The sequence below is a fragment of the Ostrinia nubilalis genome, chromosome 9 (genome assembly GCF_963855985.1).
Source record: "Ostrinia nubilalis chromosome 9, ilOstNubi1.1, whole genome shotgun sequence".
In the NCBI taxonomy this organism is placed as follows: domain Eukaryota; kingdom Metazoa; phylum Arthropoda; class Insecta; order Lepidoptera; family Crambidae; genus Ostrinia; species Ostrinia nubilalis.
The window spans coordinates 3,481,460-3,625,638 of NC_087096.1; the positions used below are offsets into that span (position 1 = coordinate 3,481,460).

The 144,179-nt window shown below is 38.1% G+C and overlaps 2 protein-coding genes and 2 long non-coding RNA genes across 6 annotated transcripts; 2 read left to right on the forward strand and 2 right to left on the reverse strand.

Annotated features, from left to right (window-relative positions):
• The first annotated feature begins 4,530 nt into the window (after positions 1-4,530).
• On the forward strand, positions 4,531-6,815 carry LOC135074915 (NADH-ubiquinone oxidoreductase 75 kDa subunit, mitochondrial-like). The gene has a single exon (XM_063969291.1). It carries the CDS (start codon positions 4,578-4,580, stop codon positions 6,723-6,725), a length of 2,148 nt encoding a protein of 715 aa, XP_063825361.1. The 5' UTR covers positions 4,531-4,577; the 3' UTR covers positions 6,726-6,815.
• Positions 6,816-7,407: 592 nt separating this feature from the next.
• Positions 7,408-9,880, reverse strand: LOC135074916 (uncharacterized). Its single transcript, XR_010257907.1, has 2 exons — positions 9,789-9,880; positions 7,408-9,650 (listed from the first exon to the last, which is right to left on the reverse strand). It is a non-coding gene; the product is annotated as an uncharacterized LOC135074916 (long non-coding RNA).
• A 1,809-nt stretch (positions 9,881-11,689) lies between these two features.
• On the reverse strand, positions 11,690-115,851 carry LOC135074807 (thrombospondin type-1 domain-containing protein 7A-like). Its single transcript, XM_063969187.1, is given in 24 exon segments — positions 11,690-11,725; positions 11,937-12,092; positions 13,081-13,272; positions 13,429-13,517; positions 13,690-13,843; positions 14,696-14,843; positions 15,836-16,016; positions 16,135-16,235; positions 16,339-16,437; positions 16,839-16,983; positions 17,345-17,530; positions 17,771-17,880; positions 18,069-18,181; positions 18,262-18,416; positions 18,839-19,034; positions 19,346-19,554; positions 21,027-21,132; positions 21,431-21,648; positions 21,810-21,938; positions 22,272-22,417; positions 26,146-26,253; positions 27,490-27,580; positions 82,585-82,679; positions 115,667-115,851. Coding segments are annotated over 23 exon segments (3,159 nt in total). The 5' UTR covers positions 82,676-82,679; positions 115,667-115,851.
• LOC135074917 (uncharacterized) lies at positions 48,805-51,249 on the forward strand. 3 transcript variants are annotated; one of them, XR_010257909.1, is made up of 4 exons: positions 48,805-48,819; positions 49,362-49,576; positions 49,754-49,981; positions 50,741-51,249. It is a non-coding gene; the product is annotated as an uncharacterized LOC135074917 (long non-coding RNA). The 3 variants fall into 3 exon arrangements; XR_010257910.1 differs by lacking the exon at positions 48,805-48,819 and adding an exon at positions 48,853-49,163; XR_010257908.1 differs by lacking the exon at positions 48,805-48,819 and adding an exon at positions 48,853-49,057.
• Positions 115,852-144,179: the final 28,328 nt, after the last annotated feature.

Below are 144,179 nucleotides of genomic sequence, written 5' to 3' on the forward strand. Positions count from 1 at the left end.
TAATTGTACTACTTTCATCTAGCTCATTGTCGCTAGGTTTGCATAGTTTTCCGTTAAATTACCCTGTCACAAATATGTAATGTGTTAGTTCAGTAGCTGGTATAGATCTAGAAATATCTTCATACTTAATCTCCAGTTCGCATGGTCTTTAGCGAATAATTAGTTGCGTAATTCTGAGTATAGGATAGGTATGATACCATCATGAAAACTTGGCTAGCCTGGACCAATATTTTTACTTATGGAAGATAAACCTAACACCAACCTGGGGCAGTTGGTCGCCCTCCCGGGACTAGAGTTGGTTTCTGGGTTTGAGGGTCATGTATGATGTCTTTGTGATGACTCTAGAATAACGGGGCTGTTGGCGGCTAGAGCCAGAAAGTTTTGGATTTGTTCTCTATGGAGGGATTTTGCCGTTATCACCATGCTTAGCAGGCTGGTTGGTAGTTCCAGTATGGTAGTATAATACCCGGAAAGATGCTGCAGCCCACCCTCCAGTATTTTGATTCCTTAGTCGGCTATTACGACTCACGTGGGAAGATTTGATGCTTTTTTAGGGTCACAACACAGGCCTGAATATTGTTTTTAATTATAAACATCTTTACTGGATAATAATACTTAATTGATTACAAATAAATAAGTAATTTGAGACAATCATCCGTAACATTCCGAAGTCCGCTGTATAAATAAATTTCGGTGGATTGGTTCTTAATTCCGGTGGCTCAAATACAATTTCGGTGGCTCTTGATAATTTCAAATTGACATATCTCGAGAAGTATTAATAATATTTTGATCTCTACCATATCATTGAATAATACAAGTTATTTACTATTATTTCTGCCACAAAAAAGTTTTGGAAAGTGGAAATTAAAATTCGCCACCGGAATTAGGCAAAAAACGAGTTTGTTGATATTCACCCATATAAAGCATAATTCATTAAGTGAAACCTTCGTATTTAACAGGAAATGCGCCGTCTAGAGCTAAGCTGGCTCCGCACGCGGCACGCTGAGCTCCAGCGCGAGCGGCGCGCGTTGCACGCGCAAATCCTGCGCACGAGATCGCTGTATGCGCAATTGCAGCACTTACTGGGTAAGTTACGTACGAGGCTTCGCATTACATAAATAGCTAATTAATCACGTTTTTGGAAGTTTTGAAGGAGGATTAATCACATTAATTCATCGTAATCACTAGGTACTCACTCTTCAATCTAAATGTAAAAGCTGTAAAAGTACACAGGATTTTATTGCAATTTTATAAAGAGAGTTAACTTAGTTAATTTATTTTACTACGGAGCTACTCCCTATTCTGCTACGACGCTACGAATTCTACGACGCGCCGCGACGTCGTAACTCGTAGCCGTAGCCAGCCGTAGCTATGGCCGTAGCATCATAATACCTACGGACTACGGGGCTATTGACCATCGTAGTGTTATTCTTGTGCTATGTAAAAATACTTTTTGAATAAGTCTAAAATCGAATTCTTTATTCTCTCGCTTCTTAAAACAAATTAACGTACGTTAATTTTACGAGCTACCTACCTATATGCAAGTCATTTTTGAACGTGTTTGGATTTACTCTTGTTTTTGTATGTAACAGAAAGCATCTGGAGCGAGAGTAATCGTCCCAGCGCGTCTCTTGAGGGCGCGTTGCTGCGCGCGCGTGCATTGCGCGACGCGCTAGCCGGGGTTGGCGCGCGCTTACGTGCTGCCGCCGAGTACGCGCACGGCGCAGTGCGGCTGTTGGACGACGCGTTGCCGGCCTGGAAGCTCACCACTGTTGGGAAGTGAGGGTGCTATTGTTAAATCTTAGCGTAGCTTTCTCCTCAAATGAAAGAAGTACATGCTGGCTGGACACTTCCTACATTATTTCTATCACATAATTCCCGGTTTCTGACTGGAGCTTATAAAGCCTAAATGCAAAAATGAAATTTCATCCATCATCATTTTAGCGATAGGACGTCGTCATAATATGACGTTGGGGAAGGCCTATATTCAGCAGTGGATGTCCTATGGCTGAAATGATGATGATGATGTCGTCCACTGCTGTACACAGGCCTCCCCTAATGATTTCTATAATGACCAGTTGGTAGCGTCTTGTATCCAGCGCCTTCCTGGTCGTTTGGAGAGGTCATCGGTCCACCTATGTACCACCTACGCAGCGCTTTCCAGTACGTAGCCTCCACTCCAGAACCTTGCTGCCTTTGGGGCTAGATAGCGCCGTGTGAAATTGTCCAAAGATATTTATTTATTTATAATCTCCAGGAGCGGGTGGGAGCGCACCCTAGCGTGCGCGGACGCGTGCACGCTGCTGGTGCAAGCGCGCTGCCTCGAGCGAGGCGCGCTATATGTATAAGTAGTATATCCGTTATGCTAGCACCCATTATACAAGCGTATTAATTGCTTGCTGTAGGGCTAGATAGCGTGTGAAATTGTCCAAAGATATTTATTTATTGATCATCTCCAGGAGTGGTTGGGAGCGCACCCTGGCGTGTGCGGACACGTGCACGCTGCTGGTGCAGGCGCGCTGCCTCGAGCGAGGCGCGCTATATGTATAAGTAGTATATCCGTTATGCTAGCACCCATTATACAAGCGTATTAATTGCTTGCTGTAGGGCTAGATAGCGTGTGAAATTGTCCAAAGATATTTATTTATTTATAATCTCCAGGAGTGGCTGGGAGCGCACCCTAGCGTGCGCGGACACGTGCACGCTGCTGGTGCAAGCGCGCTGCCTCGAGCGGGGCGCGCTATATGTATAAGTAGTATATCCGTTATGCTAGCACCCATAACACAAGCGTATTAATTGCTTGCTGTAGGGCTAGATAGCGTGTGAAATTGTCCAAAGATATTTATTTATTTATAATCTCCAGGAGTGGCTGGGAGCGCACCCTGGCGTGCGCGGACGCGTGCACGCTGCTGGTGCAGGCGCGCTGCCTCGAGCGGGGCGCGCTATATGTATAAGTAGTATATCCGTTATGCTAGCACCCATAACACAAGCGTATTAATTGCTTACTTTGGGACTAGATAGCGCTGTGTGAAATTGTCCAAAGATATTTATTTATAAAAGTAACTTTAAACTGCGATCTCCAACCCGCCTGCCAAGCGTGGAGATTATGGCAAAATCCTCCACTACTCGTATGTATAGTGAAGGAGGCTCATAGTCAAGTAGTGGACTGTAAAGGGCTGTTGATGATGATGACGATTTATTTATATAATCCAGGAGTGGTTGGGAGCGCACCCTGGCGTGCGCGGACACGTGCACGCTGCTGGTGCAGGCGCGCTGCCTCGAGCGGGGCGCGCTATATGTATAAGTAGTATATCCGTTATGCTAGCACCCATAACACAAGCGTATTAATTGCTTGCTGTAGGGCTAGATAGCGCTGTGAAATTGTCGTAAGATATTTATTTATTTATATTCTCCAATTCACCTACAAGGTGGACCGACGATATCGTAAAGGTAGCAGGGAAGCGCTGGACGCAGGCCTCTACCAATCGATCAACGTGGAAAACATTGGGGGAGGCCTATGTTCAGCAGTGGGCGTCCTATGGCTGAAATGATGATGATGATGATATCCGTTATGCTAGCACCCATAACACAAGCGTATTAACTTTGGGGCTAGATAGCGCCGTGTGAAATTGTCTAAAGATATTTATTTATTTATAATCTCCAGGAGTGGTTGGGAGCGCACCCTGGCGTGTGCGGACACGTGCACGCTGCTGGTGCAGGCGCGTTGCCTCGAGCGAGGCGCGCTATATGTATAAGTAGTATATCCGTTATGCTAGCACCCATAACACAAGCGTATTAACTTTGGGGCTAGATAGCGCCGTGTGAAATTGTCTAAAGATATTTATTTATTTATAATCTCCAGGAGTGGTTGGGAGCGCACCCTGGCGTGTGCGGACACGTGCACGCTGCTGGTGCAGGCGCGTTGCCTCGAGCGGGGCGCGCGCCGCGTGCTGTCCGCGCCCGCCGCGCCGCGCGCCGCGCGCTCTCTGAGGCTGGCGTTGGACTATGCCTTCACGGACACCATGCACGATCACAAGTAATAGCTTATTTTTTAATTGAAAGTTTACGTACATTTTTTGCATATTTTTACTTAAAATACCAGCACATCAGGCTACCCATTTTTGTTGCAAACTCGCCCCTATTACAACTGCACAAGAATCCGCAGTGGTTACGTTGATGTGCCGTTCGTCTGTACTTGCTCCGCACTATTGTTCTTGGGAGTTCAGTTTCTTAATGGTTTCATAAAAAACATTACAGAAATACATATTTTATACAAAATTTATTAAGCTATGTCCGTGGCTGATGCTATGATCATCTTTGCAGGTATCAGAGAGCTACAGAAACGTTTCTGCAATTCAAAGATGCCCTGATACAACTCATCAACTCCATCCATCAGGTATTTTTTGAATTTTAAACGCACCTTTTTTGTTAATAAGCAGGTGGTTAAACCTTATTTGCAATTCTACTTTTTGATGGCATTGTCATAAAGCTGCCATCAGTCAGTTAAATTGTGACATGTCTGACATTCACACAGACAAAACTTATTTTTTGTTACAAAAAACACTGATTTAGAAGTTATGTTTAAATTATCTTCTAAACTTTTAAAGAGCCGCAACATATTTCGCCATTTACAAAAAAGAACAGCTGGAAAAGTTGAAGATAAAGATGTAAATATTTTTATTAACGGAAAACCGGTAAAAGTACCAAAATACTTTACAGTTCTGCAAGCTTTGAGAAGAGAAGGTGTCACGATACCTTCGTTTTGCTACCATGAACGACTCTCTATCGCAGGGAATTGCAGAATGTGCCTTGTGCAGGTAGAGGGAATGTTTAAACTTCAAGTGGCTTGTGGCGTACCAGTGATGAAGGATATGAAAATTAACACAATTTCTCCTTTAACCCTGACTGCACAAGAAAGCGTCCTTGAATTTCTTTTGATAAACCATCCCCTTGATTGCCCCATTTGTGACCAAGGTGGCGAATGTGATCTTCAAGACTTGTCTATGAGATTTGGAAACGATCGTTCAAGATTTACAGATGTTCATTTCATGGGCAAAAGGGCAGTAGAGGATAAGAACTTAGGGCCTCTCATTCGAGCTGAAATGACTCGTTGTATTCATTGCACCAGGTGTATTAGATTCGGTTCACAAGTATGTGGTATGGATGTCTTGGGAACTGCTGGTCGTGGCACTGATATGCTTGTAGGAACTTATGTTGATAAGATGTTTCTCTCAGAATTATCAGGAAACATAATAGACTTGTGCCCTGTGGGAGCATTAACTGCAATCCCGTACATGTTCAAAGCCAGGCCTTGGGAAGTAATAAGAACTAATTCAATAGATGTTACTGACGCAACTGGAACAAATATAGTGTTGAACTATCGCTTCAATAGGTTACTTAGAGTTCTGCCACGAGAACACGCAGAAATAAATCAAGAATGGTTATCAGATAAAGGTCGTTGGGCTATAGACTCCTTAGAAATGCAAAGACTTGTCACCCCAATGCATAGATTTCAGGGTTGCTTATGCACGACTGAGTGGGATACCTTGTTGCGAATGATTGGAAAAATGATAAGGTGCACGGAGCCAGATAAAGTCATGGCTATTGCGGGTCCTCACACCAATGTAGAGACTTTAGTAACTTGCAAAGATTTTTTGAATATGCTGGGGTCTGAGCACACGTACATCGAACGGGGATTGTATCACTCGATTTCGAACTTTGACTTGCGTGTTGGATATTCATTGAATATTAAAATGAGTGAAATAGCCACCGCTGATAAAATTTTGTTAATAGGAACGAACCCGCGCTTTGAAGCCCCTGTACTAAACGCGAGGATTCGTCAGGCGTACATGTTTAACGAATGTGATATTTACGTTGTTGGACCCAAATGTGATTACAACTATCACGTGAATTATTTGGGTGAAGATGTTAAGTCCATATCAAAAGCTGTAGAAGGAATGAAAGGCGCCAAAAAACCGTTAATATTTATTGGCGTGGCGCAACTAGAAACTGAACACGCTGGCATAATATTGAAGCTAGCGTCAGATTTGGCGGGTACTTTCGGTAAAGTTTGTTGCGATTGGAATGTCATTAACTTTATTCCTAGGGAAGCAAGTTTCGCAGGGGCTTTGGAAGCAGGATGGAAGTCCGGTGGTTTAGAAGCCGTACAGACCTGTCCACCGCAGGTGCTCATTTCTCTGGGAGCTGATGAGATATTTTATGACTGGACGCCACCAAAGAACTGCATCGTGATTTACATCGGTTTTCAAGGAGATCGTGGCGCAGAAGTTGCTCAGGCTATTTTGCCAGGGAGCGCGTACACTGAGGCTGGTGGTGTGTTTATGAATATGGAGGGCCGATCTCAGTTTGCGCTGCCTGCACTCACTCCGCCTGGGAAGGCTCGTCATGACTGGAAGATAGTGCGCGCGCTGGCTGAATACAGTGGAGTTTGTTTGTATTATTGTGACCAGAGTTCACTTTGCTGTCGACTAGCGGAGATCAGTCCCAACTTCACAAACTTGGGTCCATACCAAGAGAAAGTGTTCGCAAACTTGCTTCCTCATTTAGTAACCAGCACCAAAGAGACCGGAGGCCCCTTGAAAGTTGACATGAAGACCATTAGGGATTATTATTGTTCCGATGTCTTTAGTTACAACTCACCGACAATGATAAATGCTCAGAAAGCAGCTAATAAATTCGCTGAGTCATCTTATGCCGCGATGTAATACCTACTTTATACTTAATTGCTATTATAAATATTGTCTTCTGTTTATTATCAACTATGTAATGTTTAATAATAAAATATTTATCAGATGCTTGAGTGTTTTAGTCATAGTAGTAACAAATTTATCTATTTTTTTTTATTTCTCACCTTTGGGACTGACATCAATCGATAGGTATAGGGCACCAGAAACGCAGCGAGTAGGTAGTTAGTCTAACCGAGACTGAGATAGCCCAAAGGCGTCCGACTCCATGAGCGTCCAAAAGGCACAGTCCATCTTTTATGTAACGTACCTATTATGAATTATGATTTTAATTTTCCCCTCAGGTGCTCCTGAACAACTTGGAGAATCTGTCAGTGGCGGAGAAGGACGTTATGAAGTGTAGGCGGGAGCTACGTTCAGCTCGCGTCAACGCCATCGTGGGCAAGGGCCTGGCCGACCTGCGCTACGAACCCAAAGCGCTCAATAGTTTAAAGTCAAGGAATAAATAGCTTTTCTAGAACAGATTCTTTTAATTATATTTTAAATTTCTAGGTTTTTAGTGACTGATTGATGCCATTTATACATTCGAAAGTTGTCAGATTGCTTTGCACTTTTTAATTAATTATGTAATGTGTATTTTATTTCGGTGTTCGAGTTAAAATGGAGTTTAGTGGAAGTCAGGCGTGAAATAAAAAGCCAAAGATTATAAAAACACAATCAAATTTTATTAAATATCAAATATTGTATTGTCTAACACGATTCCTTAACTATCATGTTTCACATCAATATCTTGTAATGGCATAATGATATATGGTTACAAATACATCAAGGGTCAAAGTATAGTGACGAAAGACGAGACACAGAAGGGACAGAGATATTACAGTCATAGTACCTTAAATTATAGTATATTGTCGAGAAGGAACGAGAAGTAGCTAAAGAATTACACTTTTCAATAAAATAGTATAACAATATCCATAGAAATTTATAATATGCATGTAAAAAGCGATCGTAGTAAGACAGATAATAGTGTCAATGATTTAGATTACTTATTAATATATCGAAATTGAAAGACGATAGAAAGCCTCAAAAAAGAAAGGAAATTATGAATGGAAATCGAGGAGACGTAGAACACACTCACATTATTAATTATATACTTGTCACAATACATGGGCTTAAATGCAAAATCTACAAAAAAGTGTTATACACGATTATTATCTCCAAACTGTATGATCATTTTAATATAGGTCTTACAATCTATTCGTAAAATACGTAGTTTGTGCGCCAAAGCTCTACTTGGATGATACTTAAGCGTCAGAAAGGCTGCAATAGAATTAATAATACAGTTTAACTCTAATGCAATCTTTCGCTTTGAGATTACGAGATTTGTTTAAATATTTAAGTTTGATATGTGGCATGATGTGTCACGTCTTACTTGGTCGCCAGAGCGCAGCTCTGCAAGACTCAATGTTGGCAGTTCTTTCCTTAGCCGTTCCTAAATCATGTAAAATAATTGTAAAATATGCTAATTAAATAGCCAACTAATGACTAACGAATACATAAACGTCCATAAACAGTTGCCTTGTGCAAACACTCCCTGAAACTAAAAGTCTTATCAAAATAGTGTGAACACGTAAAATTAGAAAAATAGTTTTTTGCTTTCTCCAAAATATACTTTGAAAACTGTTTGTAACACATTCAAGAAATTACAGCTGACGAATCGCTATGTCTAGCTCTCGACCGTTCCCTAAAATCATTGTTAGAGTATTCATTTTAGAAGTTTATGTAGTTAATAGTTTGACTTCAGGCAGATGTTCAATTAAAATGGACGGCTGTGCTCTGACTCAGTCCATGACAATAATCCACTCATTGGACCACCCAATGTTCGTATTCTTTAACACCGTTAAAGTTCATAATATAATTCGCCTTTTATCGTATTTTTGAATGAAAAAGTAAACGATTGGTCTAGTCTCAGTGCCGAGCACACCCAACATCATTCCAAAAGCCCGCCGACTGCCCAGATATGTCATAAAAACCGTCAAAATATGCTTTATTAATATAAAAACATGGAAGCACTCCTGCGGACAGACTGTTTGCTGTAAAAATGTTAAAACCACTATCTTATAATATCTGTCGATATTTTTTTATATTACACTGAGATGAATGATTTACCCCGTGGTTCAATCCGCTATGGGCATCTAACAGAAGCACATTCCTAACACTTGGATTATGTTCTCCTAACGGGGGATAAAACAATCTTATCCTACAGCAACACGCCAAAAGTGACTTGATTGCCGACTATCCTAACTTTTCCACTCCCATAACAGATCTCTAACAAAAATGTCCCATTCTAAATGTCAGGAACAAGACTCAAATCATGTGTACTGTTATTTCAAATCTACGTACTAATCAGCTTAACATAGCGCCAAGCATTTCAGAGCTTAGACGTAAAGTTGGGATAGGAGTAAGAAATTATTACGTTATAGTGGGTAAACAAATACCTACCTATTGATTAATAATTTTATTTATGAAAAGGGGACAATCAGGGTAGGGATTTAAGTAGCAACCGACATTACGCCAAAACTTAATTGTTGTAATAATAAATACCCAAACTAAGTAACATCACTTAATAATAACTCTTTGGTTCCCAATAGAAATGGATAAAAATCAACAATTGACTAACGACAAACTCAACCGTGACGATTGGAGACTAGAGGGCATAGACTTAGTAACCGCTAGATGTTAATATTCAATAAAAGTTACATGTTTCAATTGATTTTCTTGTCCAGCGGCTATTATCTCTATGCTGGAGAGTAAAATAGACGACGAAGCAGTTAGACCCCGGTCGCTGACGACAGCGGACGAGTCTTGCAAGAAGGTTACCACGCATTGTCGCTTCTAGCAGCTTACACTTTCGTAATGGTCTTCATTTTCCTGCTTCGGAGGCATCTGAAACAAAATTAATGATGAATCAGCAAATTATACGGGATCTATAGAAGAACATGAAGTTGTTTGGTTATCGAGGAACTTCTCAATAAGCTTTAAGCTATAAAAAATAATTAAACAATCAAAATGATTGTATTATACCGTATAAATCCGCGGTAAAGCATGAATGCTCCGTAGAAGCTCAGCACAATGGTCGCGGTCCACACCACTGCCAACAATGAGCTGCTTCCCTCTGAAAAAATACTTGGTTTGTAGCAATCCTGATAGTAGACGTTGCGGCTCTGTTGGCACTGTTTGCTTTAGCAGCAAGTGGCCGAAAAAGTCGCCGCCGTGTGGTGACGGCAGAGTAGAATACATCTGTCACCAACCCCTACTCTTCCCACGGGTGTCGTAAGAGGCGACTTAGGGACTACACATCAAACAGAGAACGGGCAGCAGCGCTCTCTGAAAAACATCAATCTTTTAAACTGCGATCTCCAACCCGCCTGCCAAGCGTGGGGATTATGGCAAATCCTTCCACTATAGTGGAGGAGGCTCATAGTCCAGCAGTGGACTGTAAAGGGCTGTTGATGAGTGGCCGAAAAAGTCAAAGTCAAAATTTAAAATACAAATCGTCAAATATTTGCTCTTAAGGAGCCTCTATACATGTATCATATATCTTTTTACCCTACCAGCGCTTCGAGACCAACATTTAGAGCAAGTGCTGAGAAGAAGCGCCGCAACAACTGTCTGCCGGTTGATATTAATCGTTCGTTCGTTCGTTTCAGCCAAAGTCATTTGATATAAATAAATAGAAATAGCAGTGGTAGGTACATGATTCAGGAGCAGTTCTCTGAATTTATTGTCCTGAGAATGCAATATGGTGATGTGCAACGTGTTTAAATCTAGCTTATAGTATTATTAGTATGAGGACTTACCAATGTATCCGTCGTGGTAGACATCCTTCTCGTGCCAGGCGCGGCGCGGCTTGTCGTTGCGCGGTTCAATGGCTAAAAGGTCGGGGATCTCGTCTGCCTCTCCGGTGCAGTTGGCCCATTCGATTGTTACGTATCTGCGAGTGAATAGGAGCTTGTGAAGTTAAAAAAGATACATACAAATTGGGTTGTCTGAAAGAGATATCTTCCTGACGAATAAGGCTGCCTAAATACAATAACACAGTGCGGTAGCGCGAGAGTCTTAAATTGTTATGAGTATTTTACAATGTTGATCAAGCTTTCGAGAATTTTTTATTCACAATATTAAACCAAGAGAGTTATTAATATTTCTTACATTTATGTGTGTTGATCTGTGTGGATTCATAATATGTAAATGATTTATTGTTGCACACAACACAAATGCCCAAAAGAATTAGAAAGAAAGAAAGAAATAGACTTTATTAACACAGTAAGCACAAATTATATATAATAACAACACAAAACGAATATAGTTAAATAGTCGGCCACTGTGTCAATAGGCTCCCGCTCAGCATTTATCCTGACATGCTCGTAAGGGCATGTCAAGATGCTGGTCTTCCGCGAGAGCCCTTGTTGTGGCATCGCGCATCCCTTCGGAGAGACATCGACTCGAGTTCGATATCTCTCAAAAGGGGTGAAATTACATTCTTTCAGTCAACCACACTCTGTTTCTAAGCAAAGTAGCTTAGGAGTAAGTATTTAAAGTTTTGAAGACAAAGAATTATTATTAAAAACTTTTCTGTACCTTGAAGGAGTCTTGCAAGCGCGACGGGCTGGTACCAGCAGCTGTCGCGTGCGCGAGCGCGCCCCGGCGCGGCACGGGCCCCACGCGCCCCAGGGGCCCGGGGTCCCGCTTTCAGATTCCTTGCACCCGCACTCTACTTCGCAAATCTCTTCCTCCTGTGATGAAGTTTTGGATTTAGGACTTTTAAGCTTCTATAGGTCTTGTATCACCGTTTCAATTATTTGATAGTAAATAAGAAAGTATAACGTAATCTCTATATTATGGAATCAAATTGATCAAAATAAATAGGAAACCTACACTATAAATACTTGATATGTTAAAGTTAAACCTTTTATTAAACTTGTTTACAAAAAAACATCATCAACAGAATCCTTGAGAAGCTATCGGTTATATATTATCTTTAGTTAATCCTTAGCTATATACGAGTACTAATAGGCTAGCAGGTACATGCACCCATCATCAGAACAAAGAACTCACATTCCCATCCTCCTCGTAGCACGCGCAAAACACAAGTTACGCCCGCGTTATGAGCTTTTGTTTTATAAAAAATAGCATTACCAATCTGAATACCAGCCGCAGAAGAAGTCCTACCTGATAGTGCATAGGCGGTGCGACGATACGGCCGGGTAGAGCAGGGGCGCAGCGCCAGGGCTGCAGCGCGGCGCTCGCGTCGCCCGCCACCTCGCAACGCGCGCGCGACACCCGCACGCCCCACCCGCAAGTACCGTCCGCTTCGTCGCCGGTCGACTTCTAAAACAAATTAGCAAACGTGATTTTTGCTAAAGCCTGTCCCGTGAGCACGTAGAATTTTGTCCAATGACCCCAAGCTACCCATCCTTATCGCTCGCGCGTAATTATATTGCTGTCGCGACTGTGCGACGCGCGCCCGCAGTGAGTGTGCGAGCGCGACAGCAACATAATTACGTGCGAGCGACAAGTATGGGCAGCTTGGGGTCATTGGACGGGATTCTACGTGCTCACGGACCAGGCTTTAGTTAAGGCTAAGAACTCATGGCGCGATTTTTACCCGCGCCCGAATTTTATGTGAGCCAATATAGAACCGGTTGCGGGCCCGCAGCTTTCGTAGAATGCAGATAGGTACTTATGTAAAAACAATGCACAACTCACGACGCGGTTTTCGCCCGCAGCGGGCGCGGTTGTAATCGGCGGGCGACCATTTTGTACCAGTGACTTAGCACGCGGCGCGATTTAAAATCGCGCCGTGAGTTCTTAGCCTATGTTAGCAAAGAACTTGAAGGTTTGGTGAACACGATTTTAAAAACTGTTTAGAAAGAATTTGCTTGGAAATGATTGAACTTAGACTTTATTTTTAACACAAGGCATTTCAAGAGGCTCACAACGATTTTATCTCAACTGATTGAAGCTGCTTCCTCACTTACTTGATTGCCTCTTGGCTTAGCTACGGGTGGTACCTCTGATAAATTGAATCGTGTTCCAAGTTCAACAGAGATGATGATGATGGGGATTCATTGACGTGTTTCATTTGTTCTCACTGATACGCACTGCGAACGCCGATAACTACTGTTATGTAAAGTGTTGCCTGAATATTACCTGAACATGGCAACCCAAGGACGGCCGAGCCACCAGGCGTAGGCAGGGCTCCCGGGGACACGGCGCGCGCTGCTCTGTGGGCGGGCACGCGCGTCCTGGCCAGACAGCTGCCGTCAAGTGTTGCCTGAAGAAAATACACAGTAGTACAGGAGTTCAAATACACAGTAATTTTTAAGTAACAAAATCTTGAGGGTTCTTAAAGAATTAAGTACCTTGTTCGTCGCATATGCATGGTAGCCGAGGTATCTCCACAGGAGCAGGCCGATGTATCCCAAGGTCCCCACGAGCCGAGTTCACAGTCCACACCGCACGGCACGTAGCACCATGACTCCCTTGCTTCAGACGCCGTTGTGTTCTAAAATAGACGTTCAGATTCAGTATAGGTAGGTTGTAGCTTGATAGATCTAGGTAACTTTAAAGGTTTTGAAACCAGCCAGTTATGGCGGCTGGAGATTACTTTAATCTGTTATCGGTTCCTGATCTATCAAGAATTTTGAATAGATTTACTTACAGGACAATATGAGTCGTTGACGAAAACTCCATCACTTCTGAGGCAACGAACTGCTCTCTTCTTAGTTCCTTCACCGCACGGAGACCCTCCTATAAAAAGCATTTTAAATAAGAGTCTTAAAAGAAATTTTACAATAAACAAATTCCAAATGTTAATGTCCTATCTTAGTGGATTAATCACCGCATCTTTTCAAGTAGCAGTAAATTAATCCCCTTATGTACGTACATACTAACTATAAGACGTGAATCGTCTGGTACTAACCAAGAGGCTGGCAGTCGTCCCAGGGCGCGACGTGCCAGGAGTAGGCGTGGGGCGCGCAGGGCTCCGCAGCTACCAGGTGCGGGCACGCCGCGCCGCCGTCCGCTGCTGGGCGAAGGACCACGCGCGTTCGATCGCGGCGACCTCCCCATTTTGTCTGTAAGCAAGTTGGACCTTGGAACTGAAGTTCTTCTTCTGGGACAGTAACAACCTCAGGGATTGGAGAGTTGAAACAGGCGTTTGAATTGTTACCAACGACGACGCGTTCTTTCTCGTAGCAAGCATGTGTTACTAGATTTGTTGTTGCTTTCAGGTATAAGGGCTATATTTCACCGGGACGCCATGGCGGCGCAATCAGTCGCCGCTACCAACAAAATGTATACGTAGTATAAGTAAATGCTATGTGGTTGCTCAGTCAGCATAACATTTTCATAAGTTTACCCTGTTACTCTACGTCAAATATCGCATGTCGTAAGAGGCTACTTGAGAAACATGCGAACATCAAGCCTTATACTACTGGTTGGCGTGGGGAGTGTACCTAGGATAAATCCTCTATATTTTGGTAAATTAGAGAGGGTCATGTTGCAATAGAGACTACAACCCGTTCGAGTTAACTGCGCATCTGGTGGCCGTGACGTCACATCGACGCTCAGGTGTGAGAGAGAGTCGGAAACGCGAGGTGCGCAGTTAGCTCGATCGGGTTGTAAATTACCTGTACGGCTAGCACGAAAAACTTTCGAGTTCAAATCGTTTGCGTACTCGAATCGCCATCAAAAGATTTAGCAAGAAAACTACAACAGCGCCCATGTGAACGTGTCGTAAAGTGAACTTAGTAGGTATGAGATGTGGTTGCACGAAACTTATTTTGAGAATCAAAATTGTCACGTTATCGTTTAATTCGAAGATTGGGTATCGAATTTTATCGAATACGCAAACGATTCGAAGACGAAAGTTGTTCATGCTAGAGGTACATACAGATGACGATGACAAGTAGAGTCGCTTTGGTTACCTGCTCGCAGGGGCTCCACTCGGACCAGGCGCTGACGACGCAGTCGGCGGGACAGGGCGCGCGGCAGGCGGCGTCGCGCGCCGGCGCCGGGCCCGCGCCCGCCTCGCACTCCGCCTCCGACAGCCAGTTGCCGTCCGCGTCCACGCATCTGATGGACACAGAGGAATGTGGGTTTTTGAGGGTGTCGGGGAAAACAAAAGCTGCAGAAATAGCCAAGTTAAAATATGATTTTGATGCAGACGCAGATGATACCATCCTTACATTTTCGACATTCCATCAGCTCGCACTAAGCGCTTTGAAAACTTTGCTGCTGTCTTTTTCGAACCCTAAAATCCGGGCCTCTTCAAATCGAGAGTAAAAGACACTTACAGAGCAGAGGTATGGATCATTCTAGACTGCATCTCATTTAACATCAGGTGTGATTACAGTCAAATACTTAACTGCTTGCATAAAGTCTTCAAAATAGCCAACTATGCTCGTTTAACAGACTGGTGACAAAGGCATAGAGCTAGACGCTGGAGAGTCGCGCCGCACTCCCGTCCGCCTGAGCATTCTTTCACCATTTCCTTATAAGGTGGGGAAACTGTTACACTTACATAACAGTCCGGTTGATGATAGATCGTCCGCATAGCGCCCGGCGTGGTGCGCACACGGACCACTCGCCCAGTGCCCATCTCGCTGCGCCCACCTCGCACGTGGCACGTTGCAATGTGGCACCGCACTCCCGCCCGCCGCCAGAACCTTCCTCTACCACTTCCCTGGAAGATAGCAGGCCATTTCATGATACTCTTTTAATGCTATTTTCCTTTGGTGTAATCAAGTAAACAATATGAGTCCGTCGCGGTAGTGGCACAGTCAGTAGTGGTGTGTGTTAGTTTACGTAGAGTAGAAAGGTTTATCATTTTATCTTTTATTTTCAGCAATGGATGGAAACTTCGAACACAAGGCTACCACTCACCTGAAGCGTTGATACGCAAACAAATTTTTAATATGTGGCTAATCTGACCCAGAATACAGGTCTTGACTTGACATACTTTCACTGCAACACCCGCTACCATAATCTCGTGCACATCAAATAATGTAAGTACGCTCGCACTCCTAACAGGAAAGGTGACATGTTCGGTCAAGATGATGATTTACCTAGTCCTGAACCGGAATGCAGCTCTAGATCCAGGTTCGGAAGCGCATGGTCCCCATTCTCCCCAAGGTCCTGCGGCGCAGTCGCGCGCGCATCTCACAGTACACGCGCCCCGGAGAAGGGAACCAAACTCCTCGTCGTACGTGTAGCCATCTGTGGACGCTTCGCGGACTCGGCTTTGTCCTGGAAATTTACCTTTTACTTAATATCATCCACATAAGATGCAAAATCGCTTTATAAGCATTCTTTGCTGAAGCTAAAGGAACCAAAGCCGTAGAAAAGGAAATGGTTGTTCAGTTACCAGTAAGTGGGTGGAACTTCTTGCAGATGTCTATGGGCACATCGCGGTTATCAATCATGCACCGCGCCGCTCTCAAAATTCTTCCTTCTCCGCATTCCAATCTAAAAAAGTTACATGTTAAATTATGTTTACCTAAACTTCTATCTACTATAGGTACATTAGTAGTTTACGATAGTCGATGAGCAGGTAAGTTTTTAGACTTACCCAGGGGGTAAAATGCAATCCGAATCAGCAGGCAAAAGTTCTAGAGTGACGTTCTTGCAGACGCAGTTGGGAATATCGGGGTCAGAAGCGTCTAAGTACCTGAAAATTATCAAATCATAGATCAGCGAAATCCGGAGTGGAAACCACGAGTCAGCAACCCTTCAGTTAAGTGGAGTGACGAATTTCGAAATATCGCTGGCAGAGACCTTTGTTACAAAACCGTAGACATTGCGGGCGCGCGTATTGGGGAAGGTCTTTATGACTAGCCTTGAACTATTAAGGGCTGATGATGAAATCATCGAATGTTCTCTAGTTCTCTAGAAAAGACAATGTTTTCGCTATTAGATTTTATTTATTTATTTATTTATTATTCATTATTGAGCAATTACATATTTGATCCAAATAGCGTCCTAAATCCTCTTTAGGTTTGTCTAGACGCTATTGTTCTCTATACAAATAAAAACAAACGTTTTAATTTGTTTTACGTTTTAGATACTCACTTCAAAGGATCGCTGCAGACCACGTCACAGGTGAGAGGCACGAACAGGTCGCAAGACACCTGGCACGCGGCCACGCTCTGCGGCACCAGCTGGCCTGCGCACGCGCCCGCTTCCACGCGGTGCGAGTCAGAGCCGCACCACAGACCTGACAATGTTTAGGACCGGTGAATAAACTTTGGTTGGAAGTACCTAAGGGCACGAGGTCTCTTGGCACATAGTTCAGATTTGCGGGGTTCAAAAGGTTTCAGAGTACTAAGATACAGAAAATGTGCGAAAGTTAATGGCTGTAAGAATATTGAAGAAGTCATTAAAGCATGAAGAATTCTGATTAGCGTAGAAAATACATGAGACCAAACTGAAGAAGAACTGAAGACAGTTATTCCACATCTAGTCTGTTTATCTGAATGTTTTAATTTTTTCAGGTTTTTAAAGGGCAAATAGATAGTTCTAAGATTAAATTCATTGCACAGTCGCAGGTTTTCTGCTGCGTCCGATATTATACTTACTTCGCACCCTGTAGCCAGTTCCGCAGCGCTGGCCGGGTGGTAATCGGCACGTGGTCCACTCGCCGGCGACCCAGGCCGCGTCACGAGGCCGGCACGAGCGCGCCACGGGGCAGTCACGAGTCTCTTGCCGTGGCCCACAGTTGGGACCTCCGTGGACAGTTCGCACGCGGACTTGCTTTCCAGGGTCTGGGTTGAGCAGATCAGAAAATTCTATTGTCAGTACCATTAAAATGAGGCGTAAGTGTAAGAATATAAAGAACACTTAATTCATCCAGAAATAATAAGATGAATTGATTTGGTAGACACCAAATAAGCTTTTGATATCGCCTAGTCAAACCTTATTCTCAATCAGATAAAGACTTTTACAATCTGAGTTCCTTTAAAATGTATGCATAGGCAGTAGAACTAGTGTAACAAGATGTTTACCACAGGTATTAGGACAGGGTGACCACGGCATCCAGGACTCCACGCGGCAGCCGCGCCGGCATCGCACGGTGCACGCGCGCCGAGACGCTGGCCGGTGGAGTGGGGCACATCTATATAAGTTACAAAATTGGTTATTTTCTTCTATTACAAAAACGTTTTACTGTTTAATGTAGATCTAAGGAACGCTAAACAAAACAAGACTGGACTAAAACAAGTTTTGGAGACAAATTTTGTGACAGAGACAGGATAAAGGGAGGGTTAAAACATAAAAGTTTGCTCTGTTAACCATTTTACTTACAATGCCTCGCGTACAACATCTGCGTTATTCTGGACGCACATCACGTCTCTGGTCATCTCTCCTTCTTCCACACACGGTTCCTCATCGTCGTTTTCGTTGAATGTTTCGCCATCCTTAAAAAGTATTTAAACTGTTATCAAAAACGTTCATAGTGTGCAATGCCAGGATGTTGCAAGACTTAAAAGTCACTTACGGCCAAATCAGTATAGTTAGTGATAGGCATGTAATCCTGCCTCCTTCGCTCACAAGGGCCCCAAGGAGTGGCGAGCCAGGAGTATGTGGCGCAGGCGTGAGTGTTGCAGGATTCGTTCTGGACGAGCTGGTCTTCGGGTGGGCACGGCCAGCCATCTGAGGGGAGAGCATGCAAGGTTTAATAATGTATCGGTTTGTGTTTAGTCCAGAATAGGCACATGACACCTCTTTAGGTCAGTACGGGAACTAATTCACTTATTTGTATAGGGTCCCATTCTGTAAAAAGAAAATAAGGCCCTAGAGTCCTAGCCACATCTAACAACAAATAAAATGGGTTTACTGGAGAGTGAATCTATACCAGACCAGTGTAGTTAGGTAGTAGCTACTCACATACACATTTCCTCTACGGTAGAGAAAATTATATGTGAGAAGTTATGTACTCTGGGTTTGCTGGTATAAGAAATCGGGGGATGCAGTTGCGATCTATGGTGAAGCGAGCTTACCCAGAAGAAAGATGGCTGTATTCGCATGCGACGGAGCGTTAGCAGCAACTAGTGATACATAAAGGTTGTAGTTACCAGGTGAAGCGTGTGCCAAGATGTGCCGCCTCCTAGTGCGGGTGGGGCGTGGATGCGCGGGCGCGGCGCAGGCAGCGCTACACGGCGCCCAAGCACCCCATGACGATACCACACAGTCGCCTGCGCATGCAATACGGCAGCGCTCGCTACGAGCTGGCGCGCCGCTGCCGCTGCACCAGGCGCGTTGTGCTTCTTTCTGCACAAAAGAAGTTTTTTTTTAATGTTTGTTGCTTTACGTTAGAAAGATGCACCCAGACTCATGAAAAAACCTTGGACCAGAGGGGTGAGATGACTAACTAAGCGATCCTCTAATATCTTTTGAAGTATTTCAAATTGTTTTCCTATTGTTGGCATTAGTAACATCGGAACACTTTCATGGTTCCTTGTTCCTAATAAACCAAGGTTCGTTACAAATTCCTTGTCATCCTTCCTTCTTTTGTCCAGCAATCGACGTCTTTTGGAAGAAACTAAAGACTGCCTCATGGTAGAATCTTCATAATATCTTACCCCATCATGTCCCACGCATCTTAGCTCCCTGCTGCGCTTGCCAGGCCCGCAGGTAGAATGCGGCTGGTTCAGCACACAGGGCCCCCAGGGCAGGGCCTTCCACGCCGCGCAGCGAGGGGTGGTGCACGTCCGCTTCTCCTCCAGAGGAGGACAGGGTGCCCCACCACCAGAAGCTGCGGATATCACGCGTCTGCGACGTACGCTGTAGCCTGTAGGAAAATAGATGGCGTGATAAGATCTTCATTGTCTTCTAAAAAGTTCTAAAGATGATTTAAACGAACCTTGAATATTTATTGCTGACTAAAGATTGCCATTAGCATATAATGATCTACTAAAATGTTCATCTACGAACTCTATATTTGCATCTATCCCATAAAGTTAATATTCCTTCGGAATAGAGCAACAATCACGAGCTGTCAAACGAAACCAAAAATGAGATGTCATATGTGTGTGTAAAAATAAATATGTGTGCATGTCAGTGATGTATGTATGTCGTTACTTTTCACATGAATATCGATTTCGATTAAATATTAATTAACACCTAACAGTAATAATATAAATAGAATAGGATGGAATGGGATTGTAGGTATATGGGAATTGGGAGAGTGGCCAAAGAAAATAAAAAAAAACTCAGAAGATTAAAATTATTCAACTTATTTATTTGGAAGAATGAGAGTTACAAACATCAAGACATCCATACAAACTTTCGCATTTATAATATTAGTAGGAGTAAAACAATAATTAAAAAATGATAGTTCTGACGATAACGTAAGAAAATAGGATTCTAACGATGTAATAATCGTTGTTGGCCGTATAGTGTAGTGGTTTGAAACGGACTACTATTCCGGAGGTAGCGGGTTCGATTCCCGCACAGTACAAACATCTGTGTGCATAAACATATTTATTATTATATTTAGTATGTAATATTTAGTTTAGTTTATTAACTAACAGGTAATTACAAAATAATACTTTTCTATATTCACATACAAACGCCATTTATGTACCTACATAATCAGCAGTGACTGTGATAAACAGCGCAGAAAATATATTTATCGATTGTGGTACAACCCTAGTGTAAAACGAAAATTATTTCTTTACACAAAATATTCATAAATTCTGGATTATGAGCATGAAATCTTTGCTTACAACTTAAATTAATGTTTAAAGAACATAATTATCACACTTAGTGCTTAAAATTCTAAGCGCATTCACAAAAATAAAGCTAAAGTTTGGAGGTGTCGATTTCAATAAATTTACCTGTGAAATAAATATTTTGCAGGATTATTCCTTTGGTGTACATCACAATCAAAGACGGAACAGGTCACCATTATATAAGAAAACAAACTTTCCAAAAATAAACAGGATTTTACGATATTTTTATAAAAAACTATAATTTAAAATTTTCTTTGTGCCTCTATGTGTCACTGCCTGTCAAATCTTTTGCAAAAATGGTTCTATTGACGTGACGATGATAGCATCACACATCTCTTTTTATCACACAGGGTTGCAGATAGTGACATCTCGCTCGCTCATTCTTTGTTGCTCTATTCCGAAGGAATATTAACTTTATGATCTATCCACTGATTATGTAACGCTCATGTACTTTGTTAATTTAACTTTTTCAATTAAGCTATGATCGTAAACATAGGAGATGAAACAATGATACACTTTTAGACATTACCAGTAGTAGTCAATTGCTGGACAGGGAATAGAGGACATCCATCCGTAGGTTGACATGCTCCCCATTCGCTCCACTCGCCAACTTCACAGTCTCGGGGACAGGGTACCTGGTGGAGATATAATTACTCATTCAGAAAATTTGTAAATTTATTTCGGTAACTACAATTTCTATTCTCTGTACTCTGTGACTACAATTTTGCAAATAAATTAGAAAAAAACAATTGCGAAACGAAAAAGAACATTAAATTAAAAATAAGTTTCTTGCTGGCCAGGCGCACGGCGAAGGAGTTTTGAGTATTTTTTTTAATATTGCGTTTACGTCATCAATCATGTTGATACTGTCAAAATAGTCATAAAGTATTTATTGCCCTAATGTTCTCTAAGTAGTTTTCCACGTATTTTTACCTCACAAGGCTGCACGAGCGTAGGCATCGGCGCGTGAGCACATTGCGCCGGGTGCAAGGCTCGTCCGTCAGCTCTGACACACGTCGCTTCCCTCCTCTGCACGCCTCCGCCGCAGTTGGCCTCCGGCGCCTCCTTGTCATCCTCATCCGCCTCGTTGTCATCCTCGTCGTAAATCGCATCATTGTCATCCGCGTCGTCGTTGTCATCGTCGGTAGCGGCTGTGGGAAGGAACAAAGATTCACGAGTAAGCAGAACCTGATCAAAGTAAATAAAACGAAGTATAAACTTTCATGTTGCATGATATTTAGAAGAAACGGCTTTTGTTGCGATCGTTCAGGCACATTTGCATTGTCATTCATTCACTATGTTTTTCACGTACCGGGTAATACAGCAGCCGGTTGTTCTATGGCCACTCGGCAAGGACCCCACGGGCCGGGGGTCCAGTGCGCGCTCGCTTCTAGAGCGGCAGGCTTTACTTCCTCCACCACATCACATTCTTTACCGCCACCTGAAAAACAAAAGGTAAATGAAGGGTTTTGGACAAGAATTCTACACGAACCTGTAACAGTACGACATGCTGTAAATAACAATATGTTTCCATTTCCCGTGATGGCTGATATAGTCCAGCGGTGACGGAGATCGAGCCTCTACCACAGCCACTATTAACAGTGCTTACTCTGAAGCACAGATGACGGCGCCTTAAGCTATACACTGTAGTATCTTGATTTAATTGTATTAGCTGCAGATGCCGATAGCCAATGTACTGTTGTCTGTACCTACAACACGACAAGCTCTTTTCTAAACTATAGATACATAAGTAAAACTGGTTCAAAGTGCCTACCTTGCGGCAGCTTCCTCAAGCGGCGCGTGCGCACAAGAGCGCCGTCGGAGCGCGGCCGCCACGGCAGCCACTCGCCCAGCGAGCAGTCTTCCTTGATGACGCACACGCGGAGTATGCCGATGCTGGCCAGCGCCGAGCCGCAGTACCTAGCGACAAAGATGTAAGTGATATAGTACTATCCACATTATGAGCTATTAAATCGAGGGCTTTTGTATTTGCACTCATTAGTTCAGGCTTCACTGGCAACTATCAGGAATTACTCTACCCACTCTACCGTAGCGCTAACTAGTGAAAGCAAAAACAGTAGCCTTATTATAAATCGGACACCGATAGACAATACTATCTCATGAGCTGCTAAATCACTTTTACCTACTCCAGAGAATTAGTACATAATTGTTGTTACACATGTTTTCAAAATCACTTGATTTATTAATTCAAATGAATAAAGTGTTCTAAAGAACTAAAGAATTATTAATTTTCTAAAGAAAATAAAATAAGTACCTACATGAAAATGAGACAGTTGCTTTAATTAAATAGTGTCCGATTCGGTAATTTCATCAGTGCGAGAATGAAAACATACTCGTAAATGCATTCGTTCCATTAAGTCCGACTTAAGTTAATGAGTTCAGCTATCCATAAATGTCGGGAAAACTGGAAAGGAAATCAAAGAATTCTTACTAACCACGAACTTTACAACTAATAAAACAAGCATCTCCCGCGGTCAGATTGATGGCCTGAACCGCTGTGTGCAAACGCTATGGAATTAGGTGCAGTGGGTTTATTTCTTAAATCTGTTTTATGTACGACTTTATAGGTATTCTGTTTGAATTAATTGTGTTACTAAAACGCGGTTATTTTCAGATCAGAATGTGCACGGTATAAAATGAAGTGGATTTATCGTAATATGTTCCTAAGCAAAATTGGAAAATTATTGGGCTTGCCTTGGGCTAGCCATGAAAAATTCTTGTAGATTTTCTAATATTCCGAAAAACTCCTGAAAATAAGCAAACAAAACTCAAAATGTCGACGAATTAGGTCTACGAATTGAAAGCATTTTAACATTTTAAATGCATCAAGCTGACGAAAAACTTAATCTAACGAGGAGCTGATTGCTAGGAAAGGTCTTAATTGTCGAACAATGGTTGCTTACAAAGCTCTCCTTTAAACTTTGAATGCCTATCAGCTACTGCTTCTACTTCCTTTGTGCATACTTTGCAAGTTTCCACATTAAGTGATGTCGTCATTAGATCGATACTGGCCGCGATCGACCAACTTCGCCGGCAAGTTTTAAGAAGGATTTCTTGCACAAAGCTTTTTAAAGTTATGTACCATCATTTAACTTGATGAAAGTTTCGGCTTTCATGAGTTGCGGAAATTATTCAATATTAAGTATTATGCTATTTGCATACAATCCCAACTAATCCCAACTAATATTATAAATGCGAAAGTAACTCTGTCTGTCTGTCTGTCTGTTACGCTTTCCCGCTTAAACCTCGCAACCGATTTTGATGAAATTTGGCATAGAGATAGTTTGAGTCCCGGGAAAGAACATAGGATAGTTTTTATCCCGGTTTTTGAAACAGGGACGCGCGCGATAAAGTTTTTCTGTGACAGACAAAATTCCACGCGGGCGAAGCCGCGGGCGGAAAGCTATTTATTTATAAATCGCATTAAAATTAATAAGTTTATTTCATCTCTAATATTGAAAATATTCTAAGCTTACTTAAGTAAGGCATAATTATGCAAGAAAATTGACCTGTGGAAATTCTTTCTCCTCACGAAGCTAAAATGTGAGTTTTTATGTGCTCACACGAGAGAAAATTATAGATGTCAAGTAAGTGCTGCAAAGGTCTGAGCTGACTGCGACGCCTCTAATGATGCTGTAATTACGCGTGCCAGAGGAGTGAAATCCTTTGAATTTTTTACTCGTAGGTACAGTGATAGGATTCATTGGACTAAAAAAGGATAGATAGTTACATAGTAGTTTTATGTCTATTCTAAGATAGTTGAAGTTAATGCTTTATTATTTACTAATGAGCACTAATCTTAGCTTAATACATATAAAGAACTGGATTTTTCACTACAATCTGAGTTTTACAATAATTAGTCTTAGACTTCTAGAGAATAGCAATCCAGTATTCAATTTATTGAAATCGATATATGACGTAAAACCTATTTAAAATTTTTGATCACATATCACTGCATTGCGTCACTAGAAGAGCTTAATGAGCACACGTATTTATTTATGTGCTCGCACTAAACACACAGCTAATTACGGGATTACAGTTGAATTAGTGCATCCAGCGGTCCGCCGTGAACAAACATGCATGCGTGATAGGCTCACATAGTTGGAAATCAACTGACCCGCTACACAGCAAAATGGAATAGTAAAATATCTTTATACTTGCGTTTTGATTTTCTACTCATTGAATGTACACAACAAATGGGAAATCTTTTTACAAATGGGATTCGAATTGGAAGCGACTCTTTCTAGATTTTATTTGTACAGTTTAGCAAAAAAAAAATTGTAAAACTACAACTAAACAGATGAAAAAAGAAAAAGAACAAAAACCAAACAAATGAAAATCGTAGGTTTTGTTTCGCCTTGTCAGTATTAAAAAAATACTAAGAAAAAATGCGCAAGAAAAGAAAAAAGTAACGAATACTTTCTAGCCAGTACCACTAAAGAGTTTTTATTTATTAAATTACTACACAAACATATATGAGAAGACAGAAAGGTCAGCCATATTAAGTTGCGTAAGGAAATACCGCCTTTTTACTGAAGGTAGGTAGAGCTATATGTACCTACTTACATGCAGAGCTGGGGGATGAAAAGAAGACGGGAAGAAAAAATAGACTTTGGTGAACTGTTTATTGTTATAATATTTACAGTTCACGCTGAGAGGTTCTTGCTAAAAGCTATCTGAGCACCTGTTTACGAAGTCAACCTATCTCGCTGTAAAGTTATTGTAAACACCGCTCGTTTACACAAACTTCTTGTTTACAATCGCCAGTCAAAACTTGGGAACGAAACCAATCAAAATAGTCGTTTCCTCGAATAATTTGTATTCAAACATTACAACAAGTTAGTTGTTACGAGTGAATGATTTACTTTGATGTTGAAACTCTATATTGAGGTACCTATTAATTTACATTATCGTAATAAATGATTTTGGAGTCTCTAGATGTGGTGACTAGGTACATATTTAACAACACCTTGAAATTCAAGGCCTTATTATGTAGATAATCCACATTATTGTGCTATTACCTACTGCAAAATTATATTATTTTGTTCTCAGTAAGTTGGCTTAAAACCTTATTTTTACGCGTGTCCGCGAACATCGGAGTGAATATTAAATTAACTGAAAAATGCTGAGTCAGTATTTTTGTACCCGTGTGTGTATCGTAAACTGTGAATTCTCAACACATTTGCATCATACATCAACTTAATCACGGACCGTTCGCCTTTACGGCTTAATTAAGAGCGTTTACGAAATTCGTCCCTGGAGAACTAATTTACTCTGAATACATTGTGATACGAAAAACGTCGGCCTTTAAATATATTTTCGCTTTAATGAAAAAACGGCGGCTGTTGTGTAAAGCGTATTATTGGACTTAAGCCAATGCATTTTAATCTTCTATTGTCTTTTTCATCTTTTAATAAGCCTTTGAGTTCGTCATGAAACATTGCTGCACTGAAAGCAAGCGAAGGTTAACGGCGTAAGAGATGAATTACAGTCGTTTAAAAGTTGTAAAGTATTGCGTACCTCAAAAAAAAGCAGAGCTGCTCCACCTATTTTTTTGTTTTAAGTCTTCGTTTCCCTACTTATTTCTGTATCAAGCCAACTGAAACTGAAATTATTTCGTAACTTACATGCTCTCGACGAATCGTCCATCCTTATGGCGGCACTGCACATGTCGCCTTTGCAGCCCAAGCCGGGGCGTGTGCACTAGTGAGTCCGACTCTGGTCTGAGATTATATCTGCAAAGAAAATGTTATTTTCAACTCAATTTTGGAATAATTCAATTTTTAAAACTTATCACCTGATTATCTAGACTTAAGAGTAGAACTAAAACAGTTACAACTTATATCATAGGTAATTATAAGTTCTTTAAATAGGTAAGTACTTCTGGCTTTACACCAGATTCAAATATATACTCATGATCTTTTCATATGTGCCAATATATGAGTCCTATAGAATAGGTACGAGTATACACTTTCAGGAGGTATCATTAACAACGCGACGCTATGCAAAAGGAAGTAAAGCAATAAATTGATTGTAAAATAATTGTAACGGTCTTTCTCTAGAATATAAAAGGAAAACTGTTTAAAATTCCAATCTCGTTTCAAAGGAATTCGTTTTATTTCTTAGCGACTTTTATTGCTCGCTCTTATCTATAAACGTGGACGGGCAGTAGTGCTGTACTAAGCTCTCTTGATTACTTATTTGTAATTAGATTTTATAATTAAGTACTGAAATGTTATTGCTTTTTAGAAAAATACTGTAATTTCACAAATAACATGCTATTATTGTATTACTAACCAACATAAAACATACCAACAATTGTTGTCAAACTTATGAAAGCGATGTAATAAATGTCGGGCCGAACATCTACGTCGGTCTGTCAAGCGATAGAAATGCGAGGAAATGTACCCATTTCTCGAATAAAAATAGCAAGTCTTGTACCTCTTTGTAGCCTTCGAGATATGAAACTTAACAGGCACGCCATTTTCTGACGCCAATTCTACTCGTTTGTTGATATTTCAGAGCCAGACCTTTTGATATATTGATAGAAAGTCGAATCCAATGTGAGTCCTTTTATAGAGCTCGAAATTGACATTTACTAGAAACAGACTTGTACCTATGTATATTGCATTTGCGACAGACTTTTGAAATGGCTGAAAAGGTTATTTCATTGGATTTTTAGAAATAGGTACTACATTTGAATTTAAAATCAAAAATAGTCTTTAAAACTAATGGAAAACGTTTGCTATAAAACAATACAGTTTATCAAAAAAATAACGATTGTATTTTACTTTAAAACAGCTGAAAATTCACAACTAATTGGGATTTCGTTCAGCGCAAACCAAACTTAATGTATAAAATAACAGCACCAATATGAATTTTAATTGCATTCGCGATAAATTTTAGTCCGCAGCGGACGTAAAAAGATATTACATTTTTAATTATTCATGAGTTTTTATTAGAAGCATTACCTTTCCACGGCTCTGACGTGGTCGCTGGCCGAAGGGCCGCACTCGGTCCACCGGCCGACGTACACGGAATACTCGGAGTCCCCGGCCGCCTCTGTAACAATAACCATGAATATGTAGGTCAAATAATTCCGTTTCTCACTCGAGCTTTGCAAATATCGTTTCATTGTTCCATAACGGCATCTGTTTGTTTTCCGATTTAATTTGCATCGGCTGTTTTGTTTTTAAAAAGCTTTTATTTTGTACGGAATGTTTAAACGTGTTCTCGTCGTGCTAAGTACACGAATTAGGGAAACGTTTTAGGGAAAATATTGTTTGAACTCATGAAAATCCAGGCTCCAATATTTTTCGTTAATAAGTAAGAAATTAATAAAATAATAACCAATTTAAAAAAAATAAGAGAGCTTCTACGCTACGATCAGGAAGTGAACTTTTTGGATGAATACGATCTTTACGTTAGTGTCTCATTTCAGGTTTTACATTAATTTAATTTAATTACATTACATTACGAGTAGGTTAACAACTAATCGTTATTAAATCGGTTCTTTACGTAATTTTATTAAATACATTTCTTGCTCACAGTATCGCCTATAGGTGCCGTGGTTTTCACAAAACAAACTTACAAAATCGGATCCATAACAGATTTTCCACCAATATTCCTCGGCAACTATTTAATTGAATCGAATAGAGTGGGGACGGAGAGGGATCGGGTTTCCAATTAATTCGGTTTATTTGCTGCTAGCTACCGTATCGGGTTGCAGGACAATAACAGGGCATTGGCGGTACAGTTTTATAAAATTCATTTCATTACTTGGAAAATCACGAAATCGTTGGTGCAATAAATTAGGTACACGTACCTACATAGGTTCACAGACACAATAGATTATAGAATATTTTTGAAACCTTTTCAAAGACTGGGTACGTGCGTTATTACCTAGTTATTGTACTCGTATTTTAAGATAGTTGTGTAGAGTCGGTATTTGAAATGAGTAAGGATTTCTCACTAATACCACAGAATAATAATAAGTACTCTAATACTTTAAAAATATCTCACTACAGAGCAAACCTAAAAGTCTAACGTGTGGTTACTGCCAAAGCTCAAATAAATAACAAAATCCAGTAAAATAAATGAGTCATTTATAATTCCGATTGTTTAGCAATGAGTGTTAGAACGGCTTTACGAACTCCAGAGTCCAGATTAAAGTTAAGCAAAACAGGAAACAAAGTAATTAATGGGATTAACTTTAAGCCATTTGTTGTTAGGCGTAGTAATTAATTTTAGTGTCCCGTAAACTCTGATTGTATGTAGATTATGATTGTTCGGGTCCTATTGTTTTCTTGGGGGCGGTTACTCGAACACTATTCACAAAAAGTTTATATTTTATGATTAAGTGAGATCCATGTAGTTTCCTCTATACCTATACGAATGTATGTATGAAATGTTACCTCTAGATAAAACTGAAGAACAAGAACAGAATATGACCAACGGTTTCTCCGCCAATACATGTTACTTATTATTGGTTTCACCTTACCACGTACTAATACCATAATGTAAGAGACACGTCATCTAGATGCTTTCTACATTTTTCCTTACGGTTCCGTACGCGTACCTATCGCCGTAACTTCTATCTAATTGTCAAATTGCTGTGAACATTTTAATACCTTTTTTCCAGTCTTGAAATAAAATGTTATTAGGTAGGTACTTTATTGTTAGATAGGACACGGAAACGAACAGACCGTCCTTACTATTACTGCCATTTCCCTAATATGTAACATAAATGCGAAGGGCATACTAAATGTGGGCCCTAACATGCGGAACTCACGAAACTAAATGCAAATTGGCGGAAACTGGCAAATAGGCCGATGCTATGAACAAATTCATTTCGTAGAGTTATTTATTTAGCAGTTCCATGTTGAATGGCTCACTTGGGGGAAATTAGGCGGTTCGTAATTATAAACTAAATAAGGGAGGGACTTCAGGAAATTAACGAATCTGTTAGCGCGTGACCGGGTCAAGTATCAGACCGTTGTGGAAACCTCTGGTAAAGCCTTAGAGGTAGAAAATGAATCTTATTCTATGTACTTATACGAAAGAGTATAAGAATAAAGAAATAAATAGGGTTCTTTCGAAGATGCTAGTCTATTCACAAGATACTCGTAAAATAAAATTCAATTTCAGTTTTGTATTCAATAATAACTTTGTATCAAACGAACAGAATGCAATACTTGAAAAACTTTCTAGATCCACTCTTTTGTGTGAACTTTCTGAAAAGCTTTCGAGCTTTGTCCTTAGGGTAGGAATTAAGGCAGACACTAGCGTAAGCGCTTGAACGCCAAAGAAGCAGGTCTAATTAATTGAACCGCCATTGAGTTAGCACCGCTGCTTGCTGGCTGGAGAGAGAATGGATAAATGGCGCTGGCAATTAAGACATAACTCGGTTAGCATTCACGGCTTTTGCTTTTATGTTGAATTTTAAACGGAAACATAGAATGCTTGAAAAGCTATGTAAGGGCTTGTTCCCACGGAGACATCCCCTTTTTGCAAGAACTGTTTTGTGCGGGGTCCTACTTGAAGTGCTTATAATATGAATATCACATTTTCAGTATTAGGTACGTACCTAACGTACCTAAAGGTGACGTCACCTTTAGCCAATTTTAATTATATCACCTCAATAGGTTTTATTGACTTCTTATTTCTATACATAAGAAGTAAATAAAAATAGTTTGTGATGTATCTTTTAACGCAAAATTCTTCTTAATAGACCATTCTACTTGAAATAATCACTTCTACTATCTTTCGTCACTTTTTTCATCTTTTTGTGCGGGAAACTTATAATTTTTTCTTCACGGGCTCGTGTAAAGATTCTCTTTCCACGAAGTGCCTTGTTGTGACACTTTGGGAAAAAGTCTTATAAATATTGTCTTATATTTACTGTGTTTTTTCCACCATCATATTACAGAAATGTCTTTCGGGGGAAATGATATGTCCTGAAATTTTTCATCGACAAACAAACTTTTAGTTTGTATTAAATAAAAAATATGAATTTGTTTACGAGTCACAAAATAAAGAGTCATTTTCCACGGAAAATGTGTGTTCGCACAACAGTAAGTATCCCGTTTTTTCCAGGTTAATTTTTTAATGACAAAACCGATATTGGAATTATAATTGATGGGTTTTTTGCGGGATACTACAAACGGGATGTGTGAATGTTAAATATTAAAAACGTGGGACTAAATGGGATCCTGCAAAAAACGAGATGTCGCCGTGGAAAAGAACCCTAAATCTTATAATAAAAAGTAATCACTCTGTATACTTGGCCACACAGGATTAAAACCAGGAAGGCAGCAGTTTTCAGGACGTTAATTAGGTGCCGCTCCATTGAATTAGCTCGCGGTGAGCTCGGCTTATTCCGGGCAAAAGAAAGCAAAGCACTATGAATCTTTGCACAACTCGACTGTGAAATGTTTAGTTATTTTGCTTTTGTTTTACTTGGAAAAAGAGAATTTAAATCTACTGTTTTTGCTTCATGCGCTTTTGTACTGACTAGTTTAGTTTCTTGCGATGATAATGTAGGTAATCATGGTAGGTATTTACAATTGTCGATTCCAATTACTGGACTCAAACTACATAATACAGTATCATGATTAGGAAACGGATAAACATAAGTATAGAAAATACTGAAAAGTTCCGTGACGCGATTGTAATTAGTCATGCTGATTACACAAACGTTTGTCCCCATGGGAATAGACCCGCGACCGCAGTTACTTCGTTGCCATTAATACCCTATCAAATAAAGACAAAATATCATAAATCTACTATGATGTAAAGAGATTAGAATCGTTAGAACACGTCATGATTCTGCTTATTTCTCAATCCATCTCAATTTGCATATTTATGAAAATGAAAAGGTTCGTTAATATTTTAGCATCCACTTTTATACTACTCTAATATACCTAATATTAGATGAATTCATGCGCAAAACTAAAAACTTAAAAAGCTTTCCAATAGTTCGCAGGCTAACATTGTTTATATTATCTCCAATATCTGTTTATCGTGTACGACATTGTCGCACGAGGTCGAGGCTGCAGTTTTTAGGTCAATTGGAGCGCTGTAGCAAGCAACACGTCTTTTGTCGCTCACTCGTAACTCGTAACTAATCAACTCACCCGTAAGAGATTGGATTTTGTGTCATAATTTTAAGCAGATAGCAGCGTTTTTCTTTGATTTTAATTCTTGTTCTTGGATGTTTTTCTTTGGTGATGCTGCGCTGTTCTACGAATTGATCGAGTAGGTAGAACTACTGAGGTAATTTAAAATGGTAGGAAGTACATTATTTCAGTTTTGTGCTCCAAAAAATACGAGTATAGAATACGAGTAGAGTATCTACAGTTGGGCCGTGTGGGGACGGCCGTAAAAGAATACTTTTCCCCACCGCCCACAGGAGGCGTGTCGTAAGAGGCGACAAACTCCTATAGCACCGGACGGGCAGCAGCGTCTGCGTGCGAAACCAAGTAAAAAACTGCGATCGCCAACCCGCCTGCCAAGCGTGGCGATTAGGGCAAAACCCTCCAAATGGTGGCACAAACAAAAAAACGGCCCCTAGTCCCCGGCGGCCCCACTATCCCGGACCACGGTAGCGGTCACGGTAACGGTGGGGCAAGGGGTGCGAAGAATCCCCGGGGGATGCCAAGCTACCAACACCGACGACCTCTGGCCCTGGCAACCTATAACGCTCGCACACTGCGTACAGACGTGAAGCTAATGGAACTCGAGGAAGAATTGAGCAGGTTACGGTGGGATATCGTAGGATTATGTGAAGTCCGAAGAGAGGGAGAGGACACCATAATTCTCAAATCCGGAAACCTGCTCTATAACCGGGAGGGCGACCAGCAGTCCCAGGGTGGTGTCGGGTTTATCGTCCACAAGTCCCTTGTCAACAACGTGGTCCAGATCGAGAGTGTTTCGGCGAGGGTAGCGTACCTGATACTCAGAATCACCAAACGGTATTCGCTGAAGGTCATACAGGTATACGCACCGACCACGGAACACCCCGACGACGAAGTGGAGACTATGTATGAGGATATTTCCAGAGCCATACATAGCTCCCGGTCCCATTTTACCGTTGTGATGGGGGACTTCAACGCGAGGCTAGGTAAACGAAGCGATAATGAGCCGAAAGTGGGGCAATTTGGGTATGGAGAGAGGAACGCACGTGGCCAACTGCTGGCTGGCTTTATGGAGAAGGAGGGCCTCTTTATGATGAACTCCTTCTTCAGAAAGCCAAAACAGCGAAAGTGGACATGGCTGCATCCCAATGGCGCTACAAAAAATGAGATAGACTTCATCTTGTCGACGAAGAAGCATATATTCAATGATGTCTCTGTGATCAATTCGGTCAAAACAGGAAGCGATCACCGAATGGTAAGAGGCACATTGAATATCAGACCCAAGCTCGAGAGATGTCGACTGATGAAGTCTACGCTCCGCCCAGCGCCCATCCAACTCCAAAACCCCGAAAGCTTTCAGCTCGAGTTGCAAAATCGTTTCGAATGCCTAGGAGACTGCGAAAATGTGGACGAATACAATGACAGGTTCGTGGAAATTGTCCAAACGACTGGGTCTAAGTTCTTTAAAACCCGTCGTTCAAAAGGAACCAAAAAGATCTCTGACCTCACCAATCAACTCATGGAAGAGAGACGGAACTTGGTTTTGCAGTCCTCTGAAGATGCTGCTCAGTATCGGCGCCTTAACAGACAGATCTCCAAGTCTTTGACTCGCGACCTACGCCAATTTAATACAGACCGTATTAAAGAGGCGATTGAGCGAAACAAAGGCTCTAAAGTGTTCGCAAGAGATCTGTCTGTTGGCCAAAGTCAACTGACCAAGCTGAAGACAGAGGATGGCAGAGCCATTTCGTCGGGGCCGGAGATATTGGAAGAGGTTGAGAAGTTCTACGGACAATTATACACGACTGTACGCGCACCTGTCACAAATCTAGCCGAAGACCCAAGAGCTAGACTGACCCGACACTATACCGAAGATATCCCGGACGTCAGTCTGTACGAGATTAGAATGGCTCTCAAACAGCTGAAGAACAACAAGGCACCGGGTGATGATGGAATCACGGCTGAGCTTTTGAAGGCAGGCGGAACGCCGGTACTAAGGGCTCTTCAGAAGCTGTTCAATTCCGTCATCCTCGAAGGAAAAACGCCTACGACATGGCACAGAAGTGTGGTGGTACTCTTCTTCAAAAAAGGTGACAAAACCTTGTTGAAGAATTATAGACCCATCTCACTTCTGAGCCATGTCTACAAGCTGTTTTCGAGAGTCATTACGAATCGTCTCGCTCGCAGGCTCGACGACTTCCAGCCTCCCGAACAAGCCGGTTTCCGAAAAGGCTTTAGTACCATAGACCACATACATACGCTAAGGCAGATTATACAGAAGACCGAGGAGTATAATCAACCACTTTGCCTGGCGTTTGTGGATTATGAAAAAGCCTTCGATTCGGTCGAGACCTGGGCAGTGCTACAGTCTCTCCAAAGGTGCCAAATTGACTATCGATATATCGAAGTGTTGAGGGGTTTGTACAAAAACGCCACAATGTCGGTCCGCCTCCAGGATCGGGACTCGAAACCTATCCAGTTGCAGCGAGGGGTAAGACAGGGAGACGTCATATCTCCAAAACTGTTTACCACCGCCCTGGAAGATGTCTTCAAGCTTCTGGACTGGAACGGATTTGGCATAAATATCAACGGCGAGTACATCACCCACCTTCGATTCGCGGACGATATCGTAGTCATGGCTGAGACCTTGGAGGATCTAGGCACAATGCTCGATGGCCTCAGTAGAGCCTCTCAACAAGTGGGCCTCAGAATGAACATGGACAAGACAAAAATCATGTCTAATGTCCGTGTTGCACCCACTCCTCTGAAGGTTGGAGACTCTACACTCGAAGTTGTTGACAATTATGTATACCTGGGACAAACAGTCCAGTTAGGTAGGTCCAACTTCGAGAAAGAGGTCAATCGTCGAATCCAACTCGGATGGGCAGCGTTCGGGAAGCTTCGCCATATACTCACGTCCGAAATACCGCAGTGTCTTAAGTCGAAAGTATTTGACCAATGCGTGTTGCCAGTGATGGTATACGGATCTGAGACGTGGTCGCTTACTATGGGCCTCATAAGAAGGCTCAAGGTCACCCAAAGGGCGATGGAGCGGGCTATGCTCGGAGTTTCCCTGCGTGATCGAATCAGAAATGAGGAGATCCGCAGGAGAACCAAAGTAACCGACATAGCTCGCAGAATTGCTAAAATCAAGTGGCAGTGGGCGGGGCACATAGCTCGTAGAGACGATGGCCGTTGGGGCAGGAAAGTTCTCGAGTGGCGACCACGGGCTGGAAGACGTAGCGTGGGCAGGCCTCCTACTAGGTGGACCGACGATCTGGTAAAGGTCGCGGGAAGAGCCTGGATGCGGGCAGCGCAGGACCGTTCATTGTGGAAAACCTTGGGGGAGGCCTTTGTCCAGCAGTGGACGTCATTTGGCTGAAAAGAAGATCTACAGTTAGTCAGTTTTTAACTAAGTTATACATGAAGTATGCATTCAAGTATGTTACAGTTCAGCAATATGTATATGTTACGGTAAGGTTCTATGCGGTCTCCTAGACGAAGTAATTACGCGGCTGTATCGAGTTAGCAGCAGTTTGTCTGCTAATGGAGGAACCATGTCTGCGGGCTTCAAACGCTTCCCGCCGCCGTCAAAGTTTGCGTATATTTTATAAAAAGTAATACGCAAGACTCGTGTGGTGTAGCGGGAGTGTAATTTATTTTGATGTTTGGTTTCTGAAACGAGTTTTGAACAGATTTTGAGCAATCACATGCTGTAAATAAAGGAATGATATATGTAATACAGATAATTGGAAATTCGTGAGATATGTTCCTTTGGGACTTTTAGTAAATGTCTCGTAGCGAAGGTAACGTTGTAAGGGTTTATTTATTCATCTTTTTCACCAAATATAAAATATCAATTTTAGAAAAAAGAAAGAAAGAAGTTAATTTTAAGCGCGTTACAAATTACGGCTTAGATAAGCTGAACAAAGTAGCTATTAAGAGCAGATAGTATCTCTCAATTCTTCGGCTTAACAATACAATTCTCGGCCTCTTCCCTAAAACATACCAGACAAAACACACCAACGTAAACATAAACATTTACAACCTGCTTGGCAGCATCAAAGGCCGTAGCTTGTTTGACACAGGAGCGTCTCCACACAATTACGGCGCTCATCGAATTAACTCTCCTAATGGAGCGGCGTGTGCGGGGGCCTTTATAACCATTTGCGGCAAAATATTTGCGCACACGCTGGCTAAATGTTACTTAAGTTTGCGGGACTAATGGCGTGTAAGTTGTAGATGCGAGCAAGTATAAGTTTTGAAAACACGGAGGGTTTTGAACGAAACAGACATCTTAAACAGACTCGTGGAAAAAAATAAAGTGAGACGTAAAAGAGTATAATATTACAAATGTTTTCTGCTGGATTTTCACAGAATATACCTAGCCTTTTCCTACCTAGTACATTATATAGTACTCGTACATACTTATAGGAAGTGATTTTTCAAATAGCTTTAGTGGTTACGGAGTAAACCTTTTACTTATTAAACTTACAAAATCCGTTTTCCATCTTAACCATAATATCAGTTTAATATTTCTAAGAACTACTTAGTAGAGCTTTGATGTTGTAAAAGGTTTTTTTGGATCAATTACTAAAAAACAGTTCAGCGGCCAAAGTTAACGGTAAAGTGAATTTCTGTCAGGTTATTAAAAGGCTTACTGAAGCGAGTAAATAGAAAAGCAATTTTATTGATGTACGAGAAAGCAATAAAGATATTAATGGTGACATTATTAAAAGCAAACAGACGATGTTAATCCTATTAGAGGTATTACCTCTGGAGCCCAGTACACGACGAAACTTTTTTTATTTTGAGTTTTATTATCATAGGAATAGGGTGACTTTTAGATGATTCTGTTTCTGCTGTGTTAAGCTTATTGCGAGAGAGAAGAGGGGCTTATTTTGTTGTTAAAAGACTTACTTAAAAAAACAATTTTAATTTTCCATTGATTTCGATCATAAGTCTATTATTATATGCGGACAAATGCAACGTTTACACTCATTGTTTTACAGTGTTCGATAGAACACACAATACGTAGTGTTTTTTATTTAAAAAAATCCCATATAGTACTTACTACATATTTAATATTTGTATTGTTCATACGTTTTCCTAATATTTACGAATATAAAAATATTACACTTCTCGAGAAATGAGCGAGTCACAACAGTATAAGGCGACTTTCTTCTTAATTCATAAAAACGTTATACTTAGTAGGACTCATAACTTAGAAGGACTTTTAGGAATTGTATTTAATACATTTGCAAAGAAGAATTACGTCGTATTCGGCATTAATACGAACGAATTCGAAGTAACTACCAGAAACTCCAATAATTCAGGTAACAAAACCCAATAAGTCCTCGACAAAGGATCAAGTGATTCAAGTTCCGCTACAATCAAAAATAGAATAGTCGGAGCAATTAATTAATACCTGCTTCAATTAAGCATTGACGAGGGACAAAGAGGGCAGCATTGTGCCAAACTGCCAAGACGCAGATTTGGGCGCCGGGCCACAAGCCGATTGGAAGCTTTACAAATTATGCAAAGGTATTGTAAGTATAATCAGGCCTGTTCATCTCCGCGAGTTTACATCGAAAACAAAACACGCACGATGGCCCACCTACAGGATACTATTCGACAAGGCCTCACATACGAGCGAACATTGACTCACGCACGCGTATTCTTGTGTATGATGAAAGAAAATAAAGAAAATGGTGTACTAAATACTGTGCAGTATTTAACTGCATAAATGATAATAAAAACACAGAATGTACTTTTTTAAGTTGCCTCAAGACACTGAGAGGTAAATAAGTAGTTAATATTATTCATGATAATTCATGCTAAATCATGTATTTCCTCCGCCATTTTCCGCAGTTTGGCACCTCACGTCACATAATTTTACCGAAGTCAGCCCTAAGCTTCGGCGCCGTGCCGATCACTGACGTTTGTCAAAAAAATGGTGCTTGACTCTTGAGACAGGCTAAATTACACCATATTGTTAATGACATTGAGCATACATTTTTTTAAATACCTTCGCGAAGTAAAACTTCTGTACGTAGTACTTATTATTATTCTGTGGTATAATTTAAATTAGTTGAACAGAAAAGTACTATATAGCCTGACCAGGAACATAAAAACCCTCGCCATGTTGCGGAAAACTAATGGTACTAATTTCTTTTAATGGCAACAGTAACTGAAAACTTCATTGATATGTCACCTTGCATGTCAGTCTATTGCTGTCAAAGTGTAAACAAACTTTATTTTAAATGTGTGCAATTGATTTTGTGAAATAAATTGCTAAAATATTTTTATAGTCGTGAAAGAAAAGTGGTTCACAATGTGTTAATGTATTTGTCGAAGAGAAATACCAAGGGTTCGGACAATATTTTCATTGAATAATGTTTCCGACAAAGGTTGTCAAATTGACTGACATGTTTATCGTATAGTACAGTCCACTATGAAAATTAGCTGTAGTTTGTTTCAACTACCTATTTTAAAGTTTTTTGTCACTTTCTAAGTTTTGAAATTTATGGAATTGGGAAAGAAGTACCGAGTTTGAAGCGTTCATGAGCAGACATTGCAGTTGAATATTCAAGTTCTGAATTTGATTATTGATTAATAATAAAATAAATCCTACTAGCTCGATTGATGGTTTCATTTAATTTATTTAAACCAGGTTACCTTTAATAATATTTTTTCGTTAATTTATGAAAATATCAAATTAGCCCGTAATCCTGAATCCTGATACATAAATTTAGCCTATTAATTTAACACAGGTACGACTGTACTCAGTGTTGCACTATCAAATGCAATTGACGCGCCTCTATGCCAGGGTTTTTATGTTCCTGGTCAGGCTATAATAAGTATTTTATTTATTAAAAAACATACCAAATTTTACCCTGACATATCTGTAAATAAAGCTGTCGCGTCGTTCGTAAAGTAATCCTTGCTAGATATATTTTGCTTGCTATTTTCTTATTATGATATATGACGACACGATAAGTTATCTGGCTTTCAGAAAAAGTTATGATATCAACATGGCGTAGCAAAGTATTATTACTTGCGAACCTTGTCAGTAGAGCACAAACAATATTAAAATACAAAACTTTAGACATTACTTGGTTGTAAAAAATGCATTAAATGTTGCCGGGCTCATTGCGGAACGCCGTAAGTCGGTATGTCTCAACTTCTCAAGTTCCTCAGAAGCGCGAGAAATTAAATTGTTTGAGCGTTCTTGGCGATCTGCGGTATTTGCTTGGTGTAGCGCAAACTCCTCGAGCTCTGCAGTACTTTGTAGAAGTGAAGAAAATTTTAAACAAAGTGGAGCTACAATACCTAGCTTTGTTTTCTTCCGCTTCAGCAATTTAAGGAAAAGTGGTTAAAATATTATTTTATACATTACACAGATCCTTCTGTAGTCAAATGAAGTAATATGACATAATATCATTCTTCTGTGTTTTGTGTGTATCGTGCGTAATTACGCAAACGGAATAGGTTCTGAGATAAGCTGAAAATTAAATGGTCACAACTTCGTACTTATTGTGATTTCTGTACCAGCCTTATCGTCTGTGAGCTTCTTGATCTTCTAACCAAATTGAAAATGCTCTTTTTTATTCGGTACCTTGAGGTTCCAACAATAAAGCTGAAATTTCCACGCGAAATACAAGCTTAAACAATTTTGAACCTTCCGCGTATAATGTATTGTGACAGCGACGGCGGAGGGTTGATGGTGTCATTCAAAAGGTGATCTTCTGAATTTATTGCGTCTAATGTTTAACAAGATGAGGAATTGGTGACATAATTCCCTAGCTGGAGGTACTATTATATTAATATAAACATCCAAAGATATTAAACATTGTTTACATATGTAAATACAGGTAAAACAACCTTAAATATATGAAGGTATATTTTATATCGTTGTGTCTTGTGTTATTTATAAAAAGCGCCGGCCTGTGTTACATACAAATACAGTAAACATGGGATAGTGCCACGAGGCAAAATGTATAATAAAACTGAAATATAAAACGGATGCGAAAATTTTATTACGCGCAAAATATAAAGTTGCATCAGCCATCACGCAATAACCGGGGATAATGTTAACCAAACCTATCCGTATTTACTATCATCCATTTTATGCTCATAAAATATTCAAAACGTTTAAATAAAATGTACATTCGGAACACAATGAATAATCATTTCAACAGACTGTTAAACGGTCTGAAAGTAGTTTGCAGTAATTACAAAGTATAAAAGCTTTTAATTTGTGCTTCAAATTCTCGTTTATGCAAAGCCGTCGTGGGCGTATTTACGAGGCTCTCTAATAAACTCTGATTAAGTTAGGAATAGGACAGTTTTTAATTAAGAAAAAGTTGAAGACGCTTTTAAGAGGTGAAAGGGAGTTATGTTGTAGCACAAATACTACAGTCATAATATTTGACGGTACGCCTGGCTATAATGCTTCGTGTATAGTCGACCACATATAATATTGTTTCAAAAGAGCACCTATTTTATCACAGGTATCACAGGAATCGTATGAGGTTAAATGTCTTTCACCCTGGTATGCTCTGATTAATGATGATTGGAACAAAAAGTTATTTAAATAGGTAAATCCATCTTTTATTGCAATGTCAAATATCTATATTGACATCAGATATTTTCTGTCCATTCCATACTCTTTAATAAAAGAATGAAGACAAAGGACCACAACGAAACATTTTAAAATGATTTGTCTGTTCTTAACAAGCTGTGGTTTGGGGGCCTGTCCAAGACGAGCCTTCAAAATTAAAAGGATTTTAGCCGTGGGTTGTTTCGCCCCGGTTTGATCGAGTTATCTCAGCGCCGAGTCAATTTTCTTAAAACAAAGCATAATTTAGAAATAAAGGCCTTCAGAAATCATTCATTTCAAGTTTAATCTGATTATTCTTAATACATTATTTGTGCCTATTCACGTTGTATTCATTTGTGTACTGATAGCTGGTAATCTGGTATACTTACTTGGAAATGGAATGTAGTGCAGTGGAATAAATTATCTAAGAAAGTACTAGTTACTCGTATAATTAGCGAGCGAGATTTTTTGTGCAAATGTAACCTAACTTATGGAATTAATGTCTGATAAGATAGATCTAGAATACCCTTTCTTGCTTAATTGATGGGCGGTTTTGTCGCTAGAAATGCGATCTCTTCCTAAAAACCGGGGACAGGACAGGCGGTAAGATCGAAAATAAAGAAAGAAAAAACAGTTCCTCATACTTCTTATTTAAATTACCAAGTTTTAAATGACTTACCGTATTTAGAGAGTTTATAAATAAAACTGATGAAACGTTAATAAAGCTGATGATAAAGTAATTTGTTAATTATACTTCAATCTACTTAACGCACCGTCATCCTCGTGTTAATTTGCTAAGTGGGTATTGATTGGTTTAGGTAATGTGCCACCATATTAACATGGCGGCTTATCACTTTCTATTATGAAATTGATTAGAATTGGTGCTGACATGACACAGTTATTATAACGGTAAAAGATAATGATTTTATATCTGTCTCTACATACCTATAAGCTTATTGCTTGCATGTTGTGCCTTTTTTAGGGAATTTTATAAAATAAACATATTTTTATAGAGTTATAATAGTAGAATCGGTTTGTCTTAATATCATCTAAATACTTTACTTACGTTTAGGGGAAGACCGCCTAAACGATGGACAGACGATATCCGGCAACAGGCTGGAGTGAACTGGATGCGTGTGGCCAGGGACAGAAGTCGGTGGAGGGTTGAAGAGGAGGCCTATGTTCGAAGGCGAACCCAAAGGCTGACATAGATAGATAGATAGATTTTACTTACGAGTAAGTGTCTTTACATTACCCATATAGTAGCGCTTTAAGTAGTGTTCTAGTTTCATTCAAACATCCACGATTTCACTCACGTAATATCTGAAAATATCTCACAGTTCAAACTTTCAGCGTGCCACTAAGTGGCTCTGAACTGTCAAATAGTTGCAAAAAATGGTTCTTGACGTGACGGCATCACGCATTTCTTTTTATCACACAGTGTTGCTGCTAGTGACATCTCGCTCGCTCAGTTCTTTGTTGCTCTTTTCCGCTAGGTAACTTTATGACCTGAACTCAGCCGAAAGTTTAATGTTTCATCACAGTTTCGAATGTTGGTTGACCTAAAATAGGCGCGGGCGTGTAACCCGTGTAAGCAATTTGAAAAGCACTACCTACACACTATCTTCATTATATTCGGCTTATGAAACACACTGTTTGACAAGAGAGGTTCTGCGTAAGGAGTTCTAAAGGTGTTTACTTAGGGGGTGTTTGATCTTCTATCCGGGGATTTATTGGGTAATTTGGTAAGTTTACTTCTTAATCGATAATTCCAGAACCACCATCTAATGAGCATTATCAAGCACGTAGGTATATAAAGCCTTTACATTTTTTAAGGTAGACAAATTATATGCTTTGCATTAGATATGAACTGTCTCCAAGCAGAAAAAGTCAGGAATCATGATTCCTGCAACTTTACCTATTTGCCAATCTAATTGATTTTAAATTAACATGAACTCCAATGTTATAATCGATTGAAAAGTAATCGAGGCAATACGGATAAAGTGAAGTGTGATATTAGTTGCATTTTATGTTAGTTCCATTTTATGTTAGTTGCATTTTAAATGTTAGAGTAGGTATTAACAATTAACCTAAATGATATTTATATTGCAATGCAGCGTAATTATACGAAATGACAGTATCCGCTAGAAATAACTTTTCCACCACCACTTCAAAAGCGAGCAAAAATATTTTAATAACACTCATTAAACAGACAGCGTTTTGCATTTTAATGCGAACGTGAAAAGCGTATAAAATGTTCGCGTCTGCTGCATTCACTGTTCTAACTTAGTTTCTGGTATCCAGCTTTCAACTTTATTGATACCCTGATAAGAGTTGATATCGCGTAGCATAACTGCAAATATATTGATGAATGGTTCAAGTAAATCTGAACCGTATGTGAATGTTTGTAAGAATGAAAACAGCAAGATTGCATAAAGTATAGGTAGTGTCAGTACCAGCACACCTCTCAAGTAAGTCTCGCTTTGCATACGGATATAAAGCCTGTTGAGGAAAATAGACTCGGAAATTCTAGATGCAGCGAATCTGAATATCTAAGTTTTATATTAGATACATTTATTGGTGTCTAGAGGCGTATAATTTTGCTAGACAACCACTAAAGGAGATTACTATGCGAGAAGCTATTGCTAGAATATGTGTGGGGGGAGCGTAAGCTTCTTATACTGCACTGCATAAATTGCTTTAAAATGAACAGCTAGTTACATTATTGTAAAAGACCAGCTTATTTTTACATAAGATTTTTAAAAGTTCTCATTATATTAGCAAGTTTAATTACAAAAACGAAAAATGTTAAATAATCTTTTAAAAACCTTCCTATTTGATTTCGCATAGCTTTATTCTCATATTTTTAATGCAATCAGAATAATTGCATTATTATGTGCATAAGAAAGGAGTAAAGATTTTACACTGCTACGAGGTTTGCAGCATTTTGTAACATTGTAGCGGAATAGCCCGTAGCATTGTAGCAGATACTCGTAGCTCCGTAGCAAAATTACTCCGTAGTACGACTGCTACGAGATTCAACGACAAAGTCGATTACAACAATTTAAAATTTTGCATGTACGAGTAACAAGCTTTCGCCCAATGGAATTTGTTTGTGCGACACTTACGGCCGAATACTGAAACACTACTCAAATCTGTCACTCAGCTGACGGGCTCCTAAATTTAAGTATCCTTCAATTTTAAATGGTATTCTCAAACGCTACTCAACGGATTTGAAGCCGTGATCAGCTAAGCAGCTCTCAAATGTTTACATAATGGCAACATTTACCAAAAAAAGTATGTTTTCATTTACACAAATGATAACTTTACGTTTTTTATCCATTACACGCAGCATCGTTTGGTTATGTATTGTCTTTTATGGAAATATACTCAATCAACTTAACATAGAACAGTTTATTTTTAGTTTCTATTATATATAAATCTCGTTTTATCATATAAAAAAATTAATGCTTGCATTTTTATTTAATTAAAAAAATAATTTTAAAGGTGATACTTTTTATTGTTGAAATCTATTATGTGGCGATCGTGGACCGAAACGTAACCACAATTGACATTTATCATTGTTGACAGAGCATCAAATTGACAAATCAACAACTTGGAAATGCTGCTATGCGATGTCCCCTTAATCCTCAGAAATAGGCATGTTTATGTAAAGCGATTTCATAGCAGCTATTTTGGTTGTTACTTCGTGCACTATATACGATTCACAGTTGGCTGTTCGATGTGGAAGATATCACCTAGTACACATAACTTCCCGTTGCGTAGAACAGTAGGGTTATAATAAGTATTTGGTCCACTGGTTGTATGGCGTTTGGTGAGGGGTTTCAAAGAGCTTCCAAATTATGAATCCAGAAACAACACCGTTTCTTTAGAGACGCGGAGCCTCGCTCGGAATTGCATGTCATTATAATAATATTTTTCAATAGCGTTCAGCCTTATTGCGTTCCTGCGATTAGATCTAGGTATTTCCTCGAGGCTCGAAAGAAATGATAACGATGACACACATTATTTTCCACTATTTAGGACGATTTAGGTATAAGAATAGGATTTAAGATACCGCGCAAGCACTCTCAAATTTAACAGCTGCTTAAGACGATTTGACAGTTGTTTGAGTAATGCTTAGCGTTGAATGGCGTTTCAGTATGCGAAAATTCATTTAAGTGGCGTTTGAGTGCAACTTAATTTGAGAGGTGCTTAAAAATTGAGAACTGCTCAGATATTGTTTTGAGTATGCGAAATGTAAGTTTAGGAGCTGCTTAACTATTTGAGAAGCCGTCAAATATTTAAATGGCGTTTCAGTATTCGGCCGTTAGCCGTTTTACTATTATAATGTTTTAGTTTTAAATAACAATCCTTGTAGGATTTGAACCGAAGCAAAAGGGGCAGAAAATCGGTTTTATTCTCATCGTTCAAATGTATTCTTATTTTTAATAGTAATTGAAATAGACTCTTAAATTGTGATCTTATATTACTTAAATGTGATAATTTCAGTGGAGGACATTTAAACCTACCTACGTTTCTTTGTTTATCGAGTTACATGTGCTTAAATTATTAATCCAACCCAGTTTATGTATTGTATACTAAGCTAAATGTTAATATGGCCTCTACCTCCATTACATTACCTAACTTTACCTCCACTAAACGCGTCGTTCAGCACATAAAAGGCTTAGCGAAGTTCGCACCTTTGCGATTAATGAATCAGAATAATTAAAGGTAAGCGGGCCGTAGGGCTGAGAGTATCGATCATGATAGGGACCTGTCCCCTATATAACAGGCCGATATAATTTGCAGGGATTGTCAAAGGTTTTGGCTAACATCGAAAAAAAAAAACGCAATTGTAGTTGTAGATTACGAGTATAATGTTTGTTTTGTATAGACAAAGAATTGGGTTAACCCAAACATAAACGGAACTGTTAAGCTAATATAATAAAACTGTAGGGTAATTCAAGTGCAATCTGTCATTTCAATCTATTCTATTTGTCATTTAGCTTGTTTAATCTGTGCTGAATAAAGTGCACAATATTTAAGCAGGATATGGTTGCACGCGGATTTTTAGAGAGTTAAATCTTTTGGCCAATAGAAAACGTCATAATAGTTATTATATGAACTGGGATTGGTCAATGACTTTTGAAATTAAAATCCGATGGCCTGAAAAAATCGGTTTTCCAACAAACGTCAGTTACGCGCAAGGAGGTTTAGCTATTTATCCATCGAAGTTAATAAGGGAGAAGACATAAGACTAATTTTATTATTTGCCTGCCGCGACCCGGTTTTTACGAACAATGACGATGACGAACGATGAACCAGTAACGAGGAGCACACTTAGCAATGCTTCCAGGTTGCGCCTCGGTATCAATTAAGTAACATTTTCCGTTAAGTTTACTTTATGGCCAACTAAAGGACTTTTGCCGTCTCCATGGACAAACTCGAAGTATGATAACTACAGTCATTGTCAAAATTTTGCACTGCCATTGCCGCTGGATACCATATATCGCTACTATATTCATAGATAATAGACTTTCAGTTAATCGTCAAAATTGACATTGTTTTTTAAATAACAACAAATGGTATGAATTTTTAAATGTGATATTTTTATAAAGGTAAGTCCCCAAAACAACATTTGATAGCCTATTTTCTTTCGTTGGCATCTAAGTTCCTGTTTTCTACATATATGTTACTACTACCTATTGGATAAGTAACTAAGAACTTTGTCGTTTATTCCATGTGAACAAAATCCCTAAAAGCCCATTTGTAATAATATTCTTACTAAACACTGCTGAAAAAGGACTAAACTTCTGAGCTATGAACGTATAATCCAGTAGCATTAAGTAGGTAGGTACGTATAGCGACGTTGGAACTTGATATAGAAGTTAGCTGTTTTATATTTTTTTTCACAGCAGAAATCTTTATCTTTGATCTTAATATCTGATCGTACGTATTGTCTTTTAAAATATTACATTTGCCTAAATAAAAATAACCGACCTGCTGCTTATGTAAATTATAATTATTTATAACCCTACTTACAATGCATAACAAACATAATTAGGTATTATAACCCTACTTAACAATGCATAACAATCATAAGATAGTTTGGCGTATAAGTAGGTAGGTAGGTACTATCTAGGCCGAAGGTGTAAGCGATCGACCCGGAAATATTCTCAACCATCTCAACTATCATAATATGTATTTAGAACAGTCCCTCCTTACCAATGATATTATAGATAATACCATTGCTCCTTACCATCAATGCAATCGAGCAGACAAAGGACATTGATAAAAATCGCCCTAAGATTTTCAAAGACTTAGTATGTACCATAATTTTATGTATATTTTATTTATTTACTTGCAAGTGTCCAAACCTATCGGACAAGTTGCAGTTCGAAAAAATATTTTAAAAGTATTTAAACGAAATCAAAGTCACCGACATATTGACAGAGCAGAGACAGAGATGCGCTTTTTTAATTCGATTTAAGTAAATAATGGTATGATCGATTAGACTAGAGTCTAATCATTAGACCTTTAGACGGGCGCAGATCCGCCGCGGCGTCTTTCCATTCTATACATAGCCAGAACGCAAGGGTGTGAAACTAATCGAGTATAGTTTGGATATGACTTTTTTTACTAAGCTCCTCCAAACTATACACGACCAGTACGCATACGCTGCGTACTGCTCGCGTATACTTTGTAGTGACTTAGGTCAATTATCTTCCTCCAAAATATACATCGCCAGTACACATACGGACTAATCATGTATGTATTGTAATAAGTGCGTGATTACAATTTATACGCGAGTAGTTGCATGCTAGTCATTTTGACTTATTGACCTCTCTTTCTATTACATACTAGCTTTCCGCCCGCGGCTTCGCTCGCGTGGAATTTTGTCTGTTACAGAAAAACAATATCGCGCGCGTATTTGCTCACCGTTTAGACCTACCCTGGACTACGACAAACATTTTAAAACCAAAATCAGCTCAATCGGCCCAGCCGTTCTCGAGTTTTAATCAGACTAACGAACATCAATTCATTTTTATTTATATAGATAGATTAATTCATATCTGCGTGTCTACTTTAAACATTGAATCATCTTACGACACGTGTCATTGTTTTGATAAAGGATTTTTTTGTGTTTCTTATTCTGCCATAGAAAAGATATTTGTTTTGGGGCTGATATTTCACCTATTAAATACTTAATTAAATAGTTTTTTTTGTAAATACATTACTTATTATACATAGAAAACACCCAGTCCAATACAAACAAATATGTTCATGCACACAAATGTTTGTACTGTGCGGGAATCGAACCCGCTACCACTTCGAACCACTACACCAAACGGCCGACAATACAAACCTAGCATTTAAAGTCTCGCATAATATTGTATTTAATGCGCGTTGAACTTTCTTCTCTCACTCTCTCTCATATTAATTAAATTGTTATTTAATTTGAAATCTACCTAATCAATTCAATTTCAAAAACCACTTACAATAGTTTTAAAAATCTAGATTTATTATAGATTCAGTAAAATAATAATATTTTATGTAATAATATCAAATAAATGTAATTTTAAATATAGTTCCATATTTTACTGAATTTTACTAAATCAATATCAACTAAACACACTCTAGTCAAGTGTAAGTGGTGTAGTAGAAACTAATCGAGTAACATCTACCTTGTTGTATTACCTTGTCTCGGTGAATAAATGATCTTTTATCTTTTATCTTTATCTTTTATCTTTTTTATAGTTTGGAGATGACTTTTTTTACTAAGCTCCTCCAAACTATACACGATCAGTACGCAAAATTCGTGTATAGTTTGGAGTCACAGATTTACAAACAGGCACTCCGAAATATACACGAGCAGTTTCCTATGGGTGCGTTCTGGCCATGTATAGAACGGAAAGACGCTCCGCCGCGCCCGCAGCGCTTCAGTGGATTATTGCATTTTATGTATATTTAATCACATTTATTTACCTACATTTACATATTTACTCTTTTCTTTAAGTGTAGACACTGTTTATGTATAAGTCCACTATTGCATGCCGTGGCAACCTATAATTAAGGCAGCACTTAGATTAAGTTAAATACGTTGTAAATATTGATTGTCTTCCAGTGTATGTCTTGTTGGTTGTCCTATTAAATAAATAAAATAAATATTTATAGCAACACAATGTTTAAAAATAAAATTTTTCAAAAACGATCAATTTAATCGATTATACAGTCTATTCTAAATGGACATCCCTATTTGTTAGTCAAATTGTCATTCACTCGCATCACCTTTTCTCTCTCACTCACTCACTCTTGCTGTGTTGCTGTCTTGCTTGATCCTTCTTTGTGATTCGTTTGTGTTTTAGCTTTTATTTTCGGAACTTTATTAACTACAAACTTGGCTATTCAAACGGACTCTGATTGATTGCAATAACGACATACTCAGCCTGGGATTTACTGTTTTTGTGTGGCTCGGCCAAGGCTCGGCTGGTGGTTCTATGGTGTTAGAAAATGAGCAACTTAATTATACACAACAATGGGCAGCCGCAGCACCTCGATCGGTAAGTACCTACATTTTGCTCTGCAATCTTATGAATAAGTACTAGCCTTGCCAAACTTCTGAATTGCCATTCTCATGGCGGGTTGTCTTGAAATGAATGTTCCGCTATTATCTGTGGTTCAACCCTGGACAGTGTGGACAGCCAGGCCCGATTCGATTGTAAGAAACTAGTCGATGGTACAGCGCAATGGAGGCATGAGCGAAACAACAAATATGTTGACAATCCAGCTGGTTTTGGTGTAAATCTAAGGAATTATTTACTTTGACACTATCTCCCTGCTCTCAATGAAAGCTTGTTTTGTTTTTTGGAACTAAGACTACTAGATTATTATTTTTTGTAACTAAGTTTGTAACACGTCATAATTAATTATTATAACAACAATGCTTATTTACTAAAGCTGTTTAACCCTACCCTCTGACCCAAAATTCTACTAACAGCACATAATATTGAATTATCATTTTTTTTATGGTTTGCGGCTCAATTTATTCAACGCACAGGAGTATGTGTGGCATGGCATGCAATGAATCTATTTATTTTTACAGGTTACAGCTCATGATCTTATATGCACAACATGTTGGACCCAAGCCCAAGATACAACACAAATGCATCTACTTCAAATCTTAGCAGAAAATGTGTGCTTTGCAGTAGAACACTAGAGCCTAGAACACGTTCACATCAGCTCATGTCCCTGAGAACTAACACTCAACATCATATTAACATCAGGAACATAATTGTGGAACGACTAACTCCATTAGAGGTAATGCACGCTAAAGTCCTTATTTAATAAAATGTTATTGGCTATACAATCAGTCTAATTCTTGTAAAGTTATTGGTTTCTGTAAATTAATACTAAAATAAATTAATTTAAGTGCGGGACATTAAAAAACTGATAATTTTTTTAAACTTATTTCTAATTATTATTATTTTTAAACAGGTTACTGCAAATGACTACATCTGTGGGGCTTGTCACTCATTATTGCAAAGAGATACCACACCTACTTCACAAGACTCTCCAGATATGCCAACCGGTGCCCCGGTAGGTCACCAACAAGTTTGTGTTGGATGTGGTTGTTCATTATTGCGAACTTGAAGTCATTGTTTGGATACAGAGAATAATCAAGATATATTAAACATTGTTCGAAATTGGATTCAACCCAGAGAGGTAAGAGCCCTGCCAGTTTTATAATACATAAAAATAATTATGCCGGTTTATTATAATAATAAAAAAGGTTTTTTCCGAATCAGCCTTCCCATCCTTCAACTCCTTCCATTGCTTTCAATCTGCCACTACTCTCATCCATACAGGTTATACAGGGTGGAAACGATAAGTGATCTCACTCGATTATTTCTAAACTACACAAGATATCGAAAAACTGGTTACTCATCCTGAAAGTGCTTCACGAGCTCTTTCTAACGGTATCAGTAAATAGTTACAGAATTAACTGGATCTATCCGAAAATTCAATGTTTTCAGCCTCCATACTAAATGTATGCCAGCCACACAATATTAAAAGTGTTATAGATCACTTATCGTTTCCACCCTGTATAATACAAATAGACTTATATTATTAAAATATTGCAATATTATTACTTACATAATATTAAACATAATTTTTACTATTATAAAGCCAGTTAAAAATTCCCTGAGCCAAATAAACTCAGTAAAGTTTTATTTATACTTCCTGCATAACAACAGACTACTCTTTTAAACTACCACTATTCTCACTCTCAATCCTCGTTCCTCATTCATCCCTTTCGTTTCCTCCATAGACCAATCATTCCTCATCATTCAGCGTTCAAATCATAAATTATCTTTCATCACTCATCTTACTATTCCGTTACACACAAAAGTCGTTAATCCTATATAAATATTGCTCTTCTTATTGTTGAACTGTGAATCTGATGTTTTATTTTATTTTCAGATTCGTCCTTCAGATCTTCTTTGCCATAGATACTATCAGAGAGCACGAATTACTACAGTTGGTGCTTATTTAATGAAGCTGAGGACCGGTGATTCAGATGACAGAATAGCTACATTACTTGGCATTTCAAGGAGTACTCTTACAAAATATGTAATGAAAGCACGCAGTATGATGGAGGAACATTTCGTACCAGCACATTTAGGGTTACAACATATTAGTAGAGAGGAAGTAGCCCAAAGAAACCTTTATGTTCCAGTCTCTTTTCGGGAAGCCAGGAAACGATTTACCACAAAGAAAGGCTATTGTCATCATGGATGGTACATACATACATTTATGTGCAAAAAAGTAGCAATTATGCATACCAAAAAAAAAACTCATTCCCTATACAAATATCGGAATCTCGTTAAACCATTTATGGTACTTTGTTGTGATGGCGACATCATTGATGTATTGGGCCCATATTTAATAGAAAATGTAGAACATGACCATTAATAAATAATAAGTACCTACATACGTATTTTCATTTATACCTACATAACTGCCTACTTACCTTTGGGTCGGAATAAAGATATTTTTGGATTTAAATGTAAGTAAAATATATTAACTTCTTTTTAAAAAATGTTTGGCTTTTCCGTAGGCATTCCTATTTTTCCAATACGCAAAGTTCTATTTGCTGCTATTCATACGGTTTGACAAAGGGGTTCTTTATCGATCTACGATTTAAAGTGTAATTAAGACGTCTCTCCTACATATCTATACCTACTTATAATAAATCTGTAGAGAGGTCAATTCTGTACATGAAATATAATTTTCAAAATAACTATCAGGGGGTGATACTGATGCCAAAAATGCAATCAGTAAAATTTTTGTCTGTCTGTCTGTCCGTCTGTATGTTCCTTATAGAAACAAAAACTACTCGACGGATTTTAACGAAACTTGGTACAATTATTCTTCATACTCCTGGGCAGGTTATAGTATACTTAGGAATTCTCACGGGAACAGGAATTAGCGGGAAAATCCTTTTGTATGAAAAATCTAAACCGCTTAAGTTAGACGCTTTAAATTTCGCACGTAGGTACTTTAGTAAACTAATTCCCACGGGAACGGGAATTCGCATTATTATACATATAATTCTTGACAATAAATAGTTTTATTAGCAACTAGCGGCCGCCCGCGACTTCGTACGCGTGGATCCCGTTTTACCCCCTTCATCTATCTTACGCGGTTTAGATTTTTTCGTTCAAATGTTTTTTCCCGTTCACGTGGGAATTTTGCAATATCCTGTTGTAACTAAGCTTTAAGTTTATTAAGATACCTACATGTCAAATTTCAAGCGTCTAACTAAAGCGGTTTAGATTTTTCATACAAAGGGATTTTCCCACGAATTCCAGTTCCCGTGGGAATTAGTTTACTAAAGTACCTACGTGCGAAATTTAAAGCGTCTAACTTAAGCGGTTTAGATTTTTCATACAAAAGGATTTTCCCGCTAATTCCTGTTCCCGTGGGAATTCCTAAGTATACTATAACCTGCCCAGGAGTATGAAGAATAATTGTACCAAGTTTCGTTAAAATCGGTCGAGTAGTTTTTGTTTCTATAAGGAACATACAGACAGACAGACAGACAAAAATTTTACTGATTGCATTTTTGGCATCAGTATCACCCCCTGATAGTTATTTTGAAAATATATTTTATGTACAGAGTTGACCTCTCTACAGATTTATTATAAGTAGGTACCTATAGAAGATAGAAAATGGAAATGTACTTCTGTTATGCTAATAACCTCAAAATCTGAAGCATTTTTCCTATTGTAACGAATCTCCCGCTTATCCGTGCTTTAAGTATCTACACTAATATTATAAAGAGGAAAACTTTGTTTGTTTGGTTGTAATGAATAGACTCAAAAACTATTGGACCGTTTTTATTAAATTCTTTCACCATTCGAAAGCTACATTATCCACGAGTAACAGGCTAAATTTTATTTTGGAAAATAATAGGGTTCCGTAAAATATGTAGGTACCTAATGTAGGCCACGCGCGCGAAGCCGCGAGCGAAAAGCTAGTGGAGTATAAGGTGACAATCGTTAAGTAATTTCACATATAAAAATCATTATTTCATTGCTTGGGGCGAACGATGTATGGACGCAGAACAATATCCTTTATTTTCAAATTTAAGCAAAAAGCATTCTGTGGTTATAAAATACCTATGCTTATTTGCACCTAGTTTATCAATCACCATGTTAATTCCATGCTTTCTATCCAGTCGACTGCTCTAACGACAAGGGTGGGCAGTCGTTGAGATGACAGCGCGAAAATCGTCGGCATCCACTAATTATGACCCTTATGTACCACTATATTGACAAAGTTCTCCGTCTTCGTACGCGATATTGGAAATTTGGCATCTACCATCGGCTGATCTGACATTAGGCGTAGTCTGGCTTTGATATTCAATTTTCAACTGTATTACCTTGACAATCAGTTCAAAATTGTTTACTAGAAAATTATTTGACAGACGATTTCTACTCTCGACAAATGCATTTGAATTAGCCCACTGTTTCGACACACTTTTTATTTCATTGCTCCATAAAGGCGTGAGACCGACGACAATTTTTTTGTTTCGAGTACCTTATCGACGAAACGTGCACATTTTTTCCGTTCAACAACTCTTCAGTTAAGAGCACAAAATAATGACTGTCACCCGCGGATAGCATTTTTAAAAAACCTGTATGTTATGTTCCTTTTGAAACGTAGTTTTTACTCCATGTTAGTTAGCGTAACGTAACTGTACCGCGTTATGCTTCGACCACACCAATGCGTGCAGATCGCCATCGCCGGCCGGCGCGATCACGGCGCGATCATAGGCCAATGACAGGTCGTGTAGACTATCATGGGTCGCGCGACCTGTCATTGGCCTATGATTGCGCCGGCGATGGCGGTCTGTACGCATTGGTGTGGTTGAAGTTTTACTGAACAGAGGTGGAATTGTGTAAAGCAATCGTAATCATTTGACAGTTCATAACGTACGATAAAGTCAGTTAAACAAAGCGTTTGACAGAATAATCGTACGTTATGAACTGTCAAATGATTATGATTGCTTTACACAATTCCACCTCTGATTTGATATTGTAGATCTGCTAAATTACCAATTTGTATTTTACACAAACTGTAAGAGTAAGTAAGTAAGACTTTTTGTTCTGCGAATTGGAGAAAAACAAAGAATGGGCCCTACTTTGGGAACCAGTGTTCCCTCTCATGATTATAGGACAGCCGGACCGGGCGGCTGCTCATTTGCGCCGCACTTGATCATGCCTCCCGACTGAATTAGCATATCGTTAGATAGAGCCCGTATTGACTATATCGAGCCCTTTGTACTGCCCGCAGTCTTGTATTAGGGTGATTAGATCTTGAGTCAAGATCATTTGGTAAGGAAATTCACATTATTCTGCTGATTTCCTTACAATCAGCGATCACATTTTCGTCTTCCTCCTTTTTAATTTTAGTTTTATTTGACAGTTTTTTTTGCGGAATGCACTATCTATAAACTCGTAGGTAAACAGATACTCTTTAAGGCACTGCATGCATAACATGTATGTATATGGGACACTCGTGCAAAACTGAAAATTGTGTTAGTAAACAACATAAAGAGGCAAAATTCAAATCCAAAGGCATTGCTTCAGATCATGCAATAAAATTTCAAATCGACTCATGAATTTCCTGCGAAGCGTAATCACATCGTAACGGAATCGAATCAAAACGCAGCGATGCGGAACGACATTTACTCAATCGTTGGATTTAATGAGGATCGTGCATCGAGCTGTGTACTCCATGATCGTAAGGGTAGAGGCAGACTTGCTACATTTACCATTGGCTATCTTTAGTTTTTAATATACACGACGCAGTTACAAGTAGTGAAAGAGCAAATTGTCACGCGGAAATGTGATTGAGATATACCTACTATGTCGGAATAAAATGAGCAACAATAAATATAAACCATATTTATGATGCAGTCACATTTCAAAACCGCAATGGCACTCAAGTGTCGCCAAAACGCAATGCAGAATGCAATCGCACAATCGCGTTACCGATGCTGAAAGCAGCATGTCTACTGTGCCCCTGAAGCAATGTCGAGGTCAGGTCAGCGCAGAATCGAGTCATTATTTAAATGAAGCTGAACCGCGAAAATGATACGTTATTATTATTGTAATAATGTTCAAGTCATGGTAATGATATGTCAGGAATAGAGAACATTCTTCATTATTAGCCTCGGCCTCTGTATATTTTTTAACTCTGTATATGTTTTAACAATTCCAACTGAAAGGGTTTCTCAATCCTTAAAGCTCTCAAACAAAGAACTGCAGAGCCACAAAACAGTATTTTGTGGTAGAGCTCTAAAATATGGTTGTTATCAAACATATGTTACATACCGAAGCTCATGGCTTAAACCTACTACAGTGGCAGTCTCCTCAGTAGTTCTGCATAGCTTAATACAGTTCTTTATTACACCTCTAAACCCTCTCAAGCTCAAAGATGTACCAAGCTTGTGGATTCTTGGCAGCACTCCTGCTGTGCGAACACAATATTGCAGGAAAGGATTAGCAGCCTGAGATGTCCCTAGGTGCACTACTTCGTAAGTTTTACCGTGGAATACCCGACACGAGAGCTTTTGTGGGAAGGTAGTAAGTTTTAACTTATAATGTAAAAAGTAGCTAGGTATCTCTATAATAAAAACTGAAAGTCTAATAAAACTATAGCACTCATCATCATCATCATCATTTCAGCCATAGGACGTCAACTGCTGAACATAGGCCTCCTCTAATGCTTTCCACGTTGATCGATTGGTAGCGGCCTGCATCCAGCGCTTCCCTGCTACCTTTACGATGTCGTCGGTCCACCTTGTAGGTGGACGTCCCATGCTGCGTTTTCCGGTACGCGGCCTCCATTCCAGAACCTTGCTGCCCCATCGGCCGTCAGTTCTGCGTACTATATGCCCTGCCCATTGCCACTTCAGCTTGCTAATCCGTCGGGCTATGTCAGCGACTTAATATAATAAACTATAGCACTAAATAGTAATAACTTCACCAACCAATACCACAATGCATTTTATCGGAAACGTCTTTCAGCTCCCCGTTAAAATAACCGAACATTGCAGCCATTGAACAGAATGAGCTCGAACTGAATAGAATTGCATTTGAATGGAGCTCACTCAATTTACATTTAAAAAAACCAACATCTCTGAAGTCCCGTCCATTTAGGGCGCTTACTAACGAGGCAGCGGAATTCCGACCATTTGCGGGAATATCACCAGATGGTGCGCCATAATGCAATCAGTGAGTATAGATGCTGCTCGGGTTGCACAAATTGTGTTACATCTCATCTCTACAATAATATAGACGCGTCTCGCAATAGGTACGGGGAATTGAGGCGAAGGAGGTATTATTGTATATTCTTTGCTAGTTTGTAAGGTAGGTAGTGTTTTGAAAGACAAAGAAAAGAATAGGAAGTACGAATTGTGTACCTCAAAATTTGGGTGGTAGATCACTTGATCTCTCAACACAAAAAAATATGTATAGGCACAATGAACTTGGCAAAATTATGTTTTAAAGAAAAATAACATTTAATGTCTTTTGAAAGAGTTGGATCTTGATTACAATCTCAACCAGGAAGTATAGAAGAGAAATAAGTCCTTCTACAGCTTCCTTGAACCTGTTATGTAATATTATTGGATTGTAAGCTCATAAACAATATCGAGTCAATAAAGAACAATGAACAAGATAAAACACTCCGTCGTTGACATCTCGGATTTCCCGAAGCCCGCAAATGGCTATTTATTTCTCCACAGAGGTTACATGACGGCACAAACTTTGCCAATTTGTCGGTGCGAATAACCTGTATTCGGGGCTGGGTCACTGACCCCGAGAGGATTTGTTCCAGAGGAGCAACGTCTAAGCCTCGCCTTCTAAGCAAAGTGTCTTATTCGGGTCATTAAACTCGGTCCGTGAAAAAGTCGGCGGAACGAAAAAGATGATTTGGCTGTTTAAGGATCGAAAATTGATAAAATATTGTGTTTAAAAATATAGGTACTTCACCTAATTTTATAGCAACTTGAAATGTAATTTAGGAAGAATATCTAAGTACCTAATGTCAAGTTCCAATTAAAATCTGTAAAAGATTGGATTTAGTTAAAATATTAATATTTAAGATGACAAATCTCCGATCACGTAAATTACAAATGAGCCAATTAGGTAGGTAAAACCAGACCAAAAACCTGTTTCACTCATGTAATCAACTGGCATTATAAAGGTTGTATATTGACTGTAAATAATACCAACTGATTGCGGTTTTTCCCCGACCATAACGCGATACTCCATTGTAATCCGGACGCGACATGACCCTTGATTTTGACTCGCTTTCCCGGCAATATTTTCCGTTCGTAAAAACTCACCATTATTGCAACAATCCTGTTTCCACCCTCGGAAATGTATATGAATAATAAATTTTGTATGAAATTCCCTGAAACTTGAAGTGAAGTGAACGTTATGCTCGGCGGTCTTTGTTCCAGTTACAAAGTTTTCTCGAAAATATGAATTTTTAGAGGCGAAGCTGATTAAACCAAGTTTTTGCTGCCAGTCTAGACCGGAGGTCTCGAGATAATCTGAAATGAAGGTTGTGTTCGGCTGTAGTTTTATATTTTAATCTCTGTGTATTTATAGCAGGCAAATACTGGTTAACTTACACTTTTCAGCCAATTACATTTTAAACATTCTTATGAGTATCTGCCTATGGATTTTGAGTGTACTTTTCTAAGTGAGAGTGTTCTAAGTTTTTTCGATGTGATTAAGTAAGTATAATAAATACTCGTAGTTTTAACCATTTAAAATATTATAGGTTATCAATTATTAATGATATTTTAATTTTTATATTAGAAAAATAACCGCTCTCTGTTTTAATATGAAATTCGTCCAGCCTATTGTTATTCTCTTCATTCTCCGAATATTATTTTTTTATATTTTTTTACAATCAACAGGAAGTATGTGGGCGATACAGGCGTAGGCGAGCGACAGCACAATACAATCTATTTCAAAGAAAATATCTACTATTTTTAAACAATACAATTATTTCTCTTTCAGAAACAAAAATTAATAAGGACTGACATGTCACTACACCTACTCGTAAAACAGAAAATTAGACGATTTGTTGATTTATAATAATGTACTCGTACTAGCTTTGGTCGCTACAAAAGCTAGGTCTGCGACGCTATTGAGTCAATTAATTAATTTACTAAAACCAAATTGCAACGTTAAATGTATGTAGTCACATGGTAAGAACAGATGAACAAAGGAGTGTATGGAAATATATTCACAGAAGGTCCAGCAACTAGAACGTTAAAAGTAAATGTCTCCAGTGAGGTTTAAGTGGAAAACACAGTCGCATTACAGCGGCAGTCGAGATTATTCACATAAATCAGGGAATAAAATCGCACTCATACATAAATATCACCCTCTGACCAGACGTGACTGGATTGCCGGCCGAGCGAACTGCTTCGCGTCAGTTTCAGCCAGTTTCAGCCAGATAGTTGAATAGTTTCATGAGGATATTTACTGATTTAATGAATGGAGTCTCACTGGGTGTTAAAAGTCAAAACATTTGTCATTAAATTATGGATGTTGCTGAAAACGACATTTATTTTTACAACTATTCAAAACGTGTCATGATAGTCATAACAACGCTTGGCGGGGCCTTACTGGGATATCAAGGACATATAAATAAGAAATGACTTTCCTTATTACTTACATTCGCTGCGGTCCCCTGACTATTGACCTGGGTAGATAGCACACACATTTGCTCAGCAAATGCAAAGTAAATAAAATTAAATTGCTACCCTGTATATTTAGATGAGCCCCATTGGGATGCATCACGCTTTGTTGCCGTAATCTCTGCAATAAAATTATACGCGAACGTAAATTACTTGCTTCAAACGTTTAAAAAACAAAACCCGTACAATTTGAATTTTAGATAGAGTTTTAACGGTAACCCTAAATCTTGTGTTAATAGCCTTTTTTGCAACCAGTAGGTACTTAAATATGTATAAAAATAATAAAATATTGTTCCATTTTTAATTTCGAAATGTGTGTACTTGTAAAATAGAATGATAAACCCCGGTACAAATTGGAAAGAAGTGGCTTTGTCTAAATCCTCCAAAAAGTACCTTTTACTATTTCAAATTAAATTGTTTGGAAAGTCCGTTAAAATTTATCTATGCCAATGAAATAAATAGCAAAGCTTTTATACAACACGGGTCTAACTCAAAATCGTGTGTGTAAATACTTCATAAGCTGACATAAACATTTTAAGAGCTTTACCTTTCAGACGACGGATTTTTCATAAAACTTTAAGTACCCTTCATCTTGGACATGTTGGAAAATCTTAACTGACATAACACAACCATCAACTACATTATTATAAGTTACTTTCGAGTTCGAGGCTTCTTGTTTAGTTAGAAACATCAACTTATTTCTGCTTTTAATATGTAAACTACAAAGTAATTCCAAGCAGGAATCAACGGAAAACCACGAGCCAGGGCCGGATTAACCATCTCGGGGCCCCTAGGCACAGCTCGTTTCGGGCCCCCCTTTTTTTGTCGCGGAGGAAATGCTTTGCGCACCGTCACCACTGCCGGGGGATAGGGTGGTGTGTGGGACTCCCGGCGCCCTAAAAAGGGCGCTGCTCCGTCCTGAAAAGGACGAGGTATACCCACTAAAACCTCCGCGGCGTTGCGTCATCGCCAAAGTGGGGGTGTCGCGAGTATCCGGCCGTAGCCTTAGACTTCTGCCACACAACCGGCGACATCTCGCCTGCACGGCGGACCCTACACGCCCCCCTTGTGGGGGTCCGACGGGAATAGCCCGAAACGCCAAGCCGTTCCCGTCAGACGGAGGTGACAAGGGTGCCCCGCACCCCCGGCCTGCTGGCCGCCACCTGGGGGCAGAGTAGAACGGTCGTACAACCGTCTTCTCCACCCCTTTCTCCGCCTGCGGAGCGATGAGGCGAGAAGATCATTCGAGGAGTGCAGCGGCCAAACTGCGCGCGAGTCATGTCTCCCTTCCAGCTTTCGATCATGATCTTGCGCTCTTCCTGCCTGACGGCGCCGCCTCGCTCCGGGGCCGCCGGGCGCTTTCCACGCGCCTTCTGGTCTGACATCCAGTGATAGATGACAGACAAGCTTCTAGCTCCCAAGGAGGAGTACCAGCGAGGATGCACGTCGCAGCGTGCCCTACCGTGCGATAGGTCCTTGCGACCCTCTGCACTATGGTACGCTGGGGTCTGCGCAGAAGGGCAGCATTCTCCGTCTTGTTGAGTGCGTCCGCCCAGATTGGGGCGCCATACAGCGCCATGCTCTTCAGAACGCCGGCATAAAATCGACTACACCTCGTTTGTGGCCCTTCCAAATTCGGGAGGAGCCAACTCAGTGCGCCGGCTGCCTTGAGGAGGCGTGGCGCTATCCCGTTGAAGTGCAGTCTAAAATGCCACCTCCCGTTAAGCGTGAGGCCCAGATATTTCATCTGGCCTTTGACGTCAATCCTAACGTCCTCAACCACAATGTGGGCGTCGGGAGGGGCGCGCTGGCGAGGCCCCGGAAAGAAGAGGGCCAGTTGAAGCCTAGGTTCCACAAGAGTGAACCGAGCAGCGAACCCTGCGGGGGCTGCGGAACCCCGCTGGCTACGCCGCGCCGTTTGAGCTGGCCGTCTCTGTTAACATACAGGACTTTGCGGTCCCGTAATTAATCGGCCACTGAGGCACTCTGTGATGTTGAAGTGCTTAGAGTATGGTGGAATGAGGGATGGGCCAACACCACTCTCCCTAGCCTCCGCAGTGAGGCTTTTTAGCATCTGAAGGGCATCGACCGTCGACCTGTCATGACGTAAACCAAAGCAGTGATGCCAACGTTACGAAAATTAGGTTCCACAATATCGAAATATGACGATTGAATGTGTAAACCAAAATAAGGCAAAATTTGAGGTGGTTTGAGTTTTGTTGCATAAAAATAATCTTTAACATTTTATTTTTCATTTTTTAATCGGGAGTGCTGGGCCCCTGGTCATAATGGGCCCCTGGTCATAGTGGGCCCCTAGGCACAGGCCTAAAGTGCCTTATGGATAATACGGCACTGCCACGAGCGTAAACTTCTTCAAACTCCCAACATAACCAAAGTTGATAGGCGTGAAATCACCGCATAGCAAAATTACTTGCGGGATAGAGTTCCAATTCTTAGTGAATGAGGAGCGAATTAATTCGAGATAGCTGGAGGCGACGCACAATGATGTAGTTACACACAGTAGAACTTTTTGGGACATTACGAAGATTAAAGTATGACTTTGATCCCAATTCCATAACGAAGCTCACGCGTAGATACATCCTACGTCCAAAAACAGAATTAAGCCTGTGATTGGTCTAAAAATATTTCAAAACTACCTACATTTGGATTTGAATCTTTACGTTTGGAAATGAAATTTTGTTTTGTAAATAGGTAGGTACCTATACACAAAGTGAAACTTATTATTATAGTTGTTAGAATGCAGCACACATCTTCTATTTCAAAACCGCGTTGTTGTGACATGAAAACAAACTTATTCGTACTCGTACCATGATTGATAGACGTGATAGAAGCGTAGTTTTCTTCTCCACAATAGGTACTTGCCAAATGTTTGCCTTGACTCGAAGTACTGGTAGGGAAAAAAGATTTTGAAACATATGAAGGCCCCTCCGCCTTGTGTTGTCCCCACATTTACTTTTTTAGATTTCATTGTATCATTATTAAATACAAGTACTACGAAAAAAGAGTAATATCATTTTGGTTCCAAAATAGTCGTGACCTTAAAACCCTAAAGACCCTAAACACAATAAAGTGACCCTCCCTAATCTGTGTCTAGTGTGGCGACGGTGTCTGATCTTATCCCGGGATTTCCACTCTTACCTAAATGTACTCTTTAGGATTAAACTCCTTGTAAAGGAACGTTTTTAACAGGGAAATAAAAGGCTCGAGCGTTTATTTTTCGTTACGGCTATATTCTTATTTTGTTTTCTACGAACGAGATAAGTAGGTACTTTTCTTTTGATAGAAATTGCCTCTTTATCCGGCAACCGGGCAGATGAGATTTGGTTTCTGGAAGATCTCTGCTTCGTCATCTGTTGAATAGGTTTGCCAGACTTAATTATGGATACAAAAAGTTCCATTTAGTATCAGCTTAAGTTGATACAAGATAGTTACCTGTAGCTAGACGATGCTCTACGCTTATTACTAAACGTTGAAATGGTTTATCATTTTATTTGGAATCAGTAAGCTAGCCTAAATATCAAATGTTTGATGATGAAATTGACCATACTGTTGATATTCAAATAACTCTAAATTTTTTTTATTGTTTACTAATTGATATACTGTAATCAAGTTTTGTAATCATTTCTTTTGTAAGCGTAGATCACGTACGTACTATGTATTTGCTAAGCACGCATGAAGTACTTAAGTCTCTCGCAGTTGCTTAAAGCAAAATTTATAGTCGATGATGTCTATCGAAAAAGATGTAAGGAGTTAAGAGCTCTCATACGTTATCTGGTCTTAAAGTTTGCTCGTTTATTAAAACACTTTCTTTTTACGTACAAAGTAATACTTCCATTGGCATTCGATAAGAAGCAGGATGAAAAAGGAAGGAATAAAAATATTTGGCCAGCGCCCCCCTAAAGAATGCTTTAAATTTTGATTATAAGGCAAAGGTATCTTTCTAAGGGATACGGCTGAAATAGCTTTCACAGATATTACTTACCTTTCTATTAGCTTTCAATAAATTGAGATCGGGAAGGTTTCCTCAAATATTGTATTCTTATAATAGGCTCTTCACAGATACAGATAACATGGATTTACAAGCTTCTCAAAATAAGTAGGTACACTTACAATGTTTGCCAAGAAAAACTTTAAAATAAATAAAATGGTAAGCTGACAGTAATCTGAAAATACTGACCGACTGTTTTGGTAATAAACAGTAGTAGCATCTAAAAACTCTACACGCAGGATTGTTTTATTTCCCTATGTGTAATGAATGATAGTGCCATAATACAGTTAAAAAAAAAGAAATTCTAACATCATTCAAATAAATACAACCTGAAAATTTATGAAACTCTGAATAGGGTCGTCAATATTAATGTTTCCCAATTAATCACCGCGGCCCGATGCGTAAGCCACATCAATTTTCATTAGTTAAAACACCCGGGGTTTGGCTCAAAATTTGCGAACGTCTATAGATTTTTTAATAGACGAGAGACAAAAACTTTCCCTGTAGGCACTTCCCGATGTAAAGACGAGGCTACATTGAGATTAATGTGGAGGGTCGTTCGGGAATTTTTTACAAAGTGGCCTGAATGTAATAAAAATCTGCTGTTTAGATAGAATTTGAGAGACGAGTAATATTTTTGCGGGAATAAACGAAGAGAAAAAAGAAATAGATTTACCATGGTCTTTATTATTTGGAATACTAGGCACGAAATGACAATAGGCAACTTAAATAGAATAAGTAATGGATTTTTTTTTATTTAGGTTTAGTAATGCAAAATTGGATTTAATTTTCTTAAATACTTTTGTCCACTTTCAAAGTAAATTATTAGGGTTTATGACATTGATGATGAATGAAACATGAAACAATGAAATACCTAGGTAATTACATTTCATTGTTTTTGCTACGAAGATTCGCGGTTGTAAAACAAAGTGCCCTGCTTACTAATCAAGTTGTCAGCGATAATAATACATTTGAGCCATGATTGATGAAAGTGGGTCAAGTATCAAGCGGGACGATAAAAATGTTACTACGCCAATGACCCCGGATATGAGGGAGCGATATTTTTATTATTGTTATGGGACCGAGTTAGTATTGTCGTCCTTACGACTATCTGGATCGTGAGATATTACAGATTTCACTTTATGGCGGATTTAAAACTTCTTAAAGTTATGACGAAGGATTTTGAGGGTGCGGGTCAACGGTCTCGTGATCTATGTATACCGGCAGTAAAAATAAAACCTTGTAACTATAGGTATTATGAAATTCTGTATGGACTTTTTTATGAAACTTTAATTTACGAGGCTGGATTCCGGAACACACAGCTAAAAATAATATCGGCATTTTTACTTCAGTTGAAATTGCACTTGTTGTTTGCATGCAAAGTCGGGGGCTTACATATCAAAAAACGCAAATTGGACACGGTCTGAATATTGGTGTATTCAATACTACTCGTATTGTAGAGTTCTTGCAGAGAAATATTTTTCATATAAAAATACAGTTAAGTCACGGGTATTGAGCCACATTATAGGAATTGTACCTATCTACATAGTTACTATTTTCCTCTTCGAATACCGGCGCTATTAGTTTTCGCTACATTACGTGCCCTGACGTATTCCTAAGTAATACAGATGTCACACTAGCAAACTATATGTTCCAATTTGGAGCCCATTCGCGAACGCTTGAGGCGGTTGCAAATTTCTAAATTGAAATGTTTCCATGGAGTGAAACCGACCTTAGGCGGTTTGCGACATAGTCGATCGATTATGGGAGGATGGGAGCTGGGGAGATGGGGAGACGGGGAAATACTCCCGTCGGGCGGGAGGGGGTATTATATCTGGCGTTTTACAGGCGTGAGCGACGGACGAAGCGATAAACCGGTGTTCGGAGTCGCTGTAAATATGTGAAACCTTTTTGCGATTTATTTGATTTCTTACTTAAAATAGCGGCTGAATGGGTGAAGGGGACAGTAATGGTAACTATTATTTTCTTTTAGTTGACACCGGACTGCAGCATGATAGCACCCGACGATAAAAAGAAGTAGGCACTTATACCAATTCCATAGTACTGTTACCGACATATATCAATTTACGTATGTAAAACTTTTTAATAAGTGATAATTAACATAATGATCTGATAATTCACTTTTGGGTAAAAAATTAAAATAAAATTTTAATACTTTGGGAAAAACACACAATTAATTATTCTATTTTACTATTAATTTCCCCAGTAATACAGTCTAAAAACAACAATTTTACAATTTGTGAAATCTTAATTGTAATCTGTTTTGCGTCTTTAATAAAATTAATAAAATAAAATATACAAATGATTCTAAACACAATTAAAACAACCCGTGCGAAACATTTCGAATTGTAGAAATAAAATATGGAACGTGATATTTAAGGCTTGTTAACAATGCTTTGATAAAAGTTCGCGAAACAAGGAAAATAATGCCGATAGCCGGCTCGGTCGTACGGCTTGAGTGCCTATTACGGGGGTTTCAAGACTCGGTAATAACGTACACAAAAACAAATAAACGCCAAACTTCAAGCAGGAATACCAAGTAAATGATTTCGTTTCAATATTATATTTGCTCTGACACGAGAGTATGAAAATTGTGAATACATTGATATTAAATGGAATAAAAATGCGAAAATGTTTTTTTCGAGATGTTTATATTGTAATTGGATATTATCTAAGTAGGTACACTTTTTCACTTGTACGAGTATGTAGCTATGGAGAATTGTATGGTTCAAGTCTTAAGTAAACCTACTTACTCGTATAACGAATTCCCATTTGCTACCTCGGTACCTACCTAGTTAGTGGCTTGACATTTTCATTTACCTAACATGTTTGGCTTTGTTCCATAATTATGAGTTCTTTCTTTCTTTTCTTTCTTTTCAGCCAAATGACGTCCACTGCTGGACAAAGGCCTCCCCCAAGGTTTTCCACAATGAACGGTCCTGCGCTGCCCGCATCCAGGCTCTTCCCGCGACCTTTACCAGATCGTCGGTCCACCTAGTAGGAGGCCTGCCCACGCTACGTCTTCCAGCCCGTGGTCGCCACTCGAGAACTTTCCTGCCCCAACGGCCATCGTCTCTACGAGCTATGTGCCCCGCCCACTGCCACTTGATTTTAGCAATTCTGCGAGCTATGTCGGTTACTTTGGTTCTCCTGCGGATCTCCTCATTTCTGATTCGATCACGCAGGGAAACTCCGAGCATAGCCCGCTCCATCGCCCTTTGGGTGACCTTGAGCCTTCTTATGAGGCCCATAGTAAGCGACCACGTCTCAGATCCGTATACCATCACTGGCAACACGCATTGGTCAAATACTTTCGACTTAAGACACTGCGGTATTTCGGACGTGAGTATATGGCGAAGCTTCCCGAACGCTGCCCATCCGAGTTGGATTCGACGATTGACCTCTTTCTCGAAGTTGGACCTACCTAACTGGACTGTTTGTCCCAGGTATACATAATTGTCAACAACTTCGAGTGTAGAGTCTCCAACCTTCAGAGGAGTGGGTGCAACACGGACATTAGACATGATTTTTGTCTTGTCCATGTTCATTCTGAGGCCCACTTGTTGAGAGGCTCTACTGAGGCCATCGAGCATTGTGCCTAGATCCTCCAAGGTCTCAGCCATGACTACGATATCGTCCGCGAATCGAAGGTGGGTGATGTACTCGCCGTTGATATTTATGCCAAATCCGTTCCAGTCCAGAAGCTTGAAGACATCTTCCAGGGCGGTGGTAAACAGTTTTGGAGATATGACGTCTCCCTGTCTTACCCCTCGCTGCAACTGGATAGGTTTCGAGTCCCGATCCTGGAGGCGGACCGACATTGTGGCGTTTTTGTACAAACCCCTTAACACTTCGATATATCGATAGTCAATTTGGCACCTTTGGAGAGACTGTAGCACTGCCCAGGTCTCGACCGAATCGAAGGCTTTTTCATAATCCACAAACGCCAGGCAAAGTGGTTGATTATACTCCTCGGTCTTCTGTATAATCTGCCTTAGCGTATGTATGTGGTCTATGGTACTAAAGCCTTTTCGGAAACCGGCTTGTTCGGGAGGCTGGAAGTCGTCGAGCCTGCGAGCGAGACGATTCGTAATGACTCTCGAAAACAGCTTGTAGACATGGCTCAGAAGTGAGATGGGTCTATAATTCTTCAACAAGGTTTTGTCACCTTTTTTGAAGAAGAGTACCACCACACTTCTGTGCCATGTCGTAGGCGTTTTTCCTTCGAGGATGACGGAATTGAACAGCTTCTGAAGAGCCCTTAGTACCGGCGTTCCGCCTGCCTTCAAAAGCTCAGCCGTGATTCCATCATCACCCGGTGCCTTGTTGTTCTTCAGCTGTTTGAGAGCCATTCTAATCTCGTACAGACTGACGTCCGGGATATCTTCGGTATAGTGTCGGGTCAGTCTAGCTCTTGGGTCTTCGGCTAGATTTGTGACAGGTGCGCGTACAGTCGTGTATAATTGTCCGTAGAACTTCTCAACCTCTTCCAATATCTCCGGCCCCGACGAAATGGCTCTGCCATCCTCTGTCTTCAGCTTGGTCAGTTGACTTTGGCCAACAGACAGATCTCTTGCGAACACTTTAGAGCCTTTGTTTCGCTCAATCGCCTCTTTAATACGGTCTGTATTAAATTGGCGTAGGTCGCGAGTCAAAGACTTGGAGATCTGTCTGTTAAGGCGCCGATACTGAGCAGCATCTTCAGAGGACTGCAAAACCAAGTTCCGTCTCTCTTCCATGAGTTGATTGGTGAGGTCAGAGATCTTTTTGGTTCCTTTTGAACGACGGGTTTTAAAGAACTTAGACCCAGTCGTTTGGACAATTTCCACGAACCTGTCATTGTATTCGTCCACATTTTCGCAGTCTCCTAGGCATTCGAAACGATTTTGCAACTCGAGCTGAAAGCTTTCGGGGTTTTGGAGTTGGATGGGCGCTGGGCGGAGCGTAGACTTCATCAGTCGACATCTCTCGAGCTTGGGTCTGATATTCAATGTGCCTCTTACCATTCGGTGATCGCTTCCTGTTTTGACCGAATTGATCACAGAGACATCATTGAATATATGCTTCTTCGTCGACAAGATGAAGTCTATCTCATTTTTTGTAGCGCCATTGGGATGCAGCCATGTCCACTTTCGCTGTTTTGGCTTTCTGAAGAAGGAGTTCATCATAAAGAGGCCCTCCTTCTCCATAAAGCCAGCCAGCAGTTGGCCACGTGCGTTCCTCTCTCCATACCCAAATTGCCCCACTTTCGGCTCATTATCGCTTCGTTTACCTAGCCTCGCGTTGAAGTCCCCCATCACAACGGTAAAATGGGACCGGGAGCTATGTATGGCTCTGGAAATATCCTCATACATAGTCTCCACTTCGTCGTCGGGGTGTTCCGTGGTCGGTGCGTATACCTGTATGACCTTCAGCGAATACCGTTTGGTGATTCTGAGTATCAGGTACGCTACCCTCGCCGAAACACTCTCGATCTGGACCACGTTGTTGACAAGGGACTTGTGGACGATAAACCCGACACCACCCTGGGACTGCTGGTCGCCCTCCCGGTTATAGAGCAGGTTTCCGGATTTGAGAATTATGGTGTCCTCTCCCTCTCTTCGGACTTCACATAATCCTACGATATCCCACCGTAACCTGCTCAATTCTTCCTCGAGTTCCATTAGCTTCACGTCTGTACGCAGTGTGCGAGCGTTATAGGTTGCCAGGGCCAGAGGTCGTCGGTGTTGGTAGCTTGGCATCCCCCGGGGATTCTTCGCACCCCTTGCCCCACCGTTACCGTGACCGCTACCGTGGTCCGGGATAGTGGGGCCGCCGGGGACTAGGGGCCGTTTTTTTGTTTGTGCCACCATTTGGAGGGTTTTGCCCTAATCGCCACGCTTGGCAGGCGGGTTGGCGATCGCAGTTTTTTACTTGGTTTCGCACGCAGACGCTGCTGCCCGTCCGGTGCTACAGGAGTTTGTCGCCTCTTACGACACGCCTCCTGTGGGCGGTGGGGAAAAGTATTCTTTTACGGCCGTCCCCACACGGCACTTATGAGTTATTGATTATAATATACAATTTTTGCTATAAATATCCTGTAATTCGCCCCGATGAATACTTCTGTAAGTCACGTCCCATTAAATGATACACGCGCCTAAATATTGCCGGGATAGTGATGGGGACATACCACGTTGTACCTTTATAGCGGGAAAAGGTAAAGAGAAAAGGGAAAAATTCGATGGCGATCGTAAAGGTCTACGCTATCACATCTTAATATCGTGTTGTTTCGTGGATCTTTGGTTTTTATAATAATACTTAATGAAATTGTTTAAGAATTACAGTTTATAGGTATTTTGGGACGTAGGATACCTACCTAGATAAAAAAAAGGTTATCTTCCGTAAAGATAAATGATCAATAAAAAATATATCTTTTAACGCAGGTTAATGATGGGAAGACTTCAATCTTCAAACCTGTTCAAACTCTACCAATACTAAATATAAGTGTCATACTTAAGTATAATTAAGAACACGCACGTTTTATCTGTACAATAGTTAAAAGTTAGATTTTTTAGAAATTATTGTAACCAAATCATTCTATCAAGTTCAAGGTAGAGTACAAGAATTTGGCACATCACTACCGCACGAGTTATCGCGGGCTTCTTTCTTGTTGACGGAGATATTAATACAGCGTGGGATAAGTGCTATAAATACTCAACAATATTACATCGTCCTCATTTCACAGGACGAAATCAAATATTAGCCTTTTGGGCAACTGAATTGGGGTCCTAAGCGTGTGAAAGAGGTTTTACGGTGAAAAGCTGTGAAAAGGTTAATAAGCATTACACATTAGTTAAAAATAAAAACATAGTTTACATTTCGTACCTTATAATGATCTAGATTTGGGTCAGAGTTCAGTGTGTGTTTTTGTAAAACAAATACATAGACTATCTTTAGCATATTCTAAAATCAGATAATCTTATCCCGGTAAAACGAACCTGAGGATAAATGGCAAACTTAATTAAAGGTGACAATGCATGTATCTATCGTAATTTTGTATCGACTACTTACATGCAGGTAAATATTTATAAAGACTGTTATAAATCTAACCAAATCAAAATTCGCGATCCCGCGTGGTATTGTTGTAAATATCTAAACTTTCATATTTACATTTTATGTTAACATTCGCGAGCTTTCGTGTTGAGTGAACAATTGTTTTTTTGCCTACCTGCAGGACAATGCCTCTGGTTCTGGTGCCCCATTCAAATTAATTCGCAGTCATACTTTTTGTCTGTTTGTTTTCAATCGTGTATTTCATTTCTGCCTTTGTCGCTTTGTGTGGTGAAATGCAATATTTTAGAGTAGAGCCAACGTTGCATTTTACAAGGATGAATATTGGAATACTGAGAGAATTAATAATAGTGGTATTTTGTGTATTTGCGATCGCAAAATCGAGTAGACTTTTAGTAATAATTTAGTACTACTCGTACAAGCGGAGCTTCTATAAAATTGAATCAATATTAGACTTCAATATTAATTTCTTAGCAATTTAATAGAAAGTTATTGAAGAGACTCCATTTTGTGAACCATTCATCTAAATGTAAAGCGGCAATTTAAGGGCGATTGAGTAACCTAATCCATACTGATTTATCAGCAGCTAGGCTGAGTAATGTACCGCCAGCTGCTCTACCAATAAAAACAAATTAGGCTTGGCTGTCGCGGGCATGGATGGATCAAAAAGAACAGTATACCTATAATATGACACTCAAAAGATATCAACTTAAACTTAAATATCACCATACTCGCACTGAAATTAAGAATACATTCCTACGTCTTTAAGATTGTTTTACTCCTACTCCTATGTGTGGATAACGGCATATCATGCTTTATTGGTATTGGCTATTTTCCAACAAAGTTTCTAATAGTCTACATCAGTGTTTTTCAACCTGTGGGTCGCGAAGCCTCTATAGGGGTGTCGTGAGAGGTCGTAAAAACTACCTCAGTAAGAAAAAATTCTTATAAAGACAGATTAATCCGAAATCTAATTAGGCAAATGTTGTATGGATTGAAGTATTCGGTCCCTACAAACATCTTTGCAACATTATAAAATACATGAAAAAAAAAGCGAACGGTCGGGGGTCGCCAAAATTTTTTTCATATACTATGGGGGTCGTGTCATGAAAAAGGTTGAAAAACACTGGTCTACATGATAATATGAACATCACGTAGGGAGTAAGTTACAGTGTAAAGGTACATTTACATTGACACGTGGCTTGTGCGGAAGATACAATGGTATGGGACACGGGACGGCGCTCGTGCGGGTTTCTCCGCGCCCGCGGGGAGAGCTCAAGAAAGGCGTACGTACACGTGGCCACGTTTTGAGTGTTACTCATGGCTTTTGGAATATTCAAACCTTTTTATTGAATGACCGGGACCCAACTAATATACCTAATTAACATTGTCATGCTTATTACAAGGGATTTCCTGGCTTAATAACTTGAGCTACGTCCAAACATTTAGCGGCACAGTGCGGTACAGCCGTTAGCCGAAACACGGCAAATTGCCGCCATTAGCGTGCATTAGAGGGCGCCACTGTACAGGCTTACTTCAACGGGAGCCTACAAATGTAGCAACCATGTCACAGTTTGCAAACTTGAAGCCAAATAGACTGTGACGGATTAGTGAAAGTATTGAATTAGCCTTAATACCTTGGAATTCAAACAATAGAACCTTGAGTAAAAAATGTAGATCGATGAAAAATGTGTAACACGAATTTCAATTTCAATTCGAAATCCCCGTATGGCGGGGAACCGAACATTCATTTACTATCAGACGTCATTATAGACATAATATCATACTCCAGATTCAAAAACAAATCAATCAACCTCATCATCATTATCATCATCAGAAAATAATTTTAAATTAATCACGATCAGCAAAACAAAAAAATAAAAATATGTTGTACATAGTAAATACGAGTACTTTAGTAGTTATTATTATTGTTGTTACCAAAACACGCCACACGGTTCGGAGTGAATGTGACCGTTCCAGCAACGTTTACTGTCATCTATCACAGGCATCTGTGTTGTTACTCACATAACTTAATTGTAGCACTCACGTCGCTCCCTTTACGCTGTTACTTACTCGTATGTAGGTACAATTGTTTCGCAGATATAATTCGGAATAGACATTGGTGAAGGAATAACTTCCATAGCGTGAAAACTCCCCGAGATATTATTACGATTTGAAAATTACATTCCTGCTTTTTCTTACAAACCCGGATCTGTCATGAAGATGCATATTCAACCACTGGTTAACGCTTTCATAATTACGTTCTACCAATACTAGTTACTAGTTGTCATTTCTGGGCGATGTCCGCCGACCGATAAGCGTCCAATCGCGCGCCGGTAACGCAATGAACGTAATCTGATTGGCGAGCTCGTGCATGCGCCTGCCAATTCCGCTGACGTCCCACTATGTGCGATATTCGGGATATTAGGCTCTTGACAATGACTGGCAGCAGTGTGGCGAGGTATCCCTCGAAGCGCACCCATTTTGAGGCGCACCTAATGAAGCGCACCTATGTTTACTAAGAAATTTAAAAAGTACCAGGGTAACATAAAATAGGTGGTCTACGAGGAATAGTTTCATCATCATCATCATCATCATTCCAGCCACAGGACGTCCATTGCAGAACATTTGGACTGCTGAAAAACCGGACGATGTAGAAATCATTGCCCCCCAATGATTTCCACATAGTCCGTTTGGTAATAAATAATGTTTGTAATAAATAAGAAGCTGACAAAGGTGAAGTTTCATCCGCTATTTTTTCTGAACACCAGCCGATATACAGGGTGGCCCAGAAAGAAATTCACTTTTGAAAATTCAAGAAAAAAAATTCTGTGTAATTTTGTAGAACTTTATTCATTACAATTCAAAGAAAATTAAATGAAATTTATTTTTAAATTTACCTTTATTAAATAACATCGTCCAGGAGATTTCCTTGACGCTTACAACATTCGATCAACATACATCAAAATCTTGAAATGCGTTCGTTAGAATTCCCTCGAAACCTATTTTCCATTTTTTGCCGAATCTTCAGCTTCAGTTGCTGCATGGTTGTTGGATTATAAAAGTATACTCTATTCTTAAGGTAACACCACAAAAAGGAGTTTTCTGGAGTGAGATCAGGGCTTCCTGGTGGCCAGGAGATGTCACCCCTGCCTAAAAATTTTTTTTTTTGGGAACATGTCTCTTACCATCATTTGAAGTGTGACACGTAGCCCAATCTTGATGAAACCAAGTGCTCCTGTCATAGCCTTGCGAATCTTGCCACTTTGAAATCAAAAAGCTTTTCAGTATGCCAGTATAGCGCTCTCAAAAATTTATCATCCTTTCGATTCAACAAACCAATTAAGCAGGGGTGAAATTTAGTTGCCACTAAGAAGCCCTAATCTCATTCCAGCAGACTTCTTTTTGTGAGGTAACATTATGAGCAGAGTATCTCTAAAAATCCAAAAACTCTGCAGCATTCATCCATCCTGAATCCATTTCAAGGTAACTCTTACGAAAGTTTTCCATAATTTTTATGTATGTTGACTGAATGTTGTAAACGTCAAGGGAATCACATGTACGATGAAATTTAAAAAAGAAAGTAAATTTAAAAACAAATTGCATGAAATTTCCTTTAAATTACAATGGTTAAAGTTTTACAAAAATTTACAGTTTTCGTTTCCTTACATTTTCAAAAGTGAACTTTCTTCTGGGCCACCCTGTATTTTCCAGAAGTGGTTGTATAGCAAGAAGTTTTTATGTGACTTCGAATAGTTTACTCGAACCAAGTCGGTTGTTCTGAACTTCAAAAACAATGTAAATAGTCTAATGCTCAAATAACAAGGGTTGTAACATAAGACGATACAATTAGGTAACATAAAACAACATTTACCCCTACATAATGACTTTTTTGCATACAATATTTTATGCTTTATTATACTTAAACGAGTCATAATTCACAGCGGAAAATTGTTGCTAATTTTCAAAAGAAATGAAGCAACCTTTCGTTTGCGTCTTATTACAAGCTCGTAAGGCTGATGCCTCACTACTTACTGTTTTAGCTGTTATTTCCCAAAGGTGTAAGTAAGTATGATTTGAAGGTAAACACTGTAGCATCTTATGTAGTCGAAGGAGATGGTACTTTGCTAAAAATAAGTGTCTGGAGTTTGTTTATTAAACAGAAGTCAAAATGTCTCCTAGACTTATAATTAAATCATTTATAGCAAAATGCTTTGACAGGAATTACAAGTTTTTTTTCGAGATAGTCATTTCCAAACCCACTGGTTAATATATTTTTCCAGACAAATGTAGGTAAGTAGATCATTGTTCAATGATACGCTGCTGTTAAAAAAATATTGCGCGTAGTCGATGCATTCTCAGGTCTCTCCACGATATCACACAATAATGTTACATACCCATCGGGGTATCCGTTGCCTGGGCATACACCGTAGTAATATGACCATACCTTATTGTTCCTTCACAAACACAACAGACGGCCGGGCAATATTTAATTCAAGCTCAAATAACAAAACGTCTGCTGGCCGACGCTAAAGAAGACCTCATTTCAGGGGTTTAGTCAAATTAAGTTTTATTGCTACAAGGCAAAGGTAGTCAAAATGGTTTTATATTTTTTATTTACATTGACAATACTCGCGAACCTCGGTTCTGACAAGAAACAAGTTAAGTAAAAGTGAGTTAATATTTTTATAGTATTCTGAACATAAATGTGTACTACTCGTACTGTACAAAAAAAATTGTAAGATTCTCCTATAGCTTTGAAATAAGTTGGTATATAATATACATATATACGGAATTAAAAATACATTACTCGTAGTAAGTATGGTACGAGTACAACATATGGTACCTATATCTGCGACTCTCGCTCGCTAGCACGTGGTTCAAACGAAAATTCAATTTGTCAAAATCCGAAATGAGAAAATGTTTATTTACTTACTTCAAAACTTATTAGATACTCTGAAAGAATACGAGTAGAATGTCATCTGCATAAACCACATCCATTCCTGCTCTCCGTCTTTTGTTTTCTTTAGATAAGGCAACGTCTTAGAAAAGTTTGCGGAAAAAATCGAAAATCAATGAGATAAAAACAAAGAAGTTCATTTGCTGTAAGTTCCTTAGACGGTACATTAGATACCGAAGTTTTCTAATTAAGGGAAGGTCGGAAGTCCGATGGCAAGCCGCGGAAACATCCTCCCAAATATTTAGTTCCACTTTGGGGTCTGTAGGGGAATTCGGAGGATTGTTCCTATGGTTTCTATGGTGGAATAAAATTTTGTACGGAAAATGGGTAACCTTTGCTTAAAGGTAGGTGGTAAGACTAATAAAAATCTTTAAGTACTTGCAATACATGTTTGTATTTTATAGTTACTTTCTCGGGTATATCATCCGAGATATAAATGTACAAAAAAAACAAGCTTTGTGCGCCGCTTCATCCGCGTTTAGTGCGGTCTTTCAGTAATCCATTATCGCGCGCTATATCTACTTAAATTAAACCCTTGATTTATCCCTTTCCTAAATTATAGTCTACATATAATTGCGGCCGACCCCTAGTGTGCCAGTCAGTTTCTCCTTTATGTAAGGAATCTTCTGTAGTTATATAATAGGTGCCATTGTAAATCAACAGCATTATTCTGATGTACCTACCATTTAAAGCTCTACATTTCATAATCAATATGTTTGAGCAAGGTGAACACGTAAACAAAACACAACCGACCCCACGTGAATCACTACGGCACACGAGCCCAGCAATAATTGTGGCTGGAACGGCCCTAAGCGGCTGTTGCGGCTTATCGGCGCCGCACACGCCTACATGGCTCATGCAACTGATGTATTGTTATCTTGCTATTGATGCTTGGAAAACATTCATAATTCCAGTTTATGTCACAAGATTGAAATTATGCTGTCGTAATCTTTATAAAACATCCAACCACACCTACAACAGGCAATGTTTATTGCATCATGTTGGTACATTTGGATTTAATTTAATTTCAGTTTACTATATCTTTCGCTGTCTCATATCAGCATCTTACTACAAGTGAGAGGGATACATAACAAAAGATACGGAGACGTCTTTAGAAATCAGACAAATTATGCGAATTAATGTGACCGCTTCTTAGAATTTTTTTAGTCAGGCTTAAAATCTATACCTACTAATATTATAAATGCGAAAGTAACTCTGTCTGTCTGTCTTGCTTTCACGTCTAAACCACTGAACCGATTTTAATGAAAGACATAGAGCTTTAAAGACAAAATTCCACGCGGGCGAAGCCGCGGGCGGAAAGCTACTTCATTATAAATGCTTAGTACTATCAGGGGTATAACATTATTTTTGAAATAATATTTGCAAAGGATAATTTATGAGACCCAACGTTAATTTTGACCTTACCAAAAGTTGATTAAAGTGGATAAAATTATTTTAACAAGTTAGAATTTTAAATGAGAATTAGATTACGTTCAAAGCTTTCTAGTGCTACTTATTATTCATAGAATATGGTTAAAACTCTGAAGTTTTTAAAATAATATAAGTTTGATGCCATTTAATGAATCATTGATTAGCCCTTGCTTAGGCTTAGGTACTTAGAACACTTAGTATTATTTAAAACATAATAAATATTTGGAAATATGTAATTTCAACGTACCTATGTATTTACGTAATTAAATTATTGCTGCTAGTTAAGTAAAAAGTTACTTTACCTTTAAAGTTGGGGCTGCCTGGAAGAATTTGCCGTGAAAATTTGTGTAAGAGCTTTTAAAAAGCAAAATTTAAGGATTATGGGTTGAGCACGTTTTAATAAGCCGGTATACTCGTAAGTTGAAATGAGCCGTCCACTTCCACTTTCCCAGTTTTAATAACCGCAAATGCAAATGTTATTGTTTCAAAACGCGGATTATCCTGCGCCCAAAAAGCGGCAACTTCAGGAAATTCGTGATTATCTACCCGCAAATAATTGCGGAACTGGTGTCCGCACTTCGGAAATTCACTTTGTTACTTCCAAAGTTCCAGCTTTGTTGGTTACGGTTAGTTGTTGCAACGATGAAGGTAATAATTAGGTTGCTTGTGGTTAGCTTGTTTTAAAATTAAAATACGAGTAGTAGGTAATACTTTTCAACATCCTTTACATACTTATGACGTTTGTGATGAAGTGCGAAACTACACATTTGAACAATCTGAGTGAAAATGTGCACATTTTCTTCCACTTCGGAAATTCACTTTTCAACTTCTAAAATGTTGTTCTACTAATTTTCCTGGCGCTTAGTTTTAGATTTTTACTAGACCAAATAGCTAGTTGTTAATAATGCACTAACAATGTGAACTATGTTTTTGATCAAAAGCATAACAAACCACTTAACTTTGAGAAATTCAACCCTAACCACTAATCGGGCTCTCAAAACATCCGATCTAATATTGGGTGCTACGCTAGAGAACGCTAACACACACATTATGTAGTTATTTACATAGTTATGTTGTGTGCTGAGGGTGCAAGATGTTGCTTGCTGAAGCAGTTTATTGTTTGAGCCCGTATGTACTCAAATGGTTGTTTATATAAGTAATTTGGTAGCATGTAGATTTGTTACTTGTTACATAAGCAACTTACAAGTTATGTGTGTGATTGTGTTTTGAATTTCAAGTAGGATAAACTAGTTTTGAGAAACGAGGACGGATAAAGGAACTCTTGTAGTTAACTTGGCAGTCGAGTTTAACTAATATCAACATAGTTTTTTACTTATTTTGGCAAGAATAATATGTCATTCCTATCCTTTTTTCCTTATAGAAGGTTAAGTCAATAATAAAAGAGTATTAAGAAGTTGTTTACCATCAAATAAATGTTGTTTGCAGCTAGCTTTCCAATAACACATTAAAAAAACGCGCATCATATTTGATCGAAAAGTTTTTGTATTTGCCGACTGCCAGAGGTTATTTATTCAGAGAACTTGAACGTGCCTGGAATTTCATTGGCCCACGAGAAGGGATAAAATTGCTTGTCTATAGGCCTACATTCCAAAAATATATCGACATGACCCACCGGGGTCGGGCGAATTCTTCAATGACATACTTTAAGTGATAAAAAATAATTTCGCAGGCTTATTCTGAGCCAAAGTAGATGAAAATCATAAATCCATGGATGATAGAAGGCAGACGGCAAACCACTTATTAAAACATCAATGGTAACCTAATTTGCTAATAAATGGTTTTTTTTATATGGATTTCAATACGGAGAATAGACGTGTACTATAAATAAGCCACTTATTTAGAAAATAAAAGAATATGCCATCAAATTGTATTGTACCTATTTTCTCTTATCTAGAATTGGAAGCTGCCGGGGCGTTGATAAAATAAACATGACACTTCTCCCTATCTGCGCCAGATCGGCTCGGAAGTGTCGGATTCCTCCCCTATAATAACCCATCCCCTTGTAAGTAAAATAATCTACTTTGTCGTCGTGAAGAGTGGAGGAGCTAATATTTATGGTGCCACTTTTTTGGAGGTTGTCATCTTAGAACATAATTCATAAAATAACAGAGATGGGATGGCTGGTAGAAATAATTATGATAATTAATTTACAGAATTTTTAATTCTGTGAGATGTTGATTCATTAGTAAATTCACTGTGTTTAAAATAAGTGTTTTCTTTATTTTAATGTTCTTATAAAATTTATGTGATATACTTACAATGTGTTACATTGCCAGTAACTTGGGAATTTTATTCCAATTTAAAGATCTACTCATAATAATATAAAAAATGCGCCAGTATTATCTACTAAAAATTTGTTTTATTGTAGAATCATTTTATTTTTTATTATAGAAATGTTGTTTACGAACTTTTCGCATGACTGTACCAATATCCGAAAGCAAAATTTAAAACAAACACACGGCAGCACCGCTCTACCTGCAAGCTTGATAAAATAAACATGGCGTCGGAAGCGCGGCGCGGATCGCCGATGATTCGATTTGCGATCAACGCGCGCGCCACCAATTTGCATTTACCCGGAAAATATGAAACTGCGCCCTTTTAGGTTTTTTTCTCGCTGTAATGCGGTGGAATGACGTTTTTCTATTAAGCACAACATCGAGTGTTTGGTTTGGTGCAGAAATAGATTTTAGCTCAGACGCATTGTACGTAATAAAAGTTCAATTTCAAAAGGACCTACCTTTTGTTGTTGTACTTTGTAAGGGCTTAACATTTTATAACCACATGTTCTCCAAAATAAACAGGCCTTGCTCTAATTAAATTCAATTTCTTTCAATTTTCATATTTAAAAATCAATCTGTTACGCGGCAAAGAGCGTAGACCCAAGTTTCTTGCGATAGACGTATTCAGCAAAAGTCACTCAATGCCTTTATAATTACGTTAATGTACTCTATCAAACGACGCTCTACTCGTCTTTCGCATACATCACAAAGTAAAGCTTCATTTTGAGGTAAAATATTTCATGAAAATACATCAGAAATGAATCAAATATGGCACTCAAACATTTCAATCACGATCGGTCCCATTCTGAATAACAATTCATATAATTATCCACCATATCGCGGTTACGAGTAAGAGCTGGGTAATACATAATGTATGTAAATAACCTCGCGATGTAATTATGCGAATAGTGAGGAAACTTTTTCACCCCGCATAAAGCAAGTACTTTCACTTTGAATTTTAATCGCGATGGTAATTAAACCGCTCAAAGGCATGCATCGCAAACTACCACCAGAAATCCTTTTACGCTAATTAAAAATAAATGACGCAGCATAGCAAAAAGTTACAATTATTTTTAACAATCTCTGGGATAGGGTAAATCATATTTTGGCAATATGGTTGGACTAGCGCTTGAAATCCTAGAAAGTGGTAAGTTTAGAAAGCTTAATTATTATTTTCATTTGGCTGCAGAAGAGTTTTTGAAATTCCAGAGTTGATTATTCTAAAACTTTCTTTATTACTTTCTTTACTTGTTAAGTATTGTTAGTTATTAAAGCTGAAACAACGTTTAATTCACTTTGAACATTCATTTACTAAGGTCTACTTATGAGTAAATGACTTATGGCAAGAGTTAAAACTTAACTACAGCCACTATATTAAGCTTGTCACCTAAAATTGAAAGAGACAGCCAACTCTGTGGAGTGGACTGATGTGATTACGCAGCCACTGGCCCATATAAAGTTTGGGTCATAGTACAACTTGAAAGCAGTTTTAATGGAGATGATCCGAATTCTGCTGGCACAGTATGAAGATTTACTGAGCGAATATTTAATCCTCTGTTCGCCCTAAGGAAAAAATTAAATCAGTCGCCGATTTACATCAAGAATCATCATCAAAATCGGATGAAAACAATACGATTTGAAATTAAATTCGTATTATTAACTAGCAGCCGCCCGCGACTTCGTACGCGTAGATCCCGTTTTACCCCCTTCATCTATCTAGCGGTTTAGATTTTTTCATACAAATGTTTTTTCCCGCTAACTCCCGTTCCCGTGGGAATTTTGCAATATCCTGTTGTAACTAAGCTTTAAGTTTACTAAGGTACCTGCATGCCAAATTTCAAGCGTCTAACTTAAGCGGTTTAGATTTTTCATACAAAAGGATTTTCCCGCTAATTCCCGTTCCCGTGGGAATTCCTAAGTATACTATAACCTGCCCAGGAGTATGAAAAATAATTGTACCAAGTTTCGTTAAAATTTGTCGATTAGTTTCTGTTTCTATAAGGAACATACAGACAGACAGACAGACAGACAGACAAAAATTTTACTGATTGCATTTTTGGCATCAGTATCGATCACTAATCACCCCCTGATAGTTATTTTGAAAATATATTTCATGTACAGAATTGACCTCTCTACAGATTTATTATAAGTATAGATAATAAAGTTCCAAGAGTACCTAAGTAGCTCTATAACACTACTACGAGATAATAAAAACAGTCTTAAGAGCTCCCTTGAGAGCTTACTTAAGATATCGAACTATGCCAATACAATATCTGAAATATTATCTAATGTTTAAGTCCATAAGCAATAAGACAAAGGCATCTTTATTATTTATCAAGTATCATAATAATGAACGATATTACTACAAGAGACGTCTTTATTGTTATATCGTTTTCATAAATAACGAGTATGTTACTGATATCTTATCATCTCTATTTTTTATTATAATAGATCGTCTACGTTAAACCAATAAGAAATTAGAAAGAGATACCTATGTACATAAAAACAGTCGTGACTCGTGTGTTCACTGAAATATATTTTGTCCATCATTTGCTTTGAGCATAAACTTTTCGTTGTTCAAAGTGTGAACTAGATTAAGCTATCGTCGAATCCCTCGTTATTCATTGCGATGCAAATTAGAAGTAAATTGGGAGGTCCAATCTACCTCCAATTTCCCTCCGCTGCGGACCTATATGCAAAGTATTCCTACAGGACTCATCAAACGCGCACGAGTTGGATTTGATTTGGATTATACTGCGGAGTTATAGGGAAGGGTTAAACTAATCTAACTTCTAAACTATAACTCGCTTTTGATTGATATAATTTATAGGATGAATAGACGAACATTTATTCCAATTGGTGAATTTATTTGTTCAAATTGGTAATAATAATGAAATAAAATTTAAGTCTTTAATGACTTTCAACATAGTAGCATTTTCGCTAAATCACTAACCATCTCGTAGGAGCAACACTTACAATATTTAACCAATATAAGTTCCTTAAGCTATTCGTTCACATAACGTATAGTCATTAAAGTTAAATGAACAAACACCACATGATTGATTGTTTATCTATTAAGTTATCAAGCTTTCTCGAATAATTTATATCCTTTGTTAGCATGCTTGGTCGTCACCCACATAAATTGTATAGCCCGTTCTGTAATTACTATTGTCATCAGAAAATAATCGAAGATCGTAATATTTAATGGAGTTCGGCACGCAATAACCGGCTACGAGCTACGCGCTACGAGCTACGGCCGCTACGGGCTACGGGTTCGTAGTATGGCAGTTTGAAACGGACTAATGAAGGTATCTTCGATTTATTTCATCGTCAATATGAAATGAGGTATCATAAATGCTAATATTTAGTTCTAATGTTTTTAAATTGTTACCAAAATCGGAAAGCAGTCATACATAATATTTTTGACTGTTGTTTTACACCACAAAATAGATCATAAAAAGTATGTAAAAAAATTGTAGTGTCGTATTCTTACAAAAATATTATCGGAAACCATATTATACCAAGTAACATACTATATGTATTTGCCGTAGCTTCTGCTACGGCCCTACGAATTTTCGTAGCCTCGTAGCATTAATGCGTAGACTACGAGGCCGTTTATAGCGGAATTAATTCTGACGGATATAACGCTCATTTTTGTGGGCGCTTAGTATTTTACGACCAGATACGGCATTAGTGTGTATCCGTTTATTGTTTTTATGCAAAGAAGAAGCCGTAAAGTGCGATTAAGTAGCTTACTGATGTAACAAACTTGCAAAACCTACATTCTTTTTGGGAGAAGATTACAAATCGGTTTCTATTATGAGTTTAGCTTGTGAAACCTATTAGGTACTTGTTATTTTATGAGTCATACCGACTTCTGTTTGAACCGTGATTAAGAAACCAACATTTTGAAACTAAATTATTCATGTTCTTTCCCTTTTCCCTATCAACCTAAAGACGTTGGGTTAGACAAAGATTTTACGAGTACCAAAGAATTCCCACAACGAAAAGAGAAAGTGCTTTTTAAAAACCTATTTACAAATAAAAAATACACTTGACGGTTCTGCGCTACCAGGATTTTCCCACGATCTTCACCAGATCGTCAATCCGCCAAAATATAGCATGTAGTATAAAAGGTATCACGTTATATTCTCTCACAAATCATTTTTTTTTCTTTGTTTAGTTAAGTTTGCGTTTGTTGTAAAAATATCTGTTTATTTCAACAAAGTGCTTACAAATTAGGAAATTATTGAGGTGACTTACCAGCGATGGGTTCCAGCAAGCCTTCGGGGTCGGCTGCCTCGTCGGCGACGGCCGCCGCCGCCACCGTCAGCACGAGCCAGCACAGCTTCATCGCGCTGTGGACAATGAGGACTGGTCACAATAAGGTCAATGAGGACTGGTCACAATAAGGTCAATGAGGACTGGTCACAATAAGGTCAATGAGGACTGGTCACAATAAGGTCAATGAGGACTGGTCACAATAAGGTCAATGAGAACTGGTCACAATAAGGTCAAGCACAGATGTGGTAATTCAAACTTATTTGCCCTTTTAACCAAATTTAATCCAGAGTTCGTCCCGGGCTCAGATCATAGTCTATGATCTGAGGTCCCGGGTATACCAACTTTTTTTTAATAATGCCCATTATGATCAAATACTGTCCAGAAGTTGTTGTGTGATGAAAAAACAAACATCCATCGAACAAACAGTCATGACGACTTTACTATTTAACATTATTAACAGATTTATTTATATTATAATTGATTAAGTTTATTTTAAGCGTATTTAGAGCTCAATTCACGTGTTACTATACAATAAGACTATCTATTTTCGACTATCATTGTCGTGAATGGAAAAGTAAAGTTGAACAAACTCATTTATCAATATTATGAACAATGCTAACCGTAAATAGAATTATCACGAGAATATCAAACTAGTGTTTATTTTCACAAAACACATACACGAAATATACCAATGAGTTCCAATATTGAAAACAAATATGGAATATAATTAATTTTGGGTGCGCCCATTTGGGTGGATGTGAATTCCGAAGAAAGAATGTAGGTAATGAGTGTCGTGAAAGAAAAGTAATCGGTCTGAATCGACATTGCTCGCTAACTTTAAGTAAGATGAAGGGAAATAGACGAAAGGAATGTACACTGTAAATAAAATTTAAATAAACAAAGTATAAATACACTAGAAAAATATTTCAACAAGGACTTGAAATCACATTAATTTCAAACTACACAATCCAGAATGGATCCCAAAAATAAATTTACACACAGAGATAAAACAAGCAATAAAAATAAATTTTGATTTAAGAATTTAATATCGTTCACGAAATCGTATTCTCAGTCCCGATTGCATCGACTATCCAAGCTCTATCTCATTATTCCCTTATTCCATAAATAGCTCCCTTATTTCCATAGCCATTCTGCTTGAAGTCACACGCACCCGTAGTGTAGGTACAGACAGCACAACAACGAGACACTGTGGTATCTTATGTAGTTTTAATAGAGGCTATTTTACAACAAAAATGTATGTTATCTGATGTGCTGTCGACTGTACAGACACATCCGACAATTTCAAATCTGCCCAGATAAAAATCCTTCGTCTTGCGACATAAAAGGTGACCCCGCTTTGAAGATGAAGGAAGCTTGGTGTGACAATGCCGTACTTCCTATTTAAGGATAAGTATAAATGTTACAAACAAGATAATCTTTTCCGTCTTTAGAAGAAAAATAGGGATAAAGAAGTACTCGTATTTAATTTATTTTTACAAGAGGTAGAGATCTATCTGCCAACTCTATACTACGATATTAATTGTACTTACTAAAGACACATTTTAAACATTGCTGGGGGTCCATTAAATCTAAACTTATTACGAAATTAAGGAAAACTAAAGTCTAAAATACCTAATTATTGTCCTAGAATTTCAGTAGAACTACACGTATAATATGTATATTACCGTCTACTATGCATAATATACGAGTACAAAGCTATAAAATCCTGTAGTTTCTCTCAGCTTGGTGTCCCTACTTGCTCAAGGCGTCACAATAGGGTAGTCCCGTTGTTCAAAACTAGGGTAGCGTTAAAAGAGTTATATCTAGAGCAGCGCTCGCGTCTGACTGTACAATGTAGCGCGTTAAGAAGCCGCACTTGCGTACATTTGCCATGAATCTGTAAAAACTACTCTTTGGATATTCTCTTTAATGACAAGGAAGCGTTCTGAATATTGAGGCTGTTTTCGGGCGACAAGGCAGTTGTTTGGTCTTATATCACTTAGGTTTATTATGTAAGCCATTCAATATTTTCATCTTTCTCAGATCAAAGGTCATCAGATCATCGACGTGAGTTTAATTCCCACACAGTAGGAACATTTGCGTACAACAACATACACATCTGTTTGTATTGGTCTGGTGGTTTTCAGTGTAATAATTATGTGGGTTTAACAAAGAAAAACAACATTAAAGGCATGTTTTTATACCCTTAATACATACTTTGCTTAGTCTGGGACTAGATAGGGGTCTGTAAAATATCCCAAGACAATGTACTTTCACTATTTTTATTTATTAATTTTTCTCTGGCTTCAATTGATTTATTTTTAATATATCGACACAGGTCTGTCCTAACCATGAATAACATGTAATATAGCCTGAGGTTAACTCAGCATTCGTCAGACGTACACGACACACATAAACTTGAAAGGGATTTAACAAGCTAGTACCTCGTAAAACAACGATCGCATGGTATTGAATATCAAACATATTGACACACACAGTATTTGAAAGCTTGACTGACGTGTTATTATAATATAACAAGGTGACTGTTATAAATGTCAAAGAAACGAAGACGCCCTGAAAGGTGTATTTTAAATCGGCCTTCATTGAATCTTGAAAAATTACGATTTTAAATTGTTCCTGAATTTGGGAAACGTAACGTTTAACACAATTTTGAAATTATTTTTCATATTATAAGTACAGTATGGTTTCCATATAAACACACTCGTTTTAGTCCACCCTGTATTATTCCGAGTACTTGCTAAACTCAAAAACACGTACAGCCGAGATCGTTTCAATCGATTTATTAGGATGGTTCCTCGTGGAATTTAATATCTATTGAGGTATATTAAAATTTCGTATGATTTCACGACGAGTGCGAGTAAGTAAGTATTGCGTCGATGGAAGTGAGCATCCAACGACTATTGGCTCGATTTCATTAAGTCAAATAGGTATGTATAAGGTTGGGACCTTAATTTACAAAACAGCATGTTTTTTAAATGTTTGCTTTTGTAACGGATATATCAGGAGCTAGTTAACTTGAAGCATTTACGAGTATAAAGTGCGAACGTATTCAAGAATCAAGGACCAAGTACAGCCAGCAGTCAAGGTTGCATAAATTAATGGTCATTATTCTTGAAATCATTCTTTAAAGATTAAAATTTAGTATAAATAACGTGTTTTTCATCCGTCCGTATGCACCCGTATCCGTTTCGATAAAAAAAAATCAAATTTTGATCACCTTTGGTTCCACTGAAAATGAGTTTGCTCGTTTATTTTTGCCTATTTATTTTTGCATGTGCATCATTAGTATGCATTATTTACTATCTAACACTTAGACATTATTCTGCTGATAGTACAGCATTGTTTCGCCAACAGCGCACCGGCGAGGGCCCTCGTCGCATCATTATGCAGCGAGGCTCCGACCAATACTGGCGATGCGGATATTAAAAGTGGCAGAGACTTGTTGAGGCAGAAATGTGCTGAGTGCAGAGTCTCAGATGCAAATAGACTCTATTTTCTAGTGCGAGGTTTACTTGAGTCCTGTTTGAAGTGTGGGTAGGTATATAAAATAAATATAAAGTGCTTTAAGTACCTACGCCACCTCGATGACATTGACTTATATAAAAATCACCAAATGTCTCTGTAGGATAGTGGTAAAAGCTTTTACCTAAGTTCTAAGTATTTTAGGCAATAGATGTTTTCTTGCGCAAAATTTCCTACACAGAAGTTTACAGTTTTTTTGATACCAAATGGTTAAAAAGACAAAGTAACATCCACAATCAGCTCATTTAAAAAACATGAATTACAGCTTTGTCCCACTTTTCAACTAAATCAAAAAGCGTCCCTTCAATTCTTCAAGGGACGAAAAGTAATTACGCGATGGCCAATAAAAATGGGCATAAAACCAAACAGGAGCGTCATTAATTATGGCAGGACAAGGGCTTAATTAAAGGCAAACGCACAATGCCTCTTAACACACAATCTCTTCAGTCATTTTGGCTTCATGCTAAATGAGGAAAACATAGAAGTTAAAATTAAGATTGAAATATGAATTTCGACTTTTGAAATATAATTCCGAAATTGCTTAGTTTTGGCGTTTTTTTCTAGAATGTATTGCGTATTGCTCTGAAAAGCGATTTCAAAATCAAAACTGTCACGAATGTTAGTTGTCGACTTTCAGGTTCCGCCATCTTTCGGCGAAGTCTATAGATAGGTCCTGAAAAGTTTTAAATAAAGCTTCTTTGCTTTTCTCCTTAACAATTTCAAATAAAAAGCGCTGCTGAAAATGCTCGGGCCAATTAACCACTTAAGTTTTTGTAAAGGAACTGAGTAAACTGTCAGTTCCATAGTTTTATCTCCGAGAGAAAGGAAGGAAATGTTGAAGAAAGGAACGACTTTATCGTCCGGTTTGGAGCCTGGCCGAGCGTAGATTTTACACTCGCTTTAACATTTTGTTAAAGAATAGGTCGATGTACAACAAAACAAGGAAAAAATAACTTTTTAATGGGTTTTATATTTTTAATTATTGAATTGGGAACTACAAAATCTTTTTTGTCGTTGAAGTATGCGGTTTTTAGGGATTCATAAAAGGTTTGAAAAAAAAAAACGATACACGATTACTCATTTGCCAGTAACGTCTGTCTAGAATTTATTCTGTTACAGGCAATTTTCCTAGAAAAAACTTGATGGATAGACTTGAATTTATGCTGAAAGAACCACAAAAACAAAGACTAGTACTACGAGTACTACTATTTTGAATCAATTTTTCGTAGGTACATTGTCCTAGTCAAACTCTCTCTAAGAATGTTTCAAGCCCAAAACCTACTCGTTATTGTTATTAACACTTGTTATTTTAACAACCTGTCATTACATTTGGTACAGGTTGTGTTAATAACAAAAGAGCAGTAAAACAAACCGTTGCTAATTCCAGCCAAAGTCCTGAACTTCCAAATAATAGTAACCTGCTACGTGAGCAACCTTGGTCCTGGTGCGCCAGCAACATTTGGCACGCCGTCAAGCCCGCGGGTCCGGCAACTACTTTAATTAAAGTGCCATTAGGTAGAGATGCCGCGTGTTTTGCGCCGTATCTGAGATTGTTCGCGATAGTGTGATGTCGCGCGAATTATTAAGGGTGATGTTTAATAATTGTTGGATGAACTTTAGGTGCTGGCAGATTATCTGTTGAAAGGACTTTGTTAGTTCACTTCACCTTGTATTGTATACTCATTACTCTTGTACATATTTATAGTTATTCTCAGAATTTTCTAATTTTAGTCTAAGCTGCAGTAATCCAAGACCGCTTATTTATATTTTTGGGATCACGTCTGATATAAGTATGGGACATATTAGCTGCACATAACCTAATACATAAATATATTTATGCAGGTAATCGAAATAACAAATGTTGCGGCATTTGTATGAGACCGCGAAGAGATCCCTCTCCTACACCTGCCCATTCGCAAACAAATATCGCCCTCTCTGCTCACATCAGGTAGCTATATGAATATATCTTAAGGCAAGCAAGAGGTCACCGACCCTCATTAAACACACTGCGGCAATCCCAGAGGACGACAGCATGTAAATGATAATGACCGTAAAAAGTTGCCGTGCTCAAGCTACGTGGGCAACCTTGGTCCCAATAATTTGGCACACAATCAAGCTCCAACTTTAATTAAACTGCCATTAGGAGCAGATCGTGTTTGCGCCGTATCCGAGATTCTGCGATAGTCGCAACCGAATTGCGATTTATGTTTACAGCCGACCGAGTCTTAATGAGCTTGTGTGGCAATAACTGTTCGCTAAGAGACGTAGTGCTGGATTTAATGTCGAATGGTTTAACCAACCAATATTCGTGAAACAGGCGCAATTATTTACAAATTCGTCGCTTTGTTGGTTGATTAGCTAACAATTACGCTTTCCATAGCAATAAGTATCTCTAATTCAAATGAAAAACATGCCGTATTTCAGTGAAAAGTTGATCTGATCAATACATATCAAACATTTATTATAATGATCATAATAAACGCTTACCAGCCCACGCAAGCCAATTATACTCAACAAATTATAGTAGGATCTGTATCTGTATGAATCTGTAGATTCTCGATAAATACTTGTAGGTAACGAGTGTTTATCGAGAATTCTACATCCAATTAGTATACAAAGATCTTGTCAATCCCAACTATCCCATCCCAACTAATCCCAACTAATATTATAAATGCGAAAGTAACTCTGTCTGTCTGTCTGTCTGTTACGCTTTCCCGCTTAAACCTCGCAACCGATTTTGATGAAAGGATGATGGGCACTTTTCTATGGAATCTGGGCGTAAAACCAACAGAAATGTAACTACTATTATTTGTTAGGACTTAATATCAGAAATATATTTTCATATAAATAACTACCAAAAACTCCCGGGTTTGCTTGGAAATTGACATAATGTGTAATAGTAATAAGTGCTTTATTGCGTAAACAAAAAATATTTTTAATTAATATACTTATCTACTTACATTTTAAATACATTAGGTTATTTATCCATCATTATGTCCAACAGTTCAGAAGTGGGGCCAATAAATGGTATATTTAAACCATGTTCTACATTATAAGCGTAGGACCATACCTAGGTACCATTTAGAGAAAGGACATGAACACAGTCATGTTTCAAGGGGATTTCTAGCAGTTAAGTTGTAGTGTTGTCGCATAATCGATCACGGATCGATTATTAATCGATATTTCCAAATATCGATGTATCGATTAACAATTCGATTAATCGATTTTATTGATTACCATCATTACTATCATTTGATTGTTAATTCAATTCCTTATTTTCAGCAATATAATCGATTATTGCAATCGAATAATCGATTATGATTTATTCGGTATACATACTTACTAAATCGATAGAATCGATAGTAAGATATGATACAATACTCTCAATATGATCGATAAAAGCAATCTGATTGACCAAATACTATTTTTATTACCCTAATGTGATGTGAAATACTATGGAAACTTTGCATATTCAACGACCTCTATCTCCGTATCCCCGCGTATTTCAGGATTGTTGTCATACTATGAAATGAAGTACTAGTATTAAGCTTTAATTTAGTATACTTTTTGTTTCTGTTGGTTTAACGCCCAATATGCCCATCATCCTTTGGCATAGAGATAGTTTGAGTCCCGGGAAAGAACATAGGATAGTTTTTATCCCGGTTTTTGAAACAGGGACGCGCGCGATAAAGTTTTTCTGTGACAGACAAAATTCCACGCGGGCGAAGCCGCGGGCGGAAAGCTAGTATCCTATAATGAGCACTTGTATGGAAGTCCATTTGCGAGTTCAGTCTATAAATACCCTGTAACATAGATCCACGCGCCCAACTCACACAGTTACTCAGAGAATTCACCCACCCTCGTCATACTGCCAATAATTGGTTCGCGGCATGAAATCACAGTACAATTTTGGTGCAGTAGTACCTACTTAAAAGTTTGATGAAGCTTTGACTATTTTCTCTATTTATTACCTCTCGTTTTCATCGTGTTTAGCCTAGATCTACAGATTAATGAATAATTATAAAAACTAGGAAAAATCAATGCCAAGGGTTAACTTTCAGTAAAGCGGATATTTTCATGAATTGACGAGCTTTTTTTACTGTGATCAAGATGAAAATGTGACAAATGCGATAATATGTATAAACTTGATACCAATGATTCAAAAATCTAAAAAGAAGAAAAGAATGAATCGAATGGAATCGAATGGAATGATAAATAATATAAAAATAAATGGTTAGTTAGGTACAGTAGGCGCGCGAGTTCATGTCCATCGGGGCCTTACTTACTTACTTATACTTATACTTACTTATAAGTTGCAAAAAATATGGAATAGGTAGATAAGGTTGACCTACTTAATTGGTAATAATTATCGATATCGACATTAGCATAATTAGTTAGGTAACAGCACTACCGCATTCCTCAGGATGGACATGAACTCGCGCGCCTACTGTAGGTAGATGCTTTTCCGAGCATTTTTGTGTTGTGAAGAAAGTCTAATAAATGATTCAAGCTCTTTGGGATTAATATACCTAACTATTGGCATATGTTAGGTATACTACCTTAGTATACTGTGGCAAAATGGAGCGTCGACTTTGCAAACAATGTAATGTAGCGAAGTTTGATTGGCGTGCGGTCGGTGCGTATGGCAATACAAGCTGGCACTCCTCCAGCGAGCGGGGACTGTCTAACTAATTAACTTTAATTATAGTGGAAAGGCTCTCATGTTTACTGGATTATTATGGAGCATTCTTGAAAATTACAGCGGTTAAACTAGCTAAAACAGTATTAAAGTAGTCAAAAACAAATTAGTCTTTTCCCAAAATGAAACATTTTGTCTCCAGCGATTAAATAAAGGTAAAGCGATAACGTATAGGGTTTTGTTTCACATAATGCGTGGGGAATAAATGCCCCAAAAAGGTGCAGGATGTTGTGCGAACCCTTCGATGTAAGGGATTTACCCATAACATAAGCTCGGATTTGTGATTTATCTTTGTTTTGAAAAAAGTTTTGAAACTCCCTTCATGCGGCTTTTCACGTTGATATTGTTCGTTAAACCGATAGGTGTGGGTTTGGTAAAAAATTCAGTCATGTAATCTTTTTCACACATAAAACGAGATAATAAATATGGTAAATGACTGAAGGATTCAAAGGAGAAACTCATTTCAATCCGTTATGTTTTTACATTTCATTTCGCTTCGTGGCTCAAATATTCCAGTAAACGCCAGTTATTTGGCCATACGGGCATGTTATTTCAGCGGCCGTATACCCCGGAATGGGGTCAGCTGTCATGGGCTGACCGCACCAAAGGGCTAATGTAAAGAATTTTCGCACTTCATTTGTTTTATTTTGTTTTGGGAATAAAGCTTATACATATTAAAACACATCGGGTAAACATTAGTAATAGCGTAGCTATGATGCTCGCTAGCGTTCATGATTTTTCTGCGTTTGCTTACGCGATTAATTGCTGTTTCAATTGAAAATTTATTCAGCTAAATATTGAAGCTTCAGAGAAGTAGACTTTTATACGGATGATAGTTTTTATTTGTATTAATTTCAGAAACTGCTCAAAATATACTGCAGCAACAAACTTCAGTGAATAAAAACAAATGTTTGAAAGCCCTGACCGCAAAATTTAAAAGCTAGAGGAAGCAAAATGAATACTCCTGGGGCGCAAGCTGGCTAACGTTTGCTTTCAAGTAATTTTATTCCGGCATTTTAGCTTTGTTTTAGCATATTGGGGTAATTTAGATGCAACGTTTGGTTACTTTCTGAGTGTGTTTACATACACCTTGGGCTGAATAAGGCGATATTGTTGACAGTGTTGAATCGTGCTTTATTACTTATTAGTAATAAATATTCGGCCTCTCGTAATAAATAATATTTTGCGGGCTCAGCTAGAGTTACATAATGGAGAAGTTTCCAATTTTTTTCTATTAATAAAACTTGAAAATAAGTATAGGTAAAATAAAAAAATCATGAAAAAATCTCTACAAATAAAGAAGTTACAGGGCCCCAAAGTTGTGCATAACAAATATTTCGTGCCATTAGATCGGTGACGTCACGACGTGATCGCGATCAGTGAGTGAATCACCCCTGGACCAGTGCTGTAGAAAGATCCAATTTTTTTAAATCTAGTAGTTTTTAATTTTTCAGCCAGGGTCACTTAAGATTCTTTTTTAGTAAAATTATTTTGTAACCTTTTTTGACATGTCCTAAGCCCGGACATATACAAAAAGAAGAAGAAGAATTTGACATATAGTGTCATAGCAAGCAAGCAAGCAAGCATTGTGGTTGAAACTACACTCGACATCAAATAAATCGCACCTCCCGCGACAAGCATTTTCAAACGTATGCATCCCCACTTCCCACCAATATTGGCACCATTTAAAAGCCTAGTTCTAACCTTCATTTCATTAAAGGAAAGGTTTTTACCCCAAAAATGTGTCTTTAGAAAGATCCAGAGTCACTTCTTCAAAAAATAGGTAGTTACGCTAAAGCCAACTTTTATGGCTATAAAACTGTTAAGTTGGGATTAATCGCTATCCATCTGTTAAAGAGGACACGTGAGATCATTATTTGGTTTTATAACCATAAAAATTGGTCTAATGGATCCCATAGGTGGGCCCAAAGTGAGGTATTTTTTCAAGTCACATTTATGGTATATGTTAATCATTTGTTAAGAAATTAAATGTATTTTCCTTTAAGGATATTTATTGGGCTTTCAAATAACACCAATATTGTTGGGGCACCATGATTGTGTCAGAAGAAAATCGTTAAAGTTCGCGTCGCGGAAGGTGCGGCTTATTTGATGTTGAGTATATAACGGGTGGCGTGAATTCAACGCACCTCCTATGTTCGAGTTCCACGCGAAATTATGTTGGTAAATTAAATAATTAATTTCTCAACCATTTCTTGATGGATTTCAAAAAAATACTTCACCGTCTTTTTAGTCTTGGTCTATATTTTAATCCCATTCAGTGAAATCTAATGTTTACAACATCACGAAACTTCTCCATTCTAAATTCAGCTTAAAATACGAACATACAGTTATATGACTATTCTATTTTATGGAGCAAATCGAAGTTTCAGCAGTGTCAACACGGGTCTGGTGTTGGCGCAGACGCATTTGGACGTGTTTGTGTAGTGGATGTTAGCTATTATTCCGCAGGGTTGTCTATTTTTAGCCCGTAAAATCCGTTTTTAGGGTTCCGTAACCTGACAAGGAACCCTTATATTTTATGTAGTTTCGTCATGTCTGTCCGTCCGTTCGAATTTTTTGTCTAATTAGACAAAAAATTCGTTAGGAGCTCCTGTGAACCAGTAAAATGAAATTTTCAAAAATAAATGGGTGTTTCGTTTCATATCTTAAGTTTAATTTATCCAAAGCATCCAAATTGAAAGTAAGTAAGTACTTAGGTTTCTAATTCCATTTTCTTTTATTTTTATTTATTTAAGAAAAAAAAGGCAGTGAAAAGTAAATCAAGTATTTTCAGGCAACTTGACACGTACTAACTTAATTTTAAAAAAATAGAACGCTACGTCTGTTACAAGCCAGCTATTGTTGTTTTCTTAGTTACGTAGGTTTCGGGTCTTTTTACTTCGACAAATATGGAGGTACTTTTCTCAGCTCAAGAAGGCTATGCTATTTTGGTAGCAATGTATAAATTCGAAACTCAGTTGAAGTAGTCTATAGTGCAAATAGAATCAGACTCGTGTTGGTACAGAAACGCATTTGGGGCTTAAAGCGTATCGGGTTTGCAGAGCTTGTTCGGTCCTACGCTATATCAACTGTTACAGGGCTGCTGCAATGCTTCTAGGAGATAAAAAGACCGTAATATTTCTGTTTATGTAATATTAGGATGTGATTCAAACAAGCGGAGGAAAGAATTACAAATATTCGATTAAAAGTAAAGGAATAAGATAATGCGAAGATTGGAAATAGATATTCAACGTAAAAAATACCGAAGAATTTGATCAGATTTTTTACAAAGTTAGGTAAGTACTTATTTGGATTAAAAGTTACTAATAAGTTAATCCCTCTCAATAAGCTAAAAATAGTCTGTTACTTATTACTCGGATACTACTGAGTAGTACCTACATCTTTCACTATTCTTTCACATATAAAGCTACATTTTACTGAGTGACATAGGTTTCTTATTATTCCCGACACATACACAGTTCCCAAGGGCTGAAAGGAACGTAATGGAAGGTGTCGCCCGAGCTCTACCAATGATTTAAAAACATCTCCATATTTGCAGCCAATTCAGAAAAATACTCGAGATTTTTATACAGAAAATACGCAATATAATTACTAAACGCATTCCAAGTTACGTAAAAACATATTTTCGTGAGGTTATGAGATGATTTATAACGAAATAAGGGTCATTGCTACCTTGTTATTCAAATATATCAGCTTAATTAATGATAATCTCTTTCTGTGAAATGTTTTATTTAAAACGGCGTTATAAAACTTATTTAGTAGTTACTAACCATGATTAAAGGGTGTGAGAATGATCCATTTAACACGCGAGACTTTAAAATAACTGAATTTTTAGCTACAATAAACGATTCATTAACACAAGCCTAAGTACACAGATTTAATCTTTATTTTTGAGGATTTTGGACTAAATAAAAAAAAAACTTTTTTTTAGCCGACTACAACCCTACGAAGCAGGTCTTTCAGCAAATTCCGAAATAAACTGTTTGTTGTTTGTTTAAGAGATGGAAAAGGGAATCATCCGCTTTTCCTAGTTTGCTCAGCGGAATATTGTACCAATGGCTATTTTTATTTCACAAACAGAATCTTATTACCTGGGAATGTCTTTTTTGTATGAGCCTTTTATATAAAAGTTGTCAATAATTTTAAACATTAACAATCTTCACAATTTCATAAACCTACCTACTTACTTTTTTTGTCTTTGTCACTTTTACGATTTAGATTTTTATAGTACCTACTTACTGTAACTTAAATTCGTTTCTTACAGCCTTAATTAAAATAATAAATTGCTAGTTAATGTTTAAATTAAGTAGCAATTAATTATTTTAATTAAGGCTGTAAGAATTGAAGCTAAAGCTTATTTACTAGTTTCCATTTCAATTTTAAATTATTAATAATTGTTATTTTAGTATCTACTTACATTATTAGGTTCATTGAATAATTAGCCTGTCTTACCATAATCATTGATTTTAGGATTATTAATAGAGTGGTCGTGTGGATTACCACTACAAATACCAAAGTCAGCGGTATCTGTTAATTAGAAATACCAAAGCTACCAAAATGGCTACGGCGCGGTAAACTCTCACAGTAGCAGCCGAAATTGAAGCAATCTTACAAACAATGACGTCCTAAAATTGACACAGTATTGTAACAACACACAGTATTTACAGCGACGAACTGCAGATCATTGTGTTAATAAGTTTGCAGTGTATACACTTTACCTACAGCATATCAGAATATATACCTATATATTTATTGCAAAAGGAGCACTACCTACATTAACTGCATAAGATGCCAAAATATTTAACTTGATGTGCTGTCGTTTATCTAGAGTCAGATATCGAGCCCGCATTGTTTGTCCCAGCGGTGATTGAAACATCATTGTTCACTTCCTTTTTAAACAATTTGGAAGAGTTGAATTGTGTTGCCACCGCTTACGAACAAAATCATCACAGCACGTTGCAATTCATTTTTCCAAAAGAACATTCTCAAAATAACGAAAAATTACTCACATGAATGAAAATGAAAAAAATTAAAATGAAAAATATTTTATTGGCATAAAGGACAGATACATTTTATATTATAAACAAAGGTATTAATTTTCTTACTATCTTTAATTGAACCTCTACCTACTCTTTTTCTTCTTTAATCTCTTAACTTTGTACTAGTCGAGTGGCTTCAGAATATAGACCTAAGAGTCTAGTTAGAGTCGATAAATCGCAAACGTTTTGAAGTACTATCGTCCGTTGCTAACAATGTTACATAACTACGACCTTGCAAACAAGTCACACATTCTACCCGTGATAAGTATTATCTTCTATACTTATACTTATAATAAATCTGTAGAGAGATCAATTCTGTACATGAAATATATTTTCAAAATAACTATCAGGGGGTGATTAGTGATCGATACTGATGCCAAAAATGCAATCAGTAAAATTATTGTCTGTCTGTCTGTATGTTCCTTATAGAAACAAAAACTACTCGACGGATTTTAACGAAACTTGGCACAATCATTCTTCATACTCCTGGGCAGGTTATAGTATACTTAGGAATTCCCACGGGAACGGGACTTAGCGGGAAAATCCTTTTGTACAAAAATCTAAACCGCTTAAGTTAGACGCTTGAAATTTGGCATGCAGGTACCTTAGTAAACTTAAAGCTTAGTTACAACAGGATATTGCAAAATTTCCACGGGAACGGGAGTTAGCGGTAAAAAATATTTGTATGAAAAAATCTAAACCGCGTAAGATAGATGAAGGGGGTAAAACGGGATCCACGCGTACGAAGTCGCGGGCGGCCGCTAGTTCACAATATATTGCTAATGAATCGTATAATACAAACAAATACCTTTCGTATACACTGCAAATATGTGTAGGTATACCAGAAACATCTAACACAACGTCTGTCATATTGTAATCCGAGGCAATTGTATGGTCTCGCTACTGAGCCGGCATGCAAAGCAATCAAACGAACCTCTGTTATCAATCGCCATTGTTAATAAACAATCAATCTCCCCTCTTGTTGTGATTTCGACTAAGAGATTGCATATTTCCATTTGTTTGAGCTTACAGAGATATATTATCCTGAAATTGATCCAACAATGTAACAGGAACTCTGACGCGGATTTGATACCATTGGGAATAGCTGCCGACATGTAATTTTACGTTATTTTGCAAACGTGTGAAGGATATCTATCTGAGTGAAAAAGATACTGAATCATTGAAGCAACCCAAACTTCTTACCTACTTTACTTTTAAATTCACAAAATATAACGAATTTAAGCAAGTAGGTATATAATATCAACTACGTAAAATAGATTACGAGTTAGGTTATACAATTTGCGAGTACCTAGTTGATGAAATAGCTCAAACATAAATGAAGCAGCTGTAATTGACTAATTGCAATAACTGAACACTGCGCAGTGACATATTATGCTCTCATGCGGCAGATGTGAATTGCTTATTATTTCCACTACACCGCTTACACCGTAGCACAGGTGTTTCTGCCTCTATTCAAATGGTACGAAATTTCACAAACTTAAGTCATGTATAGGCATGGTTAGTTCTATCAAACTATCAGGAAAATACATAATTTTGATGGACTCAAGCCAGGCGATATTGAAACCGCAGTTCTGCGCTGATAACAAACGGCATCGTTTAACTAGGCCAGTTTTTAAACCTACTCACCTCTAGTTCTGTAAAGAACGTGCCAATATCACTTATGTTCATTCGCAGGTCCACTGCACACAATCCCAGAACACAATGCCGGTTGTTTATGTGACAGCAAGGCCGACGAGCAAACGGATTAAACGTCCGCCGCACGCGACGCGGCGCTGTGACTGATCGTGTTTACCGCGCCTAGTATGGTTGACATTACAAATAGTTGCACCATCTTAGGCCATACAAAAACACCCGGTTGTGGTTATAGTTACGGTTAGATGTTGCAACTCAGCCTTACATTAACTAACAAACGTCAAAAGTCAGTCAAAGCCTCAAAGGCCATACAAAAATACCCGTTTGTGGTTATAGTTACGGTTAAAGTTAGATGGTGCAACTCAGCCTTACATTAACTAACAAAAGTCAGTCAAAGGCCATACAAAAAACCCGGTTATGGTTAGAGTTACGGTTAAAGTTAGATGGTGCAACTCAGCCTTACATTAACTAACAAACGTCAAAAGTTAGTCAAAGGCCATACAAAAACACCCGGTTATGGTTATAGTTAAAGTTAAAGTAAGGTGGTGTAGCAGATTTTTAAAACTAAGAACAATGGCCTCAACGGCCACATTTATTTTGTAAAGGCGACGGCACGTGAAGATTCTTTGACCTCTAATGTTTGTAATATCAAGCAATTAGGCTGTCTAGAACAATTTGGCTACTAAGTATAAGAGCATTAAAATTCCTCGTTTCATTAAATTTAAGTCTTCTTGTGTGTGACAAGTAAGCCGCAACTAGGTACTACTTACGAGTATATACAACTACACAACAATTTTCTTACAGCACTTACTGTTTTCACAATGAATTTCCCAATGTTTCATTTATTTGTTTCTTGTTAGTATCAAAGAACACAAACGGATTAAACGTTAGCAGCACGCGACGCGACACCGTGACTGATCGTGTAGCGCTACTAGCTTGTAGGGCTGTCCTTAAGGTACTTAACTTAATAAGGTACAGTATTTGTTTCACCTAACTTCTATCTTTTATAAATGGGTCTATCAGTTTCCACTACAAGTACAGTTGGCAGTGTGCAAGGGGCAAATAACAACTTTACTCTTAAAGATACTGTGACAAAATGTGTTCTCTGTTTTTTTAAAGTAATAACGCAGTTAATTTTATGAATGCATTTTGGCTCTCTACAAAATTACTAAAGTCAGTTCGGATGTAAAGCTTTAATACAAAAATGAGTTTTGCAAATAAAAACTTTGAAGTTTATCACTTGTAGTTGCTAGCCCTATAACTATGTTAGACTAAACTTAGTTTTTCACTTTAACTCTTCAAGTATCGTACTTGTTTTATGGTACGCTTTTCTTCTTGACTTTAGTTGCTTTTTATCAGCGCTACATTAAAACATTCGCTATGGTAGCGTTTATCTTAATTTACACCTATTTTACAAGTTTTTTTTTTCATTTATTTAGGAAGTTTAGAGTGAATTTAAACCTTTACTTACTTGTCGAAAATCCTTTTATATTTCTGAATGTAAATGTTTTCATAGCCACGTATAGAACAGAAAATGGAAAATACACACCTTCGTTACGGCGGGCTTTCGATTGCCATGACGTCCACGAGTGCCATCGCGCGGACAAAGCGAAGAGCCCTAGAGCTCGTGTTGTGCTTTTACGGGCCTTTGGTCTGTATTGACCCGCTTTGCAACGTACCTATGGAACTTATGACTAATGATAAAGATGACTTTAGTTTATGCTATCTAAAACAATGGACTTAACAATACTTGCTTTATTGTATTTTCGTAACGATTTTCTAGTGAAGCATGTATAAATTCTCTCTACCTACATAAAACTGATGAATAGAATATGGTTATTTTATGGTTATTTAGTAGAATTATGGTTATTTTTAGGGGACTTAAACTATCAACAAAACCCTTTACAAATAATAGGGTTGTAGTTTCTTTACTAGGGGGCATTTTCAATCTCTCGTTCCCATTTCTACAGCGTGTGTATTGCCAGGATCTAAAGCTTGCTCGAACGCCAATAAACCCCGACTGTGAAGGCTAATTTGGTCCCAGCGGAAAGCTAAACTTTTATTGGACCTGCAACGAAATTGATTAGAAGAAAATAGGAGGAGTTAAAAGCTAAGGATCGACTTACTAACGATAGTTCTGTAGCATATTGGTAATTGGACGAACTTTCTGTAGGATATTGCTACAGCAACGATGAAAAAAACGCTGGCTTACTAAAATTTTTGACTAGTTTATCTGAGAGTTTATCCAACTGGTATAGGGGTAGCCCAGCAAGCGAAAGAACTTGGGCTCTATTCCCACTTGTGACAATCAGTTTTTCCATTTTCAAGTAATATTTCCTTAGCCGCTTTTAAGCTGTCTGTCAACAATTTAAAAAATCTAGCTAACTAACCGTATAAACTCGCAACATATTCCTTTTAAGGCGATTAGAGTCCTCAATGACCTTGGGCGTTTGACCTTCACGCCGCGCGAAACACCCGCGCACCCCGCACGAAAACTCCGATTTGACACCGATCAAAATTACACGGGCATAGGTAGATACAGAATAGAAGCTCTTTTTTCATGACATTACTGCCTATTATTTTAAACTCGAATTGATGAACCTTGAAGTCGGTGTCATTTAACTCAGGCGTAAAGGTATTTAATAAAAATAACACAATCCATGAACATTTTGTACGGGATATTTTTATTTTTTCGTAAATTTTCTAAGGGGCTATCCATAAAGTACATACGTCACACGAATTTCATGATTTTTTGAGCCCCCCCCCCCCCCTGTCCTTGTCACAAGCGGTCACATTTCTGAGACCCCCCCCCCCCTCCCTCGTCACATGTTTTGCAATTTCACGTCGAAAAATTATTAAATTAAAATAGCAGTTCCGAAATTAGTTTTATTTCCATTTAAATTAAGTACTTTTTTTATGAAATAAACATTATTATCAAATATTTGAAACAATTGAAATGTGATGTCACGAAACTTAGGACCCCTCCCACCCCTTGTCACACCATGTCACACTTTGTCGACCCCCTCCCTCCCCCTTTACGTGTGACGTACTTTATGGATGACCCCTAATGTATTTGTCGGTTCAGCCGTTCTCGAAATTTGAACATGTAATATGTAGGTAACTTCGGGTGGAATCTTGCAAGCTGAATTTGTTAGACCAACTTCCTGACGACAACTGTATATTGGAACACATAGTAGTTAGTATTGTCTATGGTTTAAAAAAGCAAATGTTTCTTCTTTTGTCTATTGTCATTCTCTTTGTGTCACTTATGAAGAATAAACTGAAAATGGCTTAATCTCGTCTTTTTATTAGAAATCCTTCAACAACTGATTGAGTTAAAATTTTGGATATACATGACGTAATTCGGATGACAATGCAATATTGTGATGACATGGAGTCGATCTGATGATAGAGCTGGAATGCCAGTGGCCCCATAGCAATTCCGGGATTAAACGATTCCATCGAGTTTAGGCTCGTTTGATTTGTATTTATTTATTTATATAAATATAAGTAAGTAATATTATGTAAGTAAGCTACTTTAAAAATCACGAACCTACCTACTTCAATTCTCAAAGGCAAACAGGGTCTGATGATGGAGCTGGAATGTGGCCGTAGGAATAGGCTAGTTTCTTAAAAAAACACTTTTAGTCCGTCAATTACACTATCAAAAAATATTGGACACGGGATATTTTTATTTGTCAACAAACAAGTAATTACGAAGTTATGATGCGATGAAATTCCGCGGGACGTCACAAATCGCAACAATTTTAAGAACGCCTATCTCTTTAAATTTTCATAAGTTTAAAAAAGTGAAAAATACATTTAAAGTATTTTTTTGGTAAGTTGACCGAAGGACTAATTCAAACTCTTGCTTTACCCAGGAAACATCCCTATTCTTCGAAATTATTACGAGCTACATGCGGGCAGCGCAGGACCGTTCATTGTGGAAAACCTTGGGGGAGGCCTTTGTCCAGCAGTGGACGTCATTTGGCTGAAACGAACGAACGAACGAACGAACATAACGAAAAATCTTTGCTACTACGCCGCAGCAAATTCCGCATCATAAATAAAAAAATAAATTAAAAGAAAAAACCTTTTTTTTAAAACAAGTTTTTGTATGCTAATAATTTTAGTTTCATGACATGCTCGCAAAATTAATCATCTTATAAGAGGATTTCAGTTTTTATCGACGAAACTTTTTAATTATTATAGCCTATAGGTACGTTTCATGGTTAGGTAATTTAGGGAAGTTTATTTGCACTTAACATGAAAAATATGGTATCAATGTACTGTGTACCTATGCACCTTTAGTGGCAACAACAAGGTCTATTGAGTACCTATAGTCTACTAAAGGCATGAAATAAATTAATTTTCACCAAAAATTAAAACCAACTCCAAAACGAATCACCAAAAGGTAGGCTGTCACCGACTCCGAAAATATCAATCATTATATACGGGCATTTGTAATCAGTATCCACATTTTTTAATAAGCTCTATAGAACAATTTATCAATACCACTTTATCTTATTTTTTTTAACTGTGGTATTTTCGCGAAGATACATATTGAAAATCTAATTCTAAATGGCCCATTTGCGCCGAGCCTAAGTATGAAAAATATAAATTGTTTTCTTCACGTAAATCGATTAAGTTACTGATTCTGACTCGCTCCTAATTTGGATACTGATTGCAAAGGCCTAGTAAATAAATAACGGAATATATTTTCAACTTTTACTTATCTAGTGCCGTTTTTTTTTGGAGTCGATTTTTTACACTAATAGATTCTATTTAGGTAGATAATAGCGTCCGATCATGCCTTAATTCAATCGTATCGTCTGACTGAACGTGCTCTATGAACAACTCTGACATAAAAACTATTGTCAAACAAAGACTAGGTTGCACCATCTTATTTTAAATTTGACAATAGTCAAAAATCTGTCACACTCCATATAAAAAAACACCGGTTATCGCCAAAGCTACGGTCAAAGTTAGGTCACGTCAGGTGGTGCAACTCAGCCAAAGAAAAAATTCATTTTGATCGCTAATGTCACTTTGCAGCGAGTGACACAACCTACCCGTCTGAAGGCCAGCGGCCGACTGCCGCCCGCACCCCGCGAAGGCCCCCTCAACAGCAAAACGTTCGGAATTTATCAAAAGTAAAATTTATGAATGAAAGTAATGTTCGATTGAAAAACGCAACGTGTCATTTAAAGATTAAAGAATTCTTAATCTATTCGTGCAAAAATCTTTTAAATTAACATAGCCGTTTTGGAGGAGTAGGGAATTTAAGTAAAAAATCGATGTCCCGTATTTATTTTTTTAATCCAAAACAAAGAGACGTAGCAAAAATTCAAACGTCACAAATGTAGTCCTTGAACTGTTGTATAACATATATTTTTTTCAACTATTTCTGTCCAGCAGTAAAAGAGGAGTAGGCTTTACAAAATGCCCATTTGACGCGGATTGAGGACTCTAATCGCCTTAAGGGAGGGTCATGAGCATATTTCGGGCTGGATTTGGCATGTGATGGATGGAACTCGCTGGGAGCGAAGAGGAAAGGCATGTATGGAGAGTGGATTAAAGATTACACTTTGAAACAAGATTAATGGTCGCAAGATATAATTTAAATAAATAAATCGGGGACACATTTACATTAAATCCGTTCGTTCAATCTTGCTTGCAGTTAAGAATCAACACAGAAACGATATTAACTTATGTTTCATAATTTTGTGTCCAGTGGTTGCTCTTTAGCGTCATGAGTATACTTATAGCATTTAGATCAAATAACTTCTCTGATTTACCGCTATTCTATCTACCGCAAACATGTTTTCAGTTGGTGTATGAAACAGAAGAATCCGTTACTTTACACACCACAACAAATAATTCTACCACTTCGTTATTTTACTAGCCAATCAACGCAATGCAATAAAACAACGGTTCGTTGACATATCCCCAATCGAATAGACTTTAAAGCGCTTCGTTACGTTTCAGCGAGCCCGAATGTCACACGTACCAGTTGACAGCCGCGAGCGCCCCCAGTGCGAGGCTTAACGTCACGTCACTCCTGCAGAGCCGGCTTTTGCCAGTTATTGGCAGTGGCGAGTTGATCGTGGCTTAAGCCATCTCCATCAGTTTCTCCGAGTGCGATAACAATTGGGAGATGTAGTAAGTTTACTGCTGCAGATGCAATTGTTTTCTTCACTTACAAATACTTAATCTCTACAAAACAACAGTCGCCTTTTGCTAAGTAATGATTTCAGATTTCATATGAATAGTAAGTAGTTTCTAAACATAATGTCTTGAAGATAAAATAAAGACCCTCTACTACTGATTTTTAACTGGATCTAATTGCCTGTTAACAACTGTAATAAATAGCTCGCGCTTCTATCACACATTCAGATAGTTCAACCATACCTAGTTAAGCTGTCAATTAGTACAGCTTCCACCATTTATTCCATTTCATTCCGTTTTAGTACAGAACACAATTTGAATAGAAAGCCGTCCATTTCATCCGGAGCATCCAACGGAAATAAATATGGGGTATATTTATTCGAATTCACACGTCCCGAAACTCACCCGTCCTAACTCCGGAGTAGACAGCGCGTGCAAATCGTCCGTACTTCCGTAGCGCGGCTCAACGTCACGTCAGCACCCCGGCTTTTACAGTTTATCATTAATATTGGAAATGAATAAAACCGCTTTTGTATCATGTTTATAAATAGTCAATTCAAATGTTTGATGGAGTGTTTTGCACCAAGACCGCCATTTTGGAGAAAATCATGGAGACCACGAATTCTCATGGTATTCTAAGCATGTGCTATACCAGCTTACGCAGCAAAAACACCTTTGGTAGGCACCAAATAAATAGGCTTATAATATAAAAATCCTTCTTTTGAACGTATATTTGATTTGCACTTCAACAGCTCTCGTAGCACATTTAAGCTTCTTAATTACACTTGGCAGAATCACTGAGAGAACAACTTGATCATTATTCGCATCGCTTACTTTTTTGTATTGATCAAACGCACAGATTGTATTTACCCTAAACATTAAATTATTACCCCCTTACTACTAAAAAGTTACACAGTTGTTGAACACTGTTTTAAAATGACCTTTCCATATTAAACGTCACTTTAAAACACTATTCAACGAGCGTGTAAGTTTTATTAGTAAGGGGGTTAGTGTATAACAGCGTTTAGTAATCCCAGCTTTATTTACAACGCTAGTCGCAACAACTCCACCAGTTTAATTTGACAGCCCGTACTGTGCATTTACTGCTCGTAGCAGATTAGTGTCAGGGCATCATTCCCTTTAGCTTTTGCAGTTATTGGCGGAAGCAAATATCAAAGACTTTATACAAAATATACTGTTAGGATTTTATTTACTTTTTAATACCCCTAGGTGCTTATCTGGGGGCACGGCAGTGCCCCCACCAAGTCGAGCAAAAAAGCGGCACGGCCGTACCATCCTTTTCTCGAAGCAATTCAGGCCATTTTCGACCCCCTGTAACTTCGTTGTGGATAAAACTAGAAGACTGAATTTTCAGTAACCATGCAGGCATTGTAAAGACACGGCATATTTCAAATTTCATTCAATTTGAACCAGTAGTTTAAGAATTATAACGGGTCAAAGTTTCTTAATTTTGTCACTCACTGACTCACCGATCATCAAAACTCTAAGGCACTTCTAGCAGACCTAGAAGCTTCAAATTTGGAATATAAGTAGTGTTTGGTGTATGAATCAAGGAAAAACTAAAATATTTGAGGGCACGGTAGTGCAACCGCCAAGTCCAGTAAAATTTTTCAATTTCGGTCCAGTTTTCTAGATACATAACTGCTATCTACAACATAAAACATAAAATACAAAAAGAAATGAGATCCCATCAAAAACAATACTTGTCAAAAAAACCAAGTCTCGCAACTCAGTTGTTCTACGGTAAAAAGTTGTGAGATCCATGTAATACCAAGTCCAGGCCAGGAAATCTTTAACGTTTTACATAAATTATTGACTTGGCCATCGCATGAAAACACGTGTAAATTAAATTATTTAGTGCGATGGCCAAGTCAATAATTTATGTAAAACGTTAAAGATTTCCTGGCCTGGACTTGGTATTACATGGATCTCACAACTTTTTACCGTAGAACAACTGAGTTGCGAGACTTGGTTTTTTTGACAAGTATTGTTTTTGATGGGATTTTCAACTGTTTCTATAACGTTCTTTTTTATGTAAAGTAATTGAACGTACCTACCAGCACCTACCTACTACTTGCGCGAACATTTATAGTTAATCTAAATATTGAAATTCAAGTATGAGTCATGTTGCATGGGTATGAATCAGGTTTGAGCTATTGTTTCAGAATACTAATGTAGTTTCAGTGTCCTGAAAAACTTGTATTCAAATATTTAACTTAGTACCTACCTTCTTCCGAATTTCGTAACCTCTATGCATTAAGGAGTAACATTTTTTACTTCCTTACAAAAGCTTCTATCTGCTCGCACGGAAAACATTTCCGAGCATTCGCATCACATGTCGCCACTCGAACGTCCAATACCAGCGATACCACTATTCACAGCGCGCTGCACATTCCAAATAGCTATTACGTTACTCACGATCGTACGACACGTCGCCCGACGTATCGTACGACATGACACGTCGCCCGACAGGTCGCTCGACTGCCGTCTGACGTGGATATCGCCGTTAGCAGCGATCTCGACAATTTCTGACAAGGGTTGAAATGACCAGCCTCGATAACATTTCGTAATAAATGTATTATGGATGAAACTCAAGTGTCAGCACTTTTCTTATGGGCCACTGTGCAGATTAGATAATAGGTTTAATTCTGTGTCAGTAGTTGAATCATCAGATACTTAAGATTTATGGCAAAAAAAGATTGATTTTTATTGCCTTCGAAATCGATTCGCCACAGGTGCTGATTGCTCTACTAAATGTAAAGCGTACATGTTTAAAAAAGTACAATATAAGGATTAGGTTCGATTACCTCCAATACGTCTACACTGAGTTGCCATCGAAAATTTGGTTTCGTATACTACAGTCGATAGAGTTTGACAAACGTGGATCGATTAAGTTTGCATTAAAATCACACCATGAGATAAAATACCGTATACTTTACCTAATTAATTAGTGAAGTCAACTACTTACTTGTAGGTAGTGATACTTTACACGATTTGCCCGGCTGAATCAAATTGCTTTCTTCTTCGTAAACGAATGCGACCACCACAAACGACAAAAACGCATCAGGTGCACTCGCCGCAAGGGTCGTAAATGGCATGGAACAAGGGCACTCAGTGGCGAGGGCCCTCTCGCTGCAGTCTCATGTGTGCGGAGTGCGTGGGTAATCGACTGGGTACCGGCACCGAAATGAGCTGCTGATTGATTTTATTTTGTTGATATTTTAAGCTTAATTTGCTGTAGATGACTTATATTCTTTTGACACAAATGAGATACGAGGTCAGCACGTCCTTATTCTTTGCAATATTGTTAGTATTGTTACTTCTTTATTTTCAGTGATTCATGTTTTCTAGTAAAAGTTTTCCAGAACGTGGTCTTAACACAAAATAGAAATACACACACTTTTTAATGTAATATGAGATAAAAGCATGGAGATAAAAAGAAAATTGTTTTGTGAATGAATGAATATAAATTTTTCAACTCCTGAGTTCCATGAAGAAAATAACAACTTATTTAAGGAAGAAAATACAGCGTTTTAAAACTTAGTCTTTATTGCTACTGCTTTTGGATTAGACTAAAGAACTTTTAAAATAAAAAGCAGTATCGGTTTCCCTGAAGCGTATTGCAGGAGATCAATAACCTGGAAAAGTAAGGTGCCGATGGAGACGGATGAGTCGATGCGTCTTGCTCACGCCGTGTCTGGTAAGTTTTTATTTATTGTTTAGTATTGGAGCAGGATAAACTTGTGAATATAAATTCGTCGAGTTAGTTTGAATCCACTTTTTTATATTACTCGTACCATGAAAGATTTTTTGTATTTCCAAACTGTTTTGATTGATGAACTGAATATGAAAAGTAGAAAATAGGCACGCTCAAGCTAAAATCTCAATACCTGCAGAAAGCAGGCGTCAGTTATTTCAATATAAGATTGTCACAAATGTAAATAAAATAAATTAAAGACAACTAATGTCAGTGGTTAAATGAGTAAAAAATTCATTTTTTAGTATCACAGTATAAAACGATTTCTATCAAAATACATGTTTTAGCATTTTGATACAAGACCCTTAAAAATTCATCATTCATCGACATAGCCGTCCATATTGCAGACGAAACAAAAGGAAACCTCCGACCTCGAACAAAGGGAAGAAAACGACGTTACGTTTGGAAAACTGCTTTTTAATAACCTTTGTCGATCCCGCCAGAAATAGACCGTTAGGAGCGGCCGTAACTCAATTACGGGGTTGCCAACTAAGGGAGTTTACACACAGCGATTTTGTCGTGCGACAACGTTTTAATGCGATTAATCGACCTCTTTCTCTCTTGGACTGTCCCAGTCAAGATAATAACACCTCTCGGTTTGATTTTTATTGTGTTTTATCTTCCATAGTTGCAATTAGTGGGCTTTTAGCAATGTTGTATTGTTTATACTCGTAATTATGAAGTCTGTTGATGCAGAAGCTAGACTACTGATGAAACCTCCTCATATAAACTTTCTTGAGTTTCGTTTCCCTTAAGGCTTTTAATGAAACTCAATCTTCCTTTATTTCAGGTGTCAAACATGTAATGAATTGGACATGAAAACGTTAAACGAAAAACAGAAAAAGCAATTTTGCATTTGAGCTTTTACACTTACCTACTAACTCTAAAGATTTTCGGTTCATGTAAAAAGTATGGCGAAGAAAATAAAGAAAAATGTTACGGCAAGACTTATAGCCGGCACAGACAACGTACCAGTAATTTATTGACCTTAGTCCGAACGCTTCGCTATGTGTAGAATCTTTACTCAGGTCATTGGCACGGGAACCAGCCATCTTTACCAGTGATGTTTCTTTTTTCTGCCCTTGAGATTAACAATTTAAGGGTATTAAGTATTTCAGAATTAAATTATTCAGATTACGGTTGATTATTCTCATGGTAATTGTTGGAAAAAAACAGGCAATGTCTGCTGCACAAACTAATATTTTCAAGCTTGACACATGTTTGATAAATTAAGTAGGTACATGTTTGATAAATTAATACGAGTCATTTCCCTCAGTACATAATAATAAAATTAATGTTATAGCCAAAAATTTCCCCGAATTCGTAACTTTCCGCTTCGCAACTGCTCGCAAATATAATTAATAGGTACATTCCGAATAAACAATACCGAAAACAAACCAAGTTCGCTTTTAATTATTGAAGTAGGCACTTCGTTCAGTGTTCTCATTACTGAATTCTTAATTCGTTCAGGTCAAGGGCCTGAACAAGTCGGAATGAAAAGCCCAGGAGGGCCTGGCGAGGGCTGAAAAGGCAGTCCCTCTGAGCGTCGGCGCTCCACGTCGAGAGCTCTTCTCTCAGGCTCGTTCACTTCGTATGCACTCACGTCGATTCCGACTGTAGTGCGTTGGCCCGCATTGATTCGGGGAGAAACTACGGGAATGCAGTGAATGTTTACCACACAAAAGCGGTTCAATCTTATTTCGTTTAACGGAACTGTACCTACTAGTATACAGCTGCATTCATTTCGATTATAGACGTAGTATAAGACGTAGAGTACTGTACCTTTCTTACTCAAGTATCTTCACAAAGAAACGGATTAGATTCTTAATGCTTTGATGCCTTTTTGTACCTTTGGTATCCAGTTTGGTTTTAAGTTAACAAAACCTCATTACGTAATCATTTGATCAACCATAATTCTATACAAAATATTTGTTTTTCATACAGCCCACCGAAGAAAATCCTTGCATATTAATATGCAAAAGCAATGAATTTTTAATTAGGGATACAAGATCAGACGGAGGACTTATAACACGGATCCCCAAATCCCCATTAAATATGTATTCTCCTGCAATGGAATATACATCATACATACGAGTATACGTGTGTGCGTTGTAGTGACCAAAAACAAATATAGACTCGTCAAGTCATAAAAAATGCATCACTGGTAATGGATGGCGTATCTCCACCAACGGAGGTATAGCCATAGATGCTGTGATTCATTCACTGGCGTATATCCAGATAGGATTGTGCTGTGTAATTTGTCATCGCGCTCAAATGTAAATGTAGGCGAAAGCTTAATCCAAAATACTGAGAAGTAACATTTAATAAAGCAAGGAAATTGAATATGCTACCAACTGACTGAAACACTGAAATGGTAAGGAGTTTGAAGATGAAACGATCAAATAAAGTGAGTAATATCTTAGAAAAGCTCCAGCTCGTGAGTCCACTACTAAAGTTAGATATCCTGATCACCCTGAAGACTGAAGAAAGTGATTTTTATGTATACCTAGGTATCACATCCTTATTCTCCGACTACGAAACGTAACCACTTGATTGTGCAAGTTTTTATTAATTCAATCAATACTATTTTTTAGATATCCACCACATAATTTATTTTGACTTGTAAGTAGGTATTTCTGAAGTCATGTACCTATCTACTGACACGGCTGATCAGAAGGTACACCCAAGTCACTCAACCCTAATGGATGCCGGCCCTCCAGCTGTTGCAGGCACATTAGCCTCTTAAATAATGCTACAACTCCACTTATCTTGGCTCTCCCTTAAAGAGGGGAATACATTTTACCTGAAGGAAAACCTCGGTGAAGTGCTGATCGCTATTTTTATTAGCTACATAAATTATAGACACATTTACACGCATAAGCATGGTTATCTTTATCTACATTACTTAGTACAAACTAGTACCACTTACAAAATACCTACAATGTGTTAAGACCTTATCCAGTAAATTCCAAATATATATTTTTTATAGAATTTCCATCTGTGGTTTGAAAGAGCATCTTCAAAACGCAGTAAGTATTTATATTAATTACAAAGCTTGATCGCTCTACTTAGTCCCATGTGCATGTAAGGTTTGTATGACTAGACGTGTGACTGGAAAATCATTTTCACGTGTATGAACAGCTAGTCTAGATGCAAAAGGTAAATGCCTGCTCTAGTTCTAAAAAAAATTCCTAATAATAACCTGGTAGAGTCAAAACCAGGGTAATGTCCAGAACTTACTGAAATAATTTGTATGTTGACCTGGATCGTATTGATTCATTTAATAATAAATATTTCCAGCGCTAGTTTACTCGTATAAATAGCCGTATTATTTAACTTTGTATTTGTGGTTTCATTACAAACATCGACCACGAAAGTTTCATTTGATGTGAAAACTGTGTTCAACATCGAAGACAAAAGCGAAGAACTAGAGGTAGAGCGACGAATTAACATGAGCTGGAAAAAATTTTGGTCCCTAAAGGAAATTTTAAAAGGGAAATTTCCTCTCCATTTAAAGAAAACTGTCCTGGACACCTGTATCTTGCCTACTCTTACATATGGATGCCAAACGTGGACATACAACAATAAAATAAAAAGTAAACTAGTAGTATGCCAGAAAGCGATGGAGAGAAGTGTAATGAAATTAAGAAGAATACATAAAGTAAAAAGCGAAAAAATAAGAAGAAAAACGAAAGTTATAGACGCCTTACAATATGCCCTAAAACAAAAGTGGCAGTGGGCAGGACATATAGCAAGATACACAGACAAACGATGGACACTAGAGTCAACCATATGGAAGGGACCGAAAGGAAAAAGGAAAAGAGGGCGCCCTCGAAAGAGATGGATAGAGGATATAGAAAAGATAGCAGGAAGTAAATGGAGAGAGAAAGCTACGGATAGAGAGATTTGGAAGAAGCTGGAGGAGGCCTTTACCCGAGAAGGGGTTCCAATCAATAACGCTGAAGAGAGTAATGATAGCGAGTAGAAGGAAGGGAAACTAAATTTATACATTAAACACTTAAAAGTAATTACTACACGTTATATTTATAATTTAAATATTAAACCCTAGCATGTAAAAACAATTTATTGAAGATCCCAACTAATATTATAAATGCGAAAGTAACTCTGTCTGTCTGTCTGTCTGTTACGCTTTCCCGCTTAAACCTCTCAACCGATTTTGATGAAATTTGGCATAGAGATAGTTTGAGTCCCGGGAAAGAACATAGGATAGTTTTTATCCCGGTTTTTGAAACAGGGACGCGCGCGATAAAGTTTTTCTGTGACAGACAAAATTCCACGCGGGCGAAGCCGCGGGCGGAAAGCTAGTTGGAAATAAAAACGGCTTTATTATTATTTATATTTTGTGCTTTTTCCACCTCAGCTTAAAAGCTGGAAAATTAAAGATCAGCTACGGGCATTGCCAAGTACCTGATCTATAATAAGATTAATTAAGTGTTTATATTACGATGGGCCAGCAGAATTATTATTATTATTTAACTTTGTATTTGTGGTTTCATTACAAACATCGACCACGAAAGTTTCATTTGATGTGAAAACTGTGTTCAACATGGCAGCCGGGCAGGGATATTGTTGATTGATAACTTAATTAAAGCCAGATTCGTGAAGTAGCAATTCTTAACGAATTTACGACCAAATTATCCGATATTACGATCTTTCAGTCAAAATTAATTGAAGTAACAACGTCTGACGTCGTAACAATATATTTTCTGAAAAGGTGATATTATTCCAGTGACATGTATTTCATCATTTGTCCTCTAGATCTTTCTCGAAAAGCAACATGTTTATGGCTACACCTAGTAATTACGAGTAGTAGTAGCTAGGTGTGAAATACTAGGTAGGTGTAGCTATCAAGATATTTTTGCAGGGCAATTGAATCGCACTTAGCCTCTTGATTGGACCACTGTGCGCAACCATCAAGTTATAATAAACCAACCATATTTAATAGCATGACCCTAAATACATAGAGAAATAAAATGATTCACAGAATAATATGATATCTTGAATCTACATAAAATATTTTACGACGGCAACGTGAGCGAGAATACAGAGCTAAACGAATTTACCTCGAAATTTATCAAATTAAAACGGTTCAAATTCGCTCATTACCGGCAGCAATTAGCAATGTTTATTCGAAGCGCTCAGAAGGGCTTGAGGGAGGGACGTGTCGCGTAATAACCCTTATGAATGTTGCATGTATTTCGCCGTATCTAAAGGAGCCAGCCAATTAAAGATGTTCCCCAAACATACGTACATTAATAAATGTTTGTCGGCCATCTTTGCGCGGCGGACGTGCGTAAAAATGCCTTTGTGAAAGTCTGTGATGATAAAATTAAATATTGCTCTCTGGCCGAAAGAATCTGAGTTCCTTTTTACATATGTATTACGAATTTTATGAAAACTCTTTTATAATGGGAAAGGATTTAAAAGAGCTAGCGAGTCGTAGGCGTCTATTAACTCTATATTATTCCACAAAGGCGGTCTTATTAAAGAAGAATTATCATCAGACTTCATTTTAAAAAAAAAGAAGTCTACGCTTTACGTGTATCTCATGCGAAAAATATTATTATCTGAAAGGATGATAATCTGCTAGTACTTGTACCTAAGCTTATCTTATTAAATGCGTTTCATGGAAACACGGTGCGAACTTTCCTGAAGGAAAGCTTCAAAAACATCCATCTTCTCAGAAATAAATTTGCTAATTCATCTCACGAGGTAGCGGCGAAAAGTGAGCAAGGGGAGTATAGCTTTTCCACAATCTCATTTGACGTCACGTTAGAATGGACGTTCAGGGAAGAAACGTCAAGTATTCAGAAAAAGCTGGGACAAATGAATGGAAGAATTCAGACAATATCTCAGTATGTCAGTAGACTCACTCCGTCGGATTAAATTTTTAATAATATTTTAATTTAATAGTCATGTATGTACCTTTTGCGTACCTGCAAATCGAATTAAAAAGATTTCATATTGGGCTTAAATAACTACCTAGTTAATAGTTTTACCTAGACCCCTGCCAAGTTGCCTGCCTTATATTTCTTTGAATTAAATTCGTTACGGTTCCAAAGGTTTTCCCGAGAGTAGCTCAGCCTTCACTCGCATTGGTTGGGTCTTATTAACAAGCAATAATAAAGTATGCAGCAAAAGGTAAGTTATACCCAACGGAAATTTAAACTGTATGTGAATGGAAATTAATCAGAAAAGATAGAAGGAGAACAACTGGTAGCGCTCTATCAACTGTCACAAGTTTGCTAGTTGAGTCTCAGACCCCCCAGAGTTATTATTTGCCCCCCAAAAGGCTACTTCACCTACTTCCATTGTGGCTCGGGGCCAGTGAATGAAAGCATTCCGCCTTCTATGGCCTTCCGGAAATTAAAGCGTGGGCCATGCCGACATGTTCCGATTTTACAATTGGGCCGCTAAGAGATTGTAATATCCTGTTTCACGCCTAAAGTGTTGTAGGCGCCAGTAAATAACGCCATTAATGTTGCGTAAAAATAAATCGGTGAATTATTCGACTACCTACTTATTTCAATTCGCTTTCTTTGGAAAATGTTGGGTGCTTTCTGAGGTGCCGCCTACATGCTTCCTTTGTAAGAAAGTATGTATATGAAATGATATTTTTAGCCGGCTGAGACCTTTTTTGAATATCATTACCAATAAAAGGTACAAAAATAAATGTTACAATATTTTCTCTTTAAGTCGCAACATTATATTTTGTACTAGCGGCCGCCCGCGACTTCGTACGCGTGGATCCCGTTTTACCCCCTTCATCTATCTTACGCGGTTTAGATTTTTTCATACAAATGTTTTTTCCCGCTAACTCCCGTTCCCGTAGGAATTTTGCAATATCCTGTTGTAACTAAGCTTTAAGTTTACTAAGATACCTGTATGCCAAATTTCAAGCGTCTATCTTATGCGGTTTAGATATATTTTGTCTACTTTGATGTTGATATTGTTTTTATAACTTCCGCTGTCTGTATTCTTCAAGACTAGTTTATTTGTACGAGTGTATAAATCCACCGCCATTTTGAAAATCGTTTTGCCAAAAAATAAATCAAGGGGCTTCACTATTTCTGTTTGTGCAAAAACAAAACCGCGTCAAGCTGAGCGCCGTCCTTTTTTTCTTCTGGCAATCTCTTAAAGCGGTAAAGTAAAGGGTGGTTCACACCAGCTGCTAACAAAGCATTGATCGCTAATTGATGGGAAAACTTGAGAGCCGTGGTAATTGGATTCGCCCTTAATGAGCCGTGCCGCCAACGAGTTTGAGCGTGAATCTATGTAATATAATTTCAGGTAAGCATCAATGTGTCCTTTACTTTAAATCATTACTGAAATATAAGTTAAGAAATATTTTTTATCTGTTTAAAACACTTATGTGTTAAAAGTTAAAAGTAAACACTATCTGTGGTCGCGATCCTCATCAGTGAGGTAACGAGGAAGAAGAAGAAGAAGAAGTGTTAAAAGTAATTAAATGTGGCTTCATTTGTAGCACTTGTGTGTTTTAAAGTTTTGTAAGTTGCCTATTTTAAAAAATTACTTGAGTTCATCTATTTTTTTACAGCAACTCTATAATAAAAGTTGGCAATGTAAAAATTAAAATCTTTAAACATCCAATACCTACTTTAATACAAAATAAGTAAGTGATCTAGTAAAAGTTTTAAATATTGATGCATATACATATTTAAGTTGTTCAGCTTGAAATCCGCCATTTGCAAAATCATGCATGATGTTTTCGATGTTTATAATTTACTAAATAAAATTACTTCATTATTATAAAACGCCGTCGAGTAAAATTTTTTATTCCCTTAATTAAATTAGAAGATTACCTTTCTTTACTGCACGTTAAAAGTCTGTACCTAGTACAAATTAATCTAGATTATCTATTATACAAAATGATTCTAAAATAATAAGCCACGAAGTTGGATATAGGTTCTTAATTCCTCTGAAGTCCTGAAAGATTTTATTCAGTATTGAAGACTAAAACTTACTTGAAATATTTGCTTGATAAATGTTTTTTCAGTTAAAACTTTGAAATAGTAATAGTACCTATCCTTAAATGATACGTGCACAATACAAAATTACTTTTTCCGCAAAAATATTTCGAATAAAAATATAAAATTGAATGACATTAAAATAGCTTACCTTTTATTTACGCCTCCGCAGCCTAACCTAACCTCCACATTCCTCGGAAAAGTCAATCAAATTCTTTGCGCAAGACACTGGTGATTACAGAAGTACCAATTAGCAATGGACCGTTACTTTTATGGATATTAAAAGAGTAGAATCGGTGAGAGAATAATACCGAGGAGTTTCGCACAGGCGTGGTGGCAAGACCGCGACGCGAGGGGCACTGACCAAGCTTGCCTGCGCCGCGCCGCCCTCGCGAAGCTACGCGAAACCTGCAAGAGTTGATTTGTTGCAGAGGGGTAAGTTCTCTGAAATCTGTACCTAATCGTCAAGTTTGCGTGGCTGTTGCACGAAAGTAATTCTCAAGTGACGTTTAACGGAGCGATAGAAGAAATGGAGAATAAAAACCTATAGCTAATAATTTTAAGATTATGTTTTAGAAACGCATACGTAACGGGTAAATTAAAGATTCTACAGTTTTTTTTCTCAGTCCATACTTTATCAATAAAAACAATTGGCTGGTTTGGGTGAGTGCCATTTGATGCTTGATATTCCGCCCTACAATTTGTTGGCTCAGATGCATGAGCGAATTCGCTCATCATGAATCGAATGAATCATCATGAATCTGGCGCACATATTCTTGGGCAGATGGTGATAGGAATGATAGGATATGTAATTTACCTACACACAATTTAAGAATAGGTACCTATCTAAATTTTTGATAAGATCTGAATGTAAATTTCATGAAATGCCTACAAAATAAACTATTGTCCTTCTGTGAACTCTGTCGCAAGTTGCTCTTTGCCCACCCGGCAGGGCGGGCGGCTGTATTCGATACGGGAAGCTCGCTCGCCCTTCGCAGACCTTTGTTTTGCGTCTAGCGCCACAGCCTGCTCATTCAATTTGCTTTGTATACACGTTTTTGATCATTCGATTTGCACAACCTGAAGTTTTTCAAACTTTCTGGTCCATTTAGGACGAGATTTATTTTAGTTTGAGTTTTATTTGAAAGAGATGAGTTAAGTTGATAAATGTTCAGGTAGTACAAAATATTTTTGATTTTTGCACTCCTGTACAGTAAATAAATAAATCCTGAGTATGTACTGCATATACTCGTAGTAAACTATCTCATTCCCTATTACAACAGTTCAGTCATGAAATTGATTTGAAAATTAATTAGTTACTGAAATAAGTATTCAATATTTCGTGCCTCATTAATTTCATTGCTTGTTTTCTCGGCAACTCAATTTGGTATCCCATTATGATAAATCATAAGCTCATTACTCACAATATCCTTCTATTCCCACCCTTAAACAACACATCCATACAAAGCACAAATCGTACTAATGATAGGGCGTTTAGTATGGGAGTTGCCGCGTGCGCAGCCGTACCTACGAGTAGCTGTAATCAACACGAACAATAAGCAAATGGACAACAAAGGAGGCTCTAACAATGAACAGAGTAGGGTTGTCGAATGTCTAATTTTCATTATCTGATGACAGCAGGATTAAGCTTTATCATTATCAAATTAAATTCGTCGGTCGCTGGACAACGTTGTACAATAACGGGTATGGGACTGACGTAGTATGATCTTTAATTGCCCTGAGCACTAGGATTATGTTATCTGTACCTGAGAGTGGCCTTTGTCCAGCAGTGGACGTCATTAGGCAGAAACGAACGAACCTGAGAGTGAGGGAGCGTAGTGTGGTGATAAGCTACCTAAGCTGTAATGACAGTGTTTCTGTGTAATGTTGTGTGACAGACAGTTATTTTCATTTAGTGAGGTATAAGCATAATATCCATTCCATATGTTTAGATTGTTACAGTATACGAGTAGCAGTCTACTATCATATTGGGATTAAAGAACATTTAGATTATGACAAATGATTACATGGTGCCTATGTTATTGTTCAACCCTAATGCTGAAGGTTGAGAGTTGAATGGGTCTGTTAGTTTGTTATCCAGAAATATTAACGGCGGAGTCTGCACAAACGCATTGTCGACTCGAAGGTAATAATTTGTCTTTGTTATCCTCCAATTTCATGATGGCGGCTCCGTACATAGTTGAAGGAAAGAATTGAACCGTAAATGGTCACCGCAGACCGTGCTTGCGTAAACTAGTGGAATCGTTAGACCGCAACGGCAATACGGAAAGTTATTTTATTATATCAAGGCTTAAATTGAACCGTTCTAATGTTTATTGTTAGACTTTGTGAATAAAGAAACTTCTGTAAAGTCCTATTCTGGGAGCCAACTCTCTGTAGCGCTTCGTAGCATTTCGTAGCAACTTCGTAGTCATACTCGTAGTTTCATTTCTGAGAGGATATTAATACATGAAACTGATATAAGTTAAAATTTTACAATTCATTTATATTTTACCTCTGGATCTGGCATAAATTATTTACCTAGTTACATTTTAGTTGTTGGTCTAGTCGTAGTGTGATTTTAAGAAACATTTTTACTGTCTGTATTTATTAAAAAAAAACCCGCCAGGTTCTTAACAACTGTCAACCAACAATCTACAATTTCGGACTCTATTAACACCGGGGTAAGTATGAAATTAAGTTTATTGCGAACAATTATGTAAGCCCGCGTACAAGTGGCTATAGAGCTCGCGATGGTTTTGTTACTGACCAAGTTTAGCAATTTGAAGAGGCGGCTTCATAATGCTCAGCATATTGGGAATTCAGGTTTGGAAACTTACTTTGTTGTTAAATTATATTACCTTAAGCTTATAGGTATTATAGGTAGCCTTGGACGCGTATCTAAATTTTGACCTGTTAATCTTTCCTATGGAAATCAACTAGGTATTAATGTTTTGTCAACAAATAGCCAGTGGACCTCACAGCATATGCTTTTGTTTGCTTGCTATCTTTCAGCTAAATGAGAGAAAGTATTTGTTTGATATTTAGGTAGATCTGAAAATGAGAAGAAAAAGAGTTCAATTATTCACATGTTCGCATAATATTTGTCATTACGTGTAGGTAGTAGGTTACACCACTGATAGCACGGCCGCGTCGTCCTCTCGTTAAATAAAAAAATCGATAGGGTTTAATTTAGTCAGCTACATTTGCAGGTTGTTACGACTATCAGCAAACGTAGCGAATGGTGTTTTTTCAGCGAAAGCATTTGAAGCTCGACCGCCATGACGTGGACAATGGGCCCGCGGGAATTAGTTCGTGTAGCGGCTAATAGCATGCACCACTTTCAGCAATAAAACGCAGCTCCCATGTGTGCATGCATTTAAATAAATCAGGTAAAAGGGTTAGTTGGAAAAACCACTGGGGTTTTCATATTTTGAAATATATTTTGTGACAAAAAAGAGTTGATTTGTTACAGTTTCAGCACTTTTAACCTAGAAATAATTATAAAAAGTTAAGTTACTGTTACAATGTGACCATAGGCTGCTTTGATTATTATATTATTTGGAACATCATCATTAGTTTCCATGGTTGTAGAATATTAAAATGCAAGTACTTCTACTTGACGTTGTTCGACGAACAAATTTTGTGATACACACTCGAAAAGTGCACTCCAAACTCCATCTCTTGAAAGACAAATGAAACTTCAAGAAGTTATAAGCCAACCTTCAGTAATTGGAGGGTACTTTAAGAATGTTTTAATGCTAAGAAAATACATTAATCTTTAAGAGAAAAAGTTGACTCTCCTATTAAAACTTTGGGGCCAGTCGCGATGTTAATGATGGAAAATGACCGGTGAAGTCTCGGAAGTAAGCTGATTTTGTGAAATTTTTAGTTTACTAGAAAAGATGATTTAAATTATGTCGAGTGGTATCCAATTTCGCACATAGTATGCTGCAAAAAAAATTGCACTTCTAACGTTGTTTTACCAAGTGTGCGATTTATGTTTATCTGCTAGCTTTGTTTAATAAGCGTAGGTAATTCCCCACGCTTATTCTATAATTATAGAAACCAACTAAATATTGGTTCTAGGTTCTAACTGTGGAGGTATAAACTTCTCTGTGAGTGTATTCTGACAATTCATCTTAGCAAATTCTCTTGAAGCACTGGACAAAACAAGAAAATGAGACACGTGAAAAGAGCCCCTTCTCCTGTAATCCTTATTATTATTAAATTGAGTTTTGACCTTCATATGGACTAAATCTTGGTCTCAATAGGTATTCATTTAAATAATAATAAATAATAAAAATTCATTTATTTCCAAATATACTTGTACAGAGTTATTACCGAGTCTTCCCGGTAAGTAGTCAGAGACACTTGTATTGGGAATAACTCGCTACTTCCCATTAGGATATCTCTAATTAATTCTAGGAGTATTAGTTCACTAAGTAAGCATTTACTTTGGTATGTAAGAAAATTACAGCAGTATATTGTAATAAGTTATGGTTGATTACTGACTCTCTTTCATTGACATAGAAAGATTTACGCTTAATGATAGTATATTAAAAAAGAAAAGAATAGGATAATGCTCGTTATGTGTAGGAGTGTGAGTGTGAGTGTGTAAGTGTGAATGTGTAAATGTGAGTGTGAAGGTGTGAATGTGTAGTATATGTATTCGTTAAAGCATGAATAATATGAACATGTTCAAATACTATGTGTCTTGTCACGAGTCTGTCCTGTATGCCCTACGGAGTGGGTTCCTTGGGATCAGTATAAATGTATGTACTGCATACAGGGATCGTGATGGTGAGTTTTACAGTCAGGTTTTAGTGGTGAAATTTGTTTAAATAATTCGTACTAGTAGGTTTTCAACCTCCTCATAATTAAGTGAATATAACCATTTAGTTAAGGTTTCCTTGCAAGTATGAGTTATCATTGGGTAAATATTCAGTAATTTATTAATTTTATTGTAAATAAAGGCAGACTGGCTCAAATATTGCCTTGTGGCAAAAACTGTACGTCATTTGTTTCATTTCATTGAATTTCTATTTACCTCGAAATCCCCCGAACCTCCTGCACCGATGTCGTCAGCAGGCCCAATCCACCGGTCGTGCTGCATTCAATTTAAAACTACGCTCCACGAGCATTCAATACGGAACCGATCACGGGTATTATTGCTCCTTGAGTTTTGTGAAAGGGTTTCTAGTAAATGGAGTCGTTGCTTATATTGCATTTATTGTCGCAATCCTTTTAAGGACGTCTAGCATTACGTATGTGGATTCGAACAAACAAGAGTAACTAATATTAATCTCAGAATAAATCGTCAGTTTTTACATATTTCCCATACTATCAATGTGCCAGTTATACCAGGAGTTATTCTCGGATAAAAGTTTGGTCGAATCGGGCCTAAGTATAGTAATTTAATCTAGGGATAAAAATAGTGTATGGTGTTCCGCAATATGTGGGGCTTATTCAGATTGAAAGCAATTATAGAAGTTTCAGTTAAGCTGAAATCTCGCAATCAATTATTTATTTGGTTATTTATTAATTTAAAAGGCAAATGAAATTAAAAAGCAACTCGTATAAAATAAATGAACTTTACAAAGTAGACAACCAAAGCTAAGCTTAAGTACCTAATTTTGCACGTCTATAGGTAATAAATAAAACATTTATTTTCATTGCTTTTTTGTCTTAACTATCTACTTAACCATAGCCAGTTAGTGCATGCAAGTTAAGTGCACTTGATACGACGAGTCGTTCCCCGTAAACCGAGCCATTTGAACCGCCACACAATCCTCAAAGGCTATAAACGATGGATATCTGGCTAACGATAACGACTGTCACTAAAATACTTATTTTATTTCTTTTTTTATAGTTCTTGTCTTGTATGTTTTAATGCATCGTTTAATTTAGATTTCTGTGTTTATTATTGCGGTTCACATTGGCCTGAAAAAGTACAGCTTCAGGTAGGAATGCGATACTAACCCATGAAACTGCAAGTACTTAGGTAAGACACTCTTCGGCACTCTTCAAAGACAATACAGGTAATTTTCGCTGCCCTATCTAATTCCGGCTACGGTCCATATGGATCCTACCGACTGAAAGCAAACAAACCATCTCTATCGATCAACGTCCTGCGGCTACTCTCCATATAAATGAACCAATATGGCGCCCCCTTAACCCACCAAACCGCACGTCCGAATGCCTGTGCATACAGATTAGTGTGCACTGCAACGGACATGGCACGTCGCATATGGCTTATTACATATTTCACTTTGAATACCTATCTTGTATGTTAAAGTTTGTGAGCCTGTTTGTACTAAAAACTACAGAACGGACTTTGATAAAGCTTTACAGTATTATTGTTTAAACATCTAATTATCATATAAAATAAAATATGTAGTATTGTAGTAGTATAATGACAAACTGAAATACACGAGCGAGAAACCGCATACAAAAGCTAGTAAATATATAAAGAAAAACATGCGTTATCTAGAAAATATCTTTTATTAAAAATATTGCTTAATACGGCTGTGTAACTTTTCATAAAATATGCATATTACCGTCAAGATAATATTATAAATACTCATGCCTCCCAATACAGCAAAATTTTACCTGTATTTTATTTATCTTACAAGCGCATGCAACCTTGTTTGATCTGGGCACGACAGTGTGTTGGCCAAGTTCGCAAACAAAAGGATAATACAGTCGCAGAATGAAAAGGTTCGTCACCTTAGTGTCGGTTTTCGCTTGCACTAGGTATTGTAAGAGTCAAACCTGCCAACATAACAGTGCAAGAAACAGTGCTGCTAACATTTAAATAAATATGACGTTTGCTGACGAATAAGGTTTTGCTTGTTTAATTTTCTATCCCATGCAATGTTACAAAATTTAGTTTTTTTTTATTTAATAGAAATAATAATGGCAGGCTGAACCAACAAGAAGGTTTTAGTTTATCAATCATAATAATCTTGACAAGATAAATCGTCAAACAACTTTGATCTGAATAATTTTGAACTTTACTGACGAACAGTTAAAGATTATTTTCTCTAACTCGAGATTATTCTGTAACATAGTTTCAAAAGGTAATATGTGCTCGCGATTCGTTGAAGGAATCAATTTGAAAACTGACGAACCTTTTCATTCCGTGACTGTACATTGGCTAAAGACAGTAGATAACTGTAGGCAATAGGCGTGTTTCTTTCTCACATTGTTAGGTACTTTAACTTTAACTCAATTGAAGAATCTCGTGTTGCAGTTATGATCAAGGGAACCCATCTCTTAACTCAACTTCTTTGTTTAAATAACTCTATATTAGTTTTTGGTTAAGCAGACACTTCGAAGTTGATTCAAACTCAAGCATACTAGAATCAATCTTGCGATTGATTGAATTTTATATTTAAAACAATCACAGTTCTTATAATATACTCTACTTTCATAATGAGCACGTGAACATCAATTGTACCAAACTTGGCGCCCTTTTTACACGTAAGTTTTTAGTTGCGATTCTGTGTTATTCGCTGTGTCGCATGACACTGCATGAATTTCAGGAGCATATTTTCCACTAACTTCGTTAAAAATGTTTTCCCGTAAATTAAAATAACGTTTACCATTTTGCTTTTTGAGTTACACTCGTATCAAGTGGACAAATGGATGGTGTTTTAAGCCTGATACTAAAAATATGTGATGATTTTAATGTCTAGACAATTTTATCATATACGCATGCCAACATATTTGTTTATGGAACCCGCACGATGGAATGAGATTCTGTGAAGTTTTTCCATAGATTAGAATTTTGTATGTAAGAAAGATTGAAATATTTACAAAAACAAGCGATAGGTACATTGATTTGAGAATTACCATTTCAACAGTCAAAACATTTCAGACCCTCGTTTCACTATTTTCGGGAATTTATCAAAAATACAAGCCGTCCATCTTGCTCGGGCGAGTCCAGTATTGCGCGCAGTTTTTTGGCTTCTATTCAGAAAGTGCTCGCAGTCAGCTGGTGAAATTGGATGCACGTAGGTTGATATACTTCTACCGCTGTAACTCGATAGTTTTTACAGTAACTTATAGTTTATTTGAGATGTTATTTCTGTACCTACTATTCTAGATTAGTAACCAAATCAAACACATACGCATTTCGCCTATAAAGTCACCGCCTTCTCCTTATAGATTAAGGCTAGATTAAGGCGATGCCTTTAAGGCTAGAGTAAAAAAATAAGTTTCTCCCTGCTACAAAACCATAGACTACTGATATTAATTTATTTTACCCATCTACAGTGGGTAGTGGGTATATTATTTTTTTCCTAGCAAGTATCCAATTCTAAGAAAATTCCTTAGTAGCGATAGATATGGGAAGTGATCGCCAGTGCTTTTAATACATTTCAGGGAACATCCCTTGACGTGAGGCACACGAGGTTGCCGGCTGAGCTGTTGTTTACGAACACGAGAAGGTGATTTTAGAGCAGGCCAATACCTAGAATGAAACTAAACAACATGGTTTTCTAAGCGTTTTAGGTTTCAAATGAAAGGTCTTGGTATAATTATGAGACGACTCTTAGGTAATGTAGTAGTCACAGTTAACTATCTAGTTCATAAAAAAATATGAAAATTTTTAGGTAATCCTAGTCACTTTACAATTTGGCATTTTTAATCACTAAATAACTAAACTACCAAAAATCAGCGATGCCAGAAGCGCGTTCTTGGGTTACATAATAACCAAGAAATTGGCTCTTTTCCTCAATTACATAGCAGTCGATTGCTCGCCCGGACAGGCCGAAGCCAAAGGGCTTGTAGGATATTAAAAAGCGGGAGGGGAATTGATTAGCCCAGATGACAGCCGCGAAGCCATACAGCGAGCGGAATACGCGTAATTAAAAATGTATCGATTAGGATTCTCGATAACTTCGTGAGTAATGTAATACGTACCATGAGTAAGCCACCGAACTAAACGAACACGCACACAGCGCTGCGGCAATGTGTCACTAATCGTCAATTTACCTGGCTATCATTTGATCGCATTGTAAGTTTCTGTACCTAATGTCAGCTAGGTAAGCTAAGCTATATAAAATCTCGTTTTCTTCGTAAGTTTTGTGAAGACGTAAGTAAGTATTTTAAAATAACTTGAAAATATCGAGCTGCCTAAGGTGGGAATCGGACCCACGACCTTTCGCTTGCCGGGCTTTCTTAACGCCAGAATTTTTTTTTATCATTTTGATTCAATACATGAAGCTGCTTGAGTTATAGGTATACTCATTGAATATTGTTTCTTGATGCGGCATTTTGATATTCGCTCGTTTTAGAACTCTACCGTAGGCCGCGGGGACACTTTGGCTAACGAGCTCGCGGATCAGCAATCCTCCTTAAACAATGCTGTTTGAGACTCAGGAGATAATAGGGAATCACGATTTAGGGAATTGTTGACCAAAATTAAATTAGACTATCAAGTTGACATGAAAACTTATACAAATACAAATACAAATATTTTATTTATGCAAACACACCATTACTTTACGCATACACCTTCAAATACAATTGGTAACAATGAAATCGGTAAACATTATATAGCTTTGTCTGCGGGTCCCACACTAGGAATAAGCTGTGTCGTGGGCACCCAGTGGTGCTATGTAACCAGTACAGCGACAGATATAAGCGTCTACAAGTCAAGTTAAGCAGTCCAACGTTTAATTTAATACTAATAATGACTAAACTACAATTTAATACAAATACGGAAAAATGTATTCAGAGATATTTTGAGTTTGAGTCTGCATGCGTTTGTGTGTATTGTGTGCAGTAGGTATTGTTGGAAGTATACTAATAAAAGAGGGAATTATTTCAAATAAACGGTTTATTGACGTCCACACGGACGGACAGATCACAGAGAATACAGAGTTAGCATCATAGACAAAAGTATTAACTTTTTAACTATGGCAAAGGGCGGTGTTTATTTAAATCCTACATCCTCCCTTAAACACAAACCCATTTGCGATACACAGTATTCTAATTTTGCATGCGTCGTTGCCTTGGTAAGTGCATCTGCAACCATCATGTTGGTTTGTACATAGCGAACATCAATCACTCCACTTAGTACCTTGTCTCGGACAAAATGGTGCCTCACGTCAATGTGTTTTGTTCTGGCATGATATCCATCGGTACCTGCAAGCTTGATTGAGCTCTGGTTATCGCTATAAATAACCATCGGTTCACTCTTCAACTGTGGCCAAAATGTTTCTTGAAGTTGTCTCAGCCACAAAGCTTCTTGTACACACGATGACAGCGACATGTACTCCGCTTCAGTCGTAGATAACGCTACAGTAGGTTGCCGCCTCGAGTTCCAGCTAATCATTCCTCCCTGAAACAAGAATGTGTAACCTGTGCAAGAGCGCCGATCATCTTCTGAGCTGGCCCAGTCTGAGTCACAGTAGCCATGCGTCATTGTCTCCTCTGGATTCTTCTTATAACTCAGTTTGAAGTCTTGAGTACCCTTCAAATAACGCATCACTCGTTTCAAAGCAGCCCAGTGTTGCTGTTGAGGTTTGGTGTTGTACTTACTCAACATATTGATCACAAAACTAATATCGGGCCTAGTGACCTGTGAAATGTATAATAAACATCCAATTACTTCCTGATAAGGAATGTCTTTCAATATCTTACTTTCTTCAGTATTTTCTATTCCTTGAAACTTGAAGTTTGGATCAATTGGAGTTTTTACAGTTTTGCAATCAGCCATTCCATATTTGCTCAATACCTCCTGTATATATTTTCTTTGATCTAAATACAGAGTGCCTTTATTTCTATCTCTTTCTACATGTATTCCAAGACAGTACTTCAGTTCACCTAAATCCTTCATTTTTAACTTGCTGAATAACTGTTCCTTAATACGAGCCTTACTATCTTGATTGTTTGTGAACAAAATAATATCATCTACATGAATAGCCATAAAAGTCATGTCATTATCATTCACAATGTTATAGTAGATACAAGGATCACATTTAGCTTGTAAAAGACCCAATTCTTTTAATGCTGCATCAAGCTTCTTGTTCCACTGCCTGCTAGCCTGTTTCAATCCATATAGAGACTTTTTCAGTCGACAAACTTTCTCACTATCTGTACTATCAGTGTTGTCATACATAGGAGGCATTTTCATGTATATCTCCTCCTCTATGTCTCCTTGGAGAAACGCTGATACGGCATCCATTTGCCACATATCCATATCGTACTTGGCAGACAGAGCAAACAAATATCTAAGCGAAGTCGTTCTTACCACTGGTGAAAATACTTCCGTGTAATCAATGCCGGGTTTTTGAGAACAGCCCTTGACCACAAGCCTTGCTTTGTATTTAACAATTTCTCCTTTCTCATTCGTCTTCGTTTTAAAAACCCACTTACATGGTATTGCACGTTTGCCAGCTGGTAGCGAAGTAATTTCCCAAGTTTTATTTTCTAATAAAGACTTGTACTCTTCATTCATAGCGTCCTTCCAAAATTCAGCCTTAGTACTTGCCATAGCTTCTTTCACAGTTTGTGGATCTGAAATTGGCATAACACACATGAAATTATTGCCTTGAAGGTTGCGTCTCTGGTGTGACCTCAAAGTGATATTTCTTTCAAAACTACTCTCCTCAGTATCATCACTTGTATCAGGGTAATAGGTCTCATCATCCGACCTTCCATTATCACAACTGTAAATTGATGTGTCAGTCGTACTAGTTTCCGCTTCAATTTGAACGCTATCCTCTTCATTTGTTAGAGTGTTATTTATTTCGGTACTATTCTGTGAATTTGAACAATCATTGTTTGTATCCAGGGGAATATTAACACACTGTGTCAATGATGCAGGTTCCGGTGTAATATTTTCAGTTACAAGATCTTTTTCTATGAATATTACATCCCTGCTAATGACAATCTTTTTGTTAATAGGATCAAACAGTCTATACCCCTTTGTGTTCTCACAGTATCCAACAAATATTAGTTCACGTGATTTACGATCCCATTTCTGTCGAATTTGTTTAGGAACGTGTACCATGGCCTTAGTGCCAAAAATCCTTAGATGTGAAATATTTGGTTTCTTACCAGTCCATTTTTCGTATGGTGTTACCTCACCCAGTACTCGTGACGGCGATCTGTTGATGACATGAGCTGCAGCAGCAACAGCCTCAGCCCAAAAAGTTTTCTTCAGCTTTGCTTCAAATAGCATGCACTTTGCACGCTCGACAAGAGACCTGTTCATCCGCTCGGCCAACCCGTTCTGCTCAGGTGAGTACGGAGAGCTCGTCTGATGTTTGATGCCGGAAACTGCTAGAAAGTTAGTAAAATCCTGGTTACAATACTCCTTCCCATTGTCACTTCTCAAAATTTTGATTTTCTTGTCCAATTCATTTTCAACTTCTTGTTTATACTTTTGAAATACCGATCGAATGTCAGTTTTGCTCTTCAAAAAGTATACATAAACTTTGCGTGAAAAATCGTCTATGAAGGTTATAAAATACTTTCCTCCTCCAGCCGATGTCGTTTCCATTGGACCGCATAAGTCGGTATGTATTATTTCCAACAGCGCCTTCGCCCTCGAACCAGAATGGGGAAACGGTGATCGAGTTTGTTTAGCTTCACAACATGCGACACAAACATTATCAGCTTCCTTGTTACTGATCGTTATACCTTCAGCACATACCTCTAATCTCCTCACATCAGCCATGTTTAGGTGCCCCATCCTCTTATGCCATGTAGTAATATCTACCTTACTCTCATTATGAGAAACTGTATATGCACTATCTGTAACAGTATTAAGTTTATACATGTTATTGCATAAATTCGCAGTTGCTACCAGAGTCTTGTTGGCATTGAATATGTTGCAGCCCGTGTCAGTGAACTCTACCTTACAGCCACTCTTGGTTAGTTGACTAACCGACAAAAGGTTTGTACTCAGATCAGGAATATACAAGACATTTCTCACCTGGATTGGATTCTCATTCTTGCAATAACGGGTCTGTATATTTACTTTACCCATACTGTGCACGGAGACTGAGTCACTGTTCGCCACCATTATTTTATTAATCGGAGGTGCTTGCAGGTCATACATCCAATTAGAGCGTCTTGACATATGCATAGTAGCTCCCGAGTCAACATACCAGTCGTCCTGATTTGACATGCTGAAAGCTGAAAAAACGGCTGAAAAGGTGTTATGATTATTCTTGTTATCATTATTCTTCACTGTAGTAGCTTTGCATTGGCTCTTGTAATGCCCATAATTGTTACACTTAAAGCAGCGGGGACCTTTTCCTTTTGGCTTTGTGTTAGAGGTATGCTTGTGCTTTGTATAGTATGCAGAAGACTCGGAGACTTTCACTTCTTGTAAAAGTTTTGTCTTCACAAAATCTGATGAAATCTTTATGCAGGAACTTTCCAGACCCATGATCATCGGTTTATAATTATCCGGTAAACCTGCCAGCATGAGTGTTCCCAGCCATTCATCACCAACTTCGAAGCCGATATTCCGTAACTTGTACGCAGTACTTATAATCTTATTAACGTATTCCTCGATACTGGATCAGTTGTCTAGGGTGGTGTTTATCAGATCCTTCAATAATCCGACTTTTCGAGATAGCCCGGAGTCCTCAAATGCAACCTCAAGTCTTTTCCACACCTCTCTGGCGGACGAAGCACTTTCAATATGCACGAAATTTATTGGTTCTACCAACAAAATCAATTTCGACTTGGCTTTGATATCTTTCTTCGGATCAACGTTGATTCCTGGATCAACACACTCCCATAAATCTTCGTGTTCTAGATACGATTTAACTGCAAACTTCCATGTCGAGTAATTTTCCCGACCGGCCAATTTTTCCAGTTGAAGGTTCGCGGTAGCCATTTTCGATCGGGAAAAATTTTCAGAATATTACTTCGAAATGTGATTCTCCGATTTATCGCAATAAATTATCGAAATTCTCCCTTTCACTACGGGTATACGGGACGGCCCATAACCTGTTGGAAGTATACTAATAAAAGAGGGAATTATTTCAAATAAACCGTTTAATTGAAATAATTCCCTCTTTTATTAATGTATGTAATTAGAATGCTTTGTATAGAATGCAGAAGACTCGGAGACTTTCACTTCTTGTAAAAGTTTTGTCTTCACAAAATCTGATGAAATCTTTATGCAGGAACTTTCCAGACCCATGATCATCGGTTTATAATTATCCGGTAAACCTGCCAGCATGAGTGTTCCCAGCCATTCATCACCAACTTCGAAGCCGATATTCCGTAACTTGTACGCAGTACTCATAATCTTATTAACGTATTCCTCGATACTGGAGCAGTTGTCTAGGGTGGTGTTTATCAGATCCTTCAATAATCCGACTTTTCGAGATAGCCCGGAGTCCTCAAATGCAACCTCAAGTCTTTTCCACACCTCTCTGGCGGACGAAGCACTTTCAATATGCACGAAATTTATTGGTTCTACCAACAAAATCAATTTCGACTTGGCTTTGATATCTTTCTTCGGATCAACGTTGATTCCTGGATCAACACACTCCCATAAATCTTCGTGTTCTAGATACGATTTAACTGCAAACTTCCATGTCGAGTAATTTTCCCGACCGGCCAATTTTTCCAGTTGAAGGTTCGCGGTAGCCATTTTCGATCGGGAAAAATTTTCAGAATATTACTTCGAAATGTGATTCTCCGATTTATCTCAATAAATTGTCGAAATTCTCCCTTTCACTACGGGTATACGGGACGGCCCATAACCTGTTGGAAGTATACTAATAAAAGAGGGAATTATTTCAAATAAACGGTTTATTGACGTCCACACGGACGGACAGATCACAGAGAATACAGAGTTAGCATCATAGACAAAAGTATTAACTTTATTATTAACAAGAAGTGACAATGGGAAGGAGTATTGTAACCAGGATTTTACTAACTTTCTAGCAGTTTCCGGCATCAAACATCAGACGAGCTCTCCGTACTCACCTGAGCAGAACGGGTTGGCCGAGCGGATGAACAGGTCTCTTGTCGAGCGTGCAAAGTGCATGCTATTTGAAGCAAAGCTGAAGAAAACTTTTTGGGCTGAGGCTGTTGCTGCTGCAGCTCATGTCATCAACAGATCGCCGTCACGAGTACTGGGTGAGGTAACACCATACGAAAAATGGACTGGTAAGAAACCAAATATTTCACATCTAAGGATTTTTGGCACTAAGGCCATGGTACACGTTCCTAAACAAATTCGACAGAAATGGGATCGTAAATCACGTGAACTAATATTTGTTGGATACTGTGAGAACACAAAGGGGTATAGACTGTTTGATCCTATTAACAAAAAGATTGTCATTAGCAGGGATGTAATATTCATAGAAAAAGATCTTGTAACTGAAAATATTACACCGGAACCTGCATCATTGACACAGTGTGTTAATATTCCCCTGGATACAAACAATGATTGTTCAAATTCACAGAATAGTACCGAAATAAATAACACTCTAACAAATGAAGAGGATAGCGTTCAAATTGAAGCGGAAACTAGTACGACTGACACATCAATTTACAGTTGTGATAATGGAAGGTCGGATGATGAGACCTATTACCCTGATACAAGTGATGATACTGAGGAGAGTAGTTTTGAAAGAAATATCACTTTGAGGTCACACCAGAGACGCAACCTTCAAGGCAATAATTTCATGTGTGTTATGCCAATTTCAGATCCACAAACTGTGAAAGAAGCTATGGCAAGTACTAAGGCTGAATTTTGGAAGGACGCTATGAATGAAGAGTACAAGTCTTTATTAGAAAATAAAACTTGGGAAATTACTTCGCTACCAGCTGGCAAACGTGCAATACCATGTAAGTGGGTTTTTAAAACGAAGACGAATGAGAAAGGAGAAATTGTTAAATACAAAGCAAGGCTTGTGGTCAAGGGCTGTTCTCAAAAACCCGGCATTGATTACACGGAAGTATTTTCACCAGTGGTAAGAACGACTTCGCTTAGATATTTGTTTGCTCTGTCTGCCAAGTACGATATGGATATGTGGCAAATGGATGCCGTATCAGCGTTTCTCCAAGGAGACATAGAGGAGGAGATATACATGAAAATGCCTCCTATGTATGACAACACTGATAGTACAGATAGTGAGAAAGTTTGTCGACTGAAAAAGTCTCTATATGGATTGAAACAGGCTAGCAGGCAGTGGAACAAGAAGCTTGATGCAGCATTAAAAGAATTGGGTCTTTTACAAGCTAAATGTGATCCTTGTATCTACTATAACATTGTGAATGAAAATGACATGACTTTTATGGCTATTCATGTAGATGATATTATTTTGTTCACAAACAATCAAGATAGTAAGGCTCGTATTAAGGAACAGTTATTCAGCAAGTTAAAAATGAAGGATTTAGGTGAACTGAAGTACTGTCTTGGAATACATGTAGAAAGAGATAGAAATAAAGGCACTCTGTATTTAGATCAAAGAAAATATATACAGGAGGTATTGAGCAAATATGGAATGGCTGATTGCAAAACTGTAAAAACTCCAATTGATCCAAACTTCAAGTTTCAAGGAATAGAAAATACTGAAGAAAGTAAGATATTGAAAGACATTCCTTATCAGGAAGTAATTGGATGTTTATTATACATTTCACAGGTCACTAGGCCCGATATTAGTTTTGTGATCAATATGTTGAGTAAGTACAACACCAAACCTCAACAGCAACACTGGGCTGCTTTGAAACGAGTGATGCGTTATTTGAAGGGTACTCAAGACTTCAAACTGAGTTATAAGAAGAATCCAGAGGAGACAATGACGCATGGCTACTGTGACTCAGACTGGGCCAGCTCAGAAGATGATCGGCGCTCTTGCACAGGTTACACATTCTTGTTTCAGGGAGGAATGATTAGCTGGAACTCGAGGCGGCAACCTACTGTAGCGTTATCTACGACTGAAGCGGAGTACATGTCGCTGTCATCGTGTGTACAAGAAGCTTTGTGGCTGAGACAACTTCAAGAAACATTTTGGCCACAGTTGAAGAGTGAACCGATGGTTATTTATAGCGATAACCAGAGCTCAATCAAGCTTGCAGGTACCGATGGATATCATGCCAGAACAAAACACATTGACGTGAGGCACCATTTTGTCCGAGACAAGGTACTAAGTGGAGTGATTGATGTTCGCTATGTACAAACCAACATGATGGTTGCAGATGCACTTACCAAGGCAACGACGCATGCAAAATTAGAATACTGTGTATCGCAAATGGGTTTGTGTTTAAGGGAGGATGTAGGATTTAAATAAACACCGCCCTTTGCCATAGTTAAAAAGTTAATACTTTTGTCTATGATGCTAACTCTGTATTCTCTGTGATCCGTCCGTGTGGACGTCAATAAACCGTTTAATTGAAATAATTCCCTCTTTTATTAGTATACTTCCAACAATACCAATTCAATTTAATTTTATATCAATTCAATTTTATTGATAAATATCAACTAAATTTAATTTATATTATTTCAATTTTGTTTAATATTTTAATTCAATTTAATTTATATCTGATAATACAATTTAAATTAATATAATTTTTAATATAGAATTTTGGTTAGATTATCATTTCTCTTGTAGAAATTGTTTAATCTATTAGTATTTTAAAATGTTCTCGCCTTTGCTAGCTATACTTGCTCAAATCCGTGGTGGTGGGGGCCCGGTGACCTGTAACACAGGTATTCATTTACCTAGAATAGGTATGTAATGTATGTATTAATATGTAATCAGTCCAACAGGTATGAATACGTGTGTGAGTGTATATGTGTGTATATGTGTGTATATGTATGTGATATATGAGTGGTCAGTGAGAAAAGAATCAGAAATTGATAAAACTGATTCAACCTATATTAAATCTATTTTAGCTTTTTTATGAGGTTCTCAGTCTCATCATAGGTATGACATGGACAGCAGCCTCAAAGTGACCGTGTACTTGGCTTGTTTTGTGGTGAGGTTTCTGATGTCACACAGTCTTGCAATCCTGTTATACACGAATGGCAACATGTAGCCGGGAAGACGCTGCGCAAAAGCGAATCTCACGTTAACAACTGGTACACTGAACACTCTCTTTTGAATCAGACCATTGTATTCTGGAGAGCTCAGAATTTTACGGTTATTTCATTAATATTTCATTAATATTTTATTTCATTACAAAATTACATTAAATAACATACAGGGTTTGGAGTTTCCTTTTAAGCATACAGTTGCTTGTGTTAGGAAACACCGCTCTTGTGTTAACAATATTTAAGTAGAACTTATTCTAATCTCTATTGTACCGCGTGTCAGTGTGTGTCAGTGTGTGTGTGTGTGTGTGTGTGTGTGTGTGTGTGTGTGTGTGTATGTGTGTGCGTGTGTGCGTGTGTAAATACTATGTATAAGGTTTGACTAGGTTTTCGATATCGTCATAGTTTTTGGTCTTAAGCCACTCTGTGATTCTGTTTTTACACTCATGGATAGTCAACGGATAAATATTTAATTCATTGTTAAGGACATTATAAATAGAGGATGACAGTCTACCGTATTGACGTTTAGCAAAAGTAGTTTTGACCATAGCTGTAGGAACAACATTTTTCTTTCTTCTGCTATCAGTATTTATAAGTTTAATGTCGTAGGGAAAGTATTTGTGTATTTTTAAGGCAATCAGGAGTACATAAAGCTTACGTACACTAAGGTGGCCCGACGTCAGGAAGAGCATATCAGTAGGAAACCTGTAGGGTTTGAAGTACATAACTTTCACCAGCGATCGTTGAGCTCTTTCAAGTTCCAAAAATTTCATTTTAGATGCACCTCCCCAGATCGGCAGACAATAACCTAAAACCGATTGGGCTAATGAAATATATACTTGGTTTAATAATTCCTTATTTGCAATATGACGTAATATCTTGAAAGTCCAAATTAATTTTCTAATTCTATTTAAGATCAATTCAATGTGAACATGCCAGGATAATCTTTGATCAAATATTATTCCTAAATATTTAGTATGCTCAACTTTCTCCAGTTCAACGCACGAGCAGTCAGAATCCGAAATGTTTTTGCAATTATGAATTTTTATTTTGAAATCGGCAGCAGGTTGAGAACGATCATAAATGGAGAAACAGATATAGTGTGTTTTTGCCGTGTTTAACGTTAAGAGGTTATCCTCGAGCCAATGTGATACCACTGCTAAGCCATTCTCAGCAGAAATTCGAGTACATTCCCAAGTTTTCCCAGTAAAAAGAAGAGCAGTGTCATCTGCGTACGTAAAAACACGTCCATTGGTCAAAGTCAAATTACTGAGTTGGTTAATGTAGACAAGAAACAATGTCGGGCCCAGGACACTACCCTGAGGTACCCCATAGGTTATATTTTCATCGTCGCTAATATGATTTCCTATCTTAACTCTCTGTTTTCGTTCCGACAAGTAGTCCTTAAATAACCGCAGCGGAAGGCCTCGAACACCAATGCTCTGTAGTTTTTCTAGAAGAATAGGCACAGAGACTGTGTCGAAGGCCTTTTTCAGGTCTAAGAAGACTACTAGACATTTATTACCACTGTCCACTGCTTCTGTCACGGAAGAAGCTAGTGACATGATAGCATCTTCTGTAGAAATGCCTTGGCGAAAACCGAACTGTTGTGCTGATATTAATTCAAATTTATTTAGATAGCTTACGAGTCTGGAGTTTAAAATTTTTTCAAGAATTTTGGAAATGGAAGGTAAAACAGAGATTGGCCTAAAGTTGGATACATCGGTTTTATCGCCACTTTTGTATACAGCAGTTATAAGGGCCTTTTTAAGAGAGAAAGGAAATATGCCCTGTTCAAAACATAGATTTATTAAGTGAGCCAAAATAGGAACGATTTGAGCGTGAGCGGCCTTAAGGAAAAGAGTTGGTATGTGATCCCATCCAGGCGCACTGCTAGATTTCAAATTCATTAAGGTAGTATGAACTTCCTCAAGATCCGTGTCATGAAGCGCAAAAGATGATGTTGACAAGTTTTGTTGCTTAAGGCGTTCAAAAGTTTTGGAGCCCGTCACATTGATTTTTTCAGCTAATGATTTACCCACGGAAGCAAAATAATGATTTACCCTATTAACGGAGTCTTTAGAAGTCAAGCCTAGGTCTAAAAGACCAGTACTGTCAATTTTCTTTGGCTTCCGCTGTGTTATACAATTGATAGCATTCCAAATTTTTTTAGGATCTTTGTGAGCTTTTAGTAACTGTTCTCTATCGTATTTTCGTTTTTGTTGTCTAATAAGGTTGTTGCAATAATTTCGATAACGTTTAAAAGTGATTTTTAACACCTCGTTGTATGGGTCAGACTTAAGTTTTTTTTGTAAATCATTACGATTCAAGATACAACGATGTAATCCTGTTGTCATCCAGGGTTTAATTATTCTTAATTTAGAAGGAATTGTACTAGTCACAGTGTTATTAGCTAAACATTGTTGTAGTACAATTATAAGAGAATCTACTAAAGTATTAGGGTTGTTTAAATGCAGTAACTGTGTTATGTTGCTTTCATTTAGTTGAAGTAGTGCCTTTTCCATATTTAGGGTAGTTTTAGTCTTAGTGTTTGTATTTTTATGAGGACGGTTAGACAAGTTTAGGAAAACCATGTTATGGTCCGTAATGGTAGTGTCTAGAACGGCTATTACAGCTGACTTTTTATTTGACTTTAATTTTATCATAAAGTGATCCAGACAACTATTACCTCTAGTAGGCAGTAAATGACCAGCCATTATTCCATGAGTTGCCAACATATTTAAATAATTTAGTCTGTTTGTTTTTTCATATTGTGGTGCATCCTGTCTGTAGGCCAGATTAATGTTGATATCGCCTGTGATTATAATATTGTAATTAGATGGGATAGTATTAAGATGTTGGTTGAGAGACTCGATGAAATCATCAGTATTAGTATTAGAGGGTGATCTGTAGATGCCGATTACAATTATATCAGGAATAACCCTAATTTGTAAACAGGAAGCATGTTTAAGCATTATTTCACTTACTTTTACATTGTGTGTTTTTTTAATATATGCCACTACACCATCCGCTTTATTGAGATGTTTAGTGGTTTGGTAAGCATCGTAACTATTAATTTGAGGTATATTCTTGTCTCTATTTATTCTACATTCACTGAGAACGATCAGATCAATGTGGCATTTCAAATTGGCTAGGTTTAACGTGAGGTCATCAAGGTTGCTATATATGCTCCGGATATTTTGAGTAATAATTGTAAAATCTGAGTTACTTATTTTAATTTGTTTAACGAAATCTGTTACCGAGTAATCAAAAACCTGGGCTACTTCAGTATTGTCTATTTCTTTTAATGTGTTGGCTAAATTATTCATATTTACATAAATGATAAGGATAGACATCAGTTCTGGTTCGGGTTACATAAAATGTGTGGTGTACGAATACACACGTATGTTGAAACAAAGTAAGAGTGAGTGCGAGTGATATATTATGATGAGATGGGTTTTTGTGTGATGATGAGTGTGAATTGAGTGTAGGGTATAAAATAAATTGTTTATGTGTAGTAATGTGTATATGTATGTGGCTTATAGTATAAAACGTTGAACATAGAGATGTATAATTACGATTTTGTACTTTTAATAATACTGTAGTATTGAGAATGAAACATTTAACAAGAAGCAGGTATAGAGGCTCGGCTAGTCATGACAGTTGCAGGAGATTATGTATCTGTGCCTCGGATTTGATCGCGATAATAGGCGAGTTTTCGTCTTTTCTGACGTATACTCTGCCGTAAGCCGTCCAGCAAAACCTGTAGTTTTTGGATTTCACCAAGTCTCGTGCAAGAAAATGCAATCGGGCTCCTTTAACTGTCAACTGCTCCGATACATATATAGGGCTATACTCTTCTTTCTGTAATCCGAGGTGCTTCGCGCAAAGTTTTTCCTTGTGCCTGTTATTGAAGGTTTTTGTCATTTTTAAAAAGTCTGTTTTGATTAGTGTGGATGCTAATTCTACCACAATCGTACCGTTATTCACTTTACTCCGCTTGTTTTGCACTCTATATATGTCACGGATATCTCTGGACTCTATTTTGCAGTCTATAGCTTTAGATAAACAGACTGTCATTTGGATTAAATCGTCTTTAGACTCCATGGCAGCCTTCGGGACATTTTTAATTTCAATGTTTGCCTTCCGGTTTCCACGCTGCAGGTCCTCAAGTTTGTCCTCCAGGATTACAATGTAGTCTCTGTCTTGCTTTGCCTGGGTTTCCAGTTTTTCCACCTTTTTTTTAAGCTCCTCATTCTGTTCCATAAGCACAGCCATAGATACCTCGATGCTGCTATTTGTGTTCTTTATTTCCATAAGTGTAGGATAGATTTTGTTGAGTTCCTGTTGTTGAGGGGCCAGCATAGCAGTAAATAAGGCTTTCATTTCTTCCTTAAATGCATTGAATTCAGAAGCGCAGTCGAAGTCCGGCTTAGGTTTTGTTTCTTTGGGAGACGTAGTTAGGTGGAGTGGTAAGGATGTGTTGTTCTACAGTCGATTCCGACAGCGATTCATAGCTCATGTCTTGCATCTTTAATAGATAATTTCGCGGCAAGTTCGTAAGAATACAACAAAAGCAAAAAGCAAAAGCAAAAAGCGTAGCGACAGTAGCGAGCGGGCAAGCGGCAGAGGTTCGTAGACTCGTAGGCACAGTCGGCGTCACTCGTAGCAATTTCGTAGCACAGCACGTAACCAAGTTTTCGTAGTAAGCGCGCACCACTCGTAGCACTCAACGGTCGCAGTTGTTTATTTCGTCACTGCGGATCACTGTTCTCTTGGCACAGTTGGGACACACACGGTTTGGGATTGTTAAGACAGCGGGTTCGATCCCCGCCAAACTCACAAAAATTCAACTCCACAATCGCGCGCTCAATCCACTCGTTCTACGCGAAACGAAGGGGCTTCGGAGGCGCCTCACCAGGTGATGGCTCGGGGGCGCAGTCCGAGGGCGAAGGCCCATCCGATACAAAAATGCGGAGCGAACACGTGCACACGTCAACTCAGTACAACAGCCGAGAGGCAAGAGGTGTATCTTGAGAGTTGCTTTAAGTAAATAAAGTTGTCTAACACTAAGAATTCCTGCTTCGGCATATAATGCTTTTGTGGGATACAAGCATGGTTTCTTGAACATCACTTTTAGCACGGCTCGTTGGGCTCTTTCTATAACCAACATAGCAGTAACACCAGACCCGTGTATACCAGGCGCAGCAGATCCGTGTCCGCAGAGCTCCTGAGCAGCTTCATTACGTATATAAGTTTTCTAATCCGAGAAGCAGTTGCTTCCAGGTGTTTCTTAAATGTCAACTTTTCATCCAGGATCACGCCCATGCCACTCGAACTTATCTGTTGATCAAGCATTGTCTAGGCTTAATTTGCGCTCTATGTGGACCAATGATTAGGGAGTTGGACTTTACGCCCGTAGTCACAAATGATGCTTACTTAAAGGAAGCAGCAAAACGAATACACAGCGTTGAATGATTGGTTCGTGTGTGACCCTGTGCGTCCACGAGCACTGTGTGACCTCATAGTTAGTGAATACGGGCGTTAGTTTCTGAGTTTGTTTCCCAGATGTGAAAGAGAAAGAAAGTGTGAAATTACTTTTTAACTTTTCACATTTACTTACTTGCTTTCAGATTTTTATTAAATAACGCACTAACGAATCGGATTGAGCTTGACCTGTGCTATGGTATACGACAATGTACACCATGGAACTCAGTCGACATTTGATTAAACATCATACTTTGGATAAGACAGTACAATATTCATGTATTAGGACCTAAACTACAAACTTATAGGACTGAAGCATTATGTATCATTATGAATACTACATGAAAGCCTCCTGACTCATTGTTGGCGTTCTAACTGAAAGGGCAGGTGACTCTATACGAAGGTCATCATGACTCAGACTAACGTTACGTATTTTCTCGATAAACTGTTAGAGCAAGTAGGTCATAAACCCTCTTTGTTATAGAAATCGCTGTATGATGTAGATAGCGATGTCGTTAACTGTAATGTTAACAACGCTTTAGGTATCTGAAATCGATTAGTTAATGTAAACTGTGTGCAATAAAATCTTACGCTTTAAGCCAGACTTAGTCTCGATCTGATGACAGTTTTTATTATCCACTTAGTACTTTTATCTTCAAGAAGGATCCACTCTTTACAGTTTGAAAATTCGTTAATTAAAAAACAAACTAATAGAAGTGGCCATAACATTTTACGTTGCTAAAAAGTTTAAGATTACCTTTATAAATCTTAATAATGAACTGGAGACTCACTATCAGTTGGCTGTAATAAAGTCTACTTAATTTACATGTAATATAAATTACCTGCCTAGAGCTACGAACATTTAAATTAATATACCTTGCTAATGAAGCTCGCAGTTTCAACTTGAAATTCTGCTCCACTGAATGCGTTGTTACATCTGCACTCTGCCTCATATAGTCCAGTCAATAAAGCATTATAGATGGAAATCCGTGGAACACACTTTTTGACTTCGGGACTTTATTTAGACTAGTTAGGAGGTGAACATAGCAAAAGTCCCCGCCCTTAGCCCTTGAGCCGGCGGGGAGAGGGGGGTTTAAAGGTACCTCTTTTCGGTTTTTCGCTTAATCCTCGGAAACTATGCGTCCTAGTGACATGGCTACTATGAACCAAAAAAAGCTTATTCAATTTGCTATACGTGAGACAATCAAGTTTTTGTAATATCTTTAGTGTCCGACCGAATGTTCGGTTTCGGTTTCGTTTTCGGTTGAGTTTCGGTGAAAACACGAGTTTCGGTTTAGTTTCGTTTTCGGCGGCAAACTTGCCGAAACTACGACCGAAACCGAATGTGCATTCAGGAGTTTCCGCGCTGTTATCGGTCATGTTCGGCGCGTTGAATGCGTGAATGAATCCGATCAGAGCCAATGTCGTGATTCGCTCGCTTGTTTGTTCGCTGTTAGTTTTGTTTTGTTGTAGTGGCGAGTTTTCGAGTCAAATGACTTTGAATTTGGTAAGTTTTATCTCGTTTTATGTCGTTATAACTTAAGAGCGGGTGTAAACATCAAAAAAGCTATTCAATATGACTGATAAAAGTATAATCAAGTTTAATCTAACCTATAAATATTTTTTTTGGTTTGCAAATGCTATACGTAAACAAACATTAATTAAGTAGTTAGTAATGACTATAGGTGCATTTCATGGTGATAATATTATGGATTCAGAGTTTCAAAGTTCATTTTAGTATTTATCACCAAGGTATCCAAGTGGAAAGTACAGTAGATACTAACTTACCAATTTTGATTTGAGAAATTATTAAGGTAAAAGACCCGACCATGGGACGGGTTATGTAGATGTCCTGAATATTGCGAGTAATTAAAAAAATCTAGACTATAAATCCTTCTTTTTCTTTTTAAATACATAATTTGATACCTTTTAGAGTAAATAAGTTCAATTTTAATGCAATTTAAAGAGAAAACAATAAAGACTGACTGATGATTATAATAACGTTTTCTTTATTTTTCCCTCAAAATATGAGCCTTGTAAGGAAGTTTCGGTTTCGGTTTCGGTTTCGGCCGAAATAGACACCGTTGCCGAAATTCGTTTTCGGTTTCGGTTTCGGTCGTAAAACTAGTTTCGGTCGGACACTAAATATCTTGTATAGTTTTCGCGGCATCTGCTCTAGAAGGTCTGTAATATTTGAAATTTTAATTTTGACTTACATGTTCCCATCAAGAGAAAATCGACTAAATCAACATTAAGCAAACATTATAGACATGCGGGAGCATATTAAGCCTAGTTCCAGGGAGGGGACTGCATCGTGCGTAAATTTAGACGAACTAATTGGAGTCACATTTGACTCCTCATCACTCAAAAAGTATTGTGCATTAACACTTCAAATTTGGCTCATGTGTTGAGACTTGCAAGATAAACATCAGCTTCAAATTTCATAAATATACCTCAAACGGTTCTTTAGGTATTGACGTCTAAAAATCTACATGGCTGACCTATAAGACCAAATTCTAACCACTTCCAGATGACCTTGAAGGTTCAAATTTGGCATCCAGATAGGTAATTGTGTAAATACAAAGGAACAAATAAAAAACCCGTAAATTTTAACATTTCACAGGTGATAGATAGATTTTAGTGACCTAAATGTCGATTTTTGAACGCCAATACCTAAATAACCGTTTGAGGTATATTTATGAAATTTGAAGCTAATGTTTATCTTGCAAGTTTTTCTATACAAGATATAGAAAAACTTGACTGTCTCACCTGTAGCAAATTGAATAAGCTTTTTTTGGTTCATAGTAGCCATGTCACTAGGACGCATAGTTTCCGAGGATTAAGCGAAAAACCGAAAAGAGGTACCTTTAAACCCCCCTCTCCCCGCCGGCTCAAGGGCTAAGGGCGGGGACTTTTACTATGTTCTCCTCCTAACTAGTCTAAATAAAGTCCCGAGGTCAGAAATTGTGTTCCAGGGATTTCTCTCTACACCGTCGTTAAAGCATTTATTGACTGGACTAATACTAGCATCTAGTTCATCTTTGGATGTATGCTGAATAATAAACAGAAATGCTCTGATATCAAAGCTTCAAATGCTCACTATCCACAACAGCTTTTCGAAAATCGCCCAGTAATTTCCCACAAACTATGCCTCGTATGAAATATGAAACACATTTATGCGCTGCAGAATTAAAAGCCAGGGTTATATTATCGGATAAGGTAGGTAAATAGGTAGGAAATCGCACAGAATAGAATAAGGCAGAAGATCCGCCAGTGTTAGTGGTGTGGACGTGGTAAAAAGTACGTAGGTCCTACTTAAATACTTTTTCGTTTAATCTCGATTGATTTATAGAAATTGGGAGTGTATTTGCCTATGTTATTACTTCATCGGCATTTGCACCACTGTTCGCCAAATCCCTTGCCAATATCAATTAGTTTCCTATAAGCTTGTAGAGAGACTGATGTTTGTCTGGCTCTGAAAAGGCAACTTAAAGCAAATATACTGAGTGGTTCTACTGTTTCCAACCATACTGTTGTAAATATGAGGGTAATAGCTTCATCTCACGCCACATCGGCGATCATCGCTCGCCTTTGACAGGTGTATTGATCGCTGGAACTCTATAGCAGTTATTGGACGTGTGTTAACTATGTTGTTACACGTTATTAACATGAACAGATGGTAAATACAACGTTAAACATCTGAATAAAGTGATTGTGTGTTTTGTGCATAGGAAATGTCATCATGGAAGATTTGGCTTGTAAGGTAGGAAATCTGAAAGGAGTCTTTTGTGGGCTTCACAATCGCGATAAAGGCTTATTTATTCCCAAAGGTCCAGTCTGTATTATTCTTCTTTACCCACTGGGTTCATGAAATTTGAAAATATATTAAGAAAATACTTTTTAATGTCGTGGAAATCGTGGACCCGTTGGTAATCAACCAATCAAAGTATGAACCTACATTTTTTGAAAACAATAGAGCTTTGGACCTTTTGGAATAAGCCGTGATAAATCGCATTTAAAGGCAAATGTCAAAGTAGCATGTGTACGGCTTTAAACATTTACATTCAATTTGCCTATCACCTTTTAATGTCCATAAAACCCTTACAAATGTTTGCATTAATATTAAATTTCTTTTCACACCTGGTGCTTCAGAATTTCGAGGTAGCCAGACCTAGAAGTTTAGTGACCCGACCTTGCCAATGTCGCGTGGACAATGTCTGGGAATCAATAATTCACACTGTGTAAAACCACAAAGGAAGTACGTACAGTATAGCCAAACTACACGTGCATAGTGTCTCCGGTCGACGTGTTACACTTACGAATAATCTATTATAAATAAAAATGAATTGCTCTTCGTTAGTCTGATTAAAACTCGAGAACGGCTGGGCCGATTGAACTGATTTTGGTTTTAAAATGTTTGTCGTAGTCCAGGGTAGGTCTAAACGGTGAGCAAATAAGGAAAAATTGCAATGGCTTATTTATTGCCTTTAAGGCGGAACAGAGTTCGCCGGGTCAGCTAGTGTTTAATAAAAAACCGCACTACTATATTTTAGCAATTGTACATGAAACAGGCACTAAACTAAACAAAATTAACTAGAACTGACTCAGTCGGGACAAAATTACTCTACCATATTATTCGCTACGTTGCAAAAGTTGTGTAGACAATGTGACAGTAATTATCTATGTCTATAAAGCAGGGGTCGCCAACCGGTCGATCGCGACTATTAGTCCAGTCGATCGTGGCAAGGCAAAAAATACTACATGATTGTGTACTAAACTATGCTGTTTCATTTAAGATTTCAAGAAGTATGTAAGTGGTAGATCACCCAGGGTTTCGTTAGTAAACAGTAGATCTTATGTATAATCAAGTTGGCCACCCCTGCTATAAAGGATTAAATCGAAATCTCTAAAGAAATATATTCACTTCGGCATAGTTTAATTGACTGATCATATTTATGAGGAAGTTTTTTAGTCATAGCCAATACAGAGCTTGATTAGATGATAATACGGGACTCATTACTCGTTCAACTCTAAACGACTCTACCACGTACCAATCTACTGTGGATAAAACTGAAAGCAGCACTGTATTGTTGTCTAGAAAGTTAAATGAAGGACTCGCCACGCGGCCAGAATATTCAGCAGGGACCTCATT

What these genes read in the sequence shown, in the direction of transcription:
- LOC135074915 (XM_063969291.1), top strand. Translation starts at nt 4,578, where the DNA reads ATGTTTAAATTATCTTCTAAACTTTTAAAGAGCCGCAACATATTTCGC.